This window comes from Nuphar pumila, chromosome 10 (genome assembly GCF_984573655.1).
Source record: "Nuphar pumila chromosome 10, dmNupPumi1.hap1.1, whole genome shotgun sequence".
Taxonomy (NCBI): domain Eukaryota; kingdom Viridiplantae; phylum Streptophyta; class Magnoliopsida; order Nymphaeales; family Nymphaeaceae; genus Nuphar; species Nuphar pumila.
Window position 1 is genome coordinate 2,616,577 of NC_143258.1, and position 144,179 is coordinate 2,760,755.

At 38.1% G+C, this 144,179-nt stretch overlaps 6 protein-coding genes and 1 pseudogene across 12 annotated transcripts; 5 read left to right on the plus strand and 2 right to left on the minus strand.

Annotated features, from left to right (window-relative positions):
- Positions 1 to 12,231: 12,231 nt before the first annotated feature.
- Positions 12,232 to 21,748, plus strand: LOC149823242 (myosin heavy chain-like protein). 3 transcript variants are annotated; one of them, XM_090018731.1, is made up of 15 exons: positions 12,232 to 12,365; positions 12,485 to 12,542; positions 12,712 to 12,761; positions 13,494 to 13,583; positions 13,979 to 14,032; positions 14,164 to 14,241; positions 14,334 to 14,402; positions 14,513 to 14,668; positions 14,778 to 14,904; positions 16,844 to 16,884; positions 18,065 to 18,154; positions 18,252 to 18,356; positions 20,889 to 21,029; positions 21,229 to 21,338; positions 21,425 to 21,748. In XM_090018731.1, exons 1-15 carry the CDS (start codon positions 12,330 to 12,332, stop codon positions 21,498 to 21,500), a joined length of 1,281 nt encoding a protein of 426 aa, XP_089874857.1. In that variant the 5' UTR covers positions 12,232 to 12,329; the 3' UTR covers positions 21,501 to 21,748. The 3 variants fall into 3 exon arrangements, with proteins under 3 accessions (XP_089874857.1, XP_089874858.1, XP_089874859.1); XM_090018732.1 differs by having other exon boundaries at positions 14,167 to 14,241; XM_090018733.1 differs by lacking the exon at positions 21,425 to 21,748 and having other exon boundaries at positions 21,154 to 21,291.
- A 6,025-nt stretch (positions 21,749 to 27,773) lies between these two features.
- On the plus strand, positions 27,774 to 34,146 carry LOC149823243 (protein RETICULATA, chloroplastic-like). The gene is made up of 7 exons (XM_090018734.1): positions 27,774 to 28,939; positions 29,054 to 29,152; positions 29,279 to 29,499; positions 30,890 to 30,959; positions 31,223 to 31,302; positions 33,179 to 33,243; positions 33,889 to 34,146. Exons 1-7 carry the CDS (start codon positions 28,361 to 28,363, stop codon positions 34,080 to 34,082), a joined length of 1,308 nt encoding a protein of 435 aa, XP_089874860.1. The 5' UTR covers positions 27,774 to 28,360; the 3' UTR covers positions 34,083 to 34,146.
- Positions 34,147 to 54,977: 20,831 nt separating this feature from the next.
- Positions 54,978 to 69,578, plus strand: LOC149823244 (transcription factor LHW-like). 4 transcript variants are annotated; one of them, XM_090018736.1, is made up of 12 exons: positions 54,978 to 54,995; positions 56,093 to 56,207; positions 56,340 to 56,446; positions 57,260 to 57,469; positions 60,482 to 60,575; positions 60,667 to 60,708; positions 61,208 to 61,267; positions 64,368 to 65,768; positions 65,877 to 65,978; positions 68,421 to 68,552; positions 68,844 to 68,969; positions 69,045 to 69,578. In XM_090018736.1, the coding sequence occupies exons 3-12, from the start codon at positions 56,343 to 56,345 to the stop codon at positions 69,129 to 69,131; spliced, it is 2,358 nt and encodes a 785-aa protein (XP_089874862.1). In that variant the 5' UTR covers positions 54,978 to 54,995; positions 56,093 to 56,207; positions 56,340 to 56,342; the 3' UTR covers positions 69,132 to 69,578. The 4 variants fall into 4 exon arrangements, with proteins under 4 accessions (XP_089874862.1, XP_089874861.1, XP_089874863.1 ...); XM_090018735.1 differs by having other exon boundaries at positions 54,984 to 55,967; XM_090018737.1 differs by having other exon boundaries at positions 54,984 to 56,446; positions 68,421 to 68,513.
- Positions 69,113 to 77,422, minus strand: LOC149823245 (uncharacterized; annotated as a pseudogene). The gene is made up of 12 exons (XR_016435034.1): positions 77,200 to 77,422; positions 74,547 to 74,619; positions 73,908 to 73,917; positions 73,564 to 73,667; positions 73,432 to 73,499; positions 73,042 to 73,293; positions 72,598 to 72,834; positions 71,568 to 71,611; positions 70,963 to 71,145; positions 70,783 to 70,870; positions 69,663 to 69,706; positions 69,113 to 69,574 (listed from the first exon to the last, which is right to left on the minus strand). The product of XR_016435034.1 is annotated as an uncharacterized LOC149823245 (transcript).
- Positions 77,423 to 80,314: 2,892 nt separating this feature from the next.
- Positions 80,315 to 89,719, minus strand: BPM3 (BTB/POZ/MATH-domains containing protein). The gene is made up of 5 exons (XM_090018739.1): positions 88,404 to 89,719; positions 82,278 to 82,626; positions 81,702 to 81,972; positions 81,106 to 81,298; positions 80,315 to 80,746 (listed from the first exon to the last, which is right to left on the minus strand). The coding sequence occupies exons 1-5, from the start codon at positions 88,799 to 88,801 to the stop codon at positions 80,740 to 80,742; spliced, it is 1,218 nt and encodes a 405-aa protein (XP_089874865.1). The 5' UTR covers positions 88,802 to 89,719; the 3' UTR covers positions 80,315 to 80,739.
- Positions 89,720 to 103,043: 13,324 nt separating this feature from the next.
- LOC149823247 (putative methyltransferase PMT11) lies at positions 103,044 to 125,305 on the plus strand. The gene is made up of 9 exons (XM_090019997.1): positions 103,044 to 104,177; positions 104,877 to 105,026; positions 105,119 to 105,389; positions 109,561 to 109,671; positions 110,590 to 110,749; positions 122,716 to 122,973; positions 123,148 to 123,270; positions 124,571 to 124,648; positions 124,782 to 125,305. The coding sequence occupies exons 1-9, from the start codon at positions 103,416 to 103,418 to the stop codon at positions 124,987 to 124,989; spliced, it is 2,121 nt and encodes a 706-aa protein (XP_089876123.1). The 5' UTR covers positions 103,044 to 103,415; the 3' UTR covers positions 124,990 to 125,305.
- Positions 125,306 to 128,487: 3,182 nt separating this feature from the next.
- Positions 128,488 to 140,160, plus strand: LOC149823248 (uncharacterized). The gene is made up of 3 exons (XM_090019998.1): positions 128,488 to 128,594; positions 132,389 to 132,545; positions 139,887 to 140,160. The coding sequence occupies exons 2-3, from the start codon at positions 132,390 to 132,392 to the stop codon at positions 139,932 to 139,934; spliced, it is 204 nt and encodes a 67-aa protein (XP_089876124.1). The 5' UTR covers positions 128,488 to 128,594; position 132,389; the 3' UTR covers positions 139,935 to 140,160.
- Positions 140,161 to 144,179: the final 4,019 nt, after the last annotated feature.

The window sequence follows — 144,179 nt, forward strand, 5'->3', positions numbered from 1 at the left end:
TGACCAAAACATATTCACGGTATATCCATCTGCGTCCACTTGCATTGCACTAAAGAAACCATGTTCATTGCTTGATTTATTCTGTAAGTAACGAACCAAACAAATATTTCTCCGTTCTTCATGTTATCTGTCCTCTTCCTGCTCAAGTGGTTTCTAAGATCCAAAGGTGTGAATGGCACATTTTCGCGACCACCATCTATGCGGGTAAACAAATTGTATGTCTTCCTTGGTGCAATGCCGGCGCTATCGGCTATTTCAGCCCTTGCAGCATGAGCTACAGTTACTTTACGATGTGACCTTAGCATAGGAGTCATAAATGATGCAGATAAATCATGATTATGATCACTGATTAAAGTACGCACGACAAATTTCCCATTCGAATGTTTTCTCAAAACCAATCTCGCCTGACATCCACATCTTGATTCTGGCGTGCTCATAGTTGGATTTCCCATTGATTTCTTCCAACCTTGCTTGGAACAGACATATGTCTTTCTAACCAAGACACCCTGTGCATTTTTTGACCAAGAAAACCTTCTCACACTGAAGCCAACTTTTAAGGCATAATCATTGTAAAATTTATATGCATCTCCTTCGTTATTAAAATGCATTCCTTATACAGGAACATAGTCAAGTGCAATTCCATGTACATTCCCAGTTCCTACGGTTTTATTAAGTGTACTGACATCAAAATCAGGATCATTACTGAATTGCATTTCTTCTCCTGGAACATTGAAGTCAGGTGTACTTCCGTGTACATTCCCGGTGCATACACTTTTATTATGTGCGCTGTCATGGTAGTCTACCTCATCATTGAATTGCATTTCTTCCACTGGAATATTCAAGTCAATAGTGGGTCTAATGCCTGCACCCTTCTTTTCATGTGCATCGTTAGTGCAGATGTTCAATTCTTCAGTTGGGTCATAAGTATAGATATTCAATTCTCCAGATCTTTCTATTGATTGAGCTACATCATCTTTATTACAACCTGATAATAAGCTCAATAATGTTTTAAGCAATATATCAATTTGTGTTTGCAGTAACATGGCAAACAAGTCGATATTATCTCACAAAAATAAGAGTCTGTTACTAATACAACGGTTTGAGATACAATGCATATGATGAGTGAATGTAGGATACCTGATGGGGTAGAGGCCCTTCCTAGCATCTGCAAACAAGCATTCCTGTCAACAGGTCCCAACGTCTTACAAATATCGATAAGTTTCCAACCTTCGTAAGAACAAGATCTACCTGCAATAACCAAACAAAGCCTTAATGACACACAAGACGACATGCCTTCTTCATCGATAGCATGATGCTGGGAAGCTACTCACGCCGCCTTGATGGAACTGGTTGGAATGTTTGTGCATCATTGCTTTCTTCCTTAATGCCTAACAACAACGACAAATAAAAGAAGACAGTGGAATGTTTTGTAAGCAATATATCAATTTCCGTTAGCAAGCGGCATAGGTTTACTACGATTTAATCAGGATGCATGTAAGAACGGATACCACTAGGGTTACGCAAGTCAAAGCAACGATTTAATGAATGAAAGTATCAAAGCAAGTGCGGTTTGATGTTTGCTTGTGCTGAGCATCGACGCGTCGCTTACCATGCCAATAAAATAAACATGTCGTACATGTGTGTTGACGATAACGCTCTCATAATATCCATGAGGCTCTAAAGCGAGTTCAATAGAAGTCGCTGAGAGAGCAACGATATGCATGCGAAAATCGCCCCGCCATGCGTGTCAAGATGTGTTTCTGCACCCAAACGTTTTCAAAGTCTGTGTACAAATATCTTACAAATACATATTACAAAACATATAATATCTTACAAAACGATATGTATAGCGATTTGTCAGATATTGAAAATCGATACGGCAGTTCAGTTTTTATAACTTATAACTCGACGATACAAAAACATACTATCTAAAAGGTCGATAAATATATCGCACAATAAATTACAAATCGATAAGGAAGAACTTGAACATAATAGCAAACAAATCGATATTAACTAACAAAAATGTATCTCACAAAAACGAGAGTCTGTTACTAATACAGCGGTTTGAGATACAATGCATATGATGAGTGACTGTAGGATACCTGATGGGGTAGAGGCCCTTCCTAGCATCTGCAAACAAGCGTTCTTGTCAACAGGTCCCAGCGTCTTACAAATATCGATAAGTTTCCAACCTTCGTAATAACAAGATCTACCTGCAATAACCAAACAATGCCTTAATGGCACACAAGACGACATGTCTTCTTCATCGATAGCATGATGAGATGAAAAGCTACTCACTGTGCCTTGATGGCACTGGTTGGAATGTTTGTGAATCATTGCTTTCTTCCATGATGCCTAACGACAGCAGTAATGAAGAGAAGACACTGAAATGTTTTGTAACACTGGAACGTTGATAATGGGAGCACTGTTACAGCAGATGGCGCAGGCGAACGTCTCCACTTTAAATGGTTAACATCAAACTTTCTGGAAGGAGGACTTTTTTGTCCTTTTCCCCACCCGTCGTTTCACAACTTTTGAATGGAGGATATTTTTGTCATTTCCTCGAACCGTCATTTCAGGGCAAGAAAAGCAAGTAAGGGTGATTAAGTCTTTGCAACAGCACCAGAGTCCGATGCAAAGTTATGTCAACATACACGGGAATACGAGCCCCATGTGCATGAATACGTGGCGCTCATTCGATCCCCCGAACACGGACGTGGGATTCAGTGAATCATCGGGGGCGAACATACACAACCCTCTCCACGGGCAGGGGTGTGATTTCAAATCAAATACTGAGTTCTGCAAAAAAAGCAAAGTGAACCCAATGTTTACTTTGTTTTTTTGCAGCGTCTCCCTCACTTGTCTTCTCCTCTTTCCTATTCTTCCTCCCTCGTCTTCTCCTCTCCTATATGAAGAAGAAGAGAGAGATGAAAGACAAAAGCAATCTTCGCCAGAAAACCCAAGCAACATGGGAGGAAGGAGAAGGTCACAAAACAATAGGTGAATTGTTCGATTCCAACGAGCTCCATTAGCTGGCTGCTGAGGAGACAGAGGTGGAGGAGCCCGGGGGAGACATGGCTACTGAAGAGGGGCTCATACCAGAGAGCCCCTAATTTTTTTTTTTCTGTTTTATTGTTTTTATCCTATTTTATGTTTTTTAGATATCATTCCTCATGTTAAACAAACATGAGAATTGAAATCATATGAGATTCCAAATCACATGATTTTGAATCTCATGTGATTTCATTTCATTTTTTGAAAAATGCAGACAATCAAGACTCTTGGTCTTTGTTGCACCTCTTTAAAGAATTGACAACAATCTTCTTCAATAAGCTTTGCATAATCTTTTCTTTTAAATCCTCCAATAAATATTAACTTCTCTCTGTTGTAAGCTGCTAAGAAAACCAAACAAAAAGATTCTAAGGAATGAGATGTAAATCCAAATACAACCTGATTTTGGTTACCATGAAAAAGAGGTTCAACTACTGGCCCTCTAGCAGCAAATAGCGTGATGGCTGGGTTATGATCTTCTCTTCAGAAAAATTCTCCCCATCATGGTAAATGTTTTTTCTGATGGACCATATCTTTCAAAGCACAGCATGAAAGATTATACTCCAACATTTTTGCAACAAGGTTGAGAAAACTGAATAGACTTTCACCATGATAGTTCCCTAATGATTGCAATATATGAAATTCTCTTCATGCCAAACTCCTAACATATATGTTTCCACACACTTTGAACTACATGTCAAGAGAAATACAAGTGGATGTGGCTTTCTTCCTCTTTGCTATTAGGAAGGGAGGTGCCAAAAGACTGTAATGCATGCTAAATAGACCACTCAACATGCTCTAGGAAGCACTTCTAGAGCCCAAACTAGCTTAAACCAAGGCTTATGCACCACATCATTCCAGATCTCTTTCCTGGTTAGCATCTCTACATCGCATAAACCTTTTCACCAAAGCTGATCGCAAACCCTGTGAAGTCTTGAAAGAATAAAACCGTTGCCACACAGTTTCCAAGGAAGGGAATGAAGGGTGAAAACATGAACCAAAGATATAGAGGTCTTCCTGAACTGAGGTTCTCTTAATATTCGTGATATAGTTTTTCTCTCTTCTATAAGCGAAACAAGAGGCAGCTCATTCCAAGGATCCATCCAAATTTTGGAATTTTGCCTATCAAACACTTTACATGACATGAGTTCTTTAATACTAGTTGATGCAGGAGTGGAGCCAAAGACCCGGGTCCATAAAGATTTATTTGGATCTAATTTAGTTTAGAGTTTTTTATTTAAACTTCTTATTTAGAATTGGATCTTTTATGTAATGAATCTATCTCATATCCAAAGTAGACCTAGGGTTTATTCTGTTTTTCTACAAAAACTTATTATGGGGATTTTTGAGAGAACAATGAAGAGTTTGATGAAAGAAAATTAGTATTTTCTTGATTTTATGCATTATTTATCTTGATTTTTCATTGTTTCTACTTTCATAGCGTAAATTCAATAGGAGTATCATAACATAGCATTTTATCGTAAATCAAGCCATCTCGATTTACATAAGTTGATATTAGATCAAGGATCATCGTCTTGATTCCATTTGAGGGAAGATCACATTTGTTTCTTCATTTTTGAATCAAGGATCATCGTCTTGATTCCATTTGAGGAAAGATCACACTTGTTTCTTCATTTATGAGGCATTCAATTCGGAAAGCAACAAATGATAGAAACAAGTACAAAGTTCTCTAGGTGAGAATGCCATAAACTACAAAGAGAGACAAAGCAAATATCTCTAGAGTTGAAAATTTTGAAGGCAGAACAAAGATAACATGCATATGCTTGAAAGAACATCGAATGAAAGAAGATCGTGCATGACAGAGGATATGGCAAGAACCCGAATCAATCGGCCCTCCTGACCATGTCATCGCTGAGTCCAACGACAACAATAGTGACCCCTCCTCCACCACCACCACCTAACTCTTTATCTTCACCACCATCATCTGTTCCTTCTTCCCTTTTGCCTTCTCTTCCACCACCACCACCAAAACCACTCTTGCACCCCTATCGCATCCGACCCGTCCAGCACCATATTGCAGGAGGTGGGGGCTGGAGAAGAATAGTCCCGCTATCGAGAGTGACTGGTGGTGGACCTCGGTCCTCTCACTCTTTTTCGACATCTGCCTTCACGGCGGCTCCACCCCCTACCCCTCCACAACTGTCATCGCTTAGAGGACCAGCCTTCGTCGGCCCTGACCTACTTGGCTCTTCCTTGCTGGTGAACGGGAATCGACGGGGATCCATCACCTCAGGTGATTGACCCGACGGTGGGCTGCAGCTCACCATTCGACCCTCCATGGAGGTAACAACTCTCATGTCGGTGGGTTGTTGTTGGACGGAGCAGGCCGACGGGGCCCATCCCTATTCAGAGCACTATCAGTGTCGACGACAATGGAGGAGGACCACTGCCCATCATTTCTGCACAAGGAAACCCTAACATGGTTTTCTGCTGCAGGATGGGCAGCTCATCAGTCGATCGGTCAAACCAGTTCGGGTAGGGAGTCGACTCCCATCACTCCAACCTAGATTTGGGTGTTGTGGGTTTGGATTCAAGTCGGTTCCTATCGGTTTTAACCCACATCACACTGGTTTTGGGTCCTATGGGTCCAGTCCAGAGGGTCTCATCTTTGGATTGGGTCCAATCCAATGATTTTGGTTTGAATTATCTTATCCAAACCCAAACTGGACCTAATCGAACTTAGACAAAACTCCAGCTTCAATTCGAACTGGGCGAAGACCAGACCCATACATATTTTGGATCTGGATCGGGATTAAATCAAACCTATCCCCATCAAACTCCAATCTAGTATCTGACCCATCCCATTCTAGGTTCAACAAATCATTATGTCTTAGATCTTATCGTGATCCAACCAGATCTTTACCAAGCCCATTATCCTGGGCACCCAAACCCGAATCAGACTTATGAACCAAACCCATCCCAAATCTCATTAGATTCAGTTCAACTAGAACTAACCCATCCATTTGATCCTGGACCTACTATAACCCATTTGGATCCAATTAAGATTAGTTTGGAGCTTGTTGATTCTATTTGAATCCAAGTACATCTTAAGATGTAACTTTTTGGTTTGAGTGATGTCATACACGAAGACCCATTTAGTTACATGCTACACCAAACATTGAAGGATCAGTTCTTCATTGCACACTTGTGTGAGAACTCTTCGGATCAGATCACATCAATACTAGTATATTTGTGCCTTCCAGAGGATCTAATGGATCATTATTTCTTACAGCTAGAGCGCAACTGAAAAAAGTGTAAGCGAGATCAGGACTTGAGGGCAAGTCTTTCTCCAACCCAGGCAGAATGATGCAAGAGCAAAGCCGAAGACCCGGCTCCATAAAGATTCATTTGGATTTAATTTAGCTTAGAGTTTTTTATTGGGATTTTTTATTTAGAATTAGATCTTTTATGTAATGGATCTATCTCAAATCCAAAGTAGACCTGAGGTTTATTGTATTTTTCCTATAAATACTCATTATGGGAATTTTTGAGAGAACAATGCAGAGTTGGATGAATGAAAATTAATATTTTCTTGAGTTTATGCATTATTTTTCTTGATTTTTCATTGTTTCTACTTTTGTAGCATAAATTCAATAGGAATAGTGTAACGTAGTGTTTGATCGTAAATCAAGCCCACTAGGTTTACATCACTATTTCATCTTCATATAATGTCTTTCCAAACACCCGAACCTTTCTAGGTATTAGAAACACCCTAGTTCATTAAATAATAGGTTGACAACATATAAGACAAGGTATATTTATCTTGTTTGTTGAATGAAGGGTGAAATGATAAAATATTTATACTACCCTTAAGATAGGTAAGAACTAACTGCAACTAATTTTTGAACAGTTTGTTTTTATTCACATGAATAAAAAATTCATTTTCTTTTCTAGTTCCCAAAAATAACATTCATTTTTTAATCAAAACAATAAATGTAAATATTAAAATACAAAGTATTTTTTCAGTTAAAAAAACATTCACTTTTCAATTGAAAGTCAAGAAAACATTCAATAACTTTTTTTTGTAAAAAAAAGGTGTTTATTTTTTAGCTTTACAATGCCCATAAAAATAAGCATGTATTTGACAAACGACCAACACTTTTGATGGTGTACTAGTCATTTCAAGCAGTTGAACACTACTCTAGTTAATTTATATAGTATAAACTATAAAGGGTTTAAAGTTAGATTATGCGCATGTATCAATATCACAAGCATCACTGATATTTTAAAAATACCACGATTTTGTAGTGATAGTTTCAAGCAATAATATACTACTATATTGACATGTCTATTTGAATACATTTAATTACTATCTTTATATTTACTTGAAAAATACTTTTTAATTTGTATGCATACATTATAGGTCTCCTTTTTTATCTTTGAATATTCTTTATTTGCCAATATTTTTTTGAGACTTTCTAAACAAATGAAAATTTTTAATTTATTGGGTAATATTTCCTTGTCGAGAGAATCCTGTTAGCTAAATCTATAATGTTGATATATACAGCTATGTGCAGAACCCTTATATTTATTTATTTTTTCACTGGATCTGGTGTTACTAAATCAAATTGGGCCCTCGATCAACTTGGCTTGGACGGATCCAAGTCGGATCTTGATTTAAGATTTCACAATCCGCCCATAACTGTCCCATTTTTGGAAGTTGGGGTGCAAACAGATTAGGTATGGTCAGATATCCGATTTGAGTACAAGATGTTAGGTTTGGATCCTTGAAGTAAGATCTGAATGCATATTTAGATCGAATTCAGATATGTTAAACAGGATCGTCACTTATTCGGATCAACATTGTAAGTCGGATCTAATTTAGATCCAGATCAAAATCCATTTCATTTGCATTTTTTACATGTAAATAACTTTTTTCCCAAATCCCAATATTACCACATTTAATTCAAATCCCTATTCAACCTTGCCTCATTGGATATGATTGGAAATCAAGTAGGGCTGGGAAACAAGTCGAGTTGTTTGTGGCTCAGCTCATGTTTGGTCTGTAAAGAGCTCGTTCAAGCTCATAAAACAGGTTCTGCTTCTCCAGAACAATAGGTACTCGACTCGGCTTGACTCACATAAGCTCATTAGGTAGTCATAAATGTATTTTAGATATATGCATTTTTTGTAATCCTATTTTTTTCAACTAAAACAATGTAATATATATATATATAGCCTTAACAAATATCATTTATGCATCACAATCGGATGATTCAAGAGCAGGTTCTTATACAACCAAGCATGTAGATCACATGCATACAGTTAGATTCAAGAAAAAAAAACAAAAAATTCATGAAAATCACGGTTCACACGTTATTCTATTTTTCTAGTGACTATATATATAGAGAGGACTAATTTGTGAACCACAATTTTCATGAATTTTTTGTTCTTTTCTCTTGAATCTAACCATACATATGTGATCTACATGCTTAGTTTTATAAGGACCCACTCTTGAATAATCCAATTTGATTAGTAAACCAGATTTTTTTCAAACTTTAAAATCAATGGATCATAATCTTCATAAATATCCCATCATTCAAAAATCACATTTTTTCATAAAAAAATACACGATCCAATGGATGATTTCTAGTAAATTCACCATGCCAAGCATATCCACATGGTTGGATTTGCAAAAAGTGTTAAAAATGCCCATATTTTTAGTTCTCATATTCTAATGTCTCTCTCTCTCTCTCTCTCTCTCTCTCTCTCTATATATATATATATATATATATATATATATATATATATATATATAGTTACTAGAATATGAGAACTAGAAATATGATCATTTTTCATCACTTTTTTTGCAAATCCAACCATGTAGATGTGCTTGGCATAATGAACTTGCTAGGAATCAACCATTGGATCGTATATTTTTTATGAAAAAAATGCAAATTTTGAATGCTTGAATATTTATCAAGATTACGAGCCATTGATTTTAAAGCCTTAGATTCAAGAGAAAAGAACAAAAAATCTATGAAAATTGTGGTTCACACATAAGTTCTCATATTCTAGTGATTATATATATATATATATATATATATATATATATATATATATATATATATATATATATATATATATATATATATATATAGTGCGCTCTTTCTGCCCACTTTCTCGTTATGCCTTGTTTTGGCCCCTCAAAAAATATTGTTTTTGAGTTCTTTTTCTCACATCTAACACCATAGATGTGATCTATAGGTTTTGTTTAGTGGGAAACCAACTTTTGGATCACAGGAATCAGACCTGTATGTAAATTTTTTTGGTGATCCAAAATCAACTGTTATGAAGATACCAGTTTTTCTCGGCTTATAAAATCATGGCTTTCAGTAAAAAAACATGATTCAAGAGCCGATTCCCACTAAATCAAGCAGGCTAAACACATCTAACGGTTCAGATCTATCACAAAATACTATATATATATATATATATATATATATATATATATATATATAGAGAGAGAGAGAGAGAGAGAGAGAGAGAGAGAGAGCTAAACATATTAGGTCACATTTAACGTTTTGCCCCATAGTTTTTAAGTGTTTTATGAAAGATCTGAACTGTTAGGTGTGTTTAGCTTGCTTGTTTACTGAGACTCGACTTTTGGGTCATGCTTTTTTTGATGAAAAAGCATGATTTTATGAGCCAAAAAAATTGGTACCTTCATAGCGGTTGATTTTGGATCATCGAAAAAATTTGTATACAAGTCAGATTCCTGTTATCCAAAAGTCGGTTCCCACTAAACAAAACCTATACATCATATCTATGGTGTTAGATGCGAGAAAAAAATACCAAAAAAGCGATTTTGAGAGGGAAGATCTGAAAAAATTAGGTCTTATATATATATAAGAACTAGAGATATGAGCATTTACAACACTTTTTTTTTGCAAATCTAACCATGTGGGTACTTGATACAATAAATTTGCTAGAAATCAACCATTGGATTTTATATATATATGAGAAATAGAGATATGAGCATTTTCAACACTTTTTTTGCAAATCTAACCATGTGGATGTGCTTTATACAGGGAATTTGCTAGAAATCAACCATTGGATTATGTAATTTTAATAAAAAATATGATTTTTGAATGCTTGAATATTTATCAAGATTATGAGCGACTGGTTTCGAAGCCTTAAAAAAATCTTGTTTATGCATCAAAATTCGATGATTCAACAGCGAGTTCTTATGAAACCAAACATGTAGATCACATCAATATGGTTATATTCAAGAGAAAAGAACAAAAAAATCCATGAAAATATAAACAAGGTAGCCAAAACTCGACTCGTTTAACTCGAGTTGATTATGAGCACCGACTCGGCTTGGCTTACCACAAGAACGAGCGAACAAAATCAGGTATATTGCTCACATATTGGATTTGAATTCAGATTCGGGTCTATAATAATCTGGCCAGAATCCAATCCATCTTCACCCTATCTACCTGGAGTCAGGATACCCGGTTTCATGCATCCCACCATTTATTTACCGTTTGAAAAAAAAAAATCCAGAGAACAAATGAATTTAACACATTTAAATTGCCATCTCAATACCAGGAAGGGACTTTCATTCCACATTATTTTCCCGCAAAATATAAAATCTCCCATTTCTCCTCTCAGAGCTGATAGTACTCGGCTTGGTTTGACTCACATAAGCTCATTAGGTAGTCAGACATGTATTTTAGAAACATGCATTTTATGTAATCCTATTTTTTCAGCTAAAACAATGTAATATATATATATATATATATATATATATATATATATATATATATCCTTAAAAAATTATCATTCATGCATCAAAATTGGACGATTCAAGAGCAGGTTTTTATAAAACCAAGCATGTAGATCACATAAGTACAGTTAGATTCAAGAAAAAAAACGAAAAATTCATGAAAATCATGGTTCACAGATTTCTTCTTGTATTCTAGTGACTACATATATAGAGAGAGGACTAATTTGTGAATCACGATTTTCATGAGTTTTTTGTTCTTTTCTCTTGAATCTAACCATACATATGTGATCTACATGCTTGGTTTTATAAGGATCCACTCTTGAATCATCCAATTTGATGCATAAACCGGATTTTTTGCAAACTTTAAAATCAATGGCTCATAATCTTCATAAATATTCAAGCATTAAAAAATCACATTTTTCATCGAAAATACACAATCCAATAGATGATTCCCAGCAAATTCACCATGCCAAGCATATCCACATGGTTGGATTTTCAAAAAGTGTTGAAAATGCCCATATTTTTAGTTCTCATATTCTAATGACTCTCTATCTCTATATTTAGTTACTAGAATATGAGAACTAGAAATATGGTCATTTTCATCACTTTTTTCGCAAATCCAACCATGCGGATGTGCTTGGCATGGTGAACTTGCTAGGAATCAACCATTGGATCATGTATTTTTGATGAAAAAATGAGATTTTTGAATGCTTGAATATTTATCAAGATTATGAGCCATTGATTTTAAAGCATTAGATTCAAGAGAAAAGAACAAAAAATCTATGAAAATTGTGGTTCACACACATTAGTTCTCATATTCCAGTGATTATATATACATATATATACATGAGAACTGAATTTTTGAGAACTAGAGTATGAGAAATAGAGATATGAGCATTTTCAACACTTTTTTAGCAAATCTAACCATGTGGATGTGCTTGATACAGTGAATTTGCTAGAAATCAACCATTGGATTATGTAATTTTAATAAAAAAATGTGATTTTTGAATGCTTGAATATTTATCAAGATTATGAGCAATTCATTTCGAAGCCTTAAAAAATCTGGTTTATGCATCAAAATCCGATGATTCAAGAGCGAGTTCTTATGAAACCAAACATGTAGATCACATCCGTATGATTATATTCAAGAACTCGGCTAGTTTAACTCGAGTTGATTATGAGCACCGACTCGGCTTGGCTCACCACAAGAACGAGCCAACGAAATTAGGTATATTGCTCACATATTGGATTTGAATTCGGATTCGGGTCTATAATAATCCGGCCATCTGCACCCTGTCTACCTGGAGTCAGGATACCCGGTTTCCTGCGTCCCACCGTTTATTTACCGTTTGGAAAAAAAAATTCAGAGAACAAATGAATTTAACGCATTTAAATTGCCATCTCGATGGCAGGGAGGGACCGTCATTCCGCGTTATTTTCCCGCAAAATATAAAATCTCCCATTTTCCTCTCAGAGCCGATCGTCTCCTCCAACGCGAAGCCAAAAGGGGAAACCCTCGTCCCCCATGGACGCTCATCACGCAACCTTGGGTCGTCGCACGGTACGCTCTTCCTCTCCGATTCATCATAACACGCTCGATCTCGACGTCTTTGTTCTCACCGATCCTCAATTCTTCTTTTTCTTCTCATTGGAAACGCTCTTCTGTCCGCCCTAATTCAGTTGGAGGAGATTCGCCAGAAAAGAACGGCCGATCGGCTCAACCCGTCGAATCAGCCTGGTTCGTATTCCTTTCATCGACTTCGAATTTTAAGGTTTTCAGAGAGCAAATGACGTTTCTGCCTGATTATGTATGATCGGCAGCGATAGCGTTCTGGTTTTGATTTTAATTTTATTTTTCACTCGTTTTCTTTCGTTTGCCGGGATCGATGTATGATCGTATAAATCAGGAAATGGAATTCAAGGAAATTCTTCGTCCAATGTGAATCAAAATGCGGAGGTACGGTTTTCGGCATGATCTAAATTGATTCCAATTTTGGCATTTATGAGTATTTAGTGTTTCTCGTTACCAATTCGTTCGCAGTTCTGTTTGCTATAACTTTGCGTTTAGGTAACGAATTTAACTCGCAATTCATCGTTGTCTAAATAGATCGTGGATTGTCGATGCATATTTTTGCTCGTTACTCAAAATCTATATTTGGTTAGGAGCCCTTTTGTATTTGTTTTCTTTGTTATATACTTCCTTCATTAGTTCATAGGGGAATGAATTTCGCTCACAATTTAATGTTGTTGATCATGCATTCTTCACACATGGTTTTACTTGTTACTTCAATCTATAACTTGTTTATGAACCCGTCTGTATTCACTTTGGTTATTAGATCATTTATATACAATTGAGTGATCCAAAAATTGAGAGGAATCGGCATGTCGCTGAAGAAAATTGGGACAAACATATATACCGTTACTTCAGGAAAAGAAGATTTGTCTATACTGGTTCCATACACAGTGAACTGTTTCTCTTTGTTCTCATTTCTCGTCATCTTGAGTCTTGACCGGGGATACGTAAGCACCGAGTGCTTTTAATACATGAAGGACTTTTGAGTCTTGTGTATTTGAGATAACAGAGCATTTATATCAAATTATACGCGATATAGTGTATGCTGTCTAATGTAGGATTTAGTTGCCGTGCCTCACGTACACTGCTTAACTTGGGATTTTAAGTTTTTTGCAGAGGGATTCTCGTGCATCCTCATTTCCAGTGAAAGATTTTGAGAGGAAGATCAAGGAATTGGAACAGGAAAACAAAAGATTGGCTTCTAAGGTACGATGTGTATAAAATTGCATCAGTCTCGTGAATCACTGTTGTAACCAACCAAGCAAACTACAAAGAGCCAAAGACCTGAAAGGATTCAGGATAAGAAGCTGCCACAATTGAGTTTCAAAAGTTCAAATAATAATGTGTGCGAGAGTGTGTGCACATGCATGCATGTGTGTGAGCATGTGCGCATGAGTGCATGTGTCTGTGCGTGTGTGCATGCATGCATGCATGTGTCTATGTGTGTGCTTGTGGACATGCTTCATGTTTGTGCATGTGCATGTGTGTAGTTTGTAATGTATGTGTGCGTGTGTACATGTGTAGCATGCTTGAGTTGCAAGGAAATACACAATTTGGTATTATTTTCATCTAGTTCTAAAATTTGATGCTTCTGTTTCCAGCTTGAGGTAAAGGAAATTGAGCATGACTCCCTGCAGAATCAATTCAATGATCTGGTAAGTACGGATTATTAGATTACTGGTTACATGAGAGTAGAGTGGATAATAGACATGTAGTAGTAGGCCATCCACACTGACTCTCTCGTCTCCACCCCCTCCCCCTCCTCCTTTTCTGAATTTGTTTGAAGGAGCATGGTGAATTGCCATCATTAAGGAAAGCTGTAAAGGATCTATCCATGGAAAAGAATGCTGCAGTTGTAGCACGGGTACATTTGTCAATCCATCTTTTGTTGAAACAGTGATTTGTCTTTATTATGCTTTTCTGCACTCCATTAATCATTCAAACATTTTAGTGTAGGAGGATCTCCTGGCCCAACTTCGTGGGGTTAAGAAGCAGTTAAAAGAGGCAGAAGAGGAGCAATATAGGGTATGCAGTTGCAGTTTCAGGCTGCATGTTAATATCTGTGAATTTACAGTTTTCTTTTGTCTCTAAAAGTATCCAAAGGAGTTTTATGTTGATCATTCTACTTGTAATAGGCTGAAGAAGATTCAGCCTCATTGAGAGCTGAGATAAAATTATTACAACAACAATTAGAGAGGCACCAGGATGGTGGTCTTCCTTCCATTCACAGCAACGTAGAGCAGATCCAAGCCATGGAACCGGAGCTTGCCAGGATTAAAACGGAATTGCAGGTGCATTTTTTTTAATATCAGTCTCTCTTTTAAATATATCCTCTGAACTGACCACAAATGCTTTGGGACTGAAGAATTTTTATGTTTCCTGTGGTGATTGATTGTGTAGCAAGAGATGATGCTGAGGCAACAGGAACAACAGATGCTGGCAGAGGAACGGATTAGAGCTGCAACACTTACAAATGAGAAGCAAGATCTAGAAGAAAAAGTGTCTGCTTTGTCCAAGAAAGTTTCAGGTAAATGCATGTGACTCTTTGAACTTGCACTAGGTGGATACGTCATTGTGCCCTTAAGCTGCAACACTTGGGCTTCCCTTCGGCAAGTATGTGACCATTTGGAAAATAAAAGGTTTTCAAGACAAGCATGTTCGATCTTGAGAATGTTTAGGGCATGTTTTATTTGAGCATTCATGTATGTAACCTGTAGCACATTATTCCGACCTATGTCACATGGATGCACATGGACAATTGGATGTGCCTATCTCATGGAAAGCAACAGAAAAACATGCACACAGACTGGCGTACACACATATACACAATGACGAGGACTCCAATCTATTGATGAAGTTAGTGTAAACAATGGTAAAGAAAGAGAGAAGGAGAGAGGAGAGGAGGAAACTAAAGAGATGAAGCAGAATCCAAAATCCTCAATGAGATTTAGGCTGGACATTTTATTTAGAAACCTTATATTATTAGAGTACATGTGGTGAATTACAAGAATACTCTTAATCAGTTACATAAGGGCTAAAACAATAAAATACATAAAATTTATTGCACTTTTGTCATATAAGGCACATCCTCCATATCATAACACACAATCCTCATTATGGATTGTGTAACTGAATCCGATCCAAATAATGGATTCAATCCAAGATCCACTTCATCTTCCAAGTTCCAACAGCCCCTCACAAACTACGTATGGGTAACAACCATGAGTACTGTAGTTTGTAACAACCATGAGTACTGTAGTTTGTCTTTCAATTCCCAGTGCCTCATCTTCATTGGTGCTTTGGGAACAAATCTGCAACTTGATCTTTATGTACAATTCTTTTATTTTTTTTAAAGATATTTTTGCCTAAAGGAAACTATATTCATGTAATATATGTTTAGTATGGCCGCAATGAGAGATAACCCTTTTTGTCCTAATTTCTCTCTCCTTCTCATGCACAAAATACATAATTTCTTCATCTCTCTGTCTCCATCTACACAATATAAAGCTTAGAAGTTACAAATCATCAAAAATGTACTAACTGCCTTCATAAGAGGCTTGTGGTATCAATATGAGATATTGATCAACCTCATGGGGATCACTTCAATATCTCATTCCAAACCTAGAAAGTTTGAAACAATTTAGACTTTTTCAGACATTGGGACTAGTTACTAATTCATGATCTAGTCTGAGATATTAGAATTAATATGAGATATTGATCCACTTCATAAGAGGCTTGTGGTATTAAAAGGAGATATTGATCCACTTCATGGGGATCACTTACATATAGAAAGTTTGAAACAATTTAGACTTTTTCAGATATTAGAACTAGTCAATAATTCATGATCTAGTTTGTCTAGAATGAAAATTTTCATTCTCCATCCTACAAGAAATTTCATGAAAGTGTTTCATTTGCTTCTCTTCCACAAAACTTCCGCTGCAGAGTGAAGATACTTGGCGAGACATGGACCATGGCTGGATTTGGGTGCCAAGCATTGGATCTCTCTCTCATTCTTAGATTCTTTTGTTTCTACGGCTGTTTGTATCGTATAACTGCTGCTTTTATCGGATCTTTAGGGTGACTGATTTTCACCTAACTTGCAAATTAAAATTCCAGAATGTTGTGTGAAGTTGCACAGGTAACATAGTTTTATTACATTCTTGAATTCATGGGATAGTAGTCTTAGGTTTTGTGCAGATGGAGACTGCTCCATGTTTATAGAAAAAGTTTTCTGTGTAGTTATTCCTTTATCAGTATCTCAGCTGATTTTTTCAGCAGTCTTTCTTAACATGCTTATTTTAACTAAACAGAGTGCCGTATCAGTGAAGGTGTTCTAGTATTTCCTTGTTATTTGTTTCGCTTCTCTCAAATTTTTGCTTTTGTGATTCTGTCATCATCATTGAGATGACATACTTGATATTCCTTCCTATAGATTGATGACTTTTATGAGCTGTTATGTTCGACAGAGCAAGCTGTGGAAGAAGCCGGGAGGAAGGCATTTTCAAAGGTAAAAATATGGGAGTTGTCAGCTTCTCTATTTGTTGTTCAGATTTACATTTACATGGAAAGCATTACTCAACCTGGAAATTGTCATTATTACTGAATTAAATATGTTCAACTTAAAAAGTGTACATGCACTTTAGGATATCCTTTTCTCTTATTGCACATATGGTTCAATGCTTCAATTGTCAACTCATGGTTTTTTGAATGGATGGCTAACTGGATCTGGTTTTAATAGTATGTTTCCTTTTCTTTTCTTTTGTCAGTTCAATTCCTCTCTCTCTCTCTCTCTATATATATATATATATATACACACACACACACACATGGGGAAGTACCCTGGTTGGAACTCATAGTGGGAGGTTGGTCTGACTAAATCCAACCCATGGATGTGTTCAACATGGTCAAAATAGTAAGAATTGACTCTTGGAATAACCCCCTGCAAAATCTTACATGCACGTTGGAATAACATGATCCAATTACCGATTTCTACTAATCCAAACATGTAGATAACATCTGGAGGGTCAGATGTGCAAAAAACATTTAAAAAATAAAAATGTTACAGTTTTTTACTAGGGGGTTCTTTACTCACGAGGGTGTCAAACATTAACCTCTCTCTCTCTCTCTCTCTCTCTCTCTATATATATATATATATATATATATATATATATATATATATATATATATATATATATATATGTAGATGTATGAGTAATGTGTAAGTTTCAGACCATTTATCTCCCAGACCGTCCTAGACCCCTGTAAAAAACATATTCACATGTGTTTTTTACTTAATCTAAATGAGCAGATGTGATCTCTATGTTTGATTTAGTAGAAAACATGTATTGGTTTAAAGTTTAGACATTTTTCATGTTTGGATGTGTTTTTAGCTGAACAAAAAAAAAATCAACGGTTCATATCACACCAAAAACTTGATTAACTAAAAATCAGTAATTCTTGCTAAATTGATTCGATCCGAAGCATAGTTCTTAGTGAATAAGCAATGATAAACACGTCTACAGGTTTGGATTAAGCATTAAATACATGCAAGTATGTTTTTTAAAGGGGTCGGGGACGGTCTGGAACTTACACATTACTCTCTCTATATATATATATATATGTGTGTGTGTGTGTGTGTTTTGATGATATGGTCATGGAATGCTCTTTGACATTATTATTTGTGGCAGGATGAGAAGGAAAAGCTTGAGAACCAAATGCATGAGCTAGCTGTGATGGTTGAGAGATTGGAGATTGGTCGTCAGAAGCTTTTGGTGGAGGTTGTGTTCATTCCACTTCTATTTTTCTCTATGTGAGATGAATTAGGGATTCTAATTGCACATCAACTTGTAACAGAATTAAATGTCTTATTTGCAGATTGATTCACAATCTTCAGAAATTGAGAGGCTTTTTGAAGAAAACTCAGACTTGTCAGCTTCATACAGGGATGCAATGCTTGTTGCTGCACAGTGGGAAAATCAGGTATATCAAGAGGTCTACAAATTTTCATGCTGTCTTATTATATGTGCATCATTCATGATTCCGGCTACTCTTAGCAGAGTTCCATCATCATCTTACATTTCGGGGTTTAAGGCATTGATGACAATATTGGCAATATTCTTTAAAGATTGTGTTATTGTAGTTTTTCTTAGGAAACCCAATAAAAAGTGGAAAATATCATTATTTTTGTTGTACGTTCTGTGGAAGACCCAGAATGATTTTCTTATTTGGTTTATATCGCCGACCCCAATTATTTTGGGATGAAGGCGTAGTTGTTGTTTGTTGTTCTGATAAATTCAGATAGTTGAATTTTAAAAATTTCAGCATTCTTAAAACGTTGAATATTTTCTCCAGTAAAACTACTTAGGTTTAAATTATCAACCTCTCTGGGATATTACAAAGATTGATACTGGTGACAATGGTTTTAAAGTTTCTAGGAGCTGAATGCATGTTCCCCTTTCTACAAAGGTAGCACTGGAGCAAGGTTTCCAATTTCCTCCGCAATACCTAATCCTCGATTGGTTAATTGGATTATTGAAAAATGAAAATTGGAATAAATAACGCATTCAATATGCCCCATCTTCCCTCCCTCTCTCACTCATTTAGACTAGCATATGTATTTCGACAATACCAGGATTGTGAACCTTTCACTGGATGCACAAGTCTGCAAACCTATGTGATGCATGGTGTTGGTGCAAATGAGAAGGTTCTAGGAAAATGATGAAGATCCATTAATTGTGCTGAAGGTTGTCTAATCCTACCCCTTTAGTAATCTGGCTTGGAATGCTCTGGGCTTACCTATATAAGGCTTAAATTCTTTTGGCAAATTAACTGGATCAGGTACTTGGAATCTTTGGCTAGGTCTGACTGAGAAACACTTAATGAGCTAGTAACCAAGTTAGCAACTTTTTAAGATTCTTGGACTATGTTAGATTGACACTTCAGTTAGCTTGAGTGTCCCATGTCAACACGACACGGCACCAACGAAGGCACTAGATATGCCATGACATTTTATGGGCAGCAATCTCTGTCTTGGACATGGTCAATACTGTGTCCTTATTCCTTAACTTGTGTGTTTTCTGTTCCCCTGATTTTGATCTTTTATTTTGTATTTTTTTGAAATTTGCCATTGATTATACGCACGCACACACTCACACTCACACTCACGATTGTTGTGTCATAGTTTTACTGAACTCGTGCAACACAAATAATTAAATAAAGGCGGTTCCATGGTGGTACTGTACCACCATAGCTTATGGTAGTACACACTTGATTTACATAGATCTAAGATCCAAAAGAAAAATCTAACCGTTGGATCATGTTTAGCATTTTCTGCTTATTATTTTCATGTGATAAAATTGTCTCAGATATGATGTTTTATATCATTTTAAAAACATTCTTATTTTCATGAATTGTGAACTGTTGGATCATGTTTAGCATATCCTGTTTTTTATTTTCATGGGTTAAAATTGACTCAGATATGATGTTTTATATCATTTTAAAACCATCCTTATTTTCATGAATTGTGAGCCATTGATTTTCACCGTCTCAAAAACGGAATCTTATGGTGTATTGAACATGATAAAACCTTCTAATATAGTAAATAAATCATGCTAAACACATATGTACGGTTAGATTTACCATTTGATGGCTAGATCTATGCCAACAAGAGTGTGTACTACTGTACTGTATCATTGTACAGAACCACCATATATTTACCCATAAATAACTAAACATATACGTACACACACTGACAGGTGACAGCTGTGTCATCACATCCTAGTTTTACTGAACTAGTGTCATGCCAAGCATGTCTGTGGTGTCCCGTACCTGTTTCAGTGAGTGTTTGACAGTGTTCTTGGGCTAGGTCCAACTGAGAAGCACCTTGTTCTTACGATGTTAGTAACCAAATCAGGTGGTTTCGTTGACTCTTGGGATCGGTCCAGAAACACCTTATTCTTGTGGGCCTAGGCATGCACTTCATCAACTTATTCTCACGGCCCAACCTGTTGGCAAGCCTAGCTTGGAAAGAGAGAGAGAGAGAGAGAGAGAGAGAGAGAGAGAGAGAGAGAGAGAGATTAACCTTCCTATTTTTCCAAGACTAAAATCCTAGGAAAGGAGAAAAAGGAAACCACAACAAGACACTGAGATTCGTCACCCTAACTTTTTCTTTTTGCAGCTTCGTCTTGTTTACAGTTTATCCAAGCCTATTGTCTCCAGAAAGATAAAGAAAAGCTTCAAGGTCAAACAAAAGTTTCTTATGTAAATAAAGTGGACCCCTTGACGTATTAATTTATTGCACATATTTTATAGGTGCAATATTCTTATTGCGTCATGAATGTCCATCTACAGTGCTGGTTTAGTATAAATTCCTGTATGTTTGCATTAGAATTTATCATTCCATGAATCCTATTATTGTTACAAACCACTTTTCTGTTAAATCAAAATTAGAAGATGGATCATAAGGCGAAAAAGCCTCCTTTAGTTTATAGAATGACACAAATTTCTCTACAGGTAAAAGATTGTCTGAAGCAGAATGAAGAACTCCGGGCAACATTGAATAATTTGAGAGCAGAACAAGCCAACACCATAAAAGACGGCAACCAAAACTCATCTGAATCTGGGGCACAAACCTTGGAGAATCTTACCCTCAAGGTTGGTTTCTCTTTTATATTTTGGTTTTATAGGTAATTATACATTCAATTCTTTGCCATTGTGTGCATGAATCTTCCATTATGGTGTATGAATAAATCACCTGGTGTTTGTGAACAAATTATAGGATTTCCATCCTTAGTTTCAGTTGATTTAAATTAAACATGAAACTGATGGACAAAAAGTATTTATTTCTACAAAGGAGGAATTGACAAAAGAACAGAGCAAAGGAGAGGCATTGGCTGCAGAGGTCATGCGGCTTTCTACCGAGCTAAAACGCGCAACACAAGCATACGATGGCCTTACACGACTGTAAGAATCATTAAAATCTCGTCTTCTGCCTAGTGATAAATGATCTCATCGGGCACACAGTTGCTGATTAATGTCATCTGCTGCAGTTACAAACCTATTCTTTGGAACATTGAGAACAGTCTGATCAACATGAAGCGGGATAGCTCTACAGCAGTCCGGTGAGACAAATGTGTTCTCTGCTTAATTTTGTGGCGGTTGATCTTTGTTGATGCCAAGTAGTGACATGATGTGCCTCCAAGTTTGAATGTTGGCCTGAGGTCCTATTGTGTTCGACGGTCCGAGACAATTGTTCAAATGTTGAAGTGAAAATCAAGACAAAGATTGAGCAATCTGATTCATGTAGACGTACAATATACACAAGAAAATGCGGATATATTCATTTGTTTGCAATTTAATTGGCTCTTAAGCAACTCTCTCTCTCTCTCTTGTTTAATCTAAATCTCTATCAGTACTCAGATAAGAGAAACATATATCTGTAGTTTTTGTGTTAATAAGAAATTAGGATACTGAGACCCAAGGGGTTTGGCGTAGTGGGATGGGGCCTAGGCTGTTTGACGGGCAGCCCAGGTTCAAATCACATGGCTGTCACCCCCCTGCATAAGCAAAAGCTTGGCAACTCCTTGGGGTTGAGGGGGTAAGCTCTCAGAGTATTACTTTGACAGGACAGCAACCGTAAGTACGGCAGGCTGAGCCTGCGCGGCTAGGTCTCTGTGCTTGGGGGAAGTTTCTCTTAGTCAAAAAAGAAATTAGGATATTGAAAACATAATAATGAAATTGTAATTAGTAGTATGTATTTTAATTCATAATAAGTTAGGGTATGAGTAGGGCCAGCTGCGTACACCAGTCTACTGTGTTTTTTTTTCATGGTTTTTTTCTCAAATCTGACTGTACGGATGTGTTTTACATGCTTAATTTTATAGGAATGAGCTCTTGGGTTGTCCGGTTCTGACAAGTGGGTAGGTTTTGTATAAGGTTTGAAAATTGATGGCTTACAAATTTTATAAACATTCAAGGTGAAATTTCACATTTTTTATCGAAAAACACGATCTTAAGTGTTGTTTTTTAGCAAATCAATCATGCCGAACGCAATTGTGATGTCAGATTTGTGGAAAACGCCCCGAAAACCCGTTTTGCTTGCAGTAGGCCCCTAACTTTGGTGGATACCTACTTCCCACTCATTAGGATATTGTTAAAATATTAGCTTATTTTTATCAGAACAAAATATAAGAATCATCTCGTCCTAATATTCACCTCTCTCTCTCTCTGGTTTGCTTCACTCATGATGCAAATAGTATAAAAAAATTTATAGCTTGATTAACATGGCCCTATTCGATCCCCTCCAAAATTGACAGATTTTGGCTCGAATCGTCTGAATCGACTAAAATTGGTCGATTTGAAGTAGAATCGGTTCAGGTTTGGGTTAAATTCCGTTTTTTCCTTATTTTTCTGATTTTTTGTATATTTCTGATTTTGTGGATAAAAAAATCATTTGATAGAAAAATAATTTGATTTGATCCGATTCTTTAGTTTTTTTTAAGAAACCGATTCACCTAGTGAACCGATTTTAATAACATTGGATCAAGGTGAGTGTTTTCGAGGAAAAGACCTCATATTTCATAGGCAGCAGTTGAACTAACTTTTAGATTGATTATTGATCAGACCATGAGTCCAGAGATGTTAACGGGTTGGACTCAGGTCGGATCTAGGCATTACCAAGTCCGATCTAATCAGATCCCAATTTGGAGTCGGAAGAGCATTAGATAAAAGTGCATGCAGATCTGACTTGATTAAAACCTTACGTTACATATATTTGGATTCGGGCTCAGATTTGAATACAAAACTGGATATCGAATCAGTATCCCATTATCAATCTCAACCGACTAGAAGGATTTGGATTTGGATTCAGTTGGATATCTGAATTGAATCCTAACCGTTTACATCCCTAGACAGAACCCTATGGTCCCACAAACATATAGCCTCTTCCTCCCCGTTTCTACCCTATCTATTTTTTGAGCCATGGTTTCTATGATATGTAAGGGTGGGCATCGGGTGGGGTACCTGATGGGTAATTAGGTATCAGACCCAAGTTGTGCCGGGTTTGCCTATTGCAGTCCGAACCTGATAAGAGTTGGGTCTGGCCTAGCCTAACTAGTAAATGGGTCAAGCTCAAATAGGGCCAATATAAGATCTCAATGGAACCTGGTTTGGCCCAGACCTTTTATTAGCCCGGGTCAAAGGGCTCGATCCAACTCACCTAGTTCTCAGCCTGGTAAGACCTGAGCCTGACAAGAATCCTGTTGTGTAGGGTCTGTTGAGGGCTTTGGATCAGCCTGACAAGATGCCCACCCCTATTTATTTATTTTGGTTAGTCTAAGGAAACCCGCACCCCCTCCCTTTGCCAACCGCACACTGGCTGGCCTATGGTTGGTAAAACTAAAAGTGTCAATGGGCCGGGTTTGGTTTGGAACCAGGTGAGACCAAACCCAGATATGATTTGTGATGTTGGTACTGGATCCAGACTCGCGTCAAATCGGACCCACCATAAGAAAACCATACCCAGATCTTATAGGGATTATATGAACCAGTCCTGAACCATACCCGATAGAATATTATTTTTTAATCCTTTTTACATTGAAAAATTGCTGATCTTAGACAGAACTTGGGTTGGGTTTGGATCTGGTACAAAATTTCACAAACCATACCCTTCCATCCTTCTTTTCAAGAGCTACAGGTAGCAAGTTAATGTTGCCAACTCTTGGGAAGAGTTATCACAGAGGGAGTTTGTTTTAAACTTAACTAAAATCAATAGCCGACTCAGCTGATCAGAGGTTCGCTGAGTAGGGCTGTTGATTTAAACCCCAAACTGAAATGAGATGAGCGGATCTTAGAATCCCCTACTACCTTCTGTTGCTCTCTATTTCATCTCCTCAGTTGGATGAAAATGAGATTTCCCTCAATGCAGAGGAGGTATATTGTTCTTATCATCCACTAGTTTTAGTTTTGGTATAGTTGTTTTTGGGTAATTTCTTGATACATACCCACATTTTACTTGAAATTATATGGCAGGTACCATTCTTTCTTAAATTCCTAATAGGCTAATATAGTTTTAGGTTTTTATGACTAGGGGTGGCAGTAGACCAAGGGAAAACGGGGCCCTTCTCTATCTCGCTTCGTTTGGACCAGGGATGGAGGACATGAAATGAGGATGTAGGTGGGAATGGAGGTTAAAATCAAAACCCGTGCAGGGATGAAGGCGAGGATGGACTTACACTTTTTCCTGCTCCCGCCCTGCCCCGTTTGAACTAGAGATGGAGGACATGAAACGAAGATGGAGGTTAAAATCAAGACCCATGCAGAGATAGAGGCGAGGATGGAGGGCAGGATTTTGAGATGGGGCAAGGGTGGAGACCTTGTCCCCGGCCCCGGCTCCACCCCCACCCCAATCCATTGCCATCAGTATTTGTGCCAATGATAAAATAAGTGTCCACTTTAACCTACCACCTAACTAATTTGAGTTGGATACTTCAGAATATTGAAAATACCTTTTTACTTTATCCTCAACTATATAACTTGAGTTAAATATTTTTTAATACTTTAGTTAAGTATATTATCCTGGATCTGACCCCAAATACGAATATATGCTATCCAAAACTGAAAAAATATGGGTAAAATCTATTTTGGACCCGAGTCAGAATTCTGATCCATTTTGGTTATTCATAAGTTCATAATATTTCAGGGGGGTGGGGTAGATTGGATGTAAGTACTTAACATATTAAACGGGTCAATCATGTCCCTTCAGTAAATAAGGGTAAGATAGGAATTCTAAGGCACTCTAAAACAGATTCCCTAGTTGTGTGGGGTAGGTTATCTCAAGGTCGCAAAAGGTGGTATCTAACATGAAATTTGAACTAAATTGTGGGTCTCTGTAAAAAAATTGCCTTTGTTTTTTAATCATAATACTAAATATTATAAAAGCATAAACAAAGTATTATAAAAAGCAGAAGCATGGATATTAGGTGAAAAAATTTGGATCCTTTATCATTTTGTTTTAACTGACGTTCTTGTGGTGTGAATAAAGAATGTAATTAAAATATAAGGGCATTTGCATAAGGTTTTCATAAAAAAAAGTTTTACTTATACGGTGCATTGTAATTTTTAAAAATTTAATTACTATTCATAATTATTCTCTCTCTCTCTCTCTTTCGTTAATTACCATAACATTGAAGAAACTTCCTCTCTCTCATACCTATTTGGTCATAGCTCCCATCTCTTTCTCTTTCACCCATTGACAATAAAAAAGAAAAATATTTATGCACGGGGTTAGTCATTTTCATGCATACTCGCCGGTTTCAAAGTCCCGCCCTTCATCCCGGCATGGTTCAAACTAGTCGAGGCCGGGTGGGGCCCTATTTTCTCTCGGTCCATTGCCATCCCTAAAAAATGATTAGGGACGGGGCGGGGAAAAGCTTAAGTCTATAACCGCACCAGTTTTGACTTTAACCTTCATCTCCGCATCCATCCCCACACAGGTTTTGATTTTAACCTTCATCCCTGCATCCATCCCCGATCCAAACGAAACAAGGCAGGGTGGGCCCCGTTTCTTCTGGTCCACTGCCATCCCTAATGCCAATTTCTAAATAAATTCTTATTTAGATATATTTTACATATATTTTATTTTTTGTAATCCTATTTCTTTCTACTTTAAAAAAAAGTATCTCATTTTATAAACAAATCAGCTCAAACTCAGCTTGGCTCGTCACAAAAATGACCCAAACTTGAACACTTCAAGCTAAGCTCGTTCAGCTCGTTTACTTGCCCACACGTAACGTTCTGGGCCCCTCATCTGTTGGGCCCCACCAGAAAGCAACGGTTGATATTTTCCCGTGGGGCCCGCCCTACCTGGCATGTGCTGGGTAGGTGCGGCTTGCAGTTGTTGAGGCGTTGACAGCAGACAATTCAAAAATGATTCTCATGGTCAAACTGCCTTAATTTGAACGTCGTCCCCCGAAAAGAGGCGTCTCTCAAGTAAGACTTTGCTTCCCACACAGTGACAAAAGTTAAAAACGGCAAAATATAGTTTTTCAAAAACACGTGAGAATTTGATTTTTTTTTCATAAATCTTGCATTTTTTTGGTAAAATTTTGGCGATAAAAAAAATAAATTAAAAATATAAAAAAATATTAATAAAAAGTTATATAAAAATAAAAACACATGTTTTTTCATGATAAATAGTCGTTTAAAACATAAATATCATGTCTAAATCGTGGTATTTATGTTTTTTCGTAAATCTCACAATATTTTGAATATCTCATGAGAAATTGTTTTTTTAAACTTTTAGACAATTTTTTCGCAATATTATAGCGAGAATTTTCATAAATCTTGCAATATTTGTCACTATGCTTCGCCCCAATTTGTCTCATCTTAAAGAAACCATTTAAGCGGATTGGGTCGAATAGGGTACCACAGATCCATATAGCTAAACAGTCATATCTGGGTTGGAGTAACCGTTGCTACCAGAACCGTGTAATAAATATTGATGAGATTTTGAAAATATTTTGATATAGATAAACCGTCATTCTTGATAAAATGTGATATTTTTTCAAAATATTTTGTATTTAAAAAAATTCCATACATATATAGTTTTTTTAAAGACCAAATAAAAAGCCTTTAAATTAGCAAGAGATCTTCATAATGGAGTTTTTCCTCTTTTTTTCCTTTGGGGCGAGGAAACCAGCCCAAGAGATGTAAACCCGGGTGCAACTCGACCCCAAGGAGCCACTGGCTTAGGCTTTCGCAAGGGGGATGACACCCGCGGGAATCGAACCCCAACTGCCTGTCTGACAGCCGATGCCTGTTCCAACTAAGCTAATCCCTCGGGTCTAATGGTGTTTCTTCTTGAGACTTTGATTTGTGATACTATGGATCTGGATACAGTCGGGGCTCTCCTGACCATACCTTGTGTCACAAATACTTGTGATATCTCGAAAATAATATAAATTTGTAACGATATTTCAAAAGCTCATAATTCTCAAAAAATTTAATATTTTCAAAATAATTACATATTTTAAAAATAACATGTTTTAATCCAAATATTAATGCTATAAAAAAATGTTATTTTTTTTTTGTATACTTTTACCCTTATATATATAATTTACACATAGATTTTTAATCTTAGTCAGCTCTAATTATGTCATATCCGATTACGTAGGATACAGGACTTCCCAAGTCCGAACCCGAACCCAAACCCAAACCCGAACCCGAACCCAAACCCGAACCCAAACCCGAACCCGAACCCGAACTGGTTATTGAATGACTGAAGTACCCCTGAGCAGCGTAGCCAATCACATCACGGAGTTAAGTTTCCCACTCACCTACCCGGAGCGCCACGTCAGCAAAGACGCTCTATTTATATGCCAACTCCCCCACGCTCCACTCTGAGTTGGGGATCCGACGCCGGCATACGAATTACCTTAGTGGTTTTCCGGCGAATCCCTCTCCCGAGTAGCCAGAAGCGGTTCTCCGGTGACGCTCGCTTTCAACGATTCGTTACGTCCGTCGCTCAGGGAACGATCCGACGCCGGAATACCGGATACGAAGCGGTTTCCCGGCGTCTCCTCCCCTCTGCCGAAATCAGAAACGGATCGCCGGCGATCCTTCCTATAATTTCCTTTTCTTTTTTGCTAGATTAGGGAATTGGCCGGAATACCGGAAACCAGAGTGGTTTTCGGAGACTCTCTCCGGGAACCTGGTCATTTTCTTCCCCGATTATCCTGCATCTTCTCTCCCGATTACTTGAACTTCTAACCAGTATATTTTCTACTGTTCCGGGTAGAAAATTGGTGTGTTTAGTTATTGATTTGTTGTAGTTCTGACCGTAATTTGTGAGCGATTAGTTTTCTGTGGATTAAATTTGAGAAATTCGTCGACTTCTCTCGGAGTGGTGGTTTTGTTGTATTTGTTGTGGGGAGGTCTAAGGATTTAGGTGAGAGTTTTTGAGTGGTAGAGGTTGCGGGGTTTGATTAATGGCTGTTTCTTCAGCAAGACTAGTGTCGAATCCGGTCGAAATCGAGTGTTTGTGGCGTAATCCGAGGGTTAATTTGTTAGGTTTCAGCTCATCGGCCGGTTTGAGATGGAGACAGAATCCTGAACTTTTGGCTTTGGGGAGGAAATGTGGGTCTAGGATCAGGGTGCAGAGGTTTAGGGCGAGAAGCGAGCTGAGTGTGCGGAATGAAGCAGTGGATGTGGTGGTTCCTAAGGAGTTTGAGGGAGTTTCGTCTTCATATGGGATTGTCGTGAACGGCGAGCCCCGTGTCCTTGAGAAGATTTTTTCAGCAGAAGTTGATAGCGGGCGCGGTGGGGATTCTTTTGGTGGTGGCGATGGTGGGGATGGGAATGGAGGAGGAAGAGGTGGTGGGGATGATGAGAGTGGTGGGGAGTTCGAGAAGGGCGATGAGGAGGCAGAGTTGGGGCCAATTTTGAAGTTTAATGAGGTGATGAGGGAAATTGAGGCTCGGGGGGCAAAGCTTCCAGCTGATATGTTACAGGCGGCGAAAATCACCGGCATTCGTAAAATCATTCTCTCGAGATACTTGGATCTGCAGGTAGCCCTGGTGCTCTTCCCATTTTAGTTCTTGGCTTCTTTTTGGCCGATGATGTCAATGATGTTCATTTTCTCGGATATCTGTTGAATTTCGGAGTTTTTTTTCGTCCTGTAGGGGGCTGTTTGGCCTCTTGGTCCAGCAGTTCAATCATGCGGAATGCTTAGGAACAGGATGCTTGCAGACCCTGCTTTTCTTTTTAAAATCTCGACAGAGGTGGGCTTTTTCATTTTCTGTTGTCGTTATCATCTCTGCAATCATAGTCCCTTTTTGGATCAATTGAGCAAATTGACGTATTGTTTGGTGCCTAAGTTGATATTTGGCCTGTTGTTCTTCAAACAGATAGTTATTGACTCTTGCTGTGCGACCTTTGCTGAAGTTCAAAAGAGGGGAAAGGACTTCTGGCAAGAATTTGAGCTTTATGCTGCTGATCTTATAGTTGGTACTGTAGTTAATGTTGCTCTGGTTGGTATGTTGGCACCATACGTTCGTTTCGGACAGCCATCCATGTCTAAAGGACTCCTTGCAAGACTGCAACGTGCCTATGGAGCTCTACCTAGCAGGTTTGTACTGCTTGCTTGGTGTTCGCTGTTATACTTCTTTTTTCGAAGGAATATTTTAACTAAGCTACAAATAGTCTTTTTGATAAACTTTTTCTCCACATAATCTTATATGTATTGGCAACCGACTGATGGACTTAGATATTGGATTAGTTTCACGTCTCAGGTTAAGAGTATGGATAACTAGTGTGCATTTATTTTTTTCTTATTGAAATTTCAAAGGAGGCTAACCAAACAGGAATATTCTGCAGAATTGACTTAACTTTGAGCTCTGTAGAGCATATGGGATAGTTATTTTAACATGATATATTTAGTAGGCTTCTTTAATATGGGAACCAAGTGTCTAATAATGGGTTTAGTTCCAATGACTCTGCGGATGATGTTTACTGGTCGCTTGTTTTGCTGGTTACGAATTTTCAAATGCAAGGTACTAGAATGCTCTCTTTAAGTACGCTTATGTTGTCAATTCGTAAAATACGCAAGTTCAAAGAGGAATGTCTTCACAACTTGCAAGTGCGAGTTATGAGCATCTTCACAGTGACACACCTGTCTTTTTTCTGGACTTATTAACATGAGTGTTTTTTTGGGTATTTTAATGTGCTTTAGGTGGAGATAAGTCTGTCATATGCTGTATGACATGTTGAAGCGGTTCCTGTTCAAATTGTTACCACTTTGGGTATATGGGTTTAAACTGGGATATGCTTCAACAAATTATACCATGTAGAGTATGATAGCATAATCCAAATGGCTGTTTCATTTATGTTGATAATAATGGTACATGCTGGTCTACTTGTACTGTTGCAATCTGTTAGCACCAGGCATGAAACTTTTTTGAATACCTATATCCAAGAATATAAACTATCCTATTGATTGTGTCTGGAATTCTTCAATTAAAATTTTTAACTGTTTTATATTTCTATTTGTTTTCTAAAAGATCACTTATTATCACTCATCTCTTTATAATAAGCTAGAAGCATGTTTTGCTGGTTAATTTATCACCCTCATTGTGCATTTTGAATTCAAAAAGTAAAGGCTTGTTGAAAACTGGAAAAGATAGAGAGTACTTATCATATGGTCTGTTTTCATAGTATCTGTTTCCAAGCAATGTTCTGGAAATTTTGTTCATGTAGAACTTGTTAAATGCTATACTTTTGATTGGTGTTGTGGCTTCTTTCTTGTCTAAATTGAAGGAAATCATATAAACATGTGAGGTTTAAGCTTTTGATGTTTTCCAGTCTCCTACTAATTGGTTTGGGGTAACGTATGAGAGGATGATAAATTCTGCCATTTTTATATTTTATTTCTGTGTGTTTTTGGAATTGATTTTGGCATTGACTTCTAGGCAAAGTATCTCGACATATCAGTTGTTGATTCTTTTTTTCCCCTTATGTAGTGTGTTTGAGGCAGAAAGGCCCGGATGTCATTTTTCAACCCAACAACGGATTGGCACATACTTTTTCAAGGTAATTTCTGAACACATTCATTTTGTTCTTCCTTTAGGTTTTGTGGGGCTTTTCACTGGGCGTGAGTTTTACATGTGTTTCTTCTTTTCATCTTCTACATTTCTGTTTTTTCTTTTTTTTTCCGACACTTAAGCTGTGGAATTTTCAGTTATCTGCATATTCACAATCATTTTTTCAAATGTTGGTGTTGAGTTATACTCTGAAAAGTTAGAACTTGCATGGCTGCTTTGGAAGTAATATTTTGCTCCTACGTATTTGAACAGGGTGTTATGTACACGGCGGTTGGATTTGTATGTGGTCTTATTGGCCAAGGCATTGCAAATATGATTATGACTGCCAAACGGTATGGATCTGTTCTTGCATATGTTTATGCCATATGCCATCAAAGTTCAGCGTTACCATTCATCTTTGTCACTTAGTGGGTGTTTTTGCTTCTTATTTTTCTTAGGATACTTGTTCAGTTCAGAATTTATGAAGCTTTATACATCCTATCATTCAGTTGGTTGTTGGATTTATATAAAATACTATAGGATATCAGATAAGAACATAACTAATAAATCTAAAAGATCGGTCACATGCTCTCCCCTCTATTCATATGAACTCTGTGAAATCAACAGAAGCCTGGCTTAAATAGTTGTATTTAAGGGTGTCATGGAATTCCTACTGGCACTAGTAGGATCTTTTTCGTATTTTTCTTTTTCTTTTTGTGAATGAAATTCTAATGGTTTGTACTACTACTTTTGTATATATTGTCCACTTAAATGTTTTGCTCACAGTTTTGATCACTGTGTGAGCCTTGGTGATCTCTTCCGCGGTGCAAAAGAGTCTCCCCACGAGGAGACTTTATGACTCAAAAGTTTCCATGTGAATGAGTTCTGAGTCTTTTGATTGTAGGTCCATCAACAATTAGAGCAAAATTAATTTCAAGTTCCTTGTAGCCTGCCTCCGACAATAACTTTTAGAAGCCCAGTGACCTGGCTGAGGTTCATAATTTGCATGGGTAGTGGCAAGCAAGTCATGACAATTAGGCAGATAATTAACACAACACTGCCAGTTTGCTTTTGAAGTTACCACAGCGCTAGATGGTTCTGGCACGTGAAAGAAGGTTTATGGTTAAGAACACAAACAAAAAGAAAATATATAAATCGGCTTTATCATCTGCATGAACTAAGTGATGCAGTAGTTCTAGAGATGATGTTATGGGCTAGTTCTATTTGTTGTGTTTTTTCCCTTTTTATTTAATCAAGCTCATGGCGTATATTTTACTGGATCATTTGTTGGGGCTCCATTATGAATCTGAAATGGAAGTTTGTTAAAGTAAGGAGCATGTATATATTCATGTGTAGATAAGTGGAGTCATGGACCTGCTGAGCATTCATATAGCCAAGCAAAATAGGTGGAGCATTTGACTTCACAGAAACATCCAGGATATCAAATACTTTTCAATCAGCTTCATAGAGCTGTTTACCCTCTTAGATATGAATATGTAGACACCAAAAAAAGCTGCATTGAATAGTCAAATCTGGACTTGCAAGTGACCAGCAAAACCAATACAAAAATGGCAGCTCAAGATTTTCGGTAAAAGCAAAAAATGGAAATTGATAAAGGACTAAAAATGAAAGGATAGGGGACAAGAAAAAGAGTTAAAAAAAAGAGATGATTTGTGGGTATGTGCATGACACCGACACAAACATGCATGTTAACACACAAATCAATTGCCTCATATGCAACTTTATGGCCCTGCCTAGATGGAGGAATGGAATTTCTGATGGCAACAAGGATGCTAACGAGAACATCAGAATCTTGCTAAAAAAATCAGGACAAGGCCTTGTAATTAACAATGATTGACTGTATATATGAACTCATGGTCTAGCATGTCAAATTCAAACTCTGTTATTTGGACTGCTGATCATCTGAGTGTTGATTCTTGAAAGTTCTTAATAGCCAAGGCATACAAGTTAAGTTGGAAAAGACGTGCATGTAAAACTTTCCCATGAAAATCGTTGTATAAACATATTATATGGCAATCTGTGGTTAAACAATGGTTTGGCTTTGGAATATGATAGGCCTTAGCTCATGATGTATGTGATATTCATGAGAAGTTGCTATTATGCCTCTGTTAAACATGCTACTTTTTTGCTCAACAGCCTAGAACTGATTTGCAGAATGTGCCTTTTGATCTTAAAAATCATCACTGAATATTATTTCCCTCTGCTCAGGCAAATTAAATCATCAGAACATGACGTGCCTGTGCCACCTCTTGTGAAAAGTGCAGCTCTTTGGGGTATGTACGCTCCCCTATGGTTCTTTAGTTTTATTTTGTATTTGGTTACCTTGCAATATAAGGATTATTGATTAATGTGATCACTGGAGTTGCATGTACATGCTTATTGTGTTGGTTAGCATCATAGTTACAAGAAGCTTGTAAAAACTAAAAACCATGGAAGCTTGGTTCGAAATGCATGAAACCATGTGCTTGTTTCATTTCATGCTTCAATCACATTCCCGAAATCAAACTTCAATTGATGTTGGAAATCATCTTTTTATGTTAGGAAGATCATTTTTCAATTATTATTTGTTATAAAACCTACATATGATGGGTACTTTTGGGCAAAATGTTTAAAGTGCATTGAAGTAATGGACACAGTTTTATTTATTTTCTTAATGTTGCTTCCTACTTGCTTCCATTATCCTTTACTTTCTTCCTCATATGATTTCTATGATTTCTAAAACCTTCACAACTCTCGCACTAAGGCATTTCTTGAACACTTGCTTCTTGCTTTGCTCCTCATTTTTCGCACCCATTTCTTACTCTGTCACCATGGTTCTCATGCACATGGATCATGCTAGAAAGTTTAGGTCACGTACACATCCAATAAAGAGGATTTTTGGCTTTAAAGTGCTGATAGTCAACTTCGCCTATTTGCAGGTGTCTTCCTTGCTGTCTCCTCAAACACTCGCTACCAGATCGTCAATGGTTTAGAGCGCATAGTCGAAGCATCACCTCTGGCTCGACAAATCCCTCCTGTTGCATTGGCTTTTACTGTTGGTGTGCGATTTGCCAACAACGTATATGGTGGGATGCAGTTTGTTGATTGGGCTCGATGGAGTGGTTGTCAGTGATTCTCTGTATGGTTACCCTGATATTAATTCTTTGGCTTTTCTGAATAAATATATTTTATTTTCATCACTTGCCTCGGATGATGGTGTAGATCTATCAGTTAGTAACTGTTCACAGAGAGAGAGAGAGAGAGAGAGAGAGAGAGAGAGAGAGAGAGATTCAAACAACAGGCTTCTCATTTACATATATTTGGCTTCTCATTTACATATATTTCGTTGCATACAAATGCGATTTGGAATCTCATGCAGATGTGGTAATAAATCTCATTTGCACAGCTAACCAAACATGTGATTTGGAATCTCATGCAAATGAGAGTGAATTTCATTTCCACAGCTAACCAAACGTGTGATTTGGAATCTCATGCAAGTGAGAAACAAAATGTGGTTTGAAATCACACGGTGGAATATGTGATTTGAAATCATATGACTTCAAATCACATTTGTTTCCATCTCATGTGATTCTAAATCCAGCTCACATTCAACCTCATGAAATCTTAACTTCACCGTATGGTCCATTCCATTCTTTTAAATCCGGCGTTTCCCCTCGATAAATATCAAAAAATAAGTTGATGGTGCAAAGCTCTATTGGGTTCCCAAAGAGATTATATTTCCAACTGCTAAGAGTAGTGATATTTTATTGGTACCCTTTGGTCAAGTTGTGCACCGGTAAGTTTCGTCTTCAACTCTAGCTATCGATGAGATATAAGAAACCCAACAAGTTTTCCTTTTCAAGACCTGCTATTGTTAACTTTGTTTATTGGCAAGAGAGCAGGTTTGACATATGCTTTTATTGCGTTGGTTATTTTTTTGTGCATATTGCAGGTTTTAATATTTGAAAGTTTCATCAAAAAGAAAAAAAAAGAGCTCTCTTTCCCAAAAACAAAAAAAAACTCAGAGGGGCCTACATATGTACTTGTGCATGTGTGTAGGTATATGTATTTATACATGTATATAGATATTAGTACGTCCTATGCATATACATACATTGGTACATGATTATGAATATAGTGTGCTTGTACTTAGGCTTTGTTGAGGAGCTAGTGCTGGAGAGGAGATGAGAAGGGTGATGGGAGCCTATAAGAAAATGGGTGATGAAAGAGGAGTTGTCAACTACATCATTGTGAGGATGTAGTTGAAAAAAAGCCCATCTCCACTCTCTTCTCCACTCTCATCAATTTTCTCATCTTCTAAAACTAGCTTCCAAACATCAATGAGGATAAATAGGGCAGATAGCACCAATGGGGGCTCCCCATGTCTGGTAAGAGCAGCTAGTGCAAGTCACCTTGTGTTGGGACGTTGTAGGTTCAAAACCCAATGGTATAGTTGTATAACTGGTAGGGGTCTGCCTGACCCCAGCTTGCCTTTTAAAAAATAGGCAGATAGCATTTACCAACTCCTTATTTCCAACTCTCAAACAAAGCCTCTTTTGTTTCATTCTTTTAAACTGAAAAGACTGTCCATAGGAATGGACACAAATTTCTAACGGCTCAGCCTTCCCATGTGAAAGATTTTAGAGCACATTTGGAAGCGAGAAAATGGTAAGAAAAATGCAAGTAGGAAAGAAAAAATGACAACTTTTCCAATCATTCGAAATGCGAGAATTTTTTTGAAAGAAAAGTTGTGTTTCAAATGTTCGCTGTTTGACGACGATGTGCAAATAATTTGGACAGACACTGAGATGTAAACGTCCAGGATCATAACAACATTTCAAGTTTAATTACAATAACTAAAGAAACTTGCAGTTTGAAAAACACTCGAAATCGAAAAAAGATCATTTGATCGAATTGTCAGACAACAACAATGCAACTGAACAATTAAATGCCAAAAATTCTAGAAAACAACAACAACAATGATGCAACATAGAGATGATCAAATGAACAAATTAAACACCAAAAATTCTGAAAAAACAAACAAACAACGATGCAACAAAGAGATGATCAAATGAACAAATTAAACACCAAAAATTGCGAAAAAAAAAGAATAACAAAAGAACCAAAACTACCCAAATGCCAATTCGTCCATCATCGTTTTCCCGATGCAAATGGTCCCTTGCTTGAGAAGGCAGGAGATCGCCATCGTCGTCCGTATCGTCGGCTCATTCGTCGCCTTCCAATCGGGGTTACCGAAACCGGTTATGTACCCCTTGATATCAAAACTAAAACCGCCAAGAAAAACGAACGAAAATTTTTTTGATCAATTAAAACGCGAAAAAGCTAAAGAATCCTAAAAACCCAAAACCCCAATCGAAAACTTTGCAGGTTTTTGATGGTCTTTCCGGCCAGCGGTCGGCTAGCCCAAATATTGATCTCAAGAAGAAGTTGGAAAACGAAAAAAGAGAGAGAGAGAGAGAGAGAGAGAGAGAGAGAGAGAGAGACGAAAGAAGATCAACATTAATACTCATGAAGATCAACAAAATGTTGAACCCATGAACCGAACACAGAAGAAACAAAACTAAAATATAGAAAAAACAAAGCTAAAGAAAAGAAACTACAGACAGCTAGCAACAAAACAACAAAGCCCACTCAACCAGGATCCGCAGGATTAGAAGAAACCACCGCTGAGTGAACGTCGTTCAGATGAGAGGAGAGGTCTCTAAGATGCATACGTAATATTGCATATACATCAACCAGGATTTCATGGACAAAGTGATTAAAGATGACCGGAATTTGACGGAAAGTAGCATCATTGCGTGCCATCCAAACAAACCACCAAGTAGTAAGCAACCATGTCTTCCAGATCAGTCTCCACCGCTTGCATCGTCTAATTTCAATAGGGCCCAAGAGAAGATCAAGCGCAAAAAACTCTTCTTTGACAATTACGTTCGGAGATCTCCACGTCCTATTAAATAGAGAGAGAGAGAAAAAAAACTGTGGGTGGTCTCCGGCGACATGGCTAGTCGTCGGTCATCATTCCGGCCTACGTAGGAAAGAGAAAGAGAAAGGGTTTGGGGTACACTCCTCTCTCAATTTTATTTTTTTTAAGTTTGTTCCTCCCATCCTTGTACTTTTATTAACAGGGAGGGGGTGGAATGGTGTTTAACACTGAAAAAGGTCGCGACAGATGGCGTTTTGTGCGTCCTCCACGTCCAACGTTTGATCGCAACACCATTCTAAGTGGTACAAACAATGAAACAAGTTCATAGAAACGTTTTTGCCATCACATCAAAATGTTTTCAAAGTTTTTTTTTTTTTTTTTAGAATAAACGTTTGCAAAGTTGGATGCTTCCGCTTGATGAGATAAAGTCACTGGAGTTCATGAACTCGGCCACGTTTGATGCGATCCCAAACGTATCCTTCAAAACCTTTTTGTTTATTTTTTATTTTTATTGTTTTGATAGTTCAGAGGTACGGTGCGGGCGCCGAAATATTAAAAGCAAAGCCTTCAAAGTTTCAAACCCAATTTTTGGTGGACCCACAAACAAACTTAGGCAATGAGAGGACGTGCCTTCTGAATTCTTTTGGTCCTTGTGCTCTGCAAACATTCCATACAATACCTGGCAGCTCAAGGGTTCCAAGTTGGGTCAGGTTCAGGGATGGCAGTGGACTTGGGGACAACGGGCCGTTTGGACCGGGGATGGAGGCGGGGATGAAGGTTAAAATTTATCCCCGTGCGGGATTGGAGGCGGGGATGAAGGTTAAAATTTATCCCCGTGCGGGATTGGAGGCGGGGATGGACTTAGGCTTTTCCCCGCTCTGATTCATCTCCATCCCAATTCTCGCCTAGCCCCGTCCTCAATCCTTTAAGGGGTGACTATAGACTAAGGGGAAACGGGGTCCCACCTCACCCCCGTTTGGATCGGGGATGAAGGACATGAAACGGAGATGGAGGCGGGGTGGAGGTTAAAATCCATCCTCGTGCGGGGATGAAGGTTTAGATTTTGAAACGGGGCAAGGGTGGAGACCTTGTCCCCCACACTGGTCCACTGTCATCCCTAGTCAGGTTTGAGATATCAACGGATCAGATATATCAAATATCCATCCATATTTCAAATCCGATTAATCGGGTTTGGTAAAAAAACTGAATCCCGTTAGTATATCAAATTCGGATTCCATTTAGGGTTTCCCCACCAAATCCCATAAAATGTACCAACCTAGGTAGTATCCCATGTGGTAAACGGGGTCCTGTGCCAATCTGAAGGCCCACCACATGGGGCTTAAGAGATATCTGGTAGGAGTCTGTCTAACTCCAGCTTGCCTTTAAAAAAAAATTCCCATTTCATGTATTTTTCAGATTTGGTGTTTACTTTTTCATCTGAATTCCAATACAAATCTGAGTCTTTTGGACACAATTATTGTGCTTGGAGGAACCAAACTTGGCTTTTAAGCTTGTCAGGAGAATGCCATCTGTGTTTCTAGACTAACTAGTCCATGTCAAGTTCAGCCCACTTCCTCCACTAAGACAAGTGGGATTTTGTCTTCATTTGGTTTGCAGGGAAAAGTGTTGATCACCAAGGAGGGGCTCGACTGGCAGGAGCACTTAGTGCACGTCACCTTGTGTTGGGACGTTGTAAGTTCGAATCTCAATGGTATAGTTGTATAACTGGTAGGGGTCAGCCTAACCCCAGCTTTCTCGAAAGCAGATCAGGTCATGCTAAACATGAGCATTTTTTCTCATGCTGACATCGTGGCCATCTGATTTGCATTTTAAAAAGCTTAAAACCACGTGGCATTCATCCAAAATGCAAACAGACGGCCACGATGTCGGCATGAGCAAAAAGGCTCATGTTCAGCATGACCTGATCTGCTTCTAGCTTTCTCTGTCGAAAAAAAGTGTTAGAAATAGGAACCTAATATAATCTTTTCTCATGGCCAAACAACCATCAAATCATCATCTAGGGAAAGTGTCTCTTTTGGTTTGTATGAGAAAGTGCTGAGCTGAGAACTCTGATGCAATCTTTTTTCACTATGAATGAAACAAACATCAAATCATCATGGTGGCAAAGTGCTTTTGTAAAAAATCAGTGTTCATTTTCCTTGTAAAAGATATCACATGGAAAGCTTTCACATGAGCTGGGATGACATGCTTTTGTAAAAATCAGTGTTCATTTCCTTGTAAAGTCTTTTACATGAAAATGAAACAAACGAGTATCTTAATGAACCCACTAATTTTTTAGATAGACAAGCTGGGTGTAACCTCTGTGAGATTTGAACCCAAGATTCCTTCACTTATAATAGTGTGACATAACCATTCATCTATCTCATTCACCCCCCCATTAACTCCTCTATTTTGGTATGATTTTATGTGAAAAAAGTTGAAGTTAGCCCACAAAGGCTTCACTCATCTGTTAGTGATGTCACCAAGTTGACCGAATATCACAAGTTGGAAACCCACAAGTGGCATCCCTTGCCGCGAGATTGAAGTTGAGTGTACTCTTCGGCGAGAATAGGGGGGCCGCAAGGGTTTTACAAACCAGAAACCAACCAACTTGATCAATCATTTTGGAGCGAGGGTGTCTCGTTACAACAACAACAACAACAACAACAACGCCTTCATCCCAAACAATTGAGGTTGGTGATATGAACCAAAAAGAAAATCATTTTGGGTCCTCCACATTAATCCTTCTACTCCAATCATTTTTATTCAATGTCATGTCCTCGGTGAGGTTTAAAGCATTCATATCATTTTTTATCATCTCCATCCAAGTCTTCTTAGGCCTACCCCGACCTTTTTTAGCTAATAGATTTTCCCATTTCTCCATCCTTGTAACTCGAGCATCATTAGGCCTTCGCCGAACTCATCTTTTTTTCAATGGACGCAACGCCTACCTTCTTACGTATTTCTTTGTTCTGAATCTTATCTTTTAGTGTATTTCTACACATCCATGGTAGCGAGGGTGTTTCGTTGGATTATTAAAAAAACACATAAAAGTTAGTTTCTTGCATATAACTAATAAGAGATAAAATCTTCACCATGTCTTAGGAAATGAGCCAAAATATGCTCGCCACTAATAATGATGAATTTAACAACTTCAATCAATAATCACAAATACCAACAATAGTTTAAAAAGATGATATTTTTTTTTACGTCTTAATATTTTAATGTTTTACAGTTGACCATGTATACTTTTTCGTATATCATAATCATTTTACATGTTGATATTTTGCTGAGATTTTCTCTAGCTATCAAAATCCTGAACATTATTTCTGGCATTTGTTCAAAGTTGGGACCATAGTGACAAAAGTTAAAAACGGCAAAATCTCGGAGATTTTGAAATTTTTTATAAATCTTGCATTTTTTTTGGCAAAATCACGGGAATAAAATTTAATTTAAAAAATATAAAAAATTATTTTTTATAAGAAAAGATAAATAAAACACATTTAAAAATAAAATATCAAGGGTTTTCATGATAAATATCTTTTAAAAATATAAATATCACGATATTTGTCATGGTTTGAAAATCTCGCGAGAAATTGCCGTTTTAAACTTTCTGTCGATATTTTTATAAATATCGCGATATTTGTCACAGAGGTTGAGACCACAATGCTGGCTGAATCTAGACCTTCCCGATCCACAGTTCTCAACCACGGCTTCAAATGAGATAAGCCCGGCCCATTCACCTAATCCGGAAGCAAATCTCGCCCAACCCGATCCGATTCACTACACAGTTCTCGAACAAACCGATACGAACCCGATGTTAACCGAGACACTCAAGACGTTAGGATTCTCTGCCACCATCCGACGTGGCAAGAGGAGATTTTCCACCAAGAGCAGCAGGACACGTGGACCGTATGATTCTTCCCTGAAATATGTAGGCAAGGATGATCGGAATGACCGACGGTGGAGATTTGGTCGCCGAAGAACCGGAAAGCGTCTGACCTTATCCCACGTGTCACTGAGAGCGATCGGACGGTGACCACCACCACCGCCCGTGACCACTTTGCGTTTTTCCCCTTTTTCGAGGGAAAGAAAAGGGCTCGAGAGTCGGTCCCATTTTCTGTGGGGCCCATCGTAAAAGGGGAGGGCCACTGGGACCTGGATGATAGGGGTGGCAATCGGGTCGTATCGGCGGGTTGGCGAGTCAGCATACCTCAACACGAACCCGACCCGTTTATTAAACGGGTCGGCTGTGGCAAACACGAACTCGACCCATTTATTAAACGGGTAACCCGACATGACACGGTTAACCCGTTTAATAAATGGGTTGGCGGGTCGGGTTTGTGTTAGGGGGCGGGTTGGCGGGTCGGGTAAATGAGTTGGTGGGTCGGGTTTGGGTAAACGAGTTGACCCAACCGCCTAACCCGTTTATTAAACGGGTCAGCCGGGTTGGCGGGTTGGCATACCCCTAACACGAACCCGACCCGTTTAATAAACGGGTTAGGCGGGTTGACCCATTTACGACACGAACCCGTTTAAGCCAAACCCAAACCCGCCTAAGAAGCGGGTTGGTGGGTCGTGTCAGATTTTGCCACCCCTACTGGAGGAGACATGGGAGTCCGCAAGTCTGGGTTGATGACGTGAACGGGTCGGGTGCGTGTGGTTGGACGGTAATGACAAATTGACAAGGGTATGAGAGCTTGCTTTGATTCAGGTCGGGATTCGATGTGCCTTTGCATACTTACAGGTGCAAAGGGATTGGATCCTGGTCAGATCATGCTAGATTCACATTTGAATTGAATTTTTATGCAGTAGATCCGAATCCAAATTTAGCTTTTAATGAAACTTGATGAAATAGAGTTTAATCCATATATATATATATATATAGAGAGAGAGAGAGTGCTTTATGCCTACTGAGCTTGGATAGGGGTTATTATGATCGATTTACTGGAAAATCACATGAATCATGTTTTCTTGAGAAAAAACTAATTTTTTAGTATTGATTATTTTTTTAAATTGTAGACTTTTGATTTTTTAATCCTATGGAAACCTAAGTTGGTGTTGGAATCAGACAATCCAAAAGTCCATTCCCATAAAATCAAACATGTAGTTCACAACATTGTCAGAAAGGTAGGCACAAAAAAGCATCAGGCACCTCTCTCTCTCTCTCTCTCTCTCTATATATATATATATATATATATATATATATATATATATATATGAGAATAGCGTAGCTGCCTGTGTTCTTATAAAGTGTCTACAACAGCTCACCGTGAGAAAATAAGGGGGTTTTGAGTTGTTTTTCTCAAATTTGACCATACAGACGTGTTAGTCATGGTTGATTTGCTAGAAAACAATACTTGGATTGTTTTTTTTAATAAAAAAATATGATTTTTAGGCCTTAAATATTTGTGATATTTATAAAAATTTACACCATCAATTTTTAAACTTTATAAAAACCTACCTACCCATCAGAATCGAATGATACAAGAATCCATTCTTATAAAATCAAGCAAAGTACAACACATATATACAATCAGATTCGAGAAAAACATGAAAAAAGAGCCCTTCAAAAACTCCATAGGCAACAATAGGCACCAATCAGTGTAGACTTTCAAAACAAATGACTTGCTTTAATTAAAAAATAGCAATTAGTTTTAAAAGTGTTTTGATCGATTCAATCAATTGAATTGATAGATTATGTTAATACAAAAACTTTGATCCAAGAGTCTATTCATATGTTTTTAACCATGTAGATCACATCCATATGATCATATTTAATAAAAAAAAATCTTTAAATATGATCCATAAAAGAAAAAAACATTTTAAACATGATGCTTGAAGGGAAAGACAGGTGTGTGGACTATTTAATGGCCTCCTTGTCTCTCTTTATATATATAGTACTTGACCGGTGCTTGTGATACATGTTTTGATGAGTTTTTCATGTTTTTTCATTCCATTTTTAAATTTTGACCATACAAATACTTGATTTTATAGGTATCAGCTCTTCAAGTGTTTGATTATGACACATAGGTGGGTTTTTATAAAGTTCAAAAATTCAATGGTACAAAATCTTTATAAATTTTTTAGGCTCCAAATATCAAATTTTTTATCAAAAATACATAATCCAAGTGTGGATTCTTCGACGATGCCCAACACATTTATAGGGCCGAAACTGAAAAAAAATCACCAGAAGAGCAAAAAAACCAATCAAACACATATCACAAGCATCTCTCTCTCTCTCTCTCTCTCTCTCTCTCTATATATATATATATATATATATATATTGATGAAAATATGTTTTAAATTGAAGTGATTAAAAATAAACTTTAACTAAAATATTATAATTTGATTCCATTGTAAAAAAAATGGTGTAAATAACTGTTTTCCAGTTGGATCTGCTGCAACCCTTTCCCAACAAACCAAGGATGTGTTGTTGGACACCCAAACTTGCAGCCTTGCTATCATCAAAGGCCCATCACTGCAAAAGGATGCTTTTGTCCACAAGAGGTCAAAAGCTACTAGGGTTGGCCCTTTTTTGTCCATGCGGATTGACTCATGTACACATTAGTAATTTTCATTCCAAAAAGTTAGAAACCACAACGGTGGGCCCCATGATGGAACTTATTGGTTGGGACCAAGAGGGTCTTAGGTTGATCCCCACTTTACTAGAAGAGCTAAAGAACAAAACAAACTATCAAAAGGAAGATAGACGAGCAATTGCTTGGAGTGGGATAAAAAGACCAAAACAGCCATCTAGTGTCGAACCCTCTAGATCATACTATTTTTTGGATCGGTGTTGTAAGAATCGAATTGCATTTGCATCAAATTGGTTCAATACAAGGTCTGATCCAGGACCCATTGAAAATCACACGATTCGACGGGAATTGGCAGTATCCCTATTGCCTAAATCAAGGTTGAATCGATTTTTTTCGTTTCAAATAATCATTTTTTGTTGAGGCATTGGATGTGTATTTTAGAGTTTTATTGAACACTATAAGTCACCATTTATTTCATTTCTATAATTTTTGGATAATTTATTATGATTTTTTGTATTTCTTAAAAAAATAAATTTAAAATAGATGAGTTCAAAGAGATTCAATTCGATCTGATTCAGGCCCTTTTTGGAAAACCGGTTTGGTTCATAACCAATTTGCGCAACATTGGTTTGAATGTAGTATTTTAGAAAGCAATTATGTTAATTATTATGTTTATTTTTTTTATATTTACATGAAGAAACCACCACCCCCAGGATTAGGGGTGGCAATCGTGTCGGGTTGGCGGGTCGACCCGACGGGTTGGAGGGTCAGCATACCTCAACCCGAACCCGACCCCTTTATTAAATGGGTCGGCTGTGGCAAACACGAACCCGACCCGTTTAATAAACGGGTAACCCAACACGACCCGCCAACCCATTTAATAAATGGGTTGGGTCAGGTAAACGGGTTCTCAGGTTCGCGGGTCGGGTTGGCGGGTCGACGGGTCAGGTTGACGGGTTGGCAGATGGGTTGGCAGGTCGGGTTGGCGGGTTGACCCACTCGCCTAACCCGTTTATTAAACGGGTCAGCCGGGTTGGCGGGTTGGCATACCCCCAACCCGAACCCGACCTGTTTAATAAACGGGTTATGCGGGTTGACCCGTTTATTAAACGGGTTGGCTTAAGCTCAACCCGAACCCGCCTAAGAGGCGGGTTGGCGGGTCGTGTCAGGTTTTGCCACCCCTACCCAGGATTAGAGACCTAGCCGCACTGGCTTTGCCTGTCATACTTAAGGCGGGTAATTAAAACCCAAATCATGCTACTTTGGATTATATTGATGCTATCAAGTATCTATCCATGGTGGGCCTTGGGACTGATAATCAAACTCTTCCATTAATTGGCTCTTTGAGAAGCCCCTTATTGATGGGCAATCACCAGATCAGACCGATCAATGGTTGCATTCAATCTCCACCACACATCTCATTTCCGAATAGTGAGAGTGCAACCCACATCTCCATCAAAAGTAAGAAATGTAGCAGGGACTTCAAGAATAACTAGGCTTGAAATTGCTCATAATCAGTTATATACAATATGATCTGACCTGCTCCTAACAATGACTAGGCTTGAAATTGCTTTCTTTTTTCGACAGAGAAAGCTAGGGTTAGGCAGACCCCTACCAGTTATACAACCATATATCATTGGGATTCGAACAAGCAACGCCTCAACACAAGGTGACGTGCACTAACTGCTCCTGCCAGACAAGGGAGCCCCCGTTGGTAGGAATGGTTTGGAGTTAGTTTCCACAAAAGAAAGCTCTATACATCGCTTGGAAGAAGACTTTGCATTGTCATTTATTGTGGTCTTTATAAGCTTTATATAAATATTAAGTAGAATGAAAATTTTTAATTTGATATTGTTAATCTTGAAAATGATTATGCAAGTGTGCTTCCTGGTTAGGGGCAACCGTGTTTGTCACCTGACATGGGATGACCATAGTTCGAAACCCATGAAGGCATCCCTTGCCGTAAAGATGACAAAGAGGATACATTTTTTTTTTAATGGAGGAGGATGGGGATAGGGGAGAAGACCTCCATGGTTTTACACATTGAGGCCTGCTAATGTGCAATCAGTGACAAAGAGGGTTTTTATTAAACTGGTCTAAAAAATAAAAAAAATGAATGTGTAAGCGACCGCCGACCCCAATTGTTTGGGATGAAGGCATTGTTGTTGTTGTTGTTGTTGTTGTTGTTGTTGTCGTCGAATGTGTAAGTGCCCTTGTGAGCCCCAAAGGGATTTGGCGTAGTGGAATGTGGTCTAACTTGCTAGGCAAGCAATCTAGGTTCAAATCTTATGGGCATCACTTCTTGTGCAAGCCGAAGCCTGACGACTTTCTGAGGACAAGGGGTAAGCACACAAAGTTTTACGCTACCGGGACAGTGACCCTAAGTTTGGCAGGCAGAGCCAGCGCTGTTTTTCTTTGTTTAAATATAAAAAAAAAAGTGACCTTGTGAATTTTAAGTATAAGTAAGAAATAGGCATAGGTGAGAGCTTCACCTGTAAACTAAAAACAGGCAAGTGGTTTGATTGCAAACGCAAGCGACTTAACTTTCTACAAACACAAAGGCCAAACTTCTCTTTGTTATGGGCTCTTCCTATTTAACAATGATTTTTGGAAGCTTCCTAGAATGTGCCCTTATAAATGATTACATCATGTGGACATTAAAGGGGTGGAGCAATAGGGAATTTTATATGCTTTCTTTTGATATATAATTTAAGAAAATTTCAAAAAGGGGTTTTGCTTTTTTGGTTTGCTTTGCTGCACCTATCATTCATCTGTTTGAAAACCAAGTATGGGGTCCTCTTTTGGATGGAAAGGTCATGTACATTGGATCTATGTAGTGTGCGTCAACCTCAAAGATATATTTTTATCAATAGTCTTGTCCTTTATGATATGGTTTCACATATTTTCTATAAAATCGACCTTTTTGGTATGGAATCATGCATGATATCATCCCCCTTGTAAATTATGTGAGTCAGACAATCTTGTACACATTGGCTCTATCTAAAAAGCCAATTTGGTGTTCAACAGTGAAGTGTCCTTATCTATTGAGTCTTGTTATGCATATGTGAGAAAACACACATCCATGCACCTATCAACTTCATGCAGGACAATTGTGATTTCCTCCTTGTGGTGAGGTTTGATGGAGTTTTGTCAAGCATTTTAAGCCACCAATTTTGGTGGTCCAGTTGTGTTCTCTCCCTTCCTTACCTTCCCCAATGGAGATCTTATCTACAATAAGTTTTCTTTTTCAACACTTATTTTTTTCTTTAATATTAATTCTCCACTAGTTATATTCTGCTAGTTATTGCTCCGTTTTTCCTGATTTTGGTTATTATATAGGTTATTATTTTGGCCTCTTTGAAAGTTTCCTCTTGGCTGATTTGTTCGGTTCCCTTAATAACTAGAATATTAAGTCTGATTTGAGGGGTGGATGGTTCTGACCAAGTATTCAAAGAAGTTCTGAAAGCCCATATTCACTCATGAGTAACCCTAATAATATAAGTAACATCAGATCATCATCATTAACTAACTTGGAGGCCATAGCCAGTTGATGAGCTATATAAAAAAATGAAATATGTTTGCCAATAGTCTCGAAAAATCATGTCAAATTTAGGTTAGATGTTTTATATGAGGAATCTTAAATAAACAAGAACACAAGTTAGAAGAGTAATTGGTAGGTCCTTATATCCTAACCGTCCTAACCACTTAAAAAAAAAGAATTGTTTTTTTTAATCTTAATCTGTGGATGTGTTTGGAGGAGAAGGATTCATGTGGAGGACCCAAAATGATTTTCTTTTTGGTTTATATCGCCGACCCCAATTGTTTGGGATGAAGGCCTTGTTGTTGTTGTTAATTTGTGGATGTGTTTATCCTTGTTCAACTACTAAAATCATGCTTTTAATCAACTAAGTTGCACCAAGGGGGTTGGCTTAGTGGGGTGGAGCCTTGGCTGCTAAAAGGACAGTCAAGGTTCGATTCCCATGGGGTGTCACCCCTCTACGCAAGCCAACGTGTAGCATAGGCCCTGGGGGCAAGGGTCCTATCCTCAGAGTTTTATGTTGTTGGAACGATGATGGCAGGTATAAATAAGGAGAATAAGAACATATTCTTTTTCAAGCTGGGGTTAGATGGGCTCTACCAAAACAACAGCCGCCCCCATGTGGCAGAGGGATTCGATCCTGGGCCTTCAGCTTAACACATGACCCCGCTTACCACATGGGATACCACCTCGGTGAGTTTTTTTTTTCTTAACCTTTGTGTTACTATATGTTTGCAATGTATTTGGATCAAAATTTTACTTGTGACGAGGGTTAATTTGCATAAAATTCTCTTTTTTTTTTTTGGAGAAGGAAAATTCTTATATCACTATGCCCTCCGGTTGTTCTAATATACAATAATTTTATTTTTGTAAAATATTAGTTATTCATAAAAATAAATATTACTCAAACATATACTGACACAAATAAAGTATGGTCATTAATGCAATATTTAAGATAGCACGAGTGCCACGCTATGCTGCTTTTAACTGATGTATCTCCTTTTGCTGTTTCAGGAATAATAAATTTTTTCTTGACATAGTAAAGCAAAAGTATTTTGTGTTTTTTAAATAAAAAAAAAACCTATAAAACTCATAAACCTTATTAAATAATGATTTAATTATTCTTTTGTAAGAAAAAAAACTTTACATAAGAATTAAATAATAGTTTCATTTGACAAATTTTGTTTAGTTGCAAATAAAAAATCATAATTTAAGAGATTTATGAAATGCTATGGTTCTTACATAGGATTTATTGATTCATTTAGAAGTAATTCCTTGTGCACCTTTCCCTATTATCTATTTAGATTATAATAGCAAAATATCAAGTACAGCCGGTTGTCTCGGGCCTATTTTTAAAATACACAACTCTCACACACTCTCTTTCCAAAAAAGATCAACACACCAAGCACTACACTTAGATTTATTAGCTTTGCAATTTTTGTATGTTCCTGATCCAATCTGAATCTCCATGTATTTAGCTGTTCTGGATCCGAAACTTATTTGAGTTGCTCCGGTGGGTCCGACGGAAACACACCGGGTTGTGTGGGTTTCCGCAGCATGCAAATGTACCCTAAAGCTGGTGCAACTTGCATTGATGAACTACCTCTCTTTTCATAAATAAGAAAAGCTCTGATAATTAATACAGCTTTTAATTAATCTTTAATGAGTTGGACATTGGGTTTAACTTACTTCCTAATGGTGTTTATGACTATAAGAAAAACTCATTAATGGCAAGTATGTTATTTTTTTAATCTATATTAATGGTCTAGCTAATAGAATTGCCTCATGGTTACCATCCAATAGTGTAATCATTAGTGAAAAAATTCCTACTCACTACATTTACGCCATCTACAAGGAATTTCTTATATTGGAATGTTATGTTATTACAAAGTTTTTTTATAGTATTCTAAATTAAGGTTGCCAGACTAAGAAGTTGAAGCAGAAAACAATACTAAAAGCGGAAGCGAGAAGCAATGCATTTTAAAATGTATAGGGAGCGGAAAGTGAGGAATAAAAAAAGAAAAATATAAGAATTGAACAAGAATCAAAATGAAATACAAATAAAAACTAAAATAAAAATTATTATCATTAAATTTCATAGTTTTTTTAGTGTAAGAATTAAATTTTTAACAAAAATCTAAAAATGATAACTATCAGTTTAAAGAAAGCACGTGGAAACGAGTGAGAAGAGTGATAGAAAAGACAAAAAACATGAAAAGTTGAGTAAGAAAACATATAAGAAGGATAGATGAAGCGTGTGGAAAGCATAGGAAAAGATTAGGAGAATCCAGGTTCTCATCAAGTTTCGAAAGCAAGAAGTATTATGCTTTCGAAGCGAGCTTCCTACCTATCTAAGAAGCTTCCGGTAACTTTGTTCTAGATTACGATTGAAACTCGTACACTATATATCTAGTGAAAATTTATTAAGTTCATGAAGAACGTTATTTCTACTTTCAATATCCTTCTAGTAAATTTATCAAAGTAGTTTTCCTTTATCAATAATCTAAATATGTTTTTTTTTCTTACAAAATGATCTACTACAAAAGCTTGTCAAAGCGTGCAAGTTTGTGAGTGGAGCAGAAAGCAGAATGCAAGTGAGTTTTCGTGAGACTACATGTTTGTCCCTGCGAAGCCTTCAGAGACTACGGTACCAAGCACTTTGCTTTGAGCCTAAGTCCAAATCAGGGATTATCAGATAAGCAAGTTGGATAGGGTCTGTAAAATTTTGGATTTCTGTTGGATCTCATTTAAGAAAAACAAACCATGTCCTGGTTTTGATTAGAAGGTGGAATTGATGTGTTCAATGTGGTGAATTCCACCAACGGGTCTCTGCTTGTTTGGTAGGAGCAGTTAGTACCTGTCACCTTGTGTTGGGCCGTTGCAAGTTCAAAACCCAATGGTACAGTTGCATAACCGGTAGAGGGTCTGCACGCCTAACCCCGCTTGCCTGTAAAAAAATGGTGAATTCTAGTAAAAAGGTTGATATATATATATATATATATATATAGAGAGAGAGAGAGAGAGAGAGAGAGAGAGAGAGAGTAATGGGTAGGTGCCTTGTACCTACCCTGCTTTGCAAAGATTGTTTTTATTTTTTTTTAAATCTGGCCATACAGATATGATCTACATGCTTGATTGTATGAGAATCGACTTTTGGATAGTCCGATTCCAAAACCAAGTTAGGTTTTTATAAGATTCAAAAATCATCGGTTTACAATTTAAAAAAAAAATATTCAATGCTTAAAAGAACAATTTTTTTCTTAAAAAAAAACATAATCCAAGCATGATTTCTTAGCAAATAAATCATTCAGAATACATCTTCTGCAGGGTCAGATTTTTGAAAAACAACTTGAAAACCCCTATCCACTGGTGGTAGGCACAAAAAGTGCACTGACCCATTTCTCTCTCTTTATATATATATATATATATATATATATATATATATATATATATATATATATATAGAGAGAGAGAGAGAGAGAGAGAGAGAGAGAGAGAGAGAGAGAGAGAGAGAAGGCTCAGCAAATTGGTCAGAGTATTGAAGCCCAATTTAGTGTGATGTCCATTTCATTTAGTAAAACGCACACCAATTCTAGATTGATTTTCAATGAAAACGGTTCTATATTTATAAGACCAATCAACATCAATGCAGCAGGAGTTGTAACCGGTCCAATACTTTAGAAGTGTTGCAGTTAATGAAGGTAATGTCAGGGGTCCCATTTCTCCATGAAGATACATAAAAGAGCTATTCAATAAATGTATTCACTACATATCATATACATCATGACAAGCATGCTAATGGCCAAAAAAAAAAGTTTGGTTCTTGATACCCAACACAAAAAGCCCTGATCTCAACTATTCAAATCGGGACCACTTATGCAAACAGATCGGATTCGGATCGGCTCGGAATAACCAACAATCATAAAATGCTTGCTCATACTGGATCCGATCCATTTGCATCCCTGGGAACCAGGTCCCCTCAGTTTTATTCTGTCTATTATAGTCATAGACCATAGTCACAAATATCTGAAAACTTTGCTATTTTCATAAAATTGATAAAACCCATAAAATAGGATCATGACCCATATCATATATCTAATAAGACGTGGGTTTGCAACAAAAAAAGAGGTTCGAACAACTACTCGGGTTGGACCCATAAAGTCTAGCATATGGAGCTAGGCATGGTTTATGAAATATCATGTCAGACCCAGATCCTACATCTGTTCCAATTAGGATCCTGAATTTTTTAACGTAAAAGTTATTAAAATTTTATTTTAATGGGCCTGGTCCAGGTCTAGTTCATGTTATTCTTATAGGACCCATGTATATATGGTTTTGCCTATGATAGGTTTATCAGACCTGGATCTAGATTCATTACTAGCAACTCATGGTACGATCTGGGTCTAGTTTGTGTTATCCTTATAAGACCCAGGTATGTTTTTGCCTATGGTACGTTAATTGTTAGACCTGGACTTAGATCCATTACTGGCAACTCGTAGTAAGATCTGGGTCCAGACCTGCCAAAGTCTAGTGAAGCTCTGACACACTAACAACCCTAAAATTACTTACTTTAAAATATCAAAATTTTATTATGGTGGGTCTCATGTTTTTCTGTATGTTCTTATGTATGTTTCTTTGCATTACTATTTTCCTAAGATTTTTCTAAAAAATAAGATTTTAATTTTATCGCGAATTTTAATCCAGATAAGGATCCGATGCCAAGATTTGTGGCATTGTGGTGGACTATCCACTCACTGGGTCAAGTCTTACTTCTTGAGTCAGCTGTTGTGTTCGGCACTTTTCTATGTATGGGAGTTTAGGTAACAAGCCGAGCCAGCTCATGTTCAGCTCATAAATAGCTAGTGCAACTTCTCGGCTAGACTTGTAGAAGCTCGTTAGGTAGCAAATAAGAAAATACATTTAAGATATATTTTACACATATTATTTGTTTGTAATCCTATTTATCTCCGCTCTAAAACAATGTATCTTTTTTATAGACAAGCCAACTTGAACTCCACTCGTTTAACTTGGGATCATTATGAGCTTGAACTCAACTTGGCTCGTCACAAGAATGAGTCAAGCTTGAACACTTCAAGCTCAGTTCGTTCATATCATTTACCAGCCCTACTTTTATGTAAGACGTTTTACCAGATCTTGTCTGCAGTTATCTTTTATTGTATTTTCACACATCCATCTCAGCATACGCATCTCAGCTACACTCATTGAAAATAAGATAAGAGAGAATCGTTTACGGTGGTTTGGACATATTCGACGAAGGCCTAATGATGTTCCAGTTAGAAGGATGGAGAAATGGAAAAATATATTAGTTAAAAGAGGTCGGGGTAGGCCTAGGAAGACATGGATGGAGGTGATAAGAAAGGATATGAATGCTTTGAACCTCACCGAAGACATGACATTGGATAGAAATGAATGGAGGAGAAGGATTCATGTGGAAGACCCATAATGATTTTCTTTGTTGGTTCATATCGCCGACCCCAATTGTTTTGGGATGAAGGCGTAGTTGTTGTTGTTGTTGTTGTTGTTGTTGTTGTTGTTGTTGTTGTCTGCAGTTATACTGGTTCTTCAAACCTCAGTAGGGATGGCAGTGGACCAGGGTGGAGGCGGGGGACAAGGTCTACACCCTCAGGGTTTTACTACGCCGCCGGGCATGGCGACCATAGCTGGCAAAACAATGGCAAAATCTTTTAAAATATCATGAATTTATCAAAATATTTTACATGATCTGAACACTTTCTCTTAATTTTTTATATTTATATATGTTTTCTTTGTCTTTATAATTCTTTAATTTTTAAATTTTACTTATATGAAAATTAATTTATTATGGGGTTTTCCTTGCTGATAAAATCCCAATAATGGGATTTGTGACACTAGTCATACCAACCTGACCAAAACCGGTCTGGTTTTCTTTTCATGCATTTGGATTCAACTTATTTCTTTAAAAAAAAAAAAAAACTAAACTTATCCACTCTAACAGGTTTATTCTTTTGCTTAATTGCGTCATGATGACCTAGAATTACACCAACTTGAACCATTGACCGTGCTTAGGGATGTAAACAGTTTGGATTCGAATCCCATATCGACTAATCAGAAGTTGGCTATACCGATTCAGATTCAGATGGTGAAAAACTCATATGAGATCAGCTTTTTTACATGTAAATGGATTCAGATTCCATCAAATTCAGATATTGGGATATGGTTTTGGCTTAGTAAATGGAACTAAATGGAATGAAATTTGGTCAAATATTGGATAAATTTGGATTCATTGGTACCATCCTACATCACAAATATCGGTGAAATATTGTAAGATATTTTCAAACGGTGATATAGTACTATCAAGTAGGGATGGCAGTTGACCCGGGCCGGGGACATGGTCTCTACCCCCGCCCCATCTTAAAATCCTACCCTCCATCCTCGCATGGGTTTTGATTTTAACCTCCATTCCTGCCTCCATCTCTACTTCATCTCCTCCATTCTTAGTCCAAACGGGGCGAGACTCACCTCGGTTCACTGCCATCTCTAAAGAAGGATTAGAAATGGTGCTGGGTAGGGTAAGAATGGGGCGGGGCAGGAAAAAACGTAAGTCCATCTATGCCTTCATCCCCGCACGGGTTTTGATTTTAACCTTCATCCCTACCTCCATCTCCGTTTCATGTCCTCAATCGTCGGTCTAAATAGGGTGAGGCGGGACGGGGCAGGGCTCCCTTTCCCCGGTCCACTGCCATCCCTACTATTAAGATAAAATTTGTTATATTCTTATGCTATTTATATTTTTTAATACTTATATATAATGCCAATATTTTAAAAGTTTTTCCAAGAATGGCCAAACTTTTCAAAATACAGTGAGATTTTTCTAAGAACGAGATTTGTAAACATTGGTCTACAGTACTAGAACCTAATTGATTTCTTGAGTGCACTAGCCTTTCATCCATGTCACAGTGACACGTCATTTAGAGGTTGTGTCATATGCCACACAAAGTCGGACACGGCGGCATCACTTTGACATGTACAAACATTAGTTTAATATTTTTAATAATATCTTAATGAAAATATCTCTTGATTGGAGTTGGGGGTAAGGTGCAATCACATGACATAAAATTTGTGCATCAAGCACCTGATTGCCCTCCATCGGGCCTTGGGTCCCCCAACTGACAGGCCTATCCCTAAGATGAAGGGTAATTATATGCTTAAATATTTGTGGAATCATATTGCACCCGATCTTGATCATTCATCTGTGTCACAATTAGTGTTGTGAGAGTCCTACGCCTCAAAGGCGAAGCCCATGCTCAACGCCTCGTTTCGCCTCATCGCATTTACAACCTTGCTTGAGAGTCTCACGTTGTGAGAGGCGTACGCCTCAGAGGCGAAGCGCAGGCTCAACGCCTTGCTTCGCCTCATCGCATTTAACAACCTTTCACAATGACACTTTATTTAAAGGTTGCGTCATGAGTGACACAAAGTCGGACACACGATCGCACCATATTAACATGTACAAACATTTTTTGAATAATTTTAATATTATTATAACAAAAATATGTTTTAATATAATTGAAATATTAAAATAGCTTTTTATTAAAAAAAATTAAAAAATCCATGTCACCATTTCTTATTTTTCAAAAAAAAAAATTTGAACTCATGTAGGCCAGCAGTTGGTTCGGCCCGGTATCTTTGTGACATAGGCCATAGCATAGACTTCTAATGCGACTCACCGAGTCACTTTGAATTCCAAACCGGATTCCGAGTCGTAATGCTGACCGATAGGCGAGTGATCCGGATTAGTCGCCGATCCGATAGAGAGCTCCAAAAGTACTACCCGAAATCCTACCTCTCAGTGGACACGAGGTGGGGCCCGGAAACCCACGGACCCAGAGGGGGCTATCAATTACGATTCTCGACGGTTTGAAATCCGCGGGGGTGACCGTTCGAAGGGAGGAGAGCGCGCACTATTTAAAGGTGGCGACACCCACGGCAAGTCACTCTGATGAGCTAGCGTCGTCGCTTCTTCAGGTGACGGATCTTACCGATACTAGCGGGATCTTCTCTGGTTTCTAGGACACGAGAAGGCGGATTCTCCGTTTTCTGTCGGCGATCGGCCGGAGAAACCTGGGCTCCGTGGCATCCCGGCGTCTTTTTTGGCCTGAAAGAGCGGGACAAGGTGAAATATCCGGAGAATCCCGCGCTCTGTGGCATCTCTGCTTCGTTTTTTGGCCGGAAAGAGCGGGGAGAGGTGAAATATCCGGAGAATCTCGCGCTCTGTGGCATCATGGCTTCGTTTTTGGCCGGAAAGAGCGGGGAGAGGTGAAATATCCGGAGAAACCCGAGCTCTGTGTCTTCCCGGCTTCGTTATTTGGCCGGAAAGAGCGAGGCGCAGTGAAATATCGGATCTCTATCTCTCTCGGGCCGGAAGAGTTGAGGACGTGGTGAAAGGCTTGGACATCCTGACTCATACCTCGCCTTAAAAGTTGACGGCGAGGTGAAGGATCGTGGTCCTTCGGCATTTCCAACGTCTCTTTCATCCGAAAAGTCGAGAAGCAAGAGATCAAAAAATTTCGGGCATTTTGACAGTTTTCTGGCCGGGAAATTGAAGAAGTGGACATTCGCTCGATCTAGTCTCAGTTGAGAGTGATCTTGCTTTTGATCACGAGTAGCTCGAAGTGACGTTCTCTTTTTTCTTTCCAAGGAAAATGCTTCTCCAGGAGAAGAATTTATTGTTTTGTGGTGCGAAGCTTAATGCAAGAATTTTCTTTCTTTGGAGAGAAAATTCTGAGCCATCGAAAACGTTGCCGCCTCAGAAACGCATGTGTAATGGTGTAGTTTGAGTTGCTTTTGGAGAAGAAACATAGGTTAACTTGGTAAAATATCAATCAAGGCAAAGTGAGGGGAACTATTAGTCCTTGGAGAGCATCCGTTTAATCTGTAGGACTTGTTTCCTTGGAGAAGGCGTGAAGTGTTCAGGTTCCATGGCAAACAACTTGGATGGTTTGTTCTCTTTGGTCATTTCTCTTTATGATGATGATGATGATGACCTTAGATACACTGCTTGATCTTTGAGGCAACTTCTTCGTAATTCTTGTTCTTAAATCGTAGTTTGCATTTACGCTCAGGCGCTTCGAAGAGGGGACAAGGGAATGGATCGCTTGCTGCTATCTGCAAAGGGGCCTCCGATAAAACGAAGGGCTGGTTTGCGCATAAAACAGGCTGGAAGGGGTTCGTATCGAGGTAGTTAGTGACGGAATCTTGCTTCAGAGAGTGAAATTTTAAGTTTGTGCGATCAGAGAAATTCAACGGTTTGTCATTTAGTGGAGGACTTACGTTAAAAGACTGACACCGTTTCGTCCCTCTGATACATAGCAAATGGGGACGAGTCGGATGAGCATGTATCAGCTTCTAGGAAGTCTTTGCCACAACAGAGGATGGAACTATGCAGTGTTTTGGAAGCTTAAGAACCAGAACAGCAAGTACGTTCTTTCCTTTTCTCCTCCCCCATTTATTATTATTAATAGTTATAGTTATTGTTTGACATTTGCTCCCTTTTGGTGTTTGATCTTAATGAGGGTGTAGTATCATTTTGCAGTTTGAACTCTTCGTTGTTGCTCTTATATTTCCTGGTCTTGCCGGTATATTTTTCTACGATCAGGTGTTTCTTAGTCTACTTGCAATGTTTTTCTTTAACCGTGCCAAACCTTCTCTCTCTTTCCTCCCCCTTCCCCTTTTCCCCTCTTTTGTATTTTTTTTTCCATCGCGTTTGCTTCACTTAGCTTTGAACGCTTATGCATCTTGCCCATTTTGTCAACGTTACTTGAATGTGAGATTTTTGTTTCATCATAACACTAGGTTATCTTAAGCTGGGGCCAGTCATGGAGTTTTTGACTGGAGCTATAGCTAGCGTAATTCTGGATAGTAGCTGGATCGCGACTTTTTTTACTTTTATCTTCTTTTTTTTCCTTGTTATTTTCTTTTAAGATTTTCACCATTGGTTTTCTTTTCTCGGAAGTCAAACTTGCATATGGTCGGATGATGGTGTCATTAACTGCTATTTTTCTTTTGCCAAAGGCTCCAGTGACTACTCTGCCCAGCATAGTCGTTAAGCTTAGAAGTTAGGGAATCAGTTACTCTGTGATCATTCTGATAGCAGCGGAAGGCAATCCATTGATTCTAGGACTTCTTTTTGCTATTCCGCTGTTGATAACTGATGAGATACCTTGACGTGTGTTACTTGTGGCCACTTCTATATTACTTGGGCTTAATTGGTGATTTTAATCTTCCTGCAGATTCCTGACTTGGAGTGAGGCTTACTGTGATTTTCCAAAATCACCAGATGTTACAAAGAATGTAGCTGAAAATTTATGCTTCAATAACTTCATTGGGGTTGATTATTTTGGCAATGAAACAAGTGGTGGATGTTATGGGTCAGATGTTGGACACCCACTTGAATTGGCAGTGGCAAATATGTCATGCCTTGTGTATTCTCTAGGAGAAGGGTATGCACCTTTTGATCATTTCTTCATTTGTAAAAAGATGCCTGCTGCTTTCCTCCTTGAGATGGCAACAGAATTGGTGAACATTTGTAATTTTGTTGACAAAAATCATCTTTGATAGAGTAATCTCCATTAAAGGTTATTTTTAGCTGTTGTGTCTTCTCCTTTCTTTCTTTTCTTATTTTTTGGTAATCAAAATTTTCAACATGGTGTGGTTCTCACATCTTTTTGTGTTCAACATGGAAGTGTTATGAATCTGATTATGTTCTCAGCCAGCTAAAACACTTGAAAGTGTAGCTGGAACGTTTTATGGATTGTAATGATTTCCTGAGATCCATTGAGGGGGGAGAGTGGAAAAATAAGGAAACAGGCAGCTACTCATTACTTAAAAATTAATCCATGTGACCATTAGAGATGTAAATGATGTTTTAACAGCTATAGACATAAGCCCCATGATATAGTGCCTTGATGGTCTGTGAGCTTGTGCCTATAGCCATTACAAACTTTATGACAATAGCAGATCCTCCAAAAGTGGGTGCTAGCTTTGGCTCGTTTCATGCGCAAAATTACATTGTTGGTGCTTTAAGTTCTTCATGCTTCCTTTAATGCAAATCCAAAATAGTGTTCCTGATGAAGTTCATTGTGCACACCAGTTCAGGCTTGCCCTGTATCAATTGATTAAATAGCAATAACGATGGACCACTTACTATATCATGTGTGTTATATGCTGTTGATGTGTCCAAATTGATGCGTGGATCAAATCCTATAACTGTTTGGAACTTTTTGAATCTGTGCTGCTGTTCATTACTGATGCTGGTGGTGCTGGCAGCCATGATGCTGTCAAATTATAATAGGTTTTGTTCAAGTGTGCTTTATGTTGTTTGCTTGTTTTGTCCTCGTAATTTGAATGAGGTGGTAAGGCATATGCCTAGTGGTGATGATGTGTAGCATGGAGCCTGGAAAAATGTACCTTGTGGACGAAATTTTGTTTTAGTTTTTTAATTTGTTAAGTTTGAGAGCTTGTTTATTTTCCCTTACACAATCTTTTTTTTGTTTTCTTATTTTTATTTTAACTATGAGGTTCTTGTGCGGGAAAGAAAAACTGTTTGAGGCTTCCTTGCTGCTGCTAGGGCTGCATGTGATCCAAGCTTGGGCTGGTCGAGCTCTGCTTGTTTACAGAAATGCATATTCAATCTTGGCTGCCGAGCTTGAATGACCTTTGTTCAGATTCAGGTTGGCTCGAGCTCAAGCCTGGCTAGACTCGGCTTGAGCTGAGCTGGTTTTATCAAAAATACATTTCAAATGAGATGTGGAGTGGGTGGGATTCGAACCGACCACCTCATACATACAAGTTGTGTAAGACGTGTTCTTTTGCTTTTCACTCAATAAAATCCATACATATCCTAACCCTAAACCTTATACAACCGTACGGGTCCATCTTATTCGGGCTAATTGTGCTTAGCCAAGCTCGGACCGCTAATCAAGCTCAGCTGGTTTATATGTAATGAGCCTGAGCTCTTTCTCGAGCTCGGTTCATTTACTTACTTGGACGAGTCCAAGCTGGGCTTGTTTTGCAGCCCTAGCTGCTGCTTTTTCTTCTTGTCCCCTTTTCATTTTGCTCCAAGTAATCCGTTTATCAATTTTTGCATGCAATTGATTCAAGATCAGCTGGTTCTTAATCTTCATTGTGATTTTCTCAAATGGTTTCACATGTTCATTTGCATGTATCTTTTTCCTGTAAATGTGTTCTCTTCTTGATATGTACTAAGAAGCTTTCAACCAGTGTCACCGATATTTTGAAAATATCATGATATTATCGGCAATTTCAGGTCATCGATGATATCTGCAAAATATCAGGATATTTTCAAAATAGCACTAGAAAGAAAATATTGGGATATTATCATGATATTTTTAAAAAAATCTTATTTTATATATTTTAAGCTTTCTTTTGGTATTTTAAAAGCTTTTCAAACTTATTTCCATATATTTTTTGAAGAAAAATTATACAAAACCTGTTATTTTCTTATTTTTCTTATTATTTTTTATACAACAACAACAACAACAACAACAACAACTACGCCTTCATCCCAAAACAATTGGGGTCAGCGATATGAACCAAAAAAGAAAAACCCTGAATTTTTTATATTTAATTTTTTTTTAAACTCCTGAATTTTTCTCAAGAAAAACCACTTATTGAAATCTCTTTGAGAAAAACCCTCACCTAGAAATTACCTTGAATGATACAGGTGACTGTGCTTTCAACTCGTCTGATCGAACCTCAAGAGCCTTCCATTAAGAATGAGTGATGTCATATTTCTAGATGGAAAACAAAACTTTGGGTGGAGATTTGTCAACTTGATATTCAAGAAACGAGAAATTGAGAATATTAATTATAACCTCTAATGAGGCAACCACCAGCTGCCATGGAATGTTGCATATTGTATCTTGTAATAAACAATATGAATGATTTTTTCATATTTCTTATTTCAAGTGTGTCACATTATCATGGTGGTTGTTAACCTGAGACACGAATTTTTAGTGTTAATATTGTTGTTCTCAAGCCATCCATCATTATGAACAATTGTGGCCATCTTAGACATCTATAATGTAACTATCATTGTAAATTTCATGAAATTGGTTCTTTCATTATTGTGGAAGCTAGCATTGGGTATATTAATCCCCTTCCGTGCATATGGCTTAGTTATTTACCAAATGATTGTTCATAAATCAGGAATTTTGTTTAACCTTACCAAAGTACAAGACATCATATATAGAATGCCACAAGACTAGAAAAGCACAAAATGCATGGCGGAATTTGCAGCGTCGTATATATTTTTATTGTGAAGCAGATTGCATGTGCATTCATGAGTTGGAAAGCTTGGAATTCATCTTTAATGCATTTAAATGTTCTGAATTATTTGCATATCTTATCTCCATGGATGATTAAAAAGATTATTATCTTCCAGAATAAAAACATACAAGAGACTTATGAGTACATTGATGCTCATCTTTCAGGTTAATTGGCCAAGTTGCAATTGCCAGGAAGCACCATTGGGTTTTCGCTGAAAAGGATTCCAATTGTGGTGAAAATTTTATATTGTTGTCTGAGGTGACTGATGGACCTGAAACTTTTGGTAGAACTATCAACAATGTATTGCTTAATATTTGATGCAGAACTGATATGTTCTATTTGTTTTCAGTTTCTGGATGAGTGGAAAATGCAGTTTGCAGCTGGTATCAATGTAAAGTTTTTTCTTTTTTCTTTTAGCTGTCTTGCTGCATGGTGAGTAGGACTGTTAATGGGTTGGGTACCTGACTCATTAGGGATGTATCTGAACCCACCCAAATAACAAATCACTGGGAAAATGGAATCCCTGACCTGGACCTCCATAATTTCAGATTTTTTTAAATTATTAAAAATACATATAAAATACTCAGGTCGGGTTGGGTACCCAAAAAAAATCATGACCCAAAACCCAGCCTGCATATTGCTCGGGTTGGATTTCGGCCGACCTGAATATTATTCGGGTCGGCATTTTTTATGCCCATACCCGGGAATTTGGGTTCAGTTCGGGTTGAGTACCCAATAAAAAACCAACCCGATGACAGCCCTAGTGGTTAGCATGTACTTTTTTTATGCGGGGTGCATACTCTAAAGCTTATAAGGAAATATAAATTTTGTGAATATTATTCCTTCTCCAAAACTTCTTTATTAATGGATAAACTCAATGATATGTGCAGACAATTGCACTCATACCTGTGATGCCATATGGTCTTGTACAACTTGGCTCCTTAGCAACGGTGAGTGATCAACTTATTTTCATTATAATGGTAACAGGTTACCTACTTGAGTGTGCTTTCTAGTCTGAAGTTCTCATTTGGTTCAAGTGGGCTACCTTGAAGAACATATATGACTTTGTTTTTGTCATTTATGTGTCCATATTTGTGATTCCCTGGAATGCTTCTGAACACTCAAAATTCTGCATTTCTCTTTACTTCATGGGTAAACCAATTTTTTTTATTTCGAACTTCTATTGCTCGGCTGATTTCTACAAGTTTTCTTAGCATCCCCTAGATTTTCATTGGGTTCATTCTGAACTTCGATTGCTCGGCTGCCCCAGATTGCTGAAGTTGAAAAACTATTGCTAGCCAATTATTTTCCAATTGGTTAAACTATTCAGATTTGTCCTTGATTGCTGTCTTGTATTAAGCATGTATTAATTGGTATAGTCTGAATGGGTGATAATAAGTTCTGCTTTAAGCAAACATACAAAATATAATACTTTACACATTTGCATATAAGGATTTTGCATGTCTACTGTTTTAATGCATCTAACATACATGCAGCTAACTTAAATGATTGTGATGCTAATGCATGTGATAAATAAGTTTTGGTGACCTGTTAACTTTTTCTGTATAATTCATGATTGGCAAATTTGTCTGAGTAGCAACTTTACTCTGCCAACATGGTATGTAAATTGATACTACTAAACTTGGCTTACCAGTCTGTTGTAACTGTCATATAGATATGGGCATGATAGATTTAAGAAAAGTAGCCAATATGATATTGTTCGTGTTTACACAATTAACTTATTTTATTTTATTCTTGTGTGTGTAGTTCTGAGAGGCCAAATCGTGACTCAATATCATTAAAAAACATAAGTGAGGCTTTGATAATGGGGAATTGTTAAAGGAAAATAGCCAACAGCAAGATTAAAAATTATAAAAAGGAAAAAACAGAAATAAGGGTATGGATATGATGTTGGCTATGGCTGGACATGATTGTCTGACAGCAATGCATCCATGAAGTGTTATGTTGTATCCAGTGTCCGTGTCTCATCCTGGGGAATCTAGTTACCACTGCATGGTAACAATTACTGGCCTTTCCATCCAGATAGGGTCTCTAATCCAATCAATTTGCCTTTTTTTTGGTGATGGCATTATGTCATATTATTCGAGTAATTAACATTGACTATATGATATCAAGTTCTATGAACCTTTGATGTGAGTGTTGAACCTTGACAATCCAATGATCTACACAAATCATATATTGGGGGCAATATCTGTACACGAAATGTGGATGGCACCATAAATTTTGCTTGTCAGTGTTCAAAATTGACAGTGTAGAAGGTAAGCTTTTGCATTTGGCATGATCACATTCCCCATGTAATCAGCACATTTGAAGGTTCCCTTTCATGTTCAAGTATAAAAAGTGAAATAATTCAAGTATCAAATTTCAGGGTAAGTCAAGTTGAGACTGAGTGTTGACTGTTGAGTTTGTGAACCATGTTCTGAATCATTTCTTTGTTTTAGCTTTTAAGCATTGATTGTTGGATAATTTATGCCATCATTTGAGAAAGATGGCCAGGATGTCTACTAGGGCTTTAAACAATTTGGATCAGGGATACTCTGCTCCAACTTAAATAGCTTGAGATATATGCAGATTTGGATCCCAAAAGTGGTGTGGCTGTCAGCATATCAGTATCCAGCTTTGTCGATGCTGGAAACTGGAAACTGGTGGTGGCATGTTTATTTACACAAATAACCTTTGTACCAATAGTTCAGTCAATTTTTTACCATTTTTACTGAAATAAAGCCCATCCATTACTGAAAGGCTAGTCTCTCTCTCTCTCTCTCTCTCTCTCTCTCTCTCTCTCTCTCTCTCATGCACGTCACAATTTCAACTGCAATGTGCACAAAGCAATTGGCAATCTGATCAAACCAAACACACATGATCTGGCCCCTCATAAAATCAAGCCTCATCTGGGTTAAGCTTTGGCTCAGTTGTAATGCCAGGGACCAACTGGGTTGAGATTCCTTCACATCTGTTCTCATTATAATATTGGTTTGGTATATCAGGCTACCAACTGTGTCACATGGACACTCCATTTTGGCTCTCATATCATGTCCTCTTATATGCTAGTCATATTGAAAACTTCATGAAAATGGCCATGTCCCTGTATCTGCAGCTGTATCTATGTAACATAGGCTACCAGTGCCAGTGGATGTGCTCTTTAGCCTCCTTGAAATGGAGTAAGAATGATTCAAGCCTTGGCATCCGAGGAATGTTGCCACCATAGAAACTAGTTAAGCTTAGTTGTGCAGCATGCTTTCAACTCTAGTGCTTAATTTTCTATCATTTCTAGTTTTGCTTTTACGTAAAAGTTATGTGAATCAGTCACATTTTTTGTTCATTGGCCTATGTCAACTCAGTGATTGATGTCAAACCTTTTCTGAATTCGCTAGCATCCTTCACTTTGAGGCTGTATCAACTTTTTTGGTAATTAACACACATTTTCATGTGTTCAAACTTCAGAGAAGTCTTTGATTATGTGATCATCTAAGTCTAGCAGAATGAGATCCTAAAATGACTTGTCAATGTCTCCTGGATGAAGTGCTGCTTTTGTCTTATTGCAATTTGCTGGTACTTGAAATCATGTCTCTGTGTGACTATGGTCACAAATTGGCTCTTTTTATTTTGATTTGTAGTTGTTGAACTTCTTTAACAACTTTTTCTTCCTCCAACCACTATGAATCCATCTTATTTTATAATTTTAGTGGTCCATATTACTCATTTCTTTTTCTTAGAAATTAATGAAGGCAAAAGGTTCATGTGTTTCTGGTACTGCTTGCTTGAATAAGTTGAACTATGAAATTGAACTTGTTGAAGCCACTAATATCAAGATATATCATATATGTATTTAGGACATGGTTTTAAGTGTTACCACTTATGGGTGCTATTTTGTTTCTTTTTTTTTTCCTGCTTTCTCATGAAATCATGCTATAGGTGTAATTTAACAGGTTTGTGGACTTTTCATGCATAGGTTTGTTGGCATCACTTTTTCTTCTCTTAACTGTGTATGCATCATTTCCTGATTTCTTTGTCTTATGATGAAAACAGATGAGAGAGGATATGAAGCTGGTGGACGACATTAGGTCTTTATTTAGTTTTATTCATAGTCCATCTGGGGCGGGATTTTCATTCACTTCAGTTGGATGTTCTTCTGAATTACCATCACCTCTGGGCTCTCTCGTATCTGGAAAATCGTGTGCATCATCATCTGTATCCTATAACCTTTCAGAGAAAACATCTCACATAACTCTGATTGAAAAATATCCAGGTGTGGCTGTTTTAGATGCTGATCGGGCAGAGAACAAACTGTTGAACATTCAATTTCAAAATTCACCTCTATTGACAGTTGAGAATGATGTTCAGATGTCTCAAAATGGTATGCATGGGTATAAATTTGGCCCAGACAGAGGCCCTTGTGGATATGGGAAGGTGGCAGAATCTGTGACAGATGTCATGCCAACAACTTCAGTTAAACCTTCATGTATGCAAAATTGGCTTGTGGAGAACTGTCTGGAGCAGAATATCATCAATAATGTGAGTTTGGATTCACATTTGCAAAGCGAAAGATTTCTTGATGATACATGTTTTGTTTGTGAAGAAAGTGAGCCAGATCGACCTTTTGGAAGTGGATTTTCTTGGGGCGCAACTCCAACAATTGATGATGACATTGTCAGATTCTCTGTTAATTCTGAACTGCACAAAGCACTTGGTCAGGCATTCTGTACAGGAGGGGATGCTTATTTTGGTAATAGCACTGTTGCAAGTGATGACAGATTCAGCAGTGCAAGCCCTATCATTGATCAGTTTAGTTTGGAAGGCAGAGTTGAGACCTTGCTTGGGGACTTCGAAGAGTGGTTCATGAGTGTGAACAGCTCAGAACATCTCTTAGATGCCATCGTGCCTGATGCATGTTTTTCCCCTCAGAATAGAAGTCTTCCTTCTCAACCAACTTCAGCTAAACCATCTGATAACACATCTGCAGGCTTTGATCTTTATTGTGAAACACAAGATGACATCATAGATCCTGTGATTGATAATAGCTGCCATGATGCCAGAGCTGAGAATGTGCCATTAAGATTTACTGATACAAAATCCTCTAGCTACACACTGAAAGAAGTTGCTGCTTGTTGCAAAGCAGAAGGCAATGACACCCAGGGAAGTGTACCACTACATGATTTGGATCATTGGAGCTGCTTACATCATGGTTTTATTTCTTGGTCTGAACAATCAGCCCTGGCATCACCATCTGGATCGTCATCGATTACACTGATTGATGAGGCAAAGAGAACAAATCCAGCATTTGCACTGTCTAAGAATGAAGTTAAGTTGCCCAAAATAAATAAGAAGAGGGCCAAACCTGGTGAAAGTTGTAGGCCGAGACCAAGGGACAGACAGCAGATCCAAGACCGAATCAAGGAGTTAAGGGAGATCGTCCCAAATGGAGCTAAGGTCAGTAAACACTTTCCAAAAACCTCATATGCAAGTGCATCTTTGTGAATGTTTTGCTTCCAAGAACCTGAGCCACAACTTACAGGCCCTTGTCTTGTGATGATTCAGTGCAGCATTGATGTGTTATTTGAACAAACCATCAAGCACATGTTGTTCTTGCGAAGCATCACGAACCATGTGGATAAGTTGAAGAATTGCACACGACCAAAGGTACGCTTCCTCCTGATATTAATTAGGATGTGTCTATAAAGCACATATATAACATTTTATGTAGAGAACTACTGATTTGTATCATTACTCGGCATTTCTGATAATGTTTCTATGTCTGCTTGTTGTGCTGCTTGAATAGGCAGTATCATTTCAGTGGGTTTTACTAGGACCAGCCTTATATAATCTGATTCCCTATAAAATAACTATAAATGTTGGATATTTTCGTAAGCTGTATGGTTGAATCACGGAATAGTTTGAAAAGCTTTTCTTGATATGGCATTTGTTTGATTTTGACATTATTTTTTATGTGCTTGGTTTTGTATGTGAACCTTCGACACAGCATGGTTACTTTTTTTCTCCGAAATCATTTCCCCTTCCTATGTTGGGATTCCTTGTGCAGTTGGGCATGGGATTTCTTTCCCTTTTCCTATTTTGGAGTTCGCTGTGCGGGTCGGTATGGGATCCAAACGCTAAAGGCACACCTACATAATGGGTTTACTGAAGGAACCTAGCAGCACCACCCTCTTGTTATCTTTGTATTTGGGCAGAAGCTATGGATGAGTTGAGCATACCTTTGATTCTATGATAAATATGATCTGTCCAAAGCATGGATACCTGTCCAACTTGCCAGGCCGACACCTTAGTGAGTTTCTTTTAGGTTACGCCACATTTGGCGTTATGTAACCTGAGAACTATCTACAAAAATCCCTGAATTTAAATATACTTTCTTCCATTAGGCTCATCAATTATGTTGGCACTCAACACTCCACCAAATATCCCAAGCTTTGTTTGAAGGGTAAGGCAATTCTTGAGTTAGATTTTGTTTTCCTCGAATTTAATATTTTTATCTAAACATGATTGTATTTTGCTATTATTAATGATTTCATCAAGGCAGTAATAATGTTATCAATTACGATCAAGAAACTTTTTGGTAAGCTGTTTGAGATGGATTCCTGGTTTCATATTGTTTCTTCCATGTCCTGAGGAGGCTTTGTGGTTTACAAACAAAATATATTTTTAAATTTCTTTTATTCTATGTCACCTGGGTACGGATGCAGGTACGGGTATAGGTACGAAGGGTGCAGCAATTCCAAAAAATGTGAATACAGGGGCATGGCTATATATATAATGAATATCACATAAATACAAAATAAATTTAAAATAAACTGAATATAATCTAAATATATATGATATATCTAAAATATATATTATATACTGAAATATGAAGTTATAAACTGAAAATATAATTAGAAATTATAAATTAAATACAAACTTGTATGTATGGAGGGTAAAATGGTGTGTCCGGGTTGTCGATGCTTGTCGCCACGGGGATACATATGTTGACAAGGGTATGGAGGAAAAAATGGAGTGTGTATTATATCATCAACCTTGCCAATGTATGCTTTTGTTGTTATTATTGTTAGAGCAAGCTGCTTTTAATGAGAGAAATCTCACCTAAGGTATGTCAGGGTTGGGCTACCATTCATGCTCTAACAGTGGATGGAGCAGCATATCGAGACAGGGTCTCTCTGGATTGGCTGTTTCAACTTTTGTTGCGCATGTACTCACCATTGAAGATGTCCATTCACAAGATAATTCATTTTTCAACTAAGAATGAACCATGTGTAATTTATTATCAATGAGGAACATTAATATGTAAGCCCTGAAGACTTGTGGTAGGCTTTAATTAATCATAAGGCTGTGTCTTTTCTAGATCTTGTAGATGTGGATGGTTCATGTGCCTTCTTGTTGCCTCTTTGCTGAGTACTTGCATGCAAAGCACGATTTGTGCTTGCTCATGCACCATTCCCGCGAGCAATTCACCTCTCTCTTATCCTTTCACCTTCTGGACTTCTGTGAAGAATTAGAACGACTGCTATGAGACCTAGATTCATGATGCTTTTTCCTGTATCTACCATCTTGATGCAAAGCAATCAAACTTGGCACTTTCCAACCACCGGATAGTACTTTAACAACATATGTCACAAGGATACTCCATTCTTACTCAGGTTCCGTATCCTCTTCTACACTAATAATATTAAAAAACTTCATAAAACGGCCTTGTCCCTGTGCCCACAGTCATACACAACCTATTGTTCTTCCTTGAACTCAGATGTTCGGTCTGGAAAGAGGAATCCTCTCATTTGTACACACACAGTCGTAATGATCTCATGAGCTAATAAGTTCACTGCTCTGTGTGTGTGTGTGTGTGTGTGTGTGTGTGTGTGTGTGTGTGTGTGTGTGTGTGTGTGTGTTAGCAGGATGTTAATTGGGAAATATCTGACACTGGCTAAGGCAAAACTAGGAATTAACCAATTCTAGCAGAACCATGGAAAGATACCTAGCATGAAATAAATCATGTTGTAGCACTGGGATCATTTTCCATTTTCTTTAATTGTGATTTCTGTTATCTTCACCTTTAGTTTTTTGGGCCTAATGCAGATGGTTAAAGATGAAGGCTCTGATTCGCGTCATCCAGATGGTGCAACCTGGGCTGTTGAGTTGGGAAGCCAACCGAGTTCGTGTCCATTGATGGTAGAGAATCTTAGTCAACCTGGTCACATGCTTGTTGAGGTTGTCACTGAGCTCTAAAGAGTTCTTTATGTTCTAATCTTGGCTTGTTATGCACAAGTCCGCACAATCATAACCAAGGAGCCCCGGGTTCGGGTTCGAATCCGGATGGGGTTATCCCTTAATTTGCCTATAAAAATATGACATCAAGGGGTTATATGCTTGAGTAGCCCTAGAAAGAAGTGCACCTTCTAGTGTGCTTTTCAACTATAGGCCATGTACGAGTTCTAACGAGACGAGTGCATCTATTTTCTGTGTCATACCCATTGTTAACGGTTTGGCTTACATGCTCAGATGCTGTGTGAGGAGCACGGGGTATTTTTGGAGATCGCCCAGGTGATTCGAAGCTTAGGACTGACTATCCTGAAGGGACAAATGGAGACTCGAGTTGATAAGATGTGGGCTCATTTTGTCATTGAGGTCTCTCTCTCTCTCTCTCTCTCTCTCTCTCTCTCTCTCTAAAAATCATGAGATTTGATATATTGTCCAAAACAGGTTACCAAAGGATTTCAGAGAATGGATATACTTTGGCCGTTGATGCAGCTTCTGCACAGAAACAATGTTACACTGAGCAAGTTCTGATACTGCTGCATAATTTTTAACATTAGCTCACCTGTCTACCAACAAAATCGGCAATGATCTTGGCCAATTTTCCGAACGTATTTTCAGTGTGGACATGCAAAGCTAGTACACTGACTTTTGTTTAGGCGAAATGATAAACACCGAAAGTGCTGATCTTACAATGATTCATGTACACCTTGGAACCTGCTCTATGTCAAATTTGTATTGTGGATCTGTATATGTATACTGTTTAGCATCTACTCCCGACTGCCCAATGTGAATGCTCTACTAACCTGCCAAAAAATGGGGGAAAGAAATCATCCTCTTGTTTTGCATGTTCGCAGGAGCTTTCATGAAGGGGACTCAGCCAGCAGCACCGTATGCCACCACCCGCAAGCAACATTCCTTGGACAACAATCACTGAGTTGAACTTGAGAAGGGATGCTCCGGTCGCCCAAGCCAAGCTGTGCTTAACAAGCCAAAGTCTTCAGCTTGTGCTGAGAATATCTGAGAGTAGGTGAAACAAAAGCAGCCAATGGGTTAGGGCCATACCTGTCCGTACTTATTCCATCCCCAGCAGAACACCTCTCCCTCCTCTGCAAGAATGAGAAATTTAAGAAGATACCAGAAATTAAATTACTTTTTGTATGCTAGATCATACTAACACAAAAGTATCAGAATCTCAATTGCACCTTTTTACTAAATGACGTGGTAAGTTTATCAAAATGATAACGATTCTTATGAGGCTGTTTGCATCAGGGTAATGTTTGGTCATGTTGACATGACCATCCAAATGAGCTTGAAATCATAGGCGCTGGTTGTGTTAACCCAATTGGACCTCATAGATGGGTTAAGCATGGTCTAAATGCTAACGACCAGCTTTTGAATTGATAAAACATAACTTTATGAGTCAGAAAATATCTCATGTTGTAGAACATTGATTTTTCCAAGGCTTATAAAATTATGCATAAATGTTGTAATTGGATGATTCTCAGAGCTCATGGTTCACATCTATAGGGCACGTTTGAAATAGAGAAAGATGCAGGAAAAGTGATGCAAAATGAAAAATCTGTACGGATTTTCTGACCCTTCCAAATGAGGAAACTTTTTTGCTGAGAGTTTTTCTAAAAAGTAGAGGTGGAGGAATGTTTCCTACCAAGAGAATTTATTTTTACACCCACCATCCTCTCTTATATTTTCACATTTTCTCACTGTTTTTCTCATGCTATACAAACAAGCAAAAAACTTTCTTTTGGAAAACTTCTCAGGCAAAACTTTTTTTTCCTATAAGAGTTTTTCTCTCTTCCAAACATGCCCATAAGGTTGGCTTCATGAAAAAAAAGACCTGATCATATGTAAGCCCGTTTGCATCATTGGATGCAATGGTTCAGGATAAATTGTCCTGGACCGTTGCATCCAGGGCACTTTTGGTGCAACAAAAGCGTCCTGCGACACATCAGGTTCACACATTAGTTCAGGGAAGAAGCACGGAAAGCCTGAATCATAAATTGGGTGGTAAGCATCAATACTCGATGTCTAGAAACCAACCTCACCTAAACAGCATATGAGGTTATGAAAATGGCAGAGCCACAACCAAATACTAGGACCAATATCTCAGGATTGAGATGGCTATTGATAAACAAGAACATTCTTTCAGATATTTCTAGCTTACCTGTGACAATGGCACTGTGTCGTGCACCACATGAAACTAATTTGGCACGCTTGTTTTCCAAAGGGGCCAATAAAAGCCTGGGATGAATCTGGAAGAATCAAAGAAAATCAATTCATGATAACATACAGAAGTTCTGAGAGAAATCATCACAACTCAGGGATAACCTCATCAATGTACTACCTCAGCTTGATCATTGCCGGTTCCAAGTTGCCCAAATTGGTTCCCACCAAAAGCATACACCTGACCTTCAACAGATATACAAATTGGATGCCACAAACCTGCTGCAACCCCTCTAATTCGAATCCCCCACAGAGATGATACGAGAGTAGGGCTGAGCTCATCATCAGTGCTTCCTTGTCCACACTGAGCCAAGTGAAATACCATTAGAAAACTTCTGACTCGAGCTGGGAGCTGACTCGGTTCTTGTGCTGATCAGGTCAGCCCGAGTCAGTTTCTTAATCAAGGACTGCTAAGGAATAACATCAAGTAAATATGCAGCAGATTGTCCTATTATTTATTCTAGGCTAAAATAAAAGCAGAAACTAATGAGTTTGTTCCTTCAATATAGAGAATGGCCGCTTTGCTGTGCAATGATTCTCTGCAAATACCATGTGATATTCTCTGATCGGGTGTGTCATATTGAAAGGGCAAACATACGCTGGATTGAGTGATTGTTTTCAAAGTTGAAAACATCTACTCTTGCAGAACTGTAAGCCCCACAAATTTGAATGTTGCTCAATGAGTTAAATTCTCAAAAGTTTTATAAGTGAAAACCACAAACTTGCCTGTCCATATAATCCCCAACCAAAAGTTAGCAGAGCTCCCGCATCTGTCACAAAATGAATTTGTTACGTTAAACCTCGTGGCATATGACACACATGAATTAGTTGGTATTAGTCAAACCTCCTCAGACATGCCTTAATATCATAAATAGGAAAGGTCGAGCTGAATGAGCAATACAAACAGATCTACACATAAATGTGGTACGAGTAAAGCAAACAGGAAGCAGCAGCAAAATGTGTATGTTGCACGTGTGTATGTGTGTGTGTGTGTGTGTGTGTGTGTTGTGTGTGTGTGTGTGTGTGAGAGAGAGAGAGAGAGAGAGCATGAACATACAGGAAACAGGCAACTTGCACATTAAACTATGACAAGATTTGAAATCAAGGGAATATGAAGTCTCCATGAAAAAGTAGTCTGTTGCATACAGCAAAGAAGAGCCGACAAAGTGCAGGAAGCTTAACAGCAGATATCCAGATTTACACATACAAAGTCTGGAATGACCTGCCTGAATCCAAACAGATAATGGACAGCGATCTGATAATGTGAAACAAGAACAAATTACAACACAGAGGAAGAATAATAAGAGAAGATGAAGAAGTTGCATCAGAAACATGACAGGAGACGGAATGATAAAAACAGACACAAGGGGAAACTGAAATCTGTAGCCAATAATTAAAAAAAGAATAAAAAAGCAGATTTTTATAGTTAATATATGTTGACATTGAGTGAACATATGTACAACAAAAAAATTCGGTATGAAGGGATTGGTGGTTTACCATAAACTTTTGGTAACTCAACTCAAATAGAATTGGCAGCTGCTTGGTTACAGCATATCCTAAAATACCTTTTTTTCTTCAAACACTTGCAAAGAAAGAAACTGCATAAAACACAGCATCTTGACATTTGGATTGATACACAAGGAATTCAACCAATGTCAAGAAAAACTCTAGAACCGAATTGTTGTATGAGGAATTGAACTTGCTATGATTGCAGATATCAGGCATAAGAAGCAGAAGCAATATATTGAATGTGCACCCGTCATTACTGCACTATGTCAACCTCCACATGCAATAGCCTTAACGTGGGTTCCTGGAACCTTGAAGACGACAGGGTCAGAAGCCATGGCTCCTCTAGGAACTGCAGGAATTCTGTCTCTGAAGTAAGATGTCTCAACACAAGCTATTGGATGAGGAGAGGATACCATGCGGATCCGAGAACCCAAGCCCAGCTGCCCTTCCCCTCCATAGCCCCAACCCCACACCTGACCCACATCTGAAACTTTGGGAAAACAGATTGAATCAGCCCTTCTATGCTTTGTATAAAGTATATCCTGCAAAGCTCTAAGACCTAGTTAAACGACCAATTTTCCAAAGGCAGCTACTAAAAGGAATATTTGAACTTTCTCAAGAATAAGTGACAGAAGAAACGGGTGCCTGAAATCTAAACTTGATGTAGGTCCAGTATCTAAGCCACTCTTACCTGATAGGGCCAATGTATGCCTTCCACCAGCAGCAACCATGGCAATCCTAACTCCTGGACTCAATGAAACTAAGCATGGAAGTGATGACATGGCTTCATCAGTTGTTGCTGTTGAGCTCTCTGAGATTTGCATGTTCGTCAATAACCTTCTACACTTAGTACCCTCCTCACCTACTTTATGATCATATCCAGCTACACTTCCACTGCTTTGTGGTCTTAAATTTGAATGACCCACTTGCGATCTGGAGCTAACTGCAACAAAGTTAACATCAGTCTGCAACAAACTCAGAGCAACTTTGTTTCTATCACCTAAGCCAATAATAAAATCAATCGTATCCCCATTTCTTTTTACTGTAACAACAAATGGGAAAGCTTGTAACCATAAATTACCCTGTTCAATCAGGGATCCATTATGCTTTTCTGCTAGATCTTTCTCCATGTATATACGTCTCCATTTACTATAGTTTTGAGATTTTGTTAGCATTTCAAAGGGCATAAATAATTATCACGTAACGATGAGACTGGAACAAGAATCCACTACCTGTCACAGCAACACAATGAGCCCAACCAGCGGCAGCCTTTACAATGGAGGTGTCTGTAGGAAGAGGGAATGGTTCTGGGGTTTCCTGAGCATGATATGTTGAATATTTCAATAGAAGATAGAAGTATATAGGTTAAAGTGGCATCAATAACACCTACTGACGCGGGTAGTTTCCTAACAAATACATTGTTTGATTGCTTCAAAAGGAATTGTTTACAAAATATGAAAAGATAAATACAACATTTAATGAAGAGAAAACTATCTGCTTTAGAAAAGGGAATTCAGGAAAGGAGTCATGATCTCCAGTTCAATAGATAAATAGCACATCTTGATACCTATAACAAAAGATAATGCAACATGAACATTTCTATGGAAAGGATATAACCTATGTCACATGGGTGCGGGTGCGACACTGGTGCGGCACAATTTCAAAAAATTTGGACACGGGGACTCGGCTATATATATATATATATATATATATATATATATATATATATATATATATATATAGAGAGAGAGAGAGAGAGAGAGAGAGAGAGATAAGACTCGGTCAAAGTTGTGCCCATTAGGGGACAGGTGATGAGTTGTGAAGCCTGATTCAGGGTTTTTTTCCTTACAGGAGGGGGGGGGGTTCCCCCCGGCGTGGGGGGGCCGCCTCTGGCGGGGGGTTATAGGGGGGCAGCGCCCCCCCCCCCCCCCCCCCCCAAGATTTTTTTTTTAAATTTTGTAGCCCAGAAATTTAAAAAAAAAAATCCAAAAAATGAACCAAAATGACCCTGGGTGCGTTGACCGCACCCAGGGTCAGGTTGACCGAGTCTGAGCCGCACCCATGTCGATGTGGGTGCGTCGACCTTGGAGCCGAGTCCGTGTGACATAGGATATAACAGATAAAACAGGAAAATAGGCACCAATAAACCAAAGAAACGTAGTCAAATGAAAAACTACATAATAAGAATCATGCTACCTCAGCTTCCCAGCCGTCACATAGCCTTGGCCTAGATCATCTGTTGAGCCCCAAGTGTAGAGCTTCCCTGACTCTAATGATACCAAAACAATAAAAGATCAATCGATTGAAAACTTTTCTTGATCTGGCAATGAAATATGTAAACACTATACTGAAACTTGTAACAGAACCATAGTTACATTAATGTTTAGGGAATTCAATTCTCTTGATACGAAGTTGACCCTCCGGCTCTTTTTTCTGAAAATTTGGAAAAAATAATTGGGAAAAAGATTACTACTAGTATAAGCACGTACATGCAGGGGCTTGGCTTAAAGAGAAAAATATCTGAGAAGACTCTTGAGTAATGACATGATCTGAAGGACATTTTGATAATAATAAACTAGCAGAATAGTCATTTAAGCATAAAACAATTCTGTAATAATAAATAATAAATTTAAAATTTCAATCCTTTTTTCATATTATACTATTACCATCACAAAAATGTTAGACAATGTCAAGATAATCTCCTAATGTTTTAATTTTTGCTTGCAATACTATCGGAAGTATACTCATAGTAGACCCAAATACAGCCTTGATGATGTCACTAGCCAGGAAAAATTATTTACTCAAACAATATCAGATGGTTTTGCAGGAACTCAGAAATTCCATTCTCAATGTGATTAGTACCTTCCTAGAATGAAGAATAAAATATCAGAATTCACCATGTATTCATTCAATAATTCCCTTTTTAGAGGACAAGGAGGCTATTAAATATGCTGACAATTTTAAAAATTAAGATAATATACGAAAACCACTATAGAAATTATTGATCCATAATAACCACAATATATCTTAACATGTTTTCATGGCAGATCATGGAGAAAATATCATCATAGGCAAAATTATCTTGACATGGATTATTGTACAAGTTTCATTAAATGGAGAAATGAAACACACAGATCTGACCGCACATAGATAGGTTTCCAAGAAAACAAAGAAAAAAAGCTCTGTGCTGATGAAGATGATCATGAAAGTTAGACAACTAGCAAAAGATATAGACATATATAATATCAGACTCAAGCAGCAATTAAGACTATCAAACAAAAGAATTAAGAAAAACAAGAGGAAAAAAAGTTGGACTCTTGCAGATAGGCAGACACTGTAAAAGTGTAAATCATCAACACGAAACAAATTCCCCCCTGATATTTATAAAAAGAAAAGAAACAGAAGATCAAAACTGAATGGAAAACAATGAGTGTGATGCTTACGGCTGGAAAATGAGATGAGTTGCCAGTGACTCAGGTCACGTTGGGCTTGTTAAGAGCTTGTTCAAACTCGTAAAATAGGCTCGGCAAGCCAAACATGAACAACCAATGTTCAGCTTAGCTCTGTTCGTATAGGCTCATTAATTAATAAATAAATATTTTTTACATATATTCTGTCATAGAATGTAGATGGTCGAAGTGTTTGGTGTGCAAGCAATAAGTTTAGAGTTCAAATCCTATAGCTTACAAGTTTTAAACAATTATTTACTTTGTAAATGAGCTAGTTCGAGCATGGCTTAGTACGTTTAGGGTCTAAAATTCTATTATTTTTAACCGTGAAAAAAAATCATAAATGAGCTAGCTCGTGCTCAGCTAGTTTAACATGGGCTCTTCATGAGTGCAAGCTTGGCTTGGCTTGGCTCGGCTAGGCGCAATAAACAAGCTGAGCTTGAACACCCTCTGTTCAGTTCGTTGGGCTCGTTTACCAGCCCTAACTGCAATGCCACCTCAAAGACAACAGAGCTCACCAACAAAAAATCCTTCAATATAAATAAATAAATCAACAAAGTGCGATATAACAGTGGTAAACTCAGGGTGCTTTGAAACAGCATCACGTGCGACAGAACGCTGCGGATGTGCGTCCACGGGATGCTATGGACGGGATCTTTTGAAAGTAGTAGTAATTTAAATCCTTTGTACTGATCAGAGAGACAGAAAAACATACAAAAGAAATTGAAAACTTCGAAATGACCAAATGCAGCAAGAAATGAAGAAAGGAGAAACAAAAGATAAAGCTACAAAAAGCATGGATCAATAAAAAACCAGATCCAGAAACATGAAACATTTAGAAGTCTGAAGGAGGCATCCAAAAACCAAAGAATGCTCGCAACAGCTTAAACTAGCAGAATAACATCGAGTTCGAAAAATGCTGCTTGGAAAAAATACGAATTTTTTCCAAAAGAAAAGAAAAAATCTGCACTCTGAAGAACAGTAACTAAATCCACAAAAAAGTGCCAACAATCATCCTTCTAACCACACTCTGAAAACAAATTTTCGCTCAAATACTGGTTTATTATTAAAAAAAGATGATCTTCACCGAAAAAATAATAATTAAATCCGGGAAAATTGCAGAACCGATCAGAGACTCTTCAAGTGAAGTAAAAGTAAGCCGAATCATAGATCCAAAAAGAAACCCAAAAAAAAACGAAACTGACTGGAATTCCTTCACGCGGACTAAAACTGAGCTATAAATCGAAAATTTCTTCTTATACAGCTCAAGTAAATTCCAACAGATCTGTGAAAACTTCATGATCATAAAATCGCCTACAAATCCTAAAAGCCCTAATTCACCGCCAAACAGAAGGAAGAACGCCGCAGAAACCAGGGGCAAAGAGATCGGAAACCGTTACCGGAGATCGACACGGCGAAGACGCACCCGCCGCCGCATACGTCCCTCCACGGGTCCCCGACCGTCTCCGCCACCGGCTCCGGCGAGAGGTTCGTCGCCCTCTGCGGCGACGCCCCGGGCAGGTACCCCCACATGAACACCAAGCCCTTCTTATTCTTCCCCTTCCCCCCTTCCTCTCCTGCTCCTCTTCCGATCATCATCATCATCATTTCTCTGGCTTTCCTTATTCTATTCAATGGAAATTTCGCAATTAATTAAACAAAAGGAAAAACGCTCTCTATGTTCCTTGTCGCTGCTTTGTAGTCGAGCTCGGGGGGGTGGGGTCCGCTGCATATCATTTCCGAGAAGACGGGTCTGCCACGTGGAAGTACGATGTGCCGCCACCATGACACGTGGCGAAATAATGGCCAAGAGATCTGCCCTCCAAGTGTGAGAGCCACGTTCCTTTTGTGCGGTAGCTTCTTGAAGGTCACGGAGTTGGTGCTCTCTTGTGCCGCTTGGATTTCACCACGTGTCTCCCATCGGGGCCCGTTCTAATGATTGCTCCCGACGAAGCGTGGCTTCAGCTCAGAGCGGGGGAGGGTGGAAGCGGGTCATGGACCGGGTCGTTGAGCTCGGTTCGTGACAGGGTCATGAACCGGGTCTGGATTTAATAAGGTAGATCCCATTAGAAAATGGAGGCAGACCCCATAAGTTTCGTGTAGTATATGAACCTGGATCTGGTTTTCAGAATTTCGCAAATCAAACTCGAGTTTGATCAGTGAGCCAATTAAAATCGAGAATTTTCACATATGAACAAAATCGGATGAATGCCAATCATAGCACCAATGCAAAAAGCTTGACATGATGCAAGTAGAAGGAATTAAGAACAAAAGAAGATCATTAAAGATTTAATTTCAAGTCTAAATCATATGCCCAAGGGAGGGTTGGCGAGGTGGGGTGGGACCTTGGCTGCTTGACGGGCAATCAAGGTTCTATTCCCATGGGTGTCATCCTTCGGTGCATGCCAATGTGTAGCACAGGCTTCAGGGACAGGGGTCCTAGCTTAGGAGTTTTATGCTGCTGGCATGACAACCATAGGTATGACAGGCCGAGCCAATGCGGCCAGGTTCCCTCTTAAAACTCATAAGAAAACCCAATACACCCAAAGCTCTCATAACATTCCTGGAAGAAAATGATTTCCCATTTTACTACAACAACACAACAACAACAACAACAACAACAACAACAACTATGCCTTCATCCCAAAACAATTGGGGGTCGGCGATATGAACCAACAAAGAAAATCATTCTGTGTCTTCCACATGAATCCTTCTCCTCCAATCATTTCTACTCGGTGAGGTTCAAAGCATTCATATCATTTCCAATCATCTCCATCCAAGTCTTCCTAGGCCTACCCCGACCTCTTTTAACTATATATTTTCTCATTTCTCCATCCTTCTAACTGGAGCATCATTAGGCCTTCGCCGAATATGTCCAAACCACCGTAAACGGTTCTCTCTCATCTTATTTTCAATGGGTGCAACGCCTACCTTCTTACGTATCTCCTCGTTTCAAATCTTATCTTTTATTGGATTTCCACGCATCCATCTAAGCATAAGCATCTTAGCTACACTCATTTTACTAGATAATTGAAAATTTGTTTGCAAAATTAGAAAGGTTCCAGACTGCAAACCTCCATATTTTTTCTCAAACTATATTAAAATCTGTCATGGAGCAAAGAGGGTCCAGAATTCAATATGGGTCTGATGGGGTCTAAGGATTCAGATCCATCATGTGTTGGATCCAGTCAAGCCTGACTATTCTCAGATGTTCCCATGGAGTAAACGTTGGATACGGGTCTGGTAAGGAGCGACCTGGATCCAACTCACAAATATGCATGCCTCTGCTTCGTTTCTTTTCCGAGAATGAAAAGCCAAACCTTACTCTTGAGTTTGCTCAAGACCTGAGCCTCAGGTGCCTGCCCAAACCTGAGAATTTGGGTCTCGGGCCTGGACAGATGACTCGATCCAACTGCAGGACCGGCTTCATCGCGCTATCACGCTGTGGTACATGTTCTTGGATAAGTCTTACGGTGTCTTTGACAATTTGTTCATTCTTCACAATCTATCAAGCAAAATACTGAAATATAATAAAGTTTAAAACTATAATGGAATTGTCGTGGGTTTCCTTCTCATTGTCAGATTTACTCTATCAATAATACAGACAAATATATATATATATATATAGAGAGAGAGAGAGAGAACGCACTGTCAATAATACACAAAAAAAAGGAAAACCCATTTACCATGTTTGCATCTCTCTATATATATTGTTAAATGAGTTTTTCAGATGAACGTATATATGGAAAAAAAATTGCTTATATATAGAGATGAACATGTATATGTCACAAATTCATAAATATTTAACCAGTATTTATGATGTTGCGACCTTTAGTTTAAGTGAAGGGTCACACATATGCAGATTAAGTAGTAGGATATTTATGATATTACAGCATTCAATTTAAGTAAAAGTTAGCATATATGTTTATTCTAATTGGTAAAGTATATACTAATTTGCGATGTTAGGTTTCAGTCTAACTGGATATAAGCAAATAAACAACCAAGTAAAATATTTCAAAGTTTCAATCTAACTGAATGTTCGCAAAAAAATTATGCAAACTTTATGAAGTCCGCATAAGAAAAATGTGAAAATTTGAGAGTTGAACTAGCCAACGGGCAGCACAAAAGATAAAAAGATCCTAACGAAGCTGAGTATTTACAATTTTGGACATGAGGAGAATAGTAAAAAATTTGGAGTATTCCAAAAAATGCATTATTTTGAGACGTGCCGTTTGGTTCATACAGTAGGGACATTTTTCGATTAAGTAACACAGGCATCTGAACCCACTTTCAGTATTGGAATATTGGCATGTCAAGCATGAACCAACCCATATCCAGCCTAATTGTATTTAGGCCTCAAGGTGCACCACGGGTTTACACTGTTGAGAAAGCAACCACAAGTACAGCAGGCTTAGCTAGCGCAACTAGGTCTCTGATGATGGTTTCTCCATTCCTCATGCAAAAAAAAATGACAGGAGAGGAACAGGATCTGATCACATCAGACAAGGCATGAGATGAAGAAAGATGGCTTGGATCCACACCCTACTCAGGCTGGATGCTTTTTCCCCAAACGATTTGTTATTATACTTAGTCCGCTTGGTCACAAGTAGACCAGCCAAGCCCATTACAGTACAACATAGGCTCAGGCCAGACACGAACAAAACCAGGATCATTTTGAAACCACTGCAGCCCAATAACCACCTCTAACATTGGGTCCAGCCACTAGGTTCCAAGATGGCCACTGCCATATACTTCAAAAACAAAATAAAAAGGGGAAAAAGAAACCATGCTGCAGTTGAGCAGAAGCTCAAGCTCAAGCCCAACCACAATTATTCATTAAGACAAGCCATTCAGAGAGAGCTTCCACTCCAGCTTCGCGCAGCTTGGCATTCACCAGCAGTTGCAACCTCAGTCCCGAAAAGAGCTTGCTGCAAGTGCCCTCACTTCCTGTTACACAAAAGGTAGCTCAGATTGTGACATGCATCAAAGCAACATTACTAAAACTGAATGCATGGCTTGGCCCACGCCGGGCTCGGCACACCAGGCCAGGGGACGGCTGGATTTCTCCTGCGATGCACATCTCGAGTTCAAAACTCACGAGATGTGTCCCGTGCATGCACCGAAGCATGAGGGAAAGTTTTCCTGGTGGGTAGGGGGATAATGCCCATGAAACTTTTATGCCTAGGGTGCTGGAACGGGACATGTCAATGTTGCACCTCTCGGCCACTCAAAAATCAGCGGTTTCTCCCCGACATCAAAGATGCATAACAAAGGGTACTAGTAATGTAAGGATTAAGGACTAGGACCTCCTCCTGGTTCGCCTTCCAGTGGAATCACCAGCATCGCCTAAATTAAGCCAAGCCAGGTTGCTGCTGCTGCTTCTCTTCCTGCCTGTTGAGTTTGAGTCGTCGCTACCAGCTGCCACGGTCCACAGAAGATCAGACAAGAGCAATGGACATGTCTCAACCAAGTAACGGAAACCTCCTGACCTCATCACAGCTGCAACCAAAGAACAACAAAACGAGAGATTTTTCAGCACACCATGCTGGAACACTAACAAGGAGTTTTGACTATAGACAAGATCAAAATTTAAGATTAAAAAAAGTTATCAGAGTAATCCATCGTTCTCATGAAAAATGCATATATAATTTATGAAGTAAATCTTAAATATAGGCTAAAAAATCTTTGCCCAGACCAGCATTGATGAAATAACTAGTAGCACTGCGATTCCTAAAATGGACTACAATAGTCACCAGGAAAAATGTGTAGTAGAGCATGGCAGAATTTCAATAAACTCAGCAGATGAAAGCTTAAGGAACCATTACGACATTGAGAATTATTTATTTTAACATAACTCGAACATAATCTCAGAAAAGCAAAATTATTCTACTGCAATACATACCTCCCAAGTTTGTGCTGCTTGCAGCAAATTTCAAGCAGGCAGACTTCAGCTCTACGCAATGGTGTCGTTCTGCAAGGGCCACTGTTGTTGCCACTGTGTCCACACTTATGTCTGTGCATAATTTTGACTCGCATAGCAGTTTAAGCCTGTCCAGACCATAACGATCTGCCGCTTCCAATAAATGCTGCACCATATTGGTACAAGAACCCGTAGATCCTGCCACCTCGCATGCATCAGGAAGTTCATCAGAGTATATGAAGTTTAGCATTGCCTACAACAATGAAAAAGCACCAACAAAGTATTTATGTACATTACATCTTTCTAACACAAAAGCATAAAATAGTGCAGTTTCATGCTCCTAACACAGGATCTACAGTCACCCATGTTCATCAGGTCATGATCTTTGTGACACAAAAGTTAAAATGAAGAGGGTATTTAGATCGCCGTAGTCATAAGAGTGTCTTGAAACTGAAGGTAAAATGTGAAGGCATGAAACATGTCAATATTACGACAAACAAATCAAACATATTTTTCAAAGTGAAGCATGCTAAAAGGATAAGCATCTTAATAAGATACCTTGAAAACAAGTGGTTCTATATCCTCCACTACAACTTTGTCCATTTTTGGGTCTCCAATAAGGCCATAAAATTGAGCTCTGAAAACAGGGGAACGAGCAGCAAGGATTAATTTATGAGCCCTGAATGTCTCATCACCAACCTCAAAGGTTATGTCACAACCAATCCCCGAGTCCAAAAACTCCTTTAGACACTGACCAATGTTGGCAGGAGGTAGTGGAATCCCACACAGTTTTGGTCCCTCAGTACGAGTTCTGACAACACCAACTGTACAATGCATGGTCAGGGAATCATCCTTTATGTAATCTGAGGTTTCTAATAGTGTCCTCCTGAAAAAGCGTTTATAACCCCTGAGGCAAAAATTAATAATGACATCAGAACAAAGGGAATCAAACAACACAAACACACAAGAAGGATTGTTAACTTCCACAGCCATTTGCAGATATATATATAGAGAGAGAGAGAGACATAGAGAGAGAAAAAATGGGGATTGTGCTGCCCTCTTTTTTCATTAGATCACGTTAGGACCCTCCAAAAATCATAGCTTTAGATGTTTTATGCTAGACCCAAACCGTTAGATGTGTTTATCATTGTTTATTCAATAGAAAACATGTTTTTTTATTAAGCATCTTTATGCTCATATATGTATTTTGAAGCGGTAAAAAATCAATGGTTGATATTGTATTAAAATTTGATGATAAAATATTCACATTTTTACATCAAATCAATATGAAACAAAACTTGCTTCTTAATAAATAAGCAATGATAAACATATCTAATGGTTCAAATCTAGCATAAAACACCTAAAACTATGATTTTTGGAGGGTCGTGACCTAATGAAAAAAGGGGCAGCACAATCCCCATATATATATATATATATATATATATATATATATATATATATATATATATATATATATATATATATATATATAGGAAAAATATTTGGTAATAGCGAAGGTAAGGAATCATCGAGCTAGAAATCATAGGTGTAAATTGTATCAACCATATTCACAGATATCAGCGACATTTTCAAAATATCACAATATTATCACTGTAAATTCAGCATGCGATAATATAGATAAAATATCGCAATATTTTGAAAATATCACCAATTTCATAATATCACGATATTATCACGAGAATAAAGTGATATTCTCAATATATTATCACAATATTATCAATTAGTTATATTTTATTTATTTTTTATATTTTAAATATGTTTTTCTCAATATTATACAAATCATTACCCGTATCGATCGGGCTCAAAGTAACAACATATCGTATCATATCGTAAATTTTTAATAAAAACTTTCCAAAAAATCAAGAAAATCAGAAAAAAATAGCAAAAAATCTAAAAAAATCAGAACACATGAAACAATGATGAATTGCACAAAATACAACCATAAAATCACATATTAAGCATTTATGACTCTATGAGCTACATAAGACTTGCAATTAAGAACATGCCACAAGACATACTTTCATATTACAAAAACAAAAATAAAATATTATATAAAACCTCAATAATAATAATAATAATAATCTTCTTCTTCTTCTTCTTCTTCTTCTTCTTCTTCTTCTTCTTCTTCTTCTTCTTCTTCTTCTTCTTCTTCTTCTAAAATTAATACCAAGCCATGCAACTGATAACTGACAATGTAAATAAAAAGCAACACATAATTTAAATTTTAAACACAATTAAGGTCTTAACTAACAATATTAAATTCGCATTGCGATCAAATCGATCCCCTCGTACCTATGACCAAGGTATACGGCCTTTCTCCAATGGCCTCTGCTTCCCGGCCTTTTTCCTAACCTCCACTTATTAAAATGTCATAAGTCATTACTAAACTACTAAGAGTTCATGATAACTAAAAACATTATATTTAACCAACATCTTAGATGCAAATCTTCATCTCTAAAATTCTAAACTATAAAGATTTTAAAACTAAACTATCTTCTAGAGCCTATTTGCCAAATATTAGGACAATAATTTATCAGTGTTGCATCCAATTGTCGCGCGATGATCTCTTTATCTTAGGCCATTTTTTTGGCAAGTGGGTCATCATCATCATCTTCAAAATCTAGAACAATGGTTGGAACTCTTTTTTCTTTGCAATTTTGCAAATTTCTTCGTCTTTGAATTTTTTCTAGTTCAGCAATAATATCAGCACAAAAAGTGGCAGGAATAGATGGATAATCATATGGACGTACATTTTGACGAAGACCTAAAATATGTTGCTTAAAACTACACAGTCTACCTCTAATATTAGCACTACAAAACAGACATCTCAATAATGACCCTGGTCGTGGTACATCATCTATCATCTATGTTTTTGCAGTATTGTCATGCAGGATCATCTCTATAAGATGAACGTGAAGACGTCATCGAAAGATCTAAAACAAAACAAAACTAATTAACTACTAAATAAAAATATAGGCATACAAATATTCAACAACAAGTTTACACACACATAAAATAGGAATTTTTTACCTTAACCCACTTGAGTGAAAAAATGGTAGAAATGCACTCTTATTTGAAAAAATTGCAAAAGCCCTCTCCCTTGTGCATAGATCGCCCCCCAAATCACTCTCGCAGCTCCTAGGGTGTGTGGGTTCCCCACTAATGGCCTCTACACAAATGAGGGAGTCGACCCTCAAGAGATATTTAAAACCCAAAAAGTAAAAAAGTAACTTTCGGTTTTTTAAAGTGCGTCAAAGGTGTATCGTACGATACGCCCTGTATCATATGATACGCCCTAATAGAGAGGTGTATTGTATCAGTTTCTTCTAAAGTTACGATACTTACATTGATTTTTCTTCTTTCTTTTATATTTTTTACTTATTTCTTTTATTATTTATGTATTTTTTGTCAAAACATGATATTTTCTTACTTATTTTTGTTATTATTATATTTTTTAAGCCTCCAGATTTTCCCAAGAATTATCACCAAACCTATAATATCGCGTGAAATAGCCTCGACGAGATATAGCCGATACCAATATTTGTGACTATGGTATCAACTCAATCTAACCGCACAAATGTGTCCAAGATTTATCACCACACATGGTTTGTTTGCTAAAGATCAAGCCTTGGATCATACTTTTCCAACATAAAAACACAACTTTTTGAGTTATGAAGTTTTGGCACATTATGGGCCATTGATTTTTTAACCCCCTTAAAATCCTAATTACTTGTCATAATCACATGATTCAAAATAAGTTTCCAATTAAACAAACCATATAGATCACATCTATAATATTTGATTTACAAAAAAAATGGAATTTTTTTAAGAAAAGAGTGATTTCTACTCAATAGTTTTGTACCTTCATTAGCACAAAATATTTACCCATATATATATATATATATATATATATATATATATATATATATATATATATATATATATATATATATGGTACCCTCATGGGTAAGGAAACGCCTAGTTGAAACTAACAGTGGGAGGTTGTTTTAACCAAATCTAACCCCGTGGATGTGTTCAGCATGGTCAAACTACTACAGGAATCAATTCTTGGATCATATGTTTTTACATAAAAACACGAGATTTTGAGGGTTGATTTTTTTTTTTGGTTTTATAACTGGAAGAAACTACACCTGGCACCAAGACCTGATCACACTGGCGCAGCCTTCCAGACGTATGGTCGTTGTGCCAGTGGCATAAAACTCTAAGGCTAGGACCCCTTCCCCTGGTGCCTATGCTCAGTGTCAACTTGCGCAAAGGGGTGACGCCCATGGGAATTGAACCCTGACTGCCTGTCTAGCAGCCAAGGCCCCACCCCACTATGCCAATCCCCCTTGGGGAAAAAGAGGACAGGGTTGAAAATTTGGTACATTGTAGCTATTGATTTTTTAACCCTTGAAAAAAAATCTTATATACACATTAGAAAGACATGACTTAAGCACCAATTTCTACTAACCCAAACATGTAGATCGCATCTGGAGGATCAGAGATGTGCAAGAAAATAAAAATATTACTTCTCACTAGGGGGTTCCTTACCCACAGGGTAGCAAACATTAACCCATATATATGGTTTATTTATGTGTCTGCCTGCCTGTTTGCTTGGTTGTAGTATGATATCCAAACAACAGAAAGGAAAAACGAAAACAGAAAGAAATATCTTCTGTGCCTGGGGCACATCCAATTCTATCTTCTTCATTGAATCTATCACATAATCTCAGATTTCCTGTTATCCATCCTATGTTCCACCAAGAAACTAGATTTTTGGAACAACTGCAGAATTGCAGAAATAATTACTTAAGTATCTAGGTGTCTTGAATCTTCAAGTTCTCATAATAAATGCTTAGCTGCATGGTCTCTCCAAGGTGGTCCTTCCCCACAATCACTGAAAACAGTCAATGTAACCAACCGGCCTAAAACATGAATGCATTCAAAGTTGTGCACACAAAGTATCAGGGGTTAAAGAGGAAATTTTGGGGCTCAAAAGGAAGGAAACAAAACTTCAATTCCATGTTAGCCAATAAACAAATTAATCTCAATAAAAATGCATTCCAAGTATATAAAAGTTGCCAGTAAGTTCATGACCAAATGGTGGATTTCAACTTCCTTTTGGTGTTTAACAATGTTCATCTCAACTTCAAATTAAGACTGTCAAACTCCTCTATGAATCAAGCTACACTGATTGCACTTTGTTCCTTATTTTTCATTCACATCAATGAAACTAATAAAGTATTGTGATTGTGATTTAAGTCTATGGTTGATTTAAGACGGAGTCCATAATGTTACAAACAGAAAGCACATCTGATAGCTGGAACTATTCACTATTTTTAATGATTGGAATAGATGCACACTGGCTCGCTTCCTCTTGAATTGTTGACATATTTGTTGCTTCGTCATTTTTGGGTGTTACATGCATGATATTAGCACTAAATCTTCAGTTTTGTGTGTTTGTCTTGGTATGTTAAGAGGAAAATACATTCCAAATTAGGAGCATGAATTCTCAGTTTCATTGGCAATTGACCAACACTATATCCAGTTTCATTTGCATAATGGAACTCATCGGGTTTATAAATGACGAATATCTAAAAAGTTTGAATGGGCCGTATTTGGCTGGTACCTGGTACTTCTAGTAGATGGGTACGAAGAATCACATTTATCCTACTTACTGTACAAGCCTTGGCTCGGAGCCAAACCAGGTGATCTTCTGACTGACCTATCTCTTGGAACAACAAGTCTTTGTGTATCTTGAGCCACACTTGAGTGGATCCTGAGATGTTTAGTAAACTGGCCTGCAGAATCTGGGTTGGGCCTGCTTGTTAAAGAGTCATTTTCAGTCTCAGACCTTGTGGACTCCCACCAGCGGCCTACTTGAACTTGTTTGTGATCACGCACATAAGCACTCCCAATGTGCATGGCTGTATCAAGTGGGTTTTAAGTTTTAACCAACATTTAATCTCAAACCTGGTGGACTCCCATCTACAGAGCCTGGCCGACCCAAGACATAGGTCAAGCAGATCACTTCCTGGTTTGGACATGAGCATCATGCTAGATGTAATCCCTGAATATGGCCCAGATAGATGTCTTGGCTGAGGTTAATACATTATTATTTCACACAACTTCCATTGACAAGTATACTTTAACCTATGATATTGATTACCACCTGAGGATGCATAATGTTGATCTAAAGGCAAGCTTACCCACGGACACTGCAAGCCCCAAGAGCTGATTAAACTGGAAAACTGAATGAAATTGATTACCACCTAAAGATGCATAACATTGATCTAAAGGCAAGCTTACCCACGGACACTGCAAGCCCTAAGAGCTGATAAAACTGGAACAGAAAAAACTTTAATTCAAGCATCAAAGGAGTTGGGCTTATCATATAGTTTTTTAGATGAAACTGAATATCTTAGGTTCTATGATCATTAAGTGGTGTAGAGGGACCAATTTCAACGGATCCCTTATACACAACCTTATATATCAATCTCCAAAACAAATATTTAGCAGCTTATCCATAACATGAACTATTTGTTTCCATCCATTAACTCACAAGAAATACTAAATGACTAAAACTGGCCCATCTAGGTTTAGAATAAGCAAAGAAAAATGACAGGGGAAAGAACTCGGAATAATAAAAAAAGAACGTACCACATGCTGCCTTTGTACTTCAGTGTGTATGGGCCGCTCTCAAGAGCCCTATCAAAGTGGGTGTGAACTTTGTGTTTTTCCTTCCCACTCTGGTCTACCAATGTCAATTCAAAGAGTGCCCTCACATCCGTGCCATCACTCGCCAACGCAATGAAGACGGACACATATAGGGCATTATCTTCAGGATTTTTTCCATCAGGGTAGAAGTACACTGCCCAATCATACCCACCAACCGTAAATGTATCACTTATTAGGTATTTTCCTATGCCCATGCCCTTCGCTAGTGAATAGCCTGTTATGGTGAACTTGTGGGAGCCATTGACGGTCTCGATTACTGATTTGGAGAATGAATCCTTGGACGAATCTGATGTTCCAACTGCTTTACCAATAGCATCCATTTCCACCTTGGTTATTTTGTCAAACAATATATTCTTCAATCGCTACCTTTCTCCTCCTAAATCTTGGTATTACAAAGACAAAAACACCAACGAAAACTGCACTTAGCAAGCCAAACTCTAGTTTTCCCGTTGCAGTATCCTAGTAGGGCTTCATTTCCCCCCTAAATCTTCGCATCCAAATCCCAAAGATCAAAAGTTAGGGTTCCCACACCATATGCATAAAATGTTCCAGCCACAACCTGATCGGATTGTGCCAAATTCTCGAGTTTTTAGGCTGTCCTATCTTGATCTACTTTTCCTCCTAACTCTTACCAAAAGCCAAAAGATCGCAAAAAGTGGGTTCAATAAACACAGGCGTTAACCGTTCCTATCAAAAGACTCCCCAAATTACATAAAGTTCTAGGTTTCCCTATGGCGACCTTTTTCCTCCTAAATCATGGCATCCAAACCCAAAATATCAAGAAACTAGGGCTTTCCGTTCCACATGCGGCAACATTTCCTGCCAAAACTTTCTCAGATTACGTAAAAAATCTCACTTTCCCGATTCTACAATCCTTCCGAAGCCAACAATTCTCCGCCCAATTCTTCGAGTCCCCGACGACAAAGAACAAAAAAAATAGGGTTTAGAAACCGCCCGGATCAACACTTACAGCCACAGACCTCCCCAATTACCGGCGAAACGTCCAGCAGAACCCTAGACTTAAGAACCAAACAAGATCTTGCCCTAACCCTAATTCGGTGACGACGAAAGAGGAAGGAAGGGAGAAGCTTGGAGAACGGAGACGCGTACTTTCCAGCCGGAAGACGGACGGAATCCACAGACGGAAGACGCGAACCTCGCCGAAAAAGTGCCGGCTGGAAGGTATTCTCCGGCTGCCGTTTCTCGGGGAACGTTCGGGAAGGAGAGGGAGCGAATGCGGTCTCGGCTCTTCCTCCTATATCTGGCTCTCATATACGCCGCGTCATACGCGGGGAGAGCACGTGCCTGCGGACGTCGCAATTGGTTCGAGGACTGTTCGCTCGTGCGACCAATCTTTTCGCCATTGGCAAGGCTTGTTCGCACATGCGGCGCAATCGTTTCCGTGTACCGAATTTCCTTGATCTTCGATACCGGTTCCAGGCGCTCAGATCTCGGGTCTCACAATATCGGATCCGGACTAGAACCGATTCGATATCTTTAGTTTCCTTTTGTGCATTTGGTTATGCAGCAATTTGGGGATGTCTCCTCCAGCGTTACGCTGGGAACAAGGACGCGGATCCAGGTTAGACCCGATTCGATATCTTTAGTTTCCTTTTCAGCATTTGGTCATGCCCCAATTAGGGGGTGGCCCCGATATCAAGGACGTGGGGTGCATCGTTTAAAAAACAAAATGGGCGGAGGGAGGGTCTCTCCTTTTCTTTTTTGTTGTTGTTTAATTGTAATTTTTTTTCTTCCCACTCTTTCATGTTAGAGCTCTAAATAATAAATTTCTTTAATCATTGCTTTGAATCAAATTTTTTAATTAGAGCTTTTTATATTTAATTTGATTAAAGCTATTTTTTATTTTGTTTGATTAAGATTTTTTTCATTGATCTTTAATTAAGGATTTTGATATTTAAATTGATTAGGGTTTTTCTATTTGATTAAGGCTTTTTTACTAGAGCTTTAAATCAAATATCATTAATTAGGGCTTTTGATATTTAATTTGATTAGGGTTTTTTTCTTTGATTAAGGCTTCAAATTAAAATTCTTTAATTAGGGCTTCTTATAGTTAATTTGATTAGGGTTAGAATTAAGGCTTTTTATATTTAATTTGTGGTTTAATTTTCTTGTAGTTTAGGTTTTGGGGTTTATTTAAGATTTTTTTTCTTGCATTTTAAGGTTTTTGATTTATTTATGGTTTTTACATTTGTATATAAAAAATTATGAATTCTTATTTTTTCTCAAAATACCCAAAATTCAAATATGTTTTTGTACTTGGATCCAGTTTGGGGTCAATATTCAAGGCCAAAATCCATAATTATTTGATAAATTTTCATAATTAGCTCCAATATGACACCGATTAAATAATTTACATATCAAAAAATATCAATTACCTAATTTTTAAATAATTTTTGATATTTAGATCCAATCTAAGATTTATATCAAGGCTAAAATCCATAATAAACATGTTCAAACACTTATATGGTGGGGCAGATCAAGTTGTATGATTCAAAACAAAGTTATCCGACCAATTATCTGTATCAAAGTTGTTTGCACGACATAAAAATCAAACGTCGGATACAAGGAACATAACTTCTTGTTCCATCAAAACAAACGTTGAACATAGTACAGTTACAAGATAGACAAATGTTATGTTATTTTGTGCAATCTTTGTAAGCAATTAAACACACCCTTAGGGCTTATGTCGCAATGTTATGGGTTTGTAGCTCGAGATTGACTCATTTAAACCCAACTCATACGCATTTAAGTAAATGAGTCAAGCTTGATCAAGCATTCAAGATCGATTAGACTGATTAAGCTATGCTAATAGAGTCATATAGTAGCTAGTTATAGGATATATAAAGGCTCTTTTTTTAATGATGAAAAACTCTCGCCGAGAACCAGGCCCACTTTGTTGTGAGTTAAATTTTGGTTGGGGTCACCGACACTCAATTATTTCAAGGAAAATAGTCCCCATGCACACATTTCACATGCAATTATGATAATTGGGTTGGATCAGAACATATCCTTACCCAACACATTGATATCCACAATTGTAGCATGGTCATTTGGTAGAGGTGTTTGTCTTCAACTTTGAATTTAGTTATTAGTTTGGGTTGGATATTGTATTTTGTTTGGATTATGAATTGCTACAAGGATGAGGGTCAATAACGACTATTTTTCTCGCTGATATTGCTTTATTTCTCACCACTATTGGCCTATAATGGTGATAATTCTCATTGATAAGTCACCGTAAAGAAATGGCCTTTGTTGACCAATAACGAAAACATTTATAGGTCATCGTTAAAGATGACCCAACACTAGCAAGATTACTTATAGGAACTGGGAGCACTAATAGCGGCAAAGTAGCTTATAATGGTGTGGTTATTTTAACGGCGAGATACTCAATAACGGTGAGCATTAACTAGCCTTTGTAGGTTATAACAGGAGAAATCAGTTCGTCATTATAACCATCCTATAACAATGAGATAGGGATCTTGCCTATAACGGTGAGATAGGAATGTCTTCGTTATAAGCTATAAACTTGCAAATTTCAATCTGAAAATTAGTTTGTTTGTTTTTACACTCACATTTATACTTCAAATACTTATACTTCCAATACACTTCAAATATACACTTACAACAAAAACTTCAAATACACTGGAATTAGCAGTTGAAACATACATTCAACAAAAACTTCAAATACACTTCAAACATGCATCCTCATACATTCAACTTCAAACTCACTTCATCCTCTTCAAGCCTACAATAAATAAACTTCAAATACAAAACCCTTACACTCCTTACATCCTTTACAAGCTTGCAACAAATACACTTAAAATGCAAACCCTTTACACTCCATACATCTTCTCTGAGTCTGCAACAAACATATATACTTCTACAATTCACGTAAATCAAAATTTAATTATTGCAATTATAAAAAAGAGTTTAGAAATCAAAACATATACACTACAAAATGTGAGTTACTTACAAAGGTGTCTTCTGCTTCACTACAAATGAATGTTGTCGTTATAGGCTATAAACCTGTAAATTTAAAACTAAAAACTAGTTTAATCTTTTTTATATATATTCACATTTACACTTCAAATATATACACTTCAATAAAAACTTTAAATATACTAAAATTAGTAACTGAAATATATATTCAACAAAAACTTCAAATACACTTCAAACATACATCCTAAAACATTGAACTTCAAATCCACTACATTCTCTCCAAACCTGCAATAAATACACTTTAAATACAAACCCCTTACACTTTCTACATCATCTTTAAATCTGCAACAAACATATACACTTCTACAATTCACATAAATCAAAATTTAATTATAGCAAATAGTTTAGAAATCAAAGCATAGGGAATAAGAAACTTACCCTCGTTTGTATAACACACTTGTCATCAGTTCTTACCCATCTATTTTAATCTACAAATAACAAATTAAGAATCTATTATATTAAACATATTTAGCACTATACTAGATGGAAAAAAGATAAACTTAGGAAATAAGAAATGTATCATTGTTTGATACTTCTAGAGGTATGAAGATGATCCATTTATATGTTAAATTGTTTGTTTTGCTCTATTCATCAATTTTTTCACACTTCTGAGTTGACTCTCTTAGGAGGATGTTGTCCTGTTGTGTCGCATCACAGAGTCAATCTTTATCTTCTATAAAATTGCACAATAAAATATTTATCAATTATCCTTTAAAGCATTGTCAGAACAAGCATTACAACCTCGGGTCTTGTGCTACCTCATATTTAATGATATTTTTATTATAATAAACAAGCATTGCAAGCTCAATTTTATGAAAAAATATCGTAATACCTTTTGAGAAACTTTTATTCATTTGCCTTTTTACGATTTACATCTTGAATCATTGCACTTTGGGCATGTTATGTTCTTCTCATGAAGCACACAATCATTCATGCATGCATCTATCTTCACGTAGTCAAAGTTGGTGTGATTCACAAATTTATTCACCTCATAGTGAGAGTTTGGCAATATTTTTCAATTAGGCTATACTTCCTTCAACAAATCAATAAACATATTGAATGATTTGTTACTCCAATTGTTCATTGTTTTAATATGTAACAGCTTGATAGTGAAAACTAGTTTTGTTAAGTTTGTATAACCTCGATATAAATCTCTCTGGGTATCACCCATTAAGTCATGAAGAGGCCTATATTTGTCATCTAGAGTTTGATCCAATATTGTACCCATAATAACATCGTCCAACATTTCTTTGTCCCGATCATGAAGCTTTGTTATATCCTCTCTCTCGTCATGATGTACATGCACTACATCTACATGGGTTTTGGCCACACTCACATTGGACTAAATATATTTCGTAGTAGAACCACATTCAATCAAATGTAGTTTGATAATTGGTAGAACTTTATATTTTTTATTCTTGCAGTCACAATATGGGTATCACATCCTACTAGCAGAATCAACATGAGCATGTGATGCTTCAAGGAATTAATCAATTTTAGATGTATAAAGTTTTGGACTTCTGTCATGAATGTGTATCTATGATTGATCTATATTCATAGATGGCGACCCCACTGTATTCAATAAGAGAATATTTGATCAATGGCGAAAAAAATAATAAACAACCTAACCATTTAGTTTATATAAAAAAAACTAAATCAATAACCTAAATCCTAAAAAACATCAATATTCTAAACAAATCAAACATTCATTGATGCAAATTGTTTTGATCAAATTGGACTATATAGATGTGATCTACATCATCATCTAGTGAAGATCAACATTTGAATAACCAAAATCCAATTTGTTTGCATGGTTTTTTGGCAATCCAAAAATCAATGGTTGAGAATGAACAAGATTTTATGATTTAAAAAATAAACATTTCAGGATCATTATTGTAATTTCTTTCTCTTTTCTTTTCACAAAATATAGATTGTGTTCTGACTTTTATCTCTAATTCACTTCTAGTAAGTACAAATATTAACAACCATTGAAACAAAGTAAGATGCATATAATCACAAAAACACACACAAACTCAAACACCAAATATCTTGGGAAAATGCAAAGAAAAAGAAAAATTCACATCTACTCAACAAAAAGAGAAAAAAAGAAATTTTTTCTTCAAACTCGATGAATACATAACCCAATCTCTACATAAAATAATGCTGCAGCAAATTTAAAGGCATCAAATGCCAAACCCCTAAAAGGGAGAATACGTTATACAAAACCCCAAAAAGAAGAACAGATTACAAATAAAAAACAAAGAAATAAACATACATCACAAAAAACATAATTTAGAACCAAACATACAAAATCAACGATTATAGAATAAGATTAAACTAGCTGATTTGTACATAACCGAAACATATCTATTTGCATTGACGAATATGTATCTAAATTTGATCCCAAGTAGACAACACTAAAAAAAGAACTTGAATGCAGAAAGAACCAAATATATATATATATATATATATATATTCATTCGATTTCAGAAATTATGACACTCATGCTCAATGGCTAATATAAAACTCACATAGACAATCAAAATGGAAAAAGAACCCGAATTCCAATCCGAAAAAACACCAAAACCACACTGCAAACCAAGACCCCAAGTTTCAATTCCAACTAAAAAACACGAAGAAATGTTGAATGGAGACAAAAAAACCCAAATATCAAAACCATGCACCCTAATCATTGCCCAAAGCCCTAAATTCCCAAAAGAAACTCCATTTTTGTCCCAAAAGAAAAAAAGAAAAAAACTCATATTAGTAAGAGAAAAAAGAGACCCAGAGAGAGTGGTCCCTCCGTTTGGGTTAAATTCAGAAGGGAGTGGGGTCTAAAGATAGCAGGGGGAGATAGCGAAGACAACCAAGCAAGAAATGAGAGAGAGAGAGAGAGAAGGAGGAGGGAGGAAGGAGACATGTGTTGGGTTCTAGATTGCTATTGCGAGAGAGATGGGGGTTGAACTGGGCTTGGGGTGTCAGGCGAGCCGTCACCAGCCAGTGTCACCAATTGTTCATGAGAGATAGAGAGGGAGAGAAAGAGAAAAATATAAAAAGGGCCCGTCAGTCCCTTTTTAAATATGATTCGATAACAGTGACATAATTGTCATCATTATAGAGTAATCCCCTATAACAACAAAATTCAGAGCTCGTTGTTATTAATCTATAACTTCAAGATCTTCTGCCTATTAAATATATGCAATAAGGCGCTTTAATAACAATATTTAACATCTAGATAATTTTGTTGCTATAAGCATATCTTTAACAGTGACATCTAGAGATCGTTGTTATTCTTTAATGGTGAGATGTGTGCAGGGGTAAGGCCCGATCTAGCTCACCGTTATTGATTATGGAATAATGGTCAGATTCATGGTCATAGTAGAGTAACAATGACATAATATTTATGTCACCGCTATTACCTATCATTTAGCGAAGAAAAAACTCTCATCGTTATTGTGTGATTAATAGCAGTTTTCTCATCATTAAAGAGTAATCACTATTGACCCTCATCCTTGTAGTGCTTATTTAATAGTTGTTTGATTGACAAGCATGTACTTTAAGATTACAAGGAGTATTGACTATTAGGAACATGGATTTATGCAGTTTCACAGTAAATTTTCACTCAGTTTGCAAAAACATATCGTATATCAGCTACCATATATATGATGCCAATAGATCAGGTTTCATTTTGGGCATTCAATTGAAACCAAATATGATTAGTCAGGTAAGTCAAGTGCTATTTAACAATGGGATTTGGATTCACTGTGCATTTTTGCATCCTAATTTGAACTGAGTCTTAATCTAATGAATTACATAAAAACTTATTAACTAAACAAACACATATTTGGAATTATTTTTTTTATTTGATTTATTCAAATCAGAAATCGATTGGGCAAGATTTGGTTAGGTTGAATTCTATACCCATGTACATCCGCATCCATGTGATCAGAAATAAGATTAATAAAACTTAGGGTTGGTATTCTTAAAAAATATATATATATATATATATATATATATATATATATATTCAAAGAAAAAACCTACGACTAGTAAACAAGTTTAACCAACTAAGCTTAAAGCTTTCAAGCTTGGCTCATTATTATGGCGAGCTAAGACTAGTTTGAGATTGTAATGAGCCTGAGTTAAATGAGTTGTGTTAGAGCTGGTTTGTTTATTAAAAAAATGCATTTTTTCAAGGTTGGGAGAAACAAGATTACAAAAAAATACATGTAAAATATATTTCTTATTACTAGACAAGCTTATACAAGTCGAGCCAAGATAAGTACCTGTTGTTTATATTCATCTTGCTTAGTCTATTTTACGAGTTTGAACGATTTTTTTACAAGCCGGATATGAGCCTAGTATTGAGTGTCTCATCTTGTTTCCTATCCCTAACAAAACCCCTTAGGGCTTTGTCTACTTCCATTTAAAAAAAGGAAATATGACCAGCAGTGGTTGAAATCTATGTAAAAATCTATCCCTACACATGCACAAAGCACCAATATACTAACGACATGGTGAATCTTCGTAAGAAGCCATCTGGCCCATATCACATAGTTGAGTAGTAGCTAATAATTATTAAAGTTTCTTAAATTTTGGTTTTAATTCTCTAATTGCTTTTGTAAATTTCAAATGATCACCAAACTTATTGTTCTCACTTTTTGTTTGCTTGATGTAAATGCTTCTTTGCTTTTGTTAAGTGCTTGTAATAGCCTTTGGCCTAAGAACCCCTAGGTACAAGGTGAATTCGAGATCTTTTTGTACTTGTTAACTTTGCTTAAGAAATTATTGCATTCTTGGATTCTTCTATTCTCTTTGCCTCACCGCTCTCTTTATATGATTGTGTGTCTGCATGCTTGTACGACAAACTTAAAAGGTCATTTTAGTGTTGGGGTACACCAAAGCATGTCACATGGCTCTTAGATTTTAGCCCGTGACAAGTTGGTACCAAATCCTTTTTGATGTTGGGATTGATAATGCCTTCTAAAAAGCAGAAGAATATTCATTTGGGTAGTCAGATTCCTCCCAAAAAAGAGTTCATGGTTGATGATCGCGTAATAACTCTCATGTGTGATGTCGTTGAGTTGACAAGAGTTGTAACCAATGTAGAGCATATGGTTAACGTTTCTAAAACTACTTTCAAGATGCTTGATCAAAAGATCAAGACTGCAATAGAGGTAGTGGAAGACTCTGTGAATAGTCTTGCCACCAAATTTGATGATCTACTGAAGAGATTCAACATCATAGTCGAGGAGAAGACCAAGGTCCGCAGAAGAATGATCAGCTGAAGCGACAATTGATGATTGTCTCAGCTGGTGGAGCAACGACACATGGGAACATACCATGTATCAAGTTGCCCGAGCCTACAAAGTATAAGACCACTCGAAACTCAAGAGATCTCGAGAACTTTATTTACTTAATGAACCAGTACCTCAAGGTTTGAGGTATCATGGAGAATGCAGATACCTTGCACACCACAATGATGTACCTTACAGATACCACTATGATTTGGTGAAGACGTTGCTTAAGCAATGTTAGACATGGGCTTGTCATGGTAGATTCATAGAAGGATCTCAAGATAAAACTCTGTGACTACTTTTTGCCTAAAAATGAGGAAAGAATGGCTCGTAACAAGATGTTACTACCGAAATAGATGAGATTAGTGCATGATTATGTTAAGGATTTCACCTCGATGATGTTAGACATTAAGGACATGGGTGATGCAGACCGATTGTTTCACTTCATGCATAACTGTAGGTGTGAGTTGGTACGGAGCTCAACTGACAATACCCTCCAACTCTTATTATGGCACTTGCTACTTCAGAGCGATTAGCAGAGATTTATAAGCGTAATACGATATTTTAGGACAGACAATTTGGAAATAACTATAACAACAATAGGAGGAATAACAAAAGGAGCGACCGAGGAGATAATGTTGGCAACATGAACCATCAAGGTAATAACCTTTAGAATGGGTCAATCAGTGTTCTAACAGGAACCACAGTAAAAAAATGCAGATAACTGCAACCCTAGAGTTGTGAACGTCGTCCAAACTGAAGATAGGTGTATTATCACAGAAGCGTCGATTATTGGCTCAATGCAGATGATAAATGCAATAAAGGTGACACTTGTCGTCTAATCACTCATGAGAAAAAAGTTGATGTACTTGAAAGTCCTAAATGGAAGACTCACCAAGGTATTGGTAGACACGAGTGCCACATGCAACTTTGTTTCTCTTGAAAAGGCAAAGTGATTGAGGCTACAATGGAAAAAAAAGATAGTCGGATGAAGGCGGTCAACTTTGAAGCCAATTCTATCTATGGAGTTGTTCATGATGCACTAGTGTAAATCTTGAATTGGTTTGAAAGGGCCACATTTTTTGTAGCTTCGTGGATTATTTTAGGGTCATCCTTGAGATGAAATTCCTATGAAGCAAGAAGATTGTGTTGAAGTCTCATATGAATGTTATCAAATTTGAGGATGAGAAGCAGTCATGTATGATTGCCACACTGCCTGTGGCGAAGCCTTGCAAGCGCTTGGCCTCTGTGCTTCAACTAAAGAATGGTCTCAAAAGAGGTGATGAGACCTTCTTGTGACGTTCCACGAGATTGGAGAAGAGGAAAGTGTTGTTGATGTCCCAGTGGCCTTAGCGCCAGTGTTGAAGGAGTTTAGTCATGTTATGTCTGTTGAATTGTTGACAAAGTTACCTCAATGGATAGAGGTAGATTATTAGATTGGGTTAGTGTCGAATGCATAACCACTCTCAATGGCATCGTACCACATGGCGACTATTGAGTTAGCGAAGTTGTAGAAATAGTTGGATGGCATGCTAGAAGCCGAGATTATTCGATAGCCCAAAACACCCTTTGGAGTGCCTATGCTATTCCAAACAGAGCATGATGGGTCAAAGTGCTTGTGTGTGGACTACCAAGCATTAAAGAAATTGATTGTGAAGAACAAATATCTACTTCCTTTGATCAAATTTTGTTTGATTAGTTGGGTAAGGCTCGTGCCTTCTCGAAGTTGGATATGTGATCAGGTTATTGGTAGGTTAGAATTCCCAAAGGAGATAAAGCCAAGACCACCTGTGTGGCTCGTTATGCGGCGTTCAAGTTCCTTGTAATGTCATTCGGCTTGACAAATGCACCTGCAACTTTCTCTAGCTTGATGAACAAGATATTTTATTTACACCTTGACAAGTTCATTGTGTTTTACTTGGACAATATAGTGGTGTATAACAATTCGATATAAGAACATATTCAACACCTTTATATTGTGTTTTAGACACTAAAGGATAATGAGTTATACATGGAGTGAGAGAAGTGTTTATTTAGCTTATCGAAAATGCATTTTCTTGGCTATATTATGAGAAGAGGCATACATATGATGGATCACCAAAAAGTTAGGGCAATTCAAGAGTGAAAATCACCTGCTAAAGTTCCTGAGTTGTGTTATTGCCAATTATTATTGGCAATTCATTAAGGGATATTCTTTAATCGCTGTCCCCACTTATTGATCTACTAAAGAAGGACAAACCATGAGTGTGGTCTGATGCTTGTCGAGAAGATTTCAAGAAGCTAAAGCGTGTAATGATTGAGAAACCTACGTTAAAGTTGCCCAATTGCCATAAGTCATTCAAAATGCAAATTGTCACGTTTGACTTTATGATTGGAGGGGTGTTACTATAAGAAAGGCATCCCATTGCATTTGAGAGTCATAAGTTGAAGGATGTCAAACGACACTACACTGTGCATGAGCAAAAGATGTCAGCTATCGTGTGTTGCTTCCACATGGTGACACTACCTTTTGGGTTCACAGTTCGCTGTGTGCACTGACAATGTGGTGACAAACGATTTTCAGACCCAAAAGAAGTTGAGTTTGAAGTAAGCTCGTTGGCAAGAATTTCTTACAAAAATTAATATAGTCCTTGAGTATAATCCGGACAAAACCAATGTCATTGCTGATGCCTTGAGTCAAAAGGCGAAACTTACAGCGTTGCACGAAGGAGAAGGCAATGCTAACCAACTGACGGATGATCTTCTCAAGCAAGTTAAAAAATGATTGATTAATGATATGATGGTTCATCTGATTATCACTTTGGTGAAATAAGAAAAAACCCAAAGATTTTGGTTAAAAGATTATTTGCTTTGCACCACTGGGGCTCATCTGTATATCCCATGGTGGGGTACTCTACAGAGGTGCTTGATGCAAGAGTGTAAAAAACACATGCTGAGTTGGGCATCCAGGGGAGTAGAGGACATTGGTGTTAATGGAGCATGCATATTATTGATTGCAAATGCATGATGACATAGATGCATATATGCAGACTAACTTGATTTACCAACAAGACAAAGTTATCAACTAGAGATCAAGAGGATTGTTAGAGCTATTACTAGTGTCAAGTCATCCATGAGAGTGATTTACCATGAACTTCATTGTCAGCCTACCAAAGGCATAAGTTTGCAATTCAATTCTTGTGGTTGTAGACAAGTTTTCAAAGTATGCTATCTTCATACTTTTCTCTACCACTTGCTCAGTTGCTGACAATGCAAAATTGTTCATGCAACATATAGTAAAGTATTGAGAAATCCCAAAGAGCATTGTTAGTGATCAAGATACTCACTTCAATAAAAAAAAATTGTGTGAGGTATTTTGATTGATGGGGATAAACTTGCATTTCAGGACTAATTTTTATCCTCAGACAAATAGGCAAACAGAGCAAATTAATGACATACTAGAGGAGTATCTTCGACACATTGTTAGTTCCAACCAGATATTGGGTGGATTTGCTTGATGTTACCCAATTTCGTTACAACCTTCAAAAGAGTGAGTCATCTGGCCACAGTCTATTTGAAGTTGCAATGGGACAATAGTCGTAGACTCTGCACTCTCTTGCTTTGCGAGAACGTGAAAAAACACCTTATGCATACCAGTTTGTCAAAAACTGGAAAGACCAGGCAAAGATGAAGAAAGTGTATTTGAATAAGGTAGTAAAGTGCATGAAGAAATGAACAAATGAGAAGTGTCGACCTACAAATTTTCATATTGGAAATAAGGTGTTGGTATAGCTCTTTCCTGAGCATACTTTTATTTTTAGGGACACCATAAATGCCTCATTTGCAAATATGACAACCCCTTCACCATCACAAAGTGTGTTGAAAACTTGGCATACAAGTTGGACTTGCCTATAGATTTTCAAGTGCATCTAATCTTTCATGTATCCAACCTGAAGTTGTTCTATGAAAATGAAGGAGATCCATAATGGAGCATGTCTCATAGTGCTGCTATCCTTCAACGCACATGTTCAATAACCAATATTTCACGTAGAGAACCAGAAGTTATTCTCAATGACTACCTTGGTGAAGTGATAAGTACTTGGTGCAATGAAAAAGTCTACTATAGAGTGAAGCTACTTGAGAGAAAACAACCAACATGTGTAAGCACCATCAACTTGTGGAGGAGTATCATGCACGCTTATCATTGAGGATGATGCTAACTTAGGCAGGAAGAGTCTTTCAGACCATGTTTTTCACTTTTTGTTTGTTTGATGTAAATATCCCTTTGCTTTCATTAAGTGCTTGTAAGGACTTTGGCATAAGACCCTCCAAGTACAAGGTGAATTCAAGGTCTCTTTTTACTTGTTAACTTTACTAATAGAAGTTCTTGCACTCTTTCATTGAGTGAGATATGTTTTTCTAGATTATTAGGAAAACTTTAACTCAAGTTAAGCATATGAAGGTGAAGGTAATGACATGGTAGGTCCTTATTCAACAATTGTGGTAAAAACTCATATAAAGTCATTTGTATTAGGGGTGTCAATGGGTCGAGTTTACCTAGACCCAACCCAAACCCTATAGTGTTCGGGTATGGTGATAAACCAACAAACTAGATTAACACTGGGCTCTGGACCTGAAGGTTTGATTAATACATGAATTCGGGTATAGTTTATGAAATTTTATACTAGACCTGGACTTGACACAAGTTTCGATTAAGACTTGAAATTTTTTAATGTAAAAACAATAAAAAAATATTATTTTACTAGTTATGGTCTGAGTATGGTTTTATAATATAGATTCTAACCCAATACCATACCCCAAATTTTGTTCTATGTATTGTACTTGGTGAAAGGTCACTTTTCTAATTTGACATTTGATTTAACCCATAGGTGGCCGATACACATCGTATCAGAAAATCGATACGCTGCAAGTTTGAATCAGTTATTTTTTAATAAATATAAAATATATATAATTGAAATTAAAGGCAAAATGAAAATTTTCTAATTTTAAAAGAAGGAAGTCTGATTTTGTAACTACGAAAAACAATAACATATAAATGAAAAATTTCCCCCAAAAAACCCACGGAAAGGAAATAAAGGGCTTGAATTTCCCACAATTTAGGGGGTTCACTTACAAGCAATCTTTATTTTTTTTCTTTTTTCCCAATTCCAACATTTACACTGTGGCGGGGGCACCGCTTGCGCCACTCGCCAGTTGCTGCTCGTCGAGGTGTCTGCTTACTTCTCCCTCTCTCTCTACGTTGTCTGCCCAGAATGGCAATAGTCTTGGCATTCACGCATTATCTTACGATTTCAAGCTATCAAAATAAGCTTCCCTGACTCTCAGATCTGACATTGGATCCCTCAAAACTCTCTCTCTCTCTCTCTAGGTTTGTGCAGATGACTCCACCACCACCACCTTAGCCCTCTCTCTCTCTCTCTCTACGTTGTCTGCGCAGAATGGCAATGGCTTGGGATTCACGCAGTATCTTACGATTTCAAGCTATCAAAATAAACTTCCCTGTCTCTGAGATCTGACATTGGATCCCTCAAAACTCTCTCTCTCTCTAGGCTTGTGCAGATGACTCCACCACCACCACTTTAGGCCTCTCTCTCTCTCTCTCCGCCGGCCACCAAAAATGAAGGGCCTGACCAATGGGGAGTTCCTCAACGCGTCGTTCCTCATAAAACTCTCGGCCCTGGCCCTCCTTTCCTTCGGATTCTTCTTCTTGGGCAAGCACTGGTCCGACGGCTCCCAACAGATCGTCTTCTTCAGCAGCCGCGACTCCCAACTAATCTCCCCTTCCTCTTCCCCCTCCGTCTCCATCTCCAAGAACGCCAATCTCACCCTCGACCTCTCCGCCCTAATCCCGAACCTAACCGACTCGCCCCCGCCTCGGCAGCCGCCATTGTCATCGTCGGCCCCTCCTCCGCACCCACCAATTGATCTGCCCACGCCTCCACCTCCGCCGCCGCCATTGTCATCTTTGCCCCCTCCTCCACACCCACCAATTGATCTGCCCCCGCCACCGCCGCCTCCGGCGACGTTTGGAGTCGTAGATGGGAACGGGACGATGGCGGACAATTTCGATGTCGGCGAGTTCGACCCCGATCTGGAAAAGGACTGGGGCAACGACACGGCGAGGAGTGGGCCTGGCGGGAAGGAGGAGGCTCTCGGGGTGAGGAGGCCGAAGGTCGAGAAGTTCCCGCTGTGCCCGGAGAGCCTGAGGGAGTTCATCCCCTGTCTGGACAACGAGGAGGCCATCCGGAAGCTGAATTCTACGGAGAGAGGGGAGAGGTTCGAGCGGCATTGCCCGCCGCCGGACGGCATCCCCAAGTGCCTCGTTCCGGTGCCAAAGAATTACAAGAACCGGATTCCGTGGCCGAGAAGCAGAGACGAGGTCTGATCCCTCTCTCCCTCTCTCTCTCTCTCTCATATTCATGGCTGTAATTCAATCTTTCTTTTGTTTGTGTGATTCTTTTTGCTTTCTTTCACTTCATCTTGGTTTTGAAAGAGAAATTAAAAGGATTGGTTTAGAGTTTTGATTATGGGAGTGTATTAGATAGTGGTAGCTCTACTCAATTAGGTATATCAATCGCGTTCTAATGTATCTCAATTCAAATTGATATATCAAGGTGTTCGAATTTGATATATCAATAGCGTTTTAATGCTCTCCTGATTACAGTTCGGAGTTATATAAGATTGCTGAGTGTGATGTTCCATTGCAAATCTTCTTCCAAAAGGATTAGTCGCATATTGTGTACTTTTTTGTTTTTCCACTTTGATTTTTTGTGCATGCACCATTCATTTGCGCTTTAGATCAAAGTTGCTTTCATAATAAGTGACCGTGCGCAACATTCAATTCTACTTTAGAACAAATTTGTGAACAACATGTAGTTATTCATGTGAAAGATCAGGTCGACAATTTGCCGTTCTCATCTTTGTAGTTTATTCGACTGGTGCACTTTGATTTCTTACAATAGGTTTCAATTTTTTCAAGTTACACACGTTGATGCTTTATTTTTCCATTATACATTTTGTTTTCATCAGACTGTCTTCAAGGTTGTGTTTGTATTTGGAACATGCAATTTGGTCATAGGTATGGTACAGCAATGTACCACATACTCGATTAGTGGAAGATAAGGGAGGGCAGAACTGGATTACACGTGATAAGGACAAATTTAAGTTTCCAGGTGGTGGAACACAATTCATTCATGGAGCTGATCAATACTTGGATCAGATTGCGAAGGTGAGGTGAAATCTGTTTGGGATTAGTTGGAGGATGGTGGGAGATGATTCGTCTTGATGTATGGTTCTTTGAATTTTGGTTGCGGACTGCAGATGGTTCCTGATATTACTTTTGGTTCTCATACAAGAGTCACGTTGGATGTTGGATGTGGCGTTGCAAGTTTTGGTGCTTTCCTCATGTCTCGAAACGTGATCACTCTGTCCATAGCACCAAAGGATGTGCATGAGAATCAGATTCAATTTGCTCTTGAACGTGGTGTGCCAGCCATGGTTGCAGCATTTGCAACACGACGACTGTTGCATCCAAGCCAGGCTTTTGAATTGATACACTGTTCAAGGTGTCGGATTAACTGGACCCGTGATGGTATGTCTGCATCTATCTATTTACTGTTCATTATTCTGCATCAGTTGTGAACTTGGAAAAAGATCTCCTGGTAGCTGTTATAGCTGCCCGTAATTTTAATACAGTCCCTTTTGCTCCGTTATTATTTTATTGCATATGCAAAGCAACTCCATCGAACAAAATTATGATCTGGATTAGGATGACATAATAGTCTTGAATTGGGATTACTTCCAAAGTGCTTAGTGTTTCCATGTGAGTGAGTATTGATTTAACTGATGCTATAGGTCTCTCAATTGGCACATCTTAGGTCAGCAATTTAAGAATTTCTAAATAATTCTGATTGAAAAAGTGTTCCTCGCTTATGGTGTCAATTAAAGCAATCTTATCTGTTGTTCAGTCTTAAAAATTTCACTTGATTCAAAGTTAAGATATAAGCCACAAAACTGCATTGCTTGAAAAAAGCTGGACAGTAATATTGACCATTGTTGTTACCAATAATATATCTTCGAAGAGATTTTGCTTTTCCTTCTTCAATTTTGTAGAAATTATCTTCTGAATTAGCTTTTTATGTCTTGATGTTTCTTGTTAGATCAACGAGTCAATGTTTTTCTTGGCACTTCATATAGAGCTCTTCAATTTTCCCCTCCTTTGATTCCTGGTTCTAAACATATTCATATGTAGATCTTCAAAAGAGATCAGAGGACAGTTGGTCCATTAATCTAATCATCAGAAAATTTTTCATGTGATCATGCACAATTTAACTTTAAGATGAAGAATTCCCCCATGCATCAATCTCTTTGGTGAAAGGCAAACCACATGGTACTTTTATGAAAACAAGGATGCTATTTTGCTCATGATTGAGGGGTGGAAACACAAGCTTACAAGCACAACAAATAATACATACATGTACAAACAATATTGCTAAACCCCTTTCAAACTTGAAACTGATCAAGTCATTTCAATGATAATTTATTTGGGAGTACTGATTAGCTATCCTTTGGGATTTCATGAATGAATGCTAGTTGTTTGTTTATACTTTATAGATATCGAAGGTAGTTAAGTTACCCAAAGAAGTTACAGGCACGGTTCCTAGACAGGGTAATTAATAATGACAGACTATATGGCAACAAATCACAATCAAATTGGATGCCAAGGAGTCATATTCATGAGATAGTGTGCATATTCTCATCAATATTTGACGAACTGGCTCTATAACATTGTATGCAGACATCCTCTATTCTTACACTACTGTGGCCTCCACCATTGAGATGATCTGTCATTCCAGAAAATATAAAATTGTTGTCTCTGCTAAGCATGCTTTTGAATAATTTGGGTCCAATGTTCTGCCAGGAGTTCTTGGAGAAATTATCAAGAACATGCAAAAAGATGCTGCCTAAAAGTCCCACAGAAATTTATGAATAATATATACAATGTATAAGGTTTTTCTTGCCCTTAAAGCTGATAGGTTACTCTCATAGTCACAGATATTGGTGGTAGTTTGAAAATAGTCACAAATATTGGTATCGGCTATATCTCGGCGAGGTATAATATCAGGATATTATCGGTTTTCTGATAATCTCGTGAAATTCTCGGGAAAATCTCTGAATTTAAAAAATAAAATGAAAAAATAAAAAATAAGAAAAAAATAAGAAAAAATAAATGTAAAGCCCCCTTTCCCTCTTCCTCTTTTTCTTTTTCTTCCTTCTCTTTTCTTTCTTTCTTTCTTTTTTTTTCTTCCTTCCCTTCCTCTTTCTTCTTTCCTTCTCTTCCTCTTTCTTTTTCCTTCCTTGCTTCTTTCTTTCTTTCCTTCCCTGTTCACGAGAAGACGCAGTCTTCCCTTTTCTTTCCTTCTTCTTTCCTTACGTTTCTTACCTTTTAAAGTGACACGTAATCCTAACAAAAAGGTGGCATTTTATAGTTTATACCCAAATTAACCTATTAAAAAATTAGAAAAGACATATGTAACCCCTTTTTTAAAAAAATCCTAAAATACCTTTACACCAACTGTTTTAAAAAAGCAACCATTGCTGTGCTGCAACAGCGATATATATATATAAATTTCTGATATTTTGAAAATATCATGATATTTTACCTTTAATAGTGTTTTTCCAATTTACAGCGTTAATATCATGATATTTTCAAAATATTGGTGATATCTGTGACTATGAAAATATCCCCTATTTAAATTTTTTTTTGGAAAAATAATTTAAAGGTAAACTACTGCAATATTTTGAAAATTAAATTTATTGCAACATTATCACAATATGTCTTGCGGTAATATCATGATATTTTCAGTCACTTTTTCTTTTATATTTCTCTTCTATATTTTAGATTTTTATTCCTTTTTTATTTTATAATTTTTGTATTGCAAAATGCTTGTGACTGTTATTTACATTGTATAACAACTTTATTATCTAAACATATTCTTTTCTCAGTTGTTACTGCTATTTTTTATATTTAAAATTTTTTTAAGTGCCGATTGTCCCGAGATTTATCAAGCAAACCTATGTTATGGAGAGATTTTCCTTCCTAAGATATAGCTGAGATCGATATTTGTGACTATGGTTTCTCTTAAAGTGCATGCTTGCTGATCGAGTGAGAAGATCTCCTTTGTGTCAGTTCCCTGGTTACCAGTTGCCCACATGCTTCATAGTTAACAATTGTTCTGATGTTAATTCTCTTGGCTTCCCTTTAATATATATAAGCAACATTTCAGAATTGAATGTTTTAAGACTTTTCATGCATCTCAAGTTTAAACAACTAGTATTGTACTAGTGTGGTGGGCCTGATCTGAGATTGAGCAGTGTACTCTGATTACTGAGTTGCCTGATATGAGCTTAAGCAATATGGCTCTCCTCTGCTTGGCTTCTTTACTACATTCATCCACTGTAGCTGTTAATGATGGGTTCCTTCCTTTGGCCATCTAATTTCATGTTTTGTCTCTATTTTTCTTTCTCCTTTTCATGATTAGCTTCATTACTTTGGGAATCCTGTCTGGCCCTCTTGCGAATTTCAGACTGAGCACTAAGCATTGAAGTTTAGGTCCTGACCATGCAGTTCTTTTGGGGAAAGCTGCCTTTTGTTCATAATGCATAACTAAAGGGTATTGATTTGGCTAGTATTTTGTGATGTGATTTTGGATTGTGTATTTGTCTATCAAAGTGAATATCAACCTGCATCCATCTCCATACTATGTATTACATTTGTTTGTTTTCATATTTCTCTTGTTGCTTGCAACATTTGTTTTTCTTTCTTTTCCTTTTTCCTCTTTTATTGAATCTTTATCTTTCCCTATTTCTTTTCTCATCAAACTTCTCTTTTTGTTTGGATTAATTGCACTCTATACTCTCTCCCTAACATATAGTTGAGTTCTGTTATATCAGTTTATCATTTATGTGCTCTCTTTGCATGTGTGCATTTATATATATATATATATATATATATATATATATATATATATATATATATATATATATTGGAAAATACTAGTGCTTTGTGGTCAGATCTGCAATCGTCCAGTGACTTATAGATTCTGTTTAAACAAAGCCATTAATGTTCTGTTGATTATTTTATATGCAATTATATTTCTGCAATTTTTATTAATGTTAAGGTGTAAGGAAGATAACTATGGTGGAAAATTTTTAACGTGCCATGTAGAAGAATATTCTATTTATTGTTTGCAAACTGATTGCTATAAGACATGGTTTGGCTAAGTATAATCAATAACAGGATTATTCCAAGAGATGGGAAATTCAGGTGCTCTAAATTGGTCTATGATTGCTATTGAATTCTGGATATTGACATAGTATTTTTTACGGTTCTGCATCATTTTACAGGACAGTGATAGTTTAACTGCATTTCTGCATGCAAGACTGAACTGTCTTTGTTTTGCTTTAGAAGTTGTCTTCAAGTTTGATTTAATTTTAGTCATTTTCACTAGGTAATATGCTCCAAAGGCTTCTTGCATCCAATTTGATTTACAAGAGCATACTATGGACCTTTTTAGCTGGAATCTTACATTCATATAGTGCCATTTCTCAACATTACACAGCATGCTTAACTCATGTTCCTATGGTCTTAATGTGGATTTGCTTAATTGAGTTTGTTATGAGGCATAAGTCAGAAAAAGCTTTTGTGACTTCTATTTCAAAAGCTTCCTTGTGCTGATCTTTTTGTTGTTTTGTTTGGCAAGATGGGATATTGCTTCTTGAAGTTAATAGGATGCTTAGGGCTGGAGGCTACTTTGCTTGGGCAGCACAGCCAGTTTATAAACATGAAGATAACCTACAAGAAGCATGGAAAGGTATTTTAAAACATAATTTGTATTTGACAGTTGAAAACTTCAAATTCTTACTCCTTGGGCTGTTTAGTCAAGAAAGTAATTTTGTTTAGTATGTTGATCTTGGAATGTGAATCGTCTGTTTAATTGCTATATATTATCTGAGGGACATTTTGAAACACAAGCTGCATTCAGATACTTCTCAAATTTTGTCAGTGTTACACATTTTAAGTTTTGGTTTTAATTGCCATCATCCTTGTGGTTTAGCACTGCTGAGTTATTCACAAGCCTTATCTTTTTTTTTGTTTTACTTACCTTTTTCTCTTTCACATCCTGATTCAACTGATCCTTGTTATGGAGAACAATGAAGCATACATTTGTGTTAGGGCATGAACCATGAGACTAGACTGACATGATTTGAAATGTACTGCTAAAGATGATTGCACCAATCTTTTGGAAGAAAAAGAAAAGCAATGATTGTTACTGGCAAAGGTGATTTTTGAACTGTTTATGGCCGGCTTCCTAGCCTTTGAAATGCCACTATGTTCTAATTGTCATCATATTTGCCTTTTGGTGACTTCTGGTTTCATTTATTCTCTTCTTGTACTTTGTGATTCCTTTTCCCTTAAAAAGGAGAGAGTTTTGCACGACTGATGATTTACATTGAGCATCAGTAAAAAGCATGGCAAGCTTTGTTCTTGAATTATTAGCAAAACTTTGAAATATATCTGTTTAGCTTTGGTCAAATACAACCTAGACCATGGTCTCTGTGGCCTATGTCTGCATCCAATTGTGTGGACACAGGAAACAGGGCATGCATATTTATACACCATCTTGGAATATTTTATTTAAAGAACTGTGCTTAGTGATAGTGACTATGAAATGTACTTTGCTTTTTATCTGCATTTCAAGTAATTATCACTTGTGTTTATGATATTATAGAGATGGAGAATCTTACTGCTGCATTATGCTGGAAACTTGTGAAGAAGGAAGGTTATATTGCCATCTGGCAGAAACCACTGAACAACAGCTGTTATCTAAATCGTGAAGCCGGTGCTCAACCTCCACTATGTGATGCTGACGATGATCCAGATAATGTTTGGTATTTCCAAGGTCCTATTGCTCTCAGTTAATTGTGGTGCAAGGAAAACCATCCCTTTCTTGCCCATTTACTTTTGTTAGAGGATTCATGCAAATAATAAATGCCAAGAGGACTAATGTGTTTTATTGTAACAATCCTTGCCGTTGTATAGATTGTTGTTCCCATAAATCATCTACCGTAGTAGAACACTGCCTGTCTTTATGCTACAAAAACTTTGACCTATGACTCTGTGAGGCTTGTTTGTGAGATGTCTTAAGCCAGATGGGACCTCTTAGCTTTCCATCCCTATACTGGTCGTCTTTCAAGTTTATTGTTTAGCTGTGAAAAGTAATGTTTGGACAGTACGCTATTTTAGTTGTCCAGTTTCATTTGTCCCATTTAAAGGAGTTCATGTAATTAAAGGAGTACAAGTTTAAGTTTTTCTATTATCTGCTTCTTTCCTTGGTTTTAGTTTTCTAATGGTCAACGTTATGTCCTTATCTTTGATCTGTTGTTTGTGTGGGTTGGTCCTTTTGCTTTAGTTGTAAATGATGATTTTTTCCCATCTTTTGGATCTTTGAAGTTTGAACTTCTGTTGTTTCTTAAGAACTTTCACACACACACACACACATTCACACACACACACACACACAGTGTGTGTAAAAAAATGAATCCTATGATCCCACTGGAGAGGATGGCAAAATGTGATTTTATATATATATATATATATATATATATATATATATATATATATATATATATATATATAGAGAGAGAGAGAGAGAGAGAGAGAGAGAGAGAGAGAGAGAGAGAGAGAGAGAGAGAGAGAGAGAGAGAGAGAGAGAGAGGCAATCAATGTTTAGCTCTATGCAGAAGGCAATGAAGTTAGGACTTTGTAGAACTGATGCAATGATGATGATGACACACAAGAACAGTTGCTATTCTTTATTTGCTCTGTCATTTGATTTCTTTTTATCTGACTGATAAGAAAGGAAAAGAAAAAGCATGTCTATTTGTACCCATTTGTCCGAGACTAGAAGTAGATCCACTTATCGCTGGACCATGACCTGTTCCAGTATTTATTGGTCATTAATTTTTTGAAGAGAGTTCCCATTAAATAACATTGTACTAAGATAATCCAAGTATTTGCTTCTTATCTGTGCTGGATTATTCCAATTTAAGGGACAGTCATGAAGTTTTAAGTGACTATGCAGATTTGTTAAAGAAAAATTGCAAGCATCAAAAGTAATAATTTTAGGTTGCACCAAGAAGGTTCATGGGTTTTTCTGCATGCTTCGAAAAAAATACTTGCTTTAGAACATAATTTCTTGTCAATATTTATGAATCAATTCTTTGTGCTTTTGCACAGTGGCACTCATTTGTTGGAAAATCATAATGATGGTAAGGAATGTTTATTTCCAAATTGTGCAATATGTTTCTGCTGAAAGATTAGATCGGTTTACACCGTTTGCAGTATTTTTTCTTATACCTAAACCTTTCATGCCAACTTACTAAGCCAATTAGAGGAGAAAACACAGCTAATAGGTTGCCTTTAATTTACTGGTTGATACTACGTGTGTGCAGTCGCAGTCTAGTGATAAAAGCACATTTTGGGATGAAAACCTATGAAGTGGCTTCCACCTGTTCTTGTCATATCTATTTTAGGGATTTACCACTTGACGATATACATCATATTCCTCTTCATGACATATATAGGTATTTGGATTTTGCACCTGGCTGGTGGTGTAACCCAAGAAAGATACACGAGCACAATAGGCAATAAGCCAAAACACAACCCACTATGGGCAATACAAATGCACTAAGGCACAAAAGAGTGAGAATAAGAGAGAAAACACACATAAAAAATAGTTTTATTAATTTAAATGCTCACAAGAAGCTTGCGTACACAATGGGGATCAACACCCATTTAAATAGATACAAGGGGCTAGAACTAGTCCATTGGGAGTGGCACCCCCAACGGCTAGTTCAACAGCTAAAAAAACACAAAATAAAAATAAAAAAATAAAAAACAAAGAAACTAAAAATGGTACATTATTATATACAATATTGTATATATAATATATACACTAGTTCAATAGTATATACTAACCAGTGTATATATACATATATATAATTGTATATACATTTAACACTCCCGCTTAAACTTATGGTGAGATCACTGAAAGTTTGCTAAGAAGGAAGATAAATCATAGTTAAGGTAGGGCTTTAGTGAGAAAATCTACAACAACAACAACAACAGCTACGCCTTCATCCCAAAACAATTGGGGTCGGCGATATGAACCAAAAAAGAAAATCATTCTGGGTCTTCCACATGAATCCTTCTCCTCCAATCATTTCTATCCAATGCCATGTCCTCGGTGAGGTTCAAAGCATTCATATCCTTTCCTATCATCTCTATCCAAGTCTTCCTAGGCCTACCCCGACCTCTTTTAACTAATATATTTTCCCATTTCTCCATCCTTCTAACTGGAGCATCATTAAGCCTTCGCCGAATATGTCCAAACCACCGTAAACGATTCTCTCTCATCTTATTTTCAATGGGTGCAACTCCTACCTCCTTACGTATCTCCTTGTTCCGAATCTTATCTTTTATTGTATTTCCACACATTCATCTAAGCATACGCATCTCAGCTACACTCATTTTTTGAATATGATGTCTCTTGGCAGCCCAACATTCCGTACCATATAGTAAAGCGGGTCTAATAGTCGTCTTATAAACCTTTCCCTTCAACCACAATGGCATTCTACGATCGCACAACACTCCAGTTGCACTTTTCCATTTCATCCACCCAACCTTTATCCTATGATTTATGTCTCCATCAATTTCTCCATACTTTTGAATGATAGATCCCAAATATTTGAAACAATCATCCACCGGTATTTCTTGCTCACCAAGCTTCACTACACTCCCATCACTACTTCGTTGCTTACTAAACCGACATTCCATATATTCTGTCTTACTCTTACTCAACTTAAAACCTCTTGCTTCCAATGTCTGTCTCCATAATTCTAACTTAGCATTAACCTCAGCTCTAGACTCATCAATCAAAACAATATCATCAGCAAACAACATACACCACGACACATTTTCTTGAATTGATCTCGTAAGCTCATCCATCACTATAGCAAATAGGAAAGGGCTTAAAGCAGATCCTTGATGTAACCCAACCGTTATAGGAAAATTGGTTGTCACCCCTCCACAAGTGCGGACATTGGTTACTACTCCTTCATACATATCTTTAATTATACTAATGTACTTGAGAGAAACACCTTTCTTCATCATTGTCCATCAGAGAACGTCCCTAGGTACTCTATCGTATGTCTTCTCTAAATCAATAAAAATCATATGCAAATCTTTGTTCATCTCTCTATATCTCTCAATAAGTTGTCTAAGAAGATGTATAGCTTCCATAGTTGATCTTCTAGGCATAAAACCAAATTGATTCTCCGATATCATGACAACCTTCCTCAACCTAGACTCAATCACCCTCTCCCAAAGTTTCATAGTATGACTCATGAGTTTTATACCACGATAGTTTGTGCAATCTTGTATATCACCCTTATTCTTATATAGAGGCACCAAAGTACTCTTCTTCCACTCATTAGGCATCTTATTTGTCCGCCAAATCTTGTTAAAAAGATTTGTCAACCATTCTAAACCTTTCTCTTCCAAGCATTTTCAAGTCTCGATAGGTATACCATCTGGGCCAACTGGCCTTCTTGATTTCATTTTCTTCAAAGCCTCTGCAATTTCTTTCTTTTGAATCTTGCGCATGAAGTCACGATTCATCTCATGAAAAGGAATGAAAAAGTCTCCAAGATCCTGTGCATGACTTCCATTAAATAGCTTATCAAAATAATCTTTCTATCTATCCTTAATCTTCTCATCTTTGACTAAAACCCTTTGCGTTTCATTTTTGATACATCCAACCATACCCAGAGATGAACAAAGATTTGCTATCATATACTTCTCCAAATTCTCAAGAAAATATGTGATTTGATATTCTAATGGTATGTAGGGCAAATCAATAGTTCCTTTCAAGTGCTCTTCCTTAAAGTAATGGCAGTCCATCTCAGTAATCTTGGTCCGTTCATGGAACGTATGCTCTTGTTGTAACAACACAACATTGAAAGTTCTAAAGCATTAACTCCCATATCTCTAAGCAAAGGTCGCAACCACACAACCTCGGTTGTTGTCGTGGTCATCATTCTATATTCAACTTCCGTGGAGGATAATGATACATTATGTTGCTTTTTACAATGCCAAGATAGAAGAGAAGCACCTAGGAACACACAAAAACCGGTAGTTGAGTGTCGGTTATTGAGATTTTCTCCCAAATTTGAATCATTATAAGCAATGATGTTTAAAGACAAGGATGAGGATAAGAAAATCCCTTTGGATATAGTACTCTTTATATAACTAACTATCCACAACAGGACACTCATGTGGACAAAAGTTGGTGCATGCTGAAATTGACATGCAGTATGCACTGCATGTGCAATGTCTGGTCGAGTAATAAACAAGTTCATGATCCAATAAGCTGTCAGTAGGGTGTTGGATCATCTAGTGGAATCCCATCTTCAGTTCTCATCTTGCCATTAACAACTTTTGGTGTGTCATCATGTTTATCATTTGTGATTTCCGAGCGAATAACAATATTAACTACAAACTTCATTTGAGACAAAATGCATCCTCTTGGCAGGTAAGCTACTTCAATACCTAAGGAATATCTCAAAAAATTGAGGTCAGTCATATCAAAAGTTTCTTTAAGCATAAATTTGATTTCTTCAACCCCTTTCTTATCACTTCCAGTGATAATCATATTATTGACATATAATAGTGTAGCAAAAGTGGAACATGTAGATCTTACAAAAATAGAAGTGTCATCATAACATGATCTAAAACCAAGATCCAACATAGTTCTACTGAACCTATCATATGCTCATACAAGGCTTTGCGAAGATGAAGAACCATGCCCTTCTCAATGTTCAGACCGAGGGGAGGATCCATGTGTACTTCATTCAAATATTCATTGAGAAATACATTTTTAACATCTAATTGGTATCTTAGTTGTCAAAGGCGGCGGCACCTAGGCAGCTTAGGCGACCTAGGCGCAGCCCCACCACCTGAACTTTTGGGTTTGGGCGGTGGGGCCCTTTTTTAACGCCTAGGCTGAGAAGCCTTTTTTGTCTATTTTTTAAAAATTTGGTTGACCATTTGGTCAACCTTTTTCCAAAAAGGTGATATAAAAAAGGGAAGCGCGGTTCCATTTCCCCTTTTCTCTGTCTTGCCCTTTTATTTTCTCCCTCGCGGTTTGCTGCAGCAAGAAGAAGAAGAAGAAAAAGAAAAAGAAAAAGAAAAAGAAAAAAGGTATGCCTCACTCTCTCATTTTTGCTCTTTCTCTTGCTCTCGCTCTCTTTTCTCTCTCTCTTTCTCCTCTCGCTCTCTTCTCTCTCTGTTTCTTGTTCTCTCTCTCTCTCTCACTCTTGTTCGCTTGCTCTAGTAAAGGCAATCGGGCTGGTTGTTCGCACCTGGACGAATAAAGAAGTATCAGAAAGATGAACATTAACATTAAAACCTGAAAGCAATTGGCAAACTAAAAAATAGAGACATCTTCGTATTAAAACAGTATGTCAGAAACCTAGAAACCAACAAGCTAAACAATGACAAGTATGACACACACTCCCACTCAAGACTTAGACAAGCCAAGATACAGGACCTTCAGTGCAAGTATAAGCTTCTTAGGCTCGATATGAGCAATTTTCCCAAGACATTCAGCCACAACATTGCGAACTTCTTCCTCGTTACTTTCACAGTGAGTAAAGAGCAATTTAAGAATTTTCTCAACATTTCTATCTTCCAGTTTTGCCTGGCCAGTTATATCTACTGTTTGTATTGCAATAACCTGCAAAAGGATAATAACATTTTCAACTTCAGACTGCCAAGTTCACTACATGGATCAAAGTTGTTCATACCATAATGACAACTACCCCTTTCAAAGAGTGGAGCAAAAGGTACTATTTCTTCTTTTGGTTATCAATTTGATCCAGAATAAATGGTATGTACTTTGAGAGATTCCCTACAACAATATTTCCCAATGCATAAGAAGCTACAGATTTAATCTCTTCAAAAGGCAATTGAAATGACTCTTTAAGAATGTTCTCAATGTTTGCATGTGAGCTAAGATCTCTCCTCCTTCCAATTTCTCCTCGACACAGTAATAAAAGGTGTTGTTTTGCCTTAAAACCAGATAAAAAGAATATAATCCAATATATAAAGATCAGAAGAAATTTGAGATAGAGAGAGATGGATGGGTCTGTGGCTATAAATACTCCTATTTTGCTTACAAATATGAGAACCTATGAAACCACAGTGGATATAATTAAACTTCATATAAATTTTCTAGTCAAAATAAATACTTTGAACTAGTAACTAAGCATTATGTAGAAATTAGTGTTGTTAAATGTTTTGTGTTGGACAATGTATTAAGTAGGTTATTTAATATAATTGTCTTATAGTGTTCAACGACATTTTTTGTTTTGTCTATTGCTTATTGTTGATTGATTTTATGTTGTATACATAATTGTTATTAATTTTAGTAGTTTGTTTACATATTTATATGTTTTTTTATTTTTTTATTTTGGGTACCGCCTAAACCTGCCTAGGCCTTGCCTAGGCTTTTTAGGGGCTCACCCCCTAGGCATCGCCTAGCGCCTATGACAACTAAGATTGGTATATAGGCCAATTCCTAATGGATGCTATTGTAATGAGAGTCCTAATAGTGGTCATACGAGCAACATGAACAAATGTTTATTCGTCATCTATACCATATTCTTGAGAATATCTTTTTACAATTAGCCTAACTTTGTATCTTTCTAATGATATATCACTTTTGATATTTATTTTAAATATCCACCTACGTCCTATAATCTTTTTTACCTTAAGTAGTGTTTGAGTTTTTCAAGTTTTAGCTTTATGTAGAGCTTCTAATTCTAAGTTCATGGCTTCAACCCATTCATTTATGTCTTTGGCCTCCTTATAATTTAGGTTCATGATATGAATGTATAGCTATAAGACAAGATCTATAATTGGGTGAAAAAGACTCATAGGAGACAAACTTATTCGGGGGTCGACATTCGGATTTCCTAAGGCTAGGTTCTTCTATCTCAAGAGATTGGTTATATTTATCAAAATCACATGGATGATCCCCACCATCACGTCGAGAGTAACATTAAAGTTCTCGGGTAGGTTCACTATCAATACTTGTCTCATGAATAAGTTCTACATTATCATCAATATCATTAAAAACATCATCATCATCATCATCATTCTCATTAGAATCATAATCCACAACTTTATCATTATGTTTAGGTAATAAAGTTTGTCACATAGGTGCAGGTGCTGATGCGGTGATGCAACACTTTAAAAAACCTTGGGTGCGGGGGTGCTTGGAGGGTATATATATTTTAAGAGTTTTAAGTTAACACTAATGAAATACAAAAGTGTCATGCTAATATATATATATATATATATATATATATATATATGATATTACATAAAACTAGACTTAGTTAGGGTTAACCAAATCTACTTTTTGGGACAGAAATGAACTTCGGTGTGGTTGACTTCACCTGACACAATGGAAGCTGTGTCCAAGTGTCGCATCTGCATGGGTGTGGGTGCGACGCGGGTGCGTTTTCCTATTAGAAGAGTCTCTGTTACATAGGTAATAAATCAAACAAGAACACATACTCGAGATCTTCTTTAGATTCTTTAACATCAATTCCTTTTTTTTTCAAGAAATGTAACATCCCTAGAAACATAAAACTTATCATTTTTCAAATCGTAACATCTATAGATTTTTTTATTATCGGCATGTCCAACAAACACACATTCTATGGCTTTGGGAGAGAGTTTGTCATGTTTTTCAATAAGTACAAAACACTTGCACCCAAACACCCTCAATCTTTTTAAATTTGGACTAATTTTTGAATTTTTTTCTATTAGGGATTATTTTTTAAATTTGGCGAAGGTATTCTATTTATCAAATATACTGCGGTAAGAGCGGCTTTGACCCTAAATTTTTTTGAAATAAGCAAAATTCTAGTTGTTTCAATAATATGATGATGTTTTCTCTCGACAATTTCATTTTGTTGAGGTGTTTTAGGACAAGATTTTTTATGTATAATCCCATGAGTTTTCAAATAAGTTTGAAATTCATTAGATAGAAATTCTCCCCCTAAATCTGAGCAAAAGGTTTTGATGTTGGTTTTGAATTGATTTTTAACTAGATTATGAAAATATTTAAAACATGCAAAAACATTTGATTTAAATATAAGAAGCGGTCCAAGTATATCTACTATAATCATCTATAAAAGTAACATAATACGAAAATCCTCCTTTCGACATAATGGGCGCCGGTCCCCCCACATATTCGAATGCACCAATTCAAAAGGTTTATTTGACACAAAAGTTCTAGCAAACAATTTTTTTTCTTACAATATTTTTTCAAAAAAGGAAAAAATTGACAATTTGGATATACTTGGGTGACCTAATCTTTTATGCCAAAGAACTAAATCTATTTCTTGGGCATAGTTACAAAATGATTCTTTTGGGAGATAAATAAAGCCCATATAGTAGAGGTTTCCTTTTCTATGGCCTTGCCCAATCAACTTCCTTGACTGGAGACCCTGCACCCAACAAGCCTTAGAAGAGAAGACTTCACGCTCATAATCCGATATTTGAAAAACCGAGAAAAGATTTAAGTTTAGTTTTAAAATAACTCTAACATTTGAAACAAAAAAGGTTTTTGAATCTTTTAAAAAATTCTTTAAATTTTTTTATACTTTTGACATTTAAAGAGGTTCTATCGGTGATAGAAACATATGAGAAATATGAATTGGTGCAATCGGACAGTAGAGACTTGTTTGGTGTCATGTGAAATGAGGCTCCTGAATCCAAGAGGATTCACTAGGAGTGTAGGAAGATGACACGCGACACCGGAAGTAGATGGAGTGGCCTTTAGATATTATTGAAGAGCCTCTGCCAATTGAGCGATTGACAAGTCCTTGAGGTTGCTCACTTTTTTGCTTGTCTCCTCTCTTTTGGAAGTGTCTTCACTTACGGGGGCCACCTTTCATTTGAGCTTGTGATATTTCAGTTTTATGTGCCTCGGTTCCTTGCAATGTTGGAAAATAATATTTTTTCCACCTCCATTATACCTTTTCTCGAAATGAGGAGGTCTATATGACCTCACATTGTTGTTGGGTCTTGACACGACAAGAACTTCCTCACTTGTTTTGTTCATTCCGAATCTTGTTTTTTCATGACATACTTTGGCGAGTGCCTCACTAATAAGAGGCGAGTGGTTCTATGGAGAGGAGAGGATTTCAATTGTTCGAACTCCGTTCTAAGCCCAAACATTAAAGAGAAAATATTCTCCTCAATTTGTTTTTGCCTCATCTCTATTGCCAGGCCTTCCCATTTAGGTTCGATCATAGCCAATCCGTCCCATAGAAGGGACAATAAACCATAGTAGTCTCTTGCGCTTCTATCTCCTTGCTTCGTAGTGCACACTTTGTCTTGGATATAGTATGACGAGCCATATCCTTTTGAATGAATATGTTTTTGAGAAAGACCCATGCGTCACATGCTTTTTTGAACTTAATGATGTTGGTAGTGATACTGAATTTATGGTATTCATAAACCATGAGGGAATTGGAGCATTAGCTGCCTCCCTATCCTCCATTTTATCTTGGTATTCCTTTAAGGTCTTTTCTTTTTCTTCTTCAGAAAGGGCTTTTACTTGATCTCTTTCTCTTTGTATAAGCTTTAGTTGAGGTTCGGTAGTGGTTCCTCTTACATATCTCCATAATTTCTTTCATTTGATGTGGTTTTCAATAGTGGTTTCCCACATCAAATAGTTGAATTCATTGAGTTTGATTACGGTGGAGTCCTTTTTGGTGATGATCATGAGCAATAAAGGATAGAAAGTTTGTATTGTAACCACCAACAAGAGCGTGAGAAGAACACGATCTCACAAACCAACAAACAATACTATGTTCAAGTTCCAAGACCACATGGCTTTGATACCATGTAATCATACAATAAAGAAAGATACACAAGAGCACAATAGGCAATAAGCCAAAACACAAGCCACTGTGGGCAATACACATGCACTAAGGCACAAAAGAGTGAGAATGAGAAAGCACACACACAAAAAAATAGTTTTATTAATATGAATACTCACAAGAAGCTTGCCTACACAATGGGGATCAACACCCATTTAAATAGATACAAGGGGCTAGAACTAGCCGTTGGGAGTCCCCAAGGGTTGGACTAGCCTTTGGGCACTCCCAACAGCTACACAACACAAAATAAAACTAAAAAACTAAAAAACAAAGAAACTAAAGATGGTACATTATTATATATAATACTATATATATAATATATACATTAGTTCAATAGTATATACTAACTCTATACTAACTAGTATATATATATATATATATATATATATATATATATATATATATATATATATATATATATATATATATATATATATATATATATACATTTAACAGGTGGAAGACACTGATTTGGTTAGTTTGCAGTTTCTACCCTTTTCTCTATCTAGCATTCTGTTAAAATATGTGTACTCGTACACATATATGTATGTTGAAATATAATCCTTTTATGTACAAGTATATATTTATATATATATATATATATATATATATATAAAGATACGTATACATATATATATGTATACGTATCTCTATTTATATATATATATATAAATATATATATTTTCTCTTCCTAAAATACCCTCAAGGGTATTCTTGTAATTTGTCATTTTACGCATATTCCAATTGGAATATGCATGTAATTTTTCTTTTATTTTTTAGTTTCTTTTTTTATTATTTTTTGTGGTTTGCGCCACCTAGGGAGGCTCCCCAAAGAGTCGTTGGGGAGCCCCCAACGGTCACAAATGTGACCGTTGGGGGCTCCCAACGACTCCTTTGGGAGCCCCCTATGTGGCTCCTCTCTTGTGTGATAAATAGGGGTCTCCCCCTTTGTATTTGATACTCCTTGGAGGAGCTTATGCTCCATTGTATAAGGTTTTTACCCTCTTCTCCATATTTCTTCAATAATATTCAACTTATGACTTTAAGTCATATTTATCCCTTTTATGGGTTTATGTATTAGCACTTGATGTGCTTGTGTTGTTCCCTTAAATGGGTATATTCGCACTTAATGTGCATGTGTATGGGTTCATTATCGAACCTAAAATATTCAAAGTCACTTTTCTCTATCTAGCATTCTACATATGCTTATTGAGAAAACAGTCTATGCGTTGACTTTGTAAAACTATTTGTTTAGTATATTGACATGTGGACTGCATTTTGGGGCACTTCCATAGTGTCTTTCTTCACTCTTTCGCAGATTGTACATTCAAGATCCATTTGCTCCAGCTTTTCATCTTTCCTTTGAAAAATATTCGGGTCTTAGCATGACGATTTGTTGTGTGCTGTGCCCATAAAAAGTTGTTAGATGGAAACAGTTGTAATCTTTCGTATCTGGTAGTGTTTTCAATCAATGTCTTTCTCTTTCCTTCTAGTTACAGAAGCTATCCAGATTCCAGTCCCATCTGCTGCGTCTTTCCTCTTTCTTGTTTGAGAGTGTAGAACATCTAAGCTTAAAGAGTTGTTGCTTGAAAAGCTGATGTATAGACCAATAACAATGGTTTCGTTGTCTTCTGCTGATCTGTTCATGCATATCTTTACAAATGGTAAATTTTTCCTAAGGTAGGCCTTTTTTCAGATTAACGTGGATGATTGTGAACCTCATATTTTTCTAAGTGTCAGACAGGGATCCTCAATTCTCTGAGCATGCCAGTCATTTGAGTTCATTTTTGTTCATTCTGCAACAAATTATATTTTTCTTTTTCTTTTACATGCAGGTATGTGGGCCTGAAAGCTTGTATTACTCGACTACCTGAAAATGGATATGGAAGGAATGTAACAGCTTGGCCTTCACGCTTGCATACTCCACCAGATAGGCTTCAAACTGTAAATATTGATGCATACGTCGCACAGAAGGAGCTTTTCAAAGCAGAGTCAGGTTATTGGACTGAGATTGTAGAGAGCTATGTCCGTGTCTTCCACTGGAAAAAGTTACAGTTTCGTAATGTTTTGGACATGCGGGCAGGACTTGGAGGGTATTTTACTATTCCAGAAACTTACCATGCTTTAAATTGTGAACATTTTGTGTAGGTTTCGGGGATAAGCCTGAAATAAGCTTTCCACTTAATGGATTATTTAGGCTGATCATGACAATGTCTCAGAATTGTGGTCCAAATTGCTACTAACAAGTCCTTTTTTGGCATTGACAGGTTTGCAGCAGCAATGATTGATAATCAAATTGATTGTTGGGTGTTGAACGTTGTTCCTGTTAGTGAGCCCAACACCTTGCCTGTAATACATGATCGTGGACTAGTAGGAGTCATGCATGACTGGTATATTTCTCTTGTTGCTTTTTTTTTCCATTTGTTTGAGGGACAACAGGAACAGGACATGGTAAACGTGCACGTCTCGGGCTAGCAAATCCCGGCACATCCAAAAACTCAGTGGATATATATATATATATATATCCTTTTGATGATTCCAAATTCATTGGAAATTGCTTTGGTGGAATTCTAAACCAAGTTTTAACTTCATGATGACTAACCTATATCTATTTCTTCATATCATGATCAACTCCACTTTAGTGTTGTTGTCATGTATCTTGGTTCTTCCAGTCGTGGAGCATCATTGCAAGTATTCATCTCTCCAAAAGAATCTTGTTGATGTAGATAATACCGGCATCTCCTTCGTGTCTGCCATAACTTGGTAGAAGTGAGATGCTATTCCTCCATTTGTGTGCCAGCTTTTAACTGGACCATCACTTCATGCTAGACTAATGCACATATTAATGAAGATCTTATCAAGATGCCTGTGTCTTTTGTTGCCTTACTCTCTTGAGCATGAATTTGTATTAGTTCCGACTCCTGAGTGAGCTGACACCAGGAGATGCAATTGCTAAGAAATATGCTATCTTCCTTGGGTATATTATATCTTGGGCTGGCAATGATTTCAAGGAGATCCCCTAATTCCCATTGACTGGTACATATGAATCCCATGTCTTTTTTCTTGAATAGTCAAGCTAGCGCTAGCCCTTCATGGGATTTGAACCTAAGATGCCTCGGCCTAGTCCAGCTATCTTCAACACAGTTAAATCCCACACTGCCAGCCAATCAAAAAGCCATCTGGTTAAGTGCTTTTAATGAGTTCGCTTGTAGATATAATTGACTCTTATGATAACAGGTGTCATGCACGTTCGAAAGCAGTTTTTGTGGAGGTTGTTTTAAGGCAAACTTCTTGCCATATGCTCCTTCAGCACATCAGTTAGTGTAGAAGACTATTCAATCTGAAAATATCGACAATTAAGCGATAAGTGATGCTTCCTTTTGTAGTATTGTAAAAGTAGACATTTGGTAATATTTTCCATTGTATTCTTTTTCTCTGATATATGTAAAAATGTAATTTATTCTACACTTTCTTAATGTGTATTGTCGTTTCCCACCCAAAATTTTCATGTTATCATGATAAGAGCAAAAAACTTTGGAATGAATATATTTGTTGCTTGTCTCATTAGACATGCAATGTGCTGCTTATGGGGCATTTATATGCTCTCTCTCTCACACACACACACACATTTCTTTCATCTTGATCACTATCATCTCAAACATTGACAAAATCTATAATCTCCTGTTGCAGGTGTGAACCATTTGACACATACCCCAGAACGTATGATCTCGTACATGCAGCAGGGCTCTTTTCCAGAGAACAGAAAAGGTTCACTGACCTACCATCCATGCTACTCTGACCATACCACCTCTCTCTCTCTCTCTCTGAAACATACTCTCATGTCCACACACATGCATGTGTTTGTCTATCACGAATATTGCCTAACATTTATCATCTGCAGGTGTGACATTTCCAGGATCATGCTTGAGATGGACCGCATATTACGTCCAGGTGGCTATGCCTACATTAGGGACTCGAAAAATGTCATTGACGAGGTTCATCAAATTGCAGCTGCCATGGGCTGGAGGATTTCAGAATATGACACTTCAGAGGGGCCCTACGCAAGTCGTAAGTTGTTGGCATGTCAAAAGCAGTTGTTGCGACCTTGAATAATTGAAAGCAGCAGTAGATGTATTCTTTTACCATAGTTTGTGGGAGGCACCAAATTATTCGTCAATTGCGACCAGCTGATTTAGATTGAGTGGCAGTTGTGCAGAGCAAAAGGTAAAGCCTTCTTTTTCCAGGTGCCCGTATTTCATCATTTTATTTGGCAATAACATAGCCAGTGAAATTTAGTGGCTGTATCATGCTTTAGTATAGATCAGCTTGGACGTTGGTGCATATCAATCTAGTTCAGTGCCCTGCAATTGTAAGAACATCAGAAGAGAAATTAATATAAATGCTCTCAAGCGGTTCCTTTAGTTGTTGACATTGGCCTTTTGCATCTTTCGTTAGTAGCTGTCAGCAGTTTGTTTTGACAAATTTTCAGATTTTTCAGGGATTAACGGCATCTGTAAACCACAGATTGTATTCAGAGCTGAATTGCTTATACCGTATTCAATGCACTTGGACATACTAAAGTAGAAAATTGGCAGATCATAATGGAGACTGTTATATGCTACTGATGTACTACCAAGATTCTAGTGTTGTTAGGTCTTCCTGCCTTTTAGGAAGTAAAATGGAAAAGGTGGTGCAATTGAGATGTTCTGAATTCTGATGGACTGGGCAAGGTTCGGAGAATGGTCCAGCCCAGGCTTTACCATGGTCAGCCTCTCTGCTAATGAAAGACTGCATTGATAGCGCCTGTGGGTCCATATCTTAGTGGTATAAAACATCACCATATTTCACCCAGATGCGTGAGAAAACAACAAATTTTCGTACCAAAGAAGTTGTTTTCTCATGATGGGTCGATGAATTGTTATGTTTCATAGTCAGTTTGTAGCTGTCAATCAGCCATCAAGATGGTGAACTACAACACTGAGGCAACATAACAGTAGGAATATAAGTGCATTTATTTCATCCAAATGTTTAAGCAACACATTTTCGTATGAAAAGGTCGTTTTCCCATAATTGGGTTGATAAAATCTCGCTTTTCTTGGCTAAAGTGATGCATCACATACGGCCGTTATCTGTTCAAGCTGCTATCAAGGTGGACGGAGACAACATAACAGTAGGGGTGTCAAAGGGCCAGGTTTGACTCGGACCTAGGTGGGACCAAACCAGATTTGATTTGAGATGTTGGATCTGGGTCCACTCATAAGAGAAACCATACCCGGATCCTATAAGGATTACGTGAACCAGACCCAGACCATACCTGGTAAAATAGTATTTTTTAAATATTTTTTACATTGAAAATTTGCAGATATTAGTCGTAACTCAGGTTGGGCCCGGGTCTGGTATCAAATTTCACAAACCATACCCTGCTCTATATATTAATTGGATCCTTTGAGTCTGTCCAGGATTTTAAACAGGCTTCCTTGTTTACCGCCAAACCCTGACCCTATAGGGCTTGGTACGGGTCAGGTCCAGGTCACACCCGACCCATTAACACTCCTACATAACAGTATGAATATAGGCATGTTTATTTCACTCAGATGCATGAGTAGGGATGCCAACTGGTTGGATCTAGGCATTACCGAATCGGTTACCTAGTTGGATTCAGATTCAGATGGAAAAAGATAGAACTGAATCTAGATACAACTAATCCAAAATCCTATATTTACACTTAATCAGATTTAGATTCAGATTCAGATTCAGATTTTAATGAGAAATTAATACTGAATCTGAATCAAATTCTTAATCGGATCTGAATTTGGCTACCGAATCTGATTAATCAAATTTGAATTGGGGTCGGATATCAGGTTACATCCAACCCGTTGACATCCCAATGCGTGAGAGAACACCACATTTTAGTACCAAATGAGGTAATTTTCTCATAATGGGCCAAACAAACGTGTTATGTGTGGTGCCCAAGTGAGACCAGCTGTTGCCCCAGGGATCCAGAGAGGGGCTAAGTGCCATGACTATGCCTGCACTCTGTAGCTCCGGCCCCATACAATGCTGTCATGCCATTAGCTATGGCACTTGGCTGCCTACTCCTTCACTATCTACGAGCAGCAAAGTTAGGATCAGGTGCAATAACAACCCCTGCATAATGCAATTTTACAAAATTATCCGTCCCTTTTTTAAGGGTGTGTTTGTGTGTCACAGAAACGGTGGGGTTAAGGATGGCAGTGGACTGGGGTGGGGGCGGGGAACAAGGTCTCCACCCCTGCTCCATCTAAAAATCCGAACCTCCATCCTTGCACGGGGATGGATTTTAACTTCTACACCCACCTTCATCTCCCGTCCAAACGGGGCGAGGCGGGGCAGGGCTCCGTTTCCCCTCTGTCTATAGTCATCTCTTAAAAGATTGGAGACCGGGCGGGGTGGGGAAAGGCGAGGATTGTGATGGGTATGGGGTAGGGCAGGAGAAAGCATAAGTCCATCCCTGCCTCCATCCCCGCACGTGGATAGATTTTAACCTTCATTCCCGCCTCCATCCCCTGTTCAAACGGGGTGAGACGGGACAGGGCCCCGTTGTCCCCCGGTCCACTGCCACGGGAAAGGATTATGTGGAAAAGCGGTGGTCCCCGTAGGGCTCCCTTCCCTGAGAGGAAATAGCAGCCCATTTTTGGGTTGCTATAGCGGGGACTAAGGCTCTGTTAGACTAACCATGGTCAGACATGGAGCGAGGTCAAATGACTATCAAACATACAAATTTTCAAAAATGCACAAGGGACTGTTTTGTGGTATAACTCATATGGCAATAGGGGTGGCAAAACCTGACACGACCCGCCAACCCATCTCTTAGGCGGGTTCGGGTTGGGCTTAAACTAACCCGTTTAATAAACAGGTTGACCCACCTAACCCGTTTATTAAACGGGTCGGGTTCGTGTTAGGGGTATGCCAACCCGCCAACCCGTTTACCCGACCCAACCCGTTTATTAAACGGGTTGGCGTGTCGGGTTACCGATTTAATAAACGGGTCGGGTTTGGGTTGAGGTATGCTGATCCGCTAACCCGTTGGGTCGACCCGCCAACCCGACCCTATATGGCAACAACTATTTTGTAAAGGAACTCAAAATTTTTTAATATCTTGAGGATGTTTGTGAATGTAATCCAATGTCAAGCTCTACTCGACCCGGCCCAGCCCAGGTCGGGCCGAGATTTTTACCGAGCCCACCATTCTAACTAGGTGGACATCAGGCAGGCTCGACTCGATCTGATAAGAACCTGACCCATATTCAGGCCTGAACCCGGTCTGACTCAATTATATTTGGGCTCGAGGCTCTGGTCGGGTAACGGATCGGACTTGTCAAGCTCTGTGCATTTTGCACATGTGCCCGACCCGATTATCTAATCAGGCCGGGTCAGGCCTGGGTTGGACAATGCAGCCCTAGGGCACCAAGCCCTATGTCCACCCCTAATTCTAATCGTGTAAAGCTGGATAAGAGGCATCACTCCTGAATGCAATTACTTGAATTTAAGCAGGTTTTCTGCAATTAGTCCCCTCCCTGGGGCGGGTCAACTACCGAGTAGGGCTGTCACTGACCCGATCCGTGGGCGGACGAAGGAACCCATCTCTCTCTCTCTCTCTCTCTCTCTCTGTTTGACCGTTCGTCTTTGCCTTCATCGCCGTCTCGATCGATCTCTGCAACACTGCAACTGAAGGGTACTCTCCTTCTCTCTCTCTCTCTGGTCGTTCGAATCTAAATCGGAGTGTTCTTATCATGATTTTCCTGTATTTTTTTTTTATTGTTAACGATTTTGTGATTATTAGATTCATCGGCCTATTGTCAAATAGTATATTGATGGTTCATTACGATTTGTCTTAGTTTTTCGTGGCACGAAAATTAGGTTTTTTCTCTGTTTAATCTGACGCCCACTTGGTCGATCTATTTTTCTCTCTTCTTTTCCACGATCAGAATTCGCGATCTTGACGTTCTGCTTCAATCTTCCATGCCATTTTGGGTTTTTTTGTTCCGTGAATGCTTTCTCTTGGGCTTCTGGTTTTCTTTAGTTTCTCAAACCATAGATTGCACTGCGTGAGGAAGCTCAAAAATGCAGATTCTGTTGATTGTTTGTTGCTTCTTGTTATCCCGAGGGGAAGTGATTCATAGACTAACATATTGGAATGGTATATCATTGATATTCCCCTAAATCACAGGATTCTGATAAATTCTTATAATAAGAAAAAGAGAGATCCTTCTCCATCAATTTCCCTTGTCTGCCATTCTTCAAGAATAGACCTTTTCAAGTTTGAATTTTTCCATTTGGAATATGGTTTCTTTTCTTTCCTTCTCTTTTTCTTTTATTCCCTTCCATCATTCCTGAAGTCCCTCAACAGTAGCATTGAGGATCTCTTAACACCTTTACAGTAATGTGTGCTGTCATCTTAACACCTTTAAAAACCTTATAATCCTACAGAAGAAAGTATCAGGGAAAATGAAACAGAATAGCCAAATGTATGTTTTCGATTCAGTTCATGTACATCTTACAGAACTTACTAGCATGTCCTCAGATAACAAGTTACCACAGATAAAAATCACGTTAATCCAAGTATAAATTCTTATGAATCGACTTCCATTGCTTTTAACAGTTTCAAAATTTAGTTGTGGAGGTGTCATTATATGAGCTGTTGCATGTGTGCATGCGTGCTTCATGCTTTCATTCTTCTATATCATTACAATTCCAAACTTATTAAATAAAATAAACATAATTCAGAGTGGGCTTGCTGGAGAAAGAGTGATTTCTTTAAGAAGAGATAAGCATCCCTTGAGTAATTTTCTTATTTCTATTTTAATTCCTGTTGCTGTCTAAAGTTTAAAAGAAAATTGACAAGCTAAAGAGTGAACTAAACGACAATAGAAGTGCAGCAACCTCATTAGGCCCAAATTGTACTTATGCTAAATCAGTGAATTATCCTCCAACAGGTATGATCCATTGAACACACACAATATCTTCATATCTGGTCAATTTCCTAAAAGGACCAAGAGTGGCGTGAACTCCTTAAAGTTCCCCCTCTCCCCATTCTATTTGTGTAGTCTTTGCATGAGAAAATGCGGCTCTTACTTCTGCCTTAATGAATATCTTATTTTCTATTGTTGTGTTGCACCGAATGATAATAATTTACAATCAAAGAAAGCACATTCATAAACCTAAACTTAAGTAGAGTGTCAAATTAAAAAAACTCTCAAACAAGATAGAATTGCCTCATGCCTATATGGCCTACACCGGTTCACCAATTAATCTAGTGAAAACTTGTGTTTGATGAAGGTATGACTCTACGGCATCATTCACAGTCCTTCCCACATCTTCAAATGCTTGCCACTAAGAATAGGACCCAACGTACAGGTTGAGGAGCACATATTACAATGAAATCATCAGAATCCACCCCTTTATGTATAATTGCTATTCTTTGAGGAATCAATATTGCTTCAGCCCTCTGTTTGAACCCATGAGTTCCTCCAGCCAGGTAGGATTTGCATCATTTTGTCCACTTGCAGGATTTCTATACCTGAGTTCAGAGTCCAAGGATTCTAAGATATCATCACCTTGCAACTGCACTTACACAATATATCTGTTTGCTGCCATTAAAGTTTCCAGCCCTTCCTAAAGATTCCCTCAAACTTGCATGGTATCAAAGGGGCTTCTACTCTTGTCTACATATTACACTACATGAACACAAACACAGGGAGGGAGGTCCACTTGTGTTCAGCTTTCTGCCTCACCTCTTTTACCAGGGGGCTTCAACACTCTTTTGCTCTAGACTAGACCGTTTACACTGAAGCGCTCCTTGTTAGATGTTCAAACATGATCAATTGGCTAGTCCTGTTCACATTAATAAGAAAAGTATCAGGTCTCAATGACAGTTGCCTGTTACCAGTCTCCGTCTTTTGTGGAATCATCCACAGTGCATACCATTTAAGTAGCTGTCACTATTTTTCCAAATACACATTACTGCAACTAATTGTGCTGTCAAGAGTGCTTTTTCTTTCTGGAAATTTCTTTATTTACTGGATATTAGTTATTATGCTATATATCACGATGAGTTAACTTGGTGGTTTGAGCATGATTTCTCATACGGTAGTATGTCTACATTTGATACAAATTGTAACCGTCTTATCGACTGAGTGTATCATTTTTCCATAATTAAGTGCTATTATTGCTATTTAGTTTTGTTTAGTGAAACATGATTTTCATTTCATCATATATGTTAAGTGTGATATATCCCCTTCGCAGCCTTATAGATCTACATTGTCTGGTTTTGTTTAGTTTAACATGGCTTTTAAGGGGTTTGGGACATGTGGCCACATCTTGGGGCATTTAATCATAGGCCACATCTTCCTAAAAAAATAAAGATGAAAAACTATTGAAGTTTCTATGGCTCTATGCTCTATGGTCTCCTTTTTCCTTTGAACTTGTCATTCTGTTGTGGTTCCTTGGTCTCTCCCTTTTAAAGTGCGTTTGAATCCCTTGGATCTCAGACCTGAGATTGGTTGGGCCCACACATGCTGAATCTCAGATCATTATGTTTTGACTTTTGAGGGTCTGAGTTCCACATTTTAGGGTAAAATTATGGGCTGCTGGCCTGACCTGGGGTTGCCAGAGATGTGTGAATCTCGGATCCTCGGTTCTCAAATCTGATCCCTCATATTTGAGAATGGAGGCATTCAAATGCACTATTGATTCAACCTTTTTCTTTTTGCCAGCATGTATTGGGTAATAGATGTATTGGTCTTGTTAAATATCATTCTCAACAGATGTCTTGGCCTAATTAAATATCATCCATACTCTTAGTTTCATTAAATCTCCCAAAGACTCATGACTTTAGGTTTACATTGTTTTATTTCCGGTGTAAACGTTTTATCTCACAGAGTTCCATAGTAAAGCTGTTCCATCTATTGTATTAGTTGGAGCATATGTTTAACATGTTCTTTACCAATAGTGTGCAAGCTATCAATTAATGTTATCATTCATACAATACATTTCGTTGTCTCCCAAGGGCTTTAGGTTTCCATTGTTTTATTTCTGGTATGCAAGTTTTATCTCACAGCATTCAATAGTAACCTATCCTGTGTTAGTGTGTTAGTTGGTGCATCTTTTTACATGTTTACCCACAGTGCGTAAACTATCAATTAATGTCATAGCACCATGGCGAGCGTCTTAGAGATGCATTTTCTTTTGATGATCACACTACGGTGATTTTGCTTGTCATATTTTTATGTTCATGAAAATGTAAGTCTTTTCTTTTGTTTCCGGTTTTCTAGTCATTGGAGTTGTGTGCTTGCATTTTCAGGAAAGAATTCTGTCCACTTGATGCGATACTGAAGTTGTTTTAGTTTATTATAAAGCATCTTCCAACTTTTCTGAACTTGTTATTTGCTTTTGTTGTAAAATTCGTATGGGCAAATCTTGGAAACTTGCATATCCAGTTGCATATCTTAGCACCTTTCATTGATGCAGGATGACTGAGCCTTCATTCGGGTCTAGGGAGAGGCTTCTTAAGAAGCAACAGCTTTTCCAGAGCATTCACAAGCACACCCACTTGAAAGGACCATATGATAAGATAACCTCCGTGGCCATTCCACTTGCATTTGCAGTTACTTGTGGCACCATGATAGTAAGTTTATCCCCATGATTGATGTAATTTTTTTTTAGTGACCCCAAATCTGCTCTTGATTGATGAGAGTGCCTCCATTTGTGTCTGATGAGCAGCTTGTTTTGTTTATGGGCAGCTTTTCCTTGCCTTTTAATAGTGGGCAACAGGCCGGCTCGGCCTGCAATTTAGACAGGCTGACTGAGCCACACCTGGTCCATCAACTTGCCAGGCCAGGTCTCGGCCTGGTTTGGGCCAGCCTAGGTTCCAAAAAGTTGGTCATCGACCTACTGTTTAGGTCCATGGGCCTTGAGCCTGTAGGCCACCTTGTCCTGGGCTTATTTTTCGAAGCAGCATGTGGCATGAGTACCCATCTTGAGCAAGCCTACTTGAGATGGGCACTCGCATCAGGTGCCACATAGTGTTGGCGATACCCTGTGTAAACAAATAGATAAGGAGCGTACCTGGATTCGCCATTGATGGTGTAGGTGATTCGGTGTTCTCCTCAGCCGGTCGACGCCCACAATGAGCCCAGGCCTTATGTCGACGGTGAGCAGGACCCTGTTCTGCTTAAGCTTGAATGCAGAAGTGAGTTTGGGCAGGATATGGCTATGAACTCTCATCATCTTCATAGCCCCTAATCCCATATTTATAATGGAGAATTGGGCTGTTACGTGAATGTGGTCTCTCCACATTCAAGTAACTCCCACCCACTACCTCCATTAACAAGCCACTTACGTGACCCACTAAAGGGGTGTCAAACCGGGTCAGACTGCGGGTTGGACCCGTAAAACCCAAAATGTCCAACATTCTCCCACTTGACCCATTGACACCAAAAGTGTACTAAATCGAGGTGTATACCGTTATCTCGATTTAATTCTTCATGTGGGTTCACATGCCACCCTTTATCACAAGGATGAATCGTATGAGTCAAGGATATGAACACCCCTTTATGAAATGTCATATTTTCTTGTACTACACTACAATTCACCTTCAGTGCTTAGGCATGTAAAGAAATTACCTTTTATGAATATGTTGGTCTCTCACCTATTCTATTGGTCCTTTAATATTGTTATTCTGCTATTCTCTCTAACCCATATGAGAGATTCTTTATGCAAAATCAACAATAACACAAAACTTTAGAGAATCAAAACATAAACACAAATGTGACTACATAATGTATTGTCATACATCAGAAGGAATAAAAAAGACCCATCCCCTTTACATGTTGGGAATACAATCCCGGTGCTAGCCCTTTAGTAAGGGGATCCGCAGTCATTTCCTTCGTCCCAATTGTATCAATACATACCAGATGATTCTCAGTCTTTTCCTTAACAACAAAATATTTTAACTCCATGTGTCGACACGATGTTGAGCTCTTGTTGTTATTTGAAAAGGACACGGCTGCTTCATTATCACAAAAGATCTTTAGTGGTCTCTCAATAGAGTCCACTATACCAAGACCCATAATGAAGTTTCTTATCCAAATGGCCTGTGACGAAGTCTCGTATAGAGCAATAAATTCCGCCTCCATGGTATGAGCAGCAGTGGTAGACTGCTTTCCGCTTCTCCATGAGACAACACCACCCGCTAGAAGGAAAATGTATCCAGTAGTGGATTTTCTACTGTCAATACACCCTCCTAAGTCCGCATCAGAGTATCCAACGACCTCTAGGTGGTCAGCTTTCCTGTAGATCAACATATAGTCTTTCGTTCCTTGTAAATAACGCATGACCTTCTTTGCTGCCTTCCAGTGCGCAATGCCTGGATTTGACTGATATCTACCAAGCATTCCCACAGCAAATGCTATATCAGGTCGAGTGCAGGTCTGCACGTACTGTAAACTCCCAACTGCTGAAGCATATGGGACAACATCCATCTGAGCCTTCACAATATCATCTTGAGGACAGTCCTTCAAGCTCAATTTATCCCCTTTCACTATAGGTGCCGAACTAGGAGAACAATTCTCCATCCCATATCTTTTAAGAACCTTAAGGATATAGGATTTCTGAGATAGGCCAAGGACACCTTTAGTTCTATTACGACGGATCTCAATTCCAAGGACATAAGTAGCCTCACCCATGTCTTTCATATCGAAATGAGAGGAAAGAAAATATTTTGTTTCATGTAAAAGACTCAAATCATCAGTTGCAAGAAGAATATCGTCAACATATAAAACCAAAATTATGAACTTACTCCCACTAGTCTTAATGTAAATACACTGATTAACAATGTTTTCAGTGAATCCAAAGTTCATTATAACCTGATTGAACTTCTTATACCACTGGTGGGAGGCCTGTTTAAGTCCATAAATTGACTTATTCAATTTGTAAACTAAGTTATTTGAGTCATCTATACTGAAACCAGGAGGTTGTTGCATGTATACCTCCTCATCCAGATCCCCATTTAGGAAGGCGGTTTTCACATCCATCTGATGCAGCTCTAAATCAAAATGAGCTACGAGGGCCATGATTATTCTTAATGAATCTTTAGTTGAGACAGGAGAAAAAGTCTCATTATAATCAATGCCCTCTATCTGTGTGAAACCTTTTGCAACAAGCCTAGCCTTGTACCTCTCCACATGACCTTTAGAGTCTGTTTTGGTTTTGTAAACCCATTTACAACCAACAGGTCTAACTCCATCAGGTCGAGGTACAAGATCCCACACTTGGTTCTTTGCCATAAAGTCAAGCTCTTCTTTCATGGCATTAATCCAATGTGTTGATCTTTCACTTTCAATGGCTTCTGCAAATGTGATGGGATCTTCATCAATGTCTATGAAATCATTTGACTCTTGTAAATACACCACATAGTCCGGATGGATAGCAGATTTCCTAATTCTGGTGGACCTCCATACAGGTGCTACAGGTGGGTCAAAATGAACCTCTGTATCCTGTTGTTGTTGTATATCCTCATCAACAACCGGATCTAGTTGGGATTGATGTTCATTGACTGGACTTTCTCTTACATTACTCGAAGGAACAATGATAGAGAAAGTCGGGTCATTATCCTTAGCAGGTGAGAAACCTGAATCCTGCATTTCCTCAAAATTAATATTTTGAGATGCATCTATCCCAACAGAACCATTTTCAAGAAATCTTGCTTTATCTGTTTCCACTATCTGTGGTGTATGAGATGGATAATAAAACCTAAAGCCTTTTGATCTTTCTGGATAACCAATGAAGAAACCACTAGTTATCCTAGGATCAAAAGCTTTTATATGTGGGTTATACAATTTAGCTTCTGCTGGACATCCCCATATGTGCATATATGATAAAGAAGGTTTTCTACCTGTCCATAACTCATAAGGAGTCTTTTGAACAGCTTTCGTAGGAACCTTATTCAAAATATGCACTGCAGTCCTAAGAGCTTCACCCCACAAGGTTAAAGGAATGTTTGAGTGATTCAACATCGCTCGAACCATTTCTTTAAGCGTACGGTTTCTCCTCTCAGCTACACCATTCTGATAAGCACTACCAGGCATGGTATACTGAGGTACAATGCCTTCCTCTTTTAGAAACCGCGCTAATGGACCTTCCTTTTGTCCCATCTCAGTGAAACGACCATAATATTCGCCACTTCTATCTGACCTGACAACCTTAATAACTTCACTGGTTTGTTTCTCTACTTCTTTCTTGAAGTCCTTAAAAACCTGAAAGACTTCTGATTTTTCAGATAATAAGTAGAGATACATATACCGTGAGTAATTGTCTATAAAGGTGACAAAATACTTTTCACCCGTATAACACGGTGAAAAAGGGCCGCAGACATCCGTATGCACTATTTCTAACTTTTCATTGCTGCGTTTGGCATCTTTCTTATATGTGTTAGACTGCTTAGCCTTTATGCAGTCAACACATGGCTCTATATTCGTAAAATCAAGGGATCCAAGGATTCCCTCTTTTACGAGTCTTTGGACTCTCTCTTTCGAGATATGTCCTAACCTCCGATGCCAAAGCAAATAGGATTGATCATCCTTTAGACCACGTTTATTGCCAATCATTGTGTTCTCAATGGAGTGAGATTCCTGAATTTGGAGTTTGGTTCTTAATCGATACAAACCATCACACATATATGCAGAACCTATATTCATTGAATTTTTCATAATAATAAGTTCAGATTTTTCAAATTTAAATACAAAATCAAACTTATCAAGTTTTGAAATTGAAATTAGGCTCCGACTATAAGATAGAACATAAAATGTATCGACCAAATCCAACATGAATCCCGACTCCAACACAATTCTGCAGGTCCCAACGGTCTTGACATGCGAACACATCTTATTTCCTGAGAAGATGCTTCTTTCATGCTCCGTTGGTTCCCTTTTGTTCAGAAATGCCTGCAAAGAGTTGACAATGTGCACCGTGGCACCAGAATCAATCCACCAACTATGCAATGGAACATGAATTAAATTGCACTCATGAGAAACGAATGACTTATTACCTTTATTTTCGAGCCACTTCTTGAACTTCAAACAGTCCACCTTCTTATGCCCTTTCTTTTTGCAGAAGAAACACTTTATAGAAGGGCCACCAAACTGGGATTTGGCTTTTGCCTGAGAGTTTGAACTCTCCCCAGTGGCTCTCTTCTGATTCTTCTTTTTGAAGGAGCTTTTCTTTGGCCTCGACCTCTGTTTATCCTTATGAGAAGCCATATGTGCACTTGGCACCCTCTCACCCTTCAATCTCTCCTCTTCCTCAACACACTTACTCAAGAGGTCATTAAAAGACCACTCATCATTATATGTGTTGTAGGAGATTTTAAAGGGTCCATACTCAGTAGGTAACGAGGTTAAGATCAAATGGACTAAAAATGAGTCAGAGATGGCGAACTTCATGTCATTCAGTTGAGTCACAATATTCCTCATTTCCAAAATGTGCTGTCGGATGTGACTGTCACCAGCATATTTCATAGACACTAATTTGGACATAAGGGTACTGACCCTTGCCTTATTAGAAGTGACGAATTGAGCCTCAATGGCTCCCAGAAATTCCTTCACAGTCCTACAGTGAGGAATTGCGCCTCGAATGTTCTTAGCCACCCGAGATTGCAAAAGCAACAGGCTAAGTCTGTTCGAGCGCTCCCACTTCTCAGAGGCAGCCTTCTGATCAGCTGTACTCTGCTCTGTAAGAGTGGGAGGTTCGTCAATTCTAAGGGCCAGATCTAAATCCATATAGCCCAAAGTGAACAACACAATTTCTTTCCAATCAGAAAAATTTGATCCGTCTAAGATAGGGATACTACTAGAACCGTCGATATGGAAGGAACCTGATAAAAGGAATGAAAAACGGAAAGATGTTACTATTATTGCTCAAACGAGACTCATGTTGAAAAGGTAAAAGTGAGACCCTTTATTTTCACTTTTTCTGAGACAAGCATAGTTGAGCCATTATCGTTTCACTTTGGTGAAAACGATAATACTCATGATTGCTCCGTCTCTTCAATTCCCAAGGAATTGACTTCAGTTGGTGAAACTAGTAGATCATGAATCCAGAGGCAATTCGGCACTGTACCTTTGGGTACGAACATGCTTCATGGGCTGAAATGCATATCTACTATCACACCCTGTGTAAATTTGGAACACAACGACCTACCTTTGGGTAGAATCGATGTTTCATAAATTCACACACAATCATAATTACGAATCTTAATACGGTTCAAAGAATCCTCAATTAACACGACTCAGATCACTTTAGTGATTCCATGAATCGGTTAATCAAAATCTTTTACCGAAAAATTTATTCGTATTATGGAGCACACCCATGCACACATTTTAATGCATGTATATTTATGACCTAATATCAGTTTATACTACAACAAAAATGCATAAACTAATTGTCATAAATTTAGTCATAATTCATGCTTAAAATCATCATGCATAACTTAACCAACGCAAAATACATGAATTAACATGCATAAGTCATGCATTATTCAAAATAAATACTTTATAAAGCATGAAAAATAACAAAAGCATGCTCATATGGGTAAAACCCAGGGTCTTCATGTAGGAACCGGTCTTAAAACACTCTGAACCGGTCTGAAACCGCCCCGAACCGGTCATCTAAGGGTCCGAACCGGTTCTGAACCTTATAAACCGATACATAATATGAACAAAAGTTCATAAAACCCTATAACCGTATACCAAAATCCCTGTATTTATTTAAATCTATGAAAACAGGGTCTCAGCGTTCCAGAACCGGTGAAAAACTGGAAAGAACCGGTCAAAATGGCTCCGAACCGGTTCCGGAAGGGGTCGGATCAGGTTCCTGATCCGATTCAGTCTCAATAGTGTTTGGATCCTGTTTTTATGGATCCAACCCAGTTTCAAATGGGATCCGGGTCTGACCCGAACCATACTTAATACGGGTCGGACTCGAACCAAAACCCAGGTTAGACCCTGTCCGAAACAGGCCCGGGTCGGACCCGGTCCAAAACAGATACCGGGTTAGACCCGGTCCATCATGGACCCGGGTACGGCCCGGTTCAGACCGGATACCGGGTTCGACCCAGTCCAACATGGACCCGGGTATGACCCGGTTCAAACCAAATACCGGGTTCGACCCGGTCCAACATGGACCCGGGTATGACCCGGTTCAAACCAAATACCGGGTTCGACCCGGTCCAACATGGACCCGGTTATGACCCGGACAAAACCGGATCCGGGTCCGACCCGGTCATTAATGGTTCCAGATCGGACCCGATCCAAAATAGGTCTGGATCGGACCCGATCCTTTCCGGATCAGACCCAGACCCGGTACCTTTATGGGTCTGGGTCAGATCCAAAAGAAAAGAGCAGACCCGATCCACCCAAAACCCAATGTTGGCGATACCCTGTGTAAACAAATAGACAGGGAGCGTACCTGGATTCACCATTGATGGTGTAGGTGATTCGGCGTTCTCCTCAGCCGGTCGACGCCCACAATGAGCCCAGGCCTTATGTTGACGGTGAGCAGGACCCTGTTCTGCTTAAGCTTGAGAAGTGAGTTTGGGCAGGATATGGCTATGAACTCTCATCATCTTCATAGCCCCTAATCCCATATTTATAATGGAGAATTAGGCAGTTACGTGAATGTGGTCTCTCCACATTCACGTAACTCCCACCCACTACATTAACAAGCCACTTACGTGACCCACTAAAGGGGTGTCAAACCGGGTCAGACTGCGGGTTGGACCCGTAAAACCCAAAATGTCCAACACATAGGAGTTCCCACATAAGCCCGTGATGGCTCGATCCATTGCCCATCCCTACCCTTCATATGGTCAATTAACATTTTATGTTCATTTCTTTTGGGCCTAATGAAAAATCTCCGTGCATCGAAAAATGGTTATTTTCCCTTCTGTCTAATGTGTCCTTTTTTATGCCAGGTTCGTGGGGTGTATAATATGGCTAATGGGATCGGGAAGAAAGAATGAGGGGGATGGGCTGAAACAAGTGAAGAATAAAAGGTCCTAGTTGCTACTTGGATGCCAAACTCTTTCTGGATCTCTTTTTTTTTTCCATTCAAATAATGATTCATTCTGGATCTGTCTTCTGTGACATTTCAGTTTTAGTGCTTCTGGAATAATTTGTTTTTCTTTGATTCACAACTTAGAAATGTGATATCAATGCACGCATGTTCTTCTGGGCAACTCAAAACATGTGTTTCAGATAAATTTTTTTGCTGTTTCATGAAGTTCTGCTTGGATGATGATATCATGGTTGGTATCTCAAACCGCTTGTTTCATGAAGTTCTGCTTGGATGATCCCCTTCATGTGTATTGGCAGCACACATTTTGAGCAATCACAATTTCTCCCAGCCATCACTGATCGCTACATATCCTGGTTTCCTAAATCTCTGCTGGATGGCCGGGAAATAGCTTTCTCTTTTCGGCAACAACTATATGAAGCCGACTGCAACAGCCTGCAGACTCCCTTATCCGGAGCCTCTCAAATTAGGGATGGCAGTAGACCGGGGGAAAACGGAGCCCACCCCGCCCCGTTTGGACCAGAGATGAAGGACATGGAACGGGGATGGAGGTTAAAATCAAAACCCGTGCGGGGATGGACTTACGCTTTTCCCTTGTCCCCATCCCGATCCCTGCCTTGCTCTGCCCCATCCCGTCCCGTCCCTAATCCTTCTTTAGGGATGGAAATGGACCAAAGGGAAATGAGGTCCCGCCCCACCTCACCCCGTTTGGACCGGGGATGGAGGACATGAAATGGGGGATAAAGGTGGGGATGGAGGTTAAAATCAAAACCCGTGCAGAGATGGAGGCGGGGATGGAGGGCAGGATTTTGAGACGGGGCGGGGGTATCCCTTATCCCCCACCCTGGTCCACTGCCATCCCTATCTCAAATCTCAAAGTCCCAGAGGAAGATGGCTTCCCAGTAGAATTCTTCAAGTGGTTTTGGGACATCACTCATTCTGACCTGTTTCAGTTCTTTAAAGAATTTCACAGGAATAGTCGGCTCCTCAGAATCTTCAATAGAACCTTGCTAGTGCTATTACCAAAGCATGGGGGTGCGAAAAGCATCACTGACTGTGCGCCATTTGCCTGTTGAGTGCTATCAATAAAATCCTTGCCAAGATCTTGTTTTTTGATATGCAGCATGCTTCCATCCCTGGTCACCGCCTGCATGACTGTCAACGAACTGCTTCAAAACATGGCTAAGAGCAGCCTCCCTGGTCGACTTCAACAAAGCCTTCCATTCAGTTTCCTGATCCTTCCTCATTGATTGTATGCTCAAAATGGGATTCGGATCACGATGGGTCAGAGGGGGTAAGGAACTCATTTCCACAGCCATGGCAGCAGTATAGGTAAATGATCAATCCAGTGACTTCTTCCCTTTTGAACTGGGTATTCGGCAAGGTTGCTCGTTATCACCTATGCTCCTTGACATTGTTGGCGAGGTTTTGGCAGCCATGTTTTGGAATTCAGTCTCCACCGGTTTCATTAAAGTGGTGTCATTCAATGGCTTTCCTGCAATATGCGGATGACCTCTTAGTCTTCGGTCACGCCTCCATCAAACAAATGTCCAGAATTGCTTTTTTCCTAAAATTAGGGATGGCAGTGGACTGGGGCGGGGGACAAGGTCTCCACCCCCGCTCCATCTCAAAATCCTACCCTCCATCATCGTCTTCATCTCGCATGGGTTTTGATTTTAACCTCCATCCCCATTTCATGTCCTTCATCCCCGGTCCAAACAGGCTGAAGCGGGGCGGGACCCCATTTTTCCTCTGTTAACTGCCATCTCTAAAGAAGGATCAGGAACGGGGCAGAGCGGGGAAAGGTGGGGATCGAGGACGGGGGCAGGGCGGGGATCAAGGACGGGGGCAGGGCGGGGTAGGAGAAAACATAAGTTCATCCCCGCATGGGTTTTGATTTTAACTTCTTCCCCGTTTCATGTCCTCCATCCCCAGTCCAAACGGGGCAAGGCGGGCCGGGACCCTGTTTCCCCCCAGTCCACTGCCATCCCTAACCTAAAATCTTCGCCCTCATGTTGGGTCCTTTTATCATTGAGCAAAAACTGCAACATTTACACCCTTCAACAGGGATGCTCGCACCAAGCTGGCTGCATCCATCATCTTCGGTTGCTAGCTTGCAAGTTGCAACCCTACCGGCAAAATGCCTTGGTCTCCTATTCATGCCAAGCGTGTTCGGGCTTCTCTTTGGCATCCGGATGTTGATCGGTTTCGAAGACAATTTCAATCCCGGACTGTGAGATGCCTATCAAATGCTGGAAGGCTCATCATGATTAAATCCATCCTCCCCATCTCGATTCACTTTCCATCTACAAGCTCCTAGCTTCGATTGAGAAGGTCTCGAAGCTCTTTATAAAGTTCCTATGGTGTGCCATATAAGCACAAACCTTCATTGGGTAAGTGGGAAATAGTGGCTTCTCCCATCCATACGGCACGGTCGGAAGTGAGAGAAAGATGTAGAAAAAGTAATGCAAAATGGAAAACCCGTATGGATTTGCTAACCCTTCCAAAACGAGACAGACTTTTTAGCTAAGAGAGTTTTTCTAAAAAGTACATTTTTTAAATAGAAAACATTCCTTCATGGGGGCATGTGGAAGAATATTTCCTACAACAAACAACAACAACAACTACGCCTTCATCCCAAAACAATTGGGGTCAGCGATATGAACCAAAAAAGAAATTCATTTTGGGTCTTCCACATGAATCCTTTTCCTCCAATCATTTCTATCCAACGCCATGTCCTCGGTGAGGTTCAAAGCATTCATATCCTTTCCTATCATCTCCATCCAAGTCTTCCTAGGCCTACCCCTACCTCTTTTAACTAATATATTTTCCCATTTCTCCAACCTTCTAACTGGAGCATCATTAGGCCTTCGCCGAATATGTCCAAACCACCGTAAACGATTCTCTCGCATCTTATTCTCAATGGGTGCAACACCTACCTTCTTACGTATCTCTTCGTTCCGAATCTTATCTTTTATTGTATTTCCACACATCCATCTAAGCATCCGCATCTCAGCTACACTCATTTTTTGAATATGATGTCTCTTGGCAGCCCAACATTCCGTACCATATAGTAAAGCGGGTCTAATAGTCGTCCTATAAAACTTTCCCTTCAACCGCAATGGCATTCTACGATCGCACAGCACTCCAGTAGCACTTTTCCATTTCATCCACCCAACCTTTATCCTATGATTTACATCTCCCTCAATTTCTCCATACTTTTGAATGATGGATCCCAAATATTTGAAATAATCATTCACAGGTATATCTTGCTCACCAAGCTTCACTACACTCCCATCACTACTTCGTTGCTTACTAAACCGACATTCCATATATTTAGTCTTACTCTTACTCAACTTAAAACCTCTAGCTTCCAATGTCTGTCTCCATAATTCTAACTTAGCATTAACCCCAGCTCTAGACTCATCAATCAAAACAATATCATCAGCAAACAACATACACCACGGTACATTTTCTTGAATTGATCTCGTAAGCTCATCCATCACTATCGCAAATAGGAAAGGGCTTAAAGCAGATCCTTGATGTAACCCAACCGTTATCGGAAAATTGGTTGTCACCCCTCCACAAGTGCGAACATTGGTTACTACTCTTTCATACATATCTTTAATTATACTAATGTACTTGAGAGAAACACCTTTCTTCATCATTGTCCACCAGAGAACGTCCCTAGGTACTCTATCGTATGCCTTCTCTAAATCAATAAAAACCATATGCAAATCTTTGTTCCTCTCTCTATATCTTTCAATAAGTTGTCTAAGAAGATGTATAGCTTCCATAGTTGATCTTCCAGGCATAAAACCAAATTGATTCTCCGATATCATGACAACCTTCCTCAACCTAGACTCAATCACCCTCTCCCAAAGTTTCATAGTATGACTCATGAGTTTTATACCACGATAGTTTGTGCAATCTTGTATATCACCCTTATTCTTATATAAAGGCACCAAAGTACTCTTCCTCCACTCATTAGGCATCTTATTTGTTCGCCAAATCAAGTTAAAAAGATTTGTCAACCATTCTAAACCTTTCTCTCCCAAGCATTTCCAAGCCTCGATAGGTATACCATCTGGGCCAACTGCCCTTCTTGATTTCATTTTCTTCAAAGCCTCTGCAATTTCTTTCTTTTGAATCTTGCGCATGAAGTCACGATTTATCTCATGAAAAGGAATGG

What these genes read in the sequence shown, in the direction of transcription:
- LOC149823242 (XM_090018731.1), top strand. Translation starts at nt 12,330, where the DNA reads ATGGACGCTCATCACGCAACCTTGGGTCGTCGCACG. An exon ending in AGAATCAATTCAATGATCTG is followed by an intron (nt 14,033 to 14,163) that starts GTAAGTACGGAT and finishes ATTTGTTTGAAG; the next exon opens with GAGCATGGTGAATTGCCATC. An exon ending in TGGAGAATCTTACCCTCAAG is followed by an intron (nt 21,030 to 21,228) that starts GTTGGTTTCTCT and finishes ATTTCTACAAAG; the next exon opens with GAGGAATTGACAAAAGAACA.
- BPM3 (XM_090018739.1), bottom strand. Translation starts at nt 88,801, where the DNA reads ATGGATGCTATTGGTAAAGCAGTTGGAACATCAGATTCGTCCAAGGAT. An exon ending in TAGAACCACTTGTTTTCAAG is followed by an intron (nt 81,973 to 82,277) that starts GTATCTTATTAA and finishes TCATTGTTGTAG; the next exon opens with GCAATGCTAAACTTCATATA. An exon ending in AAGCAGCACAAACTTGGGAG is followed by an intron (nt 81,299 to 81,701) that starts GTATGTATTGCA and finishes CTTTGGTTGCAG; the next exon opens with CTGTGATGAGGTCAGGAGGT.
- LOC149823244 (XM_090018736.1), top strand. Translation starts at nt 56,343, where the DNA reads ATGGGGACGAGTCGGATGAGCATGTATCAGCTTCTAGGAAGTCTTTGC. An exon ending in ATTTTATATTGTTGTCTGAG is followed by an intron (nt 60,576 to 60,666) that starts GTGACTGATGGA and finishes ATTTGTTTTCAG; the next exon opens with TTTCTGGATGAGTGGAAAAT. An exon ending in AACTTGGCTCCTTAGCAACG is followed by an intron (nt 61,268 to 64,367) that starts GTGAGTGATCAA and finishes TGATGAAAACAG; the next exon opens with ATGAGAGAGGATATGAAGCT.
- LOC149823247 (XM_090019997.1), top strand. Translation starts at nt 103,416, where the DNA reads ATGAAGGGCCTGACCAATGGGGAGTTCCTCAACGCGTCGTTCCTCATA. An exon ending in GTAGGAGTCATGCATGACTG is followed by an intron (nt 123,271 to 124,570) that starts GTATATTTCTCT and finishes CTCCTGTTGCAG; the next exon opens with GTGTGAACCATTTGACACAT. An exon ending in TTTTCCAGAGAACAGAAAAG is followed by an intron (nt 124,649 to 124,781) that starts GTTCACTGACCT and finishes TATCATCTGCAG; the next exon opens with GTGTGACATTTCCAGGATCA.
- LOC149823243 (XM_090018734.1), top strand. Translation starts at nt 28,361, where the DNA reads ATGGCTGTTTCTTCAGCAAGACTAGTGTCGAATCCGGTCGAAATCGAG. An exon ending in TATGGAGCTCTACCTAGCAG is followed by an intron (nt 29,500 to 30,889) that starts GTTTGTACTGCT and finishes CCCCTTATGTAG; the next exon opens with TGTGTTTGAGGCAGAAAGGC. An exon ending in TTGGCACATACTTTTTCAAG is followed by an intron (nt 30,960 to 31,222) that starts GTAATTTCTGAA and finishes GTATTTGAACAG; the next exon opens with GGTGTTATGTACACGGCGGT.
- LOC149823248 (XM_090019998.1), top strand. Translation starts at nt 132,390, where the DNA reads ATGACTGAGCCTTCATTCGGGTCTAGGGAGAGGCTTCTTAAGAAGCAA. An exon ending in TTACTTGTGGCACCATGATA is followed by an intron (nt 132,546 to 139,886) that starts GTAAGTTTATCC and finishes TTTTTATGCCAG; the next exon opens with GTTCGTGGGGTGTATAATAT.